At 44.3% G+C, this 144179-nt stretch overlaps 1 protein-coding gene and 1 long non-coding RNA gene across 2 annotated transcripts; both read left to right on the top strand.

The window, feature by feature from the left end:
• Positions 1 to 2332: 2332 nt before the first annotated feature.
• Positions 2333 to 30362, top strand: LOC146359647 (uncharacterized). The gene is made up of 4 exons (XR_014786730.1): positions 2333 to 6330; positions 20175 to 20324; positions 20768 to 20919; positions 29142 to 30362. It is a non-coding gene; the product is annotated as an uncharacterized LOC146359647 (long non-coding RNA).
• Positions 30363 to 37034: 6672 nt separating this feature from the next.
• On the top strand, positions 37035 to 106393 carry PPP1R14C (protein phosphatase 1 regulatory inhibitor subunit 14C). Its single transcript, XM_084827809.1, has 4 exons — positions 37035 to 39934; positions 95290 to 95373; positions 96358 to 96390; positions 105071 to 106393. The coding sequence occupies exons 1-4, from the start codon at positions 39512 to 39514 to the stop codon at positions 105143 to 105145; spliced, it is 615 nt and encodes a 204-aa protein (XP_084683935.1). The 5' UTR covers positions 37035 to 39511; the 3' UTR covers positions 105146 to 106393.
• Positions 106394 to 144179: the final 37786 nt, after the last annotated feature.

Below are 144179 nucleotides of genomic sequence, written 5' to 3' on the forward strand. Positions count from 1 at the left end.
CCACTAGTGGGAACATTTCCTTAACAGAAAGAGAAGCATCCTCACTAATTCCCCCTTCCTCTTCACCCCCCAGCATCTCCTACCCCACTGTTCTAGAAGGCCTCCCCCAATTGCTCAGAGCAGATTTCCAGGCTGCAGGGAGAGGGGGGAATCCTCGAAGATTGCCACTTTCTCCATTCCAGCAGCAGGATTCCTCTGCTCCTGGATCAAAAGTCTCTGGCAGATTCTGGATCAAACCAGTGTTGTTGTTAGGATTACTGAGACAATGTACACGAAGCACTTTAATATAGATGCTAAGTTATTATGATGCTTGAGTGCTATATGGTTGTTGTTGTTCAGTCGTTATTGTGCTGTAAATCTGACTTATCCCCTGTGGCAAAATTTGAAGTATATCTGTGGTTATATCATTTTTGCAGCCTTCTTATTTGTTTAAATAGCTGTCTTGAATGCAAAACTATCTATGGTCAAAAAGCTATATCCAGACTAAGTTAGCCTTTGTTCCTAGACTGTGTATTGAAACAATTCATGTCTATTCTCTGCTTTCCTTTGAACCTAGACAAATCTTGCCAGACACTCAAGAATCTGATAAACAGAATTAGTGAAGTCTCTAAGCATCTATCAGCTTTCTTGATGATTCAACTGATTTTCTTAATCCCTTTGTAAACAGATCCTACTAGTTCACTTCCTGCCTTCTTCCAAGATTGAGTTGCATATTTGGCAAGTTCATGGCTCATTAAAAATGTCACAAGTTTCCAAAGAGAGATCATATTCCCATCTGAGAATATGACATCACAACGTTATTAGAAAAGGGAATAAGCTTTCTTAACTCTCTCTCTCTGTATGTCATAATCATGAGTGTGAAAAGTGTGAAAGCATCATCACAAAGTGAAAAGTGTGTCAGGTCACCCCAGCACTATGTGGACCTATGTCAATGCTGCTTCATAGCAACACAACTTTTTTTTTACTAGAACTTGGAGTGTAATAATTAAACTCCATAATTAAAACAATCATTTTAGTCCAGAAGGAAAGGGTGTGGTTACCTTAATGTAATTTTAATTGTATGCTATTAAACTCTTAAGCAGAGAGTAATTTTAGGTTTTATTCAGATGGTGGCAGCAGTTTACAACATATTAAGATACAGTTCTTGCAGCATCTGTATTATGTTTATTATCACATGTATTTAGATGCCCATCTCATTTCCCCATATTAATTAATCGTTGGTTGATACTGTAGAATGAGTTAAACATATACATAAGCTTATTAAGAGCTCACTGAATACATCCATTTTTCCAGCCCCAAAATCAAGTTTCTTCAAAAGGGAATAAGAATTGAGGACAAACATTTGGAAATGTCATCAGTGTTTGCCATTATGCTTTGAATTGTCATAACTGGGCATGATCCGTTGGCATGCAGGTTTTACCACTCTGTAAAAATGTTGCTGCTGTAGAATCATAGAATAGTAGGGTTGGAAGGGGCCTACAAGGCCATCGAGTCCAACCCCCTGCTCAATGCAGGAATCCAAGTCAGAGCATCCCTGACAAATGGCTGTCCAGCCTCGTCTTGAAGGCCTCCAGTGTGGGAGAGCCCACCACCTCCCCAGGTAATTGGTTCCATTGCCGTATTGCTCTGACACTCAGGAAGTTTTTCCTGATGTTCAGTCGGAATCTGGCTTCCTGTAACTTGAGCCCATTATTCCGTGTCCTGCACTCTGGGATGATCAAGAAGAGATCCTGGCCTTCTTCTCTGTGACAACCTTTCAAGTACTTGAAGAGTGCTATCATATCTCCCCTCAGTCTTCTCTTCTCAAGGCTAAACATGCCCAGTTCTTTCAGTCTCTCTTCATAGGGCTTTGTTTCCAGTCCCCTGATCATCTTTGTTGCCCTCCTTTGAACCCTCTCCAGCTTGTCTGCATCCTTCTTAAAGTGTGGTGCCCAGAACTGGACACAGTACTCCAGATGAGGCCTAACCAGTGCTGAGTAGAGGGGAACTAGTACTTCCCGGGATTTGGAAGCGATGCTTCTATGAATGCAGCCCAAAATAGCATTTGCCTTTTTTGCAGCCACATCACATTGTTGGCTCATATTCAGCTTGTGATCGACGACAATTCCAAGATCCTTCTCGCTCGTAGTGTGGTTGAGCCACGCATCCCCCATCTTGTAACTGTGCATTTGGTTTCTTTTTCCTAGGTGCAGAACTTGGCATTTGTCCCTATTAAATGCCATTCTGTTGTTTTCTGCCCAGCACTCCAGTCTATCCAGATCACTTTGAATGTTGTTTCTGTCTTCCAAAGTATTAGCTATCCCTCCCAATTTTGTGTCATCTGCAAATTTGATCAGCATTCCCTGCACCTCCTCCTCCAAGTCATTAATAAAAATATTGAAGAGCACTGGGCCCAGGACTGAGCCCTGCGGTATTGAAGAGCACTGGGCCCAGGACTGAGCCCTGTACTCTAACTTTTGTCTCCTTTACTGGCATGTGTTAAGATTTAAAATTTATAAAAGAACGTGGTGTGTGGCTGCAATCGTGTACCTGCTCACCAGGGAGTAAGTGCCATTGAACTCAATGGGTTGTACTTATGAGTAGACGTGAAGAAGATGCTGCTGTTAGGGTTCTTTTAGCCTTTCTCTATTTCTGTCTCATTGCACTACTTTGTCTTCATTTAGGTTTATATCCTGTGCTTCCCTGGGAGCTCTGGAAAGGGTTAGGGTGTGTCCTTACCACTGATAAAGGAAGCCCTGCCCCTGCTTCTGTGCTGTGAATTACTCCCTCCCAGCACTACTTTGCAACCAGAGAGGTGGGCTGTTGAGTTTATCTTAGTTGTATTCACTATGGAAAGGCAGATGAGTCCTAAAAATACCACAGTTCCTAAAAACCTCACCATCAAAATTATGTAAACTGGAAATGCATGTTTCCTAGATCCTACCACAAGAGAGCTCATCTTCTCTTGAAATGAAAATAGCCTAGCAATCCTTAATCTGAATCATTGGATTATATCCAATGTGTTGTATCCACCAATGTTAGTCTAACTTAAGTCCCATTCATTTCAGTGGGTCTGGTCTAAGTAGGACTAACACTGGATACAAGCCATATTTTCTTTCTCTATTTTTCTTAATGTTTACATGCATTCCCACTGCTAAACTGCCATCTTAATCCCACGGCTACCCAGCTACCACAGATAGTCTATGGGACATTGGCCTGAATTAAGAGAACGCTGTTTCTTAAATATTAATCCTTATTATAATCAGGATTTGTATAGCTCTTTAGAGTGTTCAAAATTCTTCAGGTACATTACCTAATCCTGACAACGGACCAATTAGGTAGGCCATTATTATCATCCCCATATTGCAAATAGGGAGAGTGAGGCGGAAACAGAGTGGCTTGTGAGTTCGTGGCAGAGGTGAGATTTGAACCAGGACCCTCATAAACACACAAAAGAATTAAGAATTGATTAAGATCAGCAATTCTCTAGCTAAAATTGGGCTAATTCAGGTAAAAGCTCTCAGAAATAAAATGAAAGCCAGCAAAGATGATGGCCCCAAGAGAGACAGCTACTTACCATCACTTGCGGTACCTCCTCCAGCAAACTGGGGTGACTCGGTTGCTTTTAATTTTTGCAGGGTTATAGTCGGTAACTTATCACTGAGAACAGGTAATGTGGCTAACTGCAAGGTAGGGACTGAATATATCTGAACCACAGTGGAATAGCCTGCCTATCTATCTCTCTCTCTCTCTCTCTCTCTCTCTCTCTCTCTCTCTATCTAAGGCCGTTTCATGAAACCAGCCAAGCAGAGCAAGTTAATAGAACAGTGTAGCCAAAACCGCTGTCTTTTTGCCCTATTTAAATTAATAACACCTTTTATATTAATCCTTTAATTTAGTACTTAGATCTTATGTTCTTAGTAAATGTCATAATCACATAACAGAAAAATTATTGGGCTCAAAGATAAGTGAATTTCTGAACCCGTGCCTAAATACATTCCTCCTACAAATTAGCATACATTGTACATGTTGTAGAATGACAAATACAGAAAATAAAGTGTGTCATGCCAGCAAGCATAGAGCAGTTCACCCAGGGTTATCTGCACAGGCACAAATCTGGTTGTGCATTAGTTTTGTGGCAATATACAACTGGTTCGCCAGCTACGGCCTCTCCTGGACAGGTACAGCTGGACAGGACTACAGCTTGGCCACAGTGGTACAGGAGCTAGTAACCTCAAGACTGGATTACTGCAATGAGCCGTATGTGGGGCTGCCCTTAAGGCTGCTCCAGAAGCTGGAGCTAGTGCATAATGCAGGAGCTCGGCTGCTGTTGGGAGCTGCCCCTTTCCAGCATGTAACTCCTTTGCTGAGGGAACTGCAGTGGCCGCCTATTCACTACTGGGCCAGGTTTAAGGTTTTAGTACTAGTGTACAAAGACCTAAATAACTTGGGACCAGGATACCTGAGAGAGTGCTTCCTTCTTTACCAACCTGCCCGGTCACTGAGGTCATCAGAGGGCATGCTCTTGGTGGTTCCACGTGGACCTATGGCCCGGCTGGAGTCCACCAGGAAAAGAGCCTTCAGCGTGGCAGCCCCCTTTCTTTGGAATTCCTGGCCCCTGGAGGTCAGGCGGAAACCAACACTGCATCATTTCCAGCACCTCCTGAAAACAACACTGTTCGAGGAGGCATTCCTTAATTGACCAGTTACGTTTTTTATTGATACTGTGTTTTTAAACAAGTATAATTTGAATGTGTTTTAATCTTTTTATTCTTTTACTGTTTTATTTCTTGTGTTCGCCGCTCCGAAATCTGTTCTAGATATAAAGCGGTATATAAATAATGTAAATAAATAAACTGTAGGATCTCTCAGAGCCTCTCAGTCTGTTTTGCATTCAGTAGACCCTGATTCAGCATCCAGGCTGCAAATTAGTATATCCAACATATATATCAAGTTAGGAATAGTGTTGGCACCCAGGTATCCCAGGTAGGCCTTGGAAGCTCTGCTGCTTCCAGTTCTTGCCAAGTCAGATTACTAGGAAAAATTGAATAGAGATTCAATCTAAACCAATACAGATGGCTCAGACAACTGAGTCAAGCTCTATGTTTCAGGAGAAGGGAAAAGCTGTAGCAGAGGGTGGTACTTTTTCATCTTGCTGGTCCTCTCCATCAACCCTGTATGCCCCTATCGGATGCTGTTGAAACCTGGCCAATTCACTACAGTTATCTTAAGAGTGTACCCGTGGGACTGGCAACCCTAGATCTCTGTGGTGCTGAGAATCTTCTCCCTTAAATTACTGTCTGCACATGAGACTACTTATGTGCAGACAGTAATTTAAGGGAGAAGATTCATTCACCTTTGTGTTTAATCATTTTCTACTCGGTCTCACTGAATCTTAAGTATTTTCAAAAAACAGCACAGTGCATGTATGCTGATGTTTTAAAAAAACAACAGCTGCAAACAACACACAAAACTTCTCTTATATAGACCGTGGTGACCTAAATTTGCATTTAGCTTAAGCCATGTAAATCAATAGAAAAAAATAAATAAACCCCTCCCCTTTTCCTTGTGGCTATGGAATACACTGTTCCCCAAATTTAAGCAATTGCTTCATAAACAGCATCAAGCTGTTACAGGTGCATGTCATTCAAATACTGTCAGTTAAATGTCCTTTTATATCAGTTTGAATGATTTCAACAGCTCTCTTTGGCCTTAAGTGCAAATGGCACATATACACATAGCACCTCTCTCTATATCTGTCTCAATATGTTGCATAGTGTATTAAATCAGAGGAAAGCGTGTGAATGAACTATTTCCATAATTGTTCCCCCCCCACAAATCCTCTTTAATAACTGGTTAGGAAAAAAAGTCACACAGTGTGTTGTATTTTACTATACATATAGCGTGTGTGTGTGTGCGAGAGAGGGGTGGCGGGACAGACTGCGGAGATCATTTTTCTGCCCAGATACTGTATAATTGACTGCACGACATTAGGAAGACACCACGTGGTACAGAAGATGAGTACACTGAGGAATGGGTGCCAGGAGAAATCCTTCAAATCTTCTCTAAAAAGCAAGTGGCAAATAGAAAGAACAATTTATTTGAAGTGTTTATCTTTTAATTTGTCAGTTCCTTTAGGGAGAAATTCACCTATGACAGTGAATGGTCCTGTGCTGCCAAAGCACCTGCAGAGAGAGTGGATGCTGACGTTGCCAAGTGAATGTTAGAACTGGAGACAGGGACAAATGGGTTGCAACTTGCAGCTGATCCACAATGAGAAAGAAACGCCTCACATGCGAATGTTGCTAAAGTAGGATAGAACTCAGAAGAAAGCCATTTTGAAAATCAAAGGTACATTCCAGTCAATACAGATTTGATGTTTCACAGTCTTTCTGTGCTAGCAGCTCTGTGTAAGTGCAGGTTTCAGAGTAGGTGTTCAAACCCTTCAAGTGCGGGCTTCACTGGCAATGCCCCAGGGATAACAACAGAGTGTTTATTTGAGGATCAATGAAAACACATTCACAATAAACTGAAGTCTGGGATGAATGGGATTAGAACTAATCTCCAAAACCCATTCACACCCAGCTAATCTCCCCTTATTTATTTATTAATTACATTTATATCCCACCATTTTTCCTTTGGTAAGAAACCCAAGGCGGCATACATAATCCTCCTCTCCATTTTATCCTCACAACAACAACCCTGTGAAGTAGGTTGGGCCGAGAGTCTGTGACTGGCCCAAAGTTGGACCCAGTGAGCTTCCATGGCCGAGTGGGGACTAGAACCCAGATCTCCCGGCTCCCAGTCCACCACTCTAGCCACTACACCACGCTGGCTCTCAACCTTCCCTCTACCAGCTTCCTTCTCCCTCTTCCAACTGTCAGTTAACAAAATTCCCACAGCTACACCAACTGTCATTCCATACTCCCTTAAGCCCTCTCTCCTGGTTGCCTTAAAATCCCATACACCCAAGTGATCTACCTCCCTCAACATAAAAGCCCCAAATATGGTTCATTACAACACTAAATGCCAGGGGAATGTGAGAGGGGGATAGTCCAGGGTGGTCTCGTTGACAAAATGCTATACTTGAATTGCAGAGGCCTGAGTTTAAGCTTATGAAGCTTACTGGTGATCTTTGGTCCACCACTTTAGCTGAGCTAAACCCACCTCACAGGGATTAAATAAAACCCCCAGACTATCTCAGTGTATGCTGCGCTGAGCATTTAAAGCATTTTTATTCAGCATCCAGGCTGCAACTTAGTGCATTCAACATATATATCAAGTTAGGAATAGTGTGGCACCTGGGTATACCATGTGGGCCTTGGAACCTCTGCTGCTTCCAGTTCTTGCCAAGTCAGATTACTAGGAATAATTGAGTACAGATTCAGTCTAAACCAATACAGATGGCTCAGATAACTAATCCAAGTTCTTTGTTGCAGGGGAAGGGGAAAAGCTAGGAGGTATATAGCAGAGGATCATATTCTTTCAGCTTGCTGGTCTTCTCCTTCAACCCTGTATGCCCCTATCAGGTTGCTGTTGAAACTTGGCCAATTCACTACCATTATCTTAAGAGTGCATTCTTTATTTAAAGGATTTTTATCCTACTCCTCCACCAAAAAGGCTTCCAGAGCAGCTTACATACAATCAGTAAAACAAGACAAAACAAGTCCCTGCTTGCAGGCCTACAATCTAAAAAGACACAATGCACAAGGAAAAAGGGATGGGCTGGGGAGAGGAAAAAACGAAGTAGTCTTCAGGAGGGCTGGTGAAAATGGCCCTGCTTCCCATCTTGTTCATTTTCAGAAAAGGGTGGGAAACAAAGGTAATAAGTGCTAAGGCTAAGACATCCTACATTTTCTTTCTGGACCTTTATTTCTTATTAAACAGGAACAACAGATCATCATCCTTAAGCATAAAGGTGATAGGCTCTATTGCCATTTTATAAAATAGTTCACGAACACCGCAGTAAGCCTGTACCTCCTGTTCTTACAGTAAAGTCTCTTCAAGTTATAGGAATGTCAAACTGATTTTTTTTTAATGAAATCTTCTTTCATTTGAAACACTAGCTTCAGTATGATTTACTGAATAACTGAGGCTAGCTTCAGGCTTACAAAAGGCCAAAGAGCCTGAGGGCGGGGGGGGGGGGGATTACTAACATGAATCTCGGAATGATATATGCAGCAGGGGGTATTGGCAGAAACCAATCTTGAGAGAAACCCAACTGTTAGTGAACTGATACAAATAAAATGTAGGTCTCATCATGAACAATGCTGTAACAGTATTGGGAAGACATGATAGAGGTCTACAGAATTATGCATGGTATGGAGAATGTGGATAGGGAGACATTTTTCTCCCTCTCTCAAAAAGCTAGAACCTGGAGTCATCCTATGAAGCTGATTGGTGGGAGATTCAGGACAGATAAAAGGAGGTACTTCTTCCAACAGCACATAATTAAAGTATGGAATTCGCTACCACAACATGTAACGATGGCCACCAATTCAGATGGCTTTAAAGGGGGGTTGGACAAATTCTTGGAGGAAAAGGCTATCAGTGGCTACTAGTCCTGATGGCTATGTGCTACCTCCAGTACCAGAGGCAGTGAGTTTATGTACACCAGTTGCTGGGGAACATGGGTGGGAACATGTTGTGCTCATGCCCTGCTTGTGGGTTCCCATCTGACAGCTGTTTAGCCACTGTGTGAACAGAATGGTGGACTAGATGGACCCTTGCTTCCAGCATGGCTGGATCCAGCATGGCTCTTATGATGTTCTTAACAGGTCTCAGAAAACCCATCTACTTCAACTGCCACGACTGAACTAGCTAGCAAGTTGGACCTCGCTATTTGCTTAACAAAGCAGTGATATGATTTTACTTACCCATTTATGACATAATCCTCTTTTTCAAATGAAATATATAGAGTTTTGATAGCAAAGATCTTTAGGAGTATTTGCTTATTGTTGCCAGAGCTCTTGCAAGAATAAAAGGAAATATGGTTCAAAACTATTTACTATGCATATTTACTATAACAACAAATGGCAGTTGTTATAGTTGAAAACTGTGAAGTTTTCAACCGAAAACAGCTCATCCCCTTTACGGCCCACCCAAGAACAGAGCAAGAGTGGCAATACTTTTATTTGGATTAGTCAGTGTTCAAAATGCAATATGCAGTCCATGTATGACATAGGCCTGCTGTTCTAGATATTAAAGGGGGTGAAATGTTGCTAAACCAGAGAGCATGATTTGAATTCAATTCTTCCGTATCATCAGCAATATGGATGAAGTGCAGCTGCTTCACACTTTGTGCTGCACTTGTGTTTGCAATAAAACAACTGTAATGATCCTTAATGTCCTGGAATCTCTCTCTAGTCTTTGGGATGTGACACTCATCAGAGTTTACCAAAAGGATAGAGAACATATCTAGAAGCAAGCTGATGCAGATCATTTGTGTAGTTTTGTGTGCTGTAGGAGTTTGCTCTGCTCTGCTTGTATATTTGTAAACAAATGGAGATTATAAAGATGCCATAAGTCTCTAGTGCTTTCTCTGATCTGATCAGTAAACCCTGTAGTGTTACCCCTGGACTTTTCTCTGCTATGGAAAGTGGAGGAGCACATAACGGTATGAAGTGGAGACATGTATAAACACACAATTTTTTGGAGCCCTGACTAATTGGGACTTTCCTGAGCCTGACACACACAACTATGTGTTTTACCACTGTAAACACTAGTAAGTATGTGACAAATATACCACCTAACTGAAAACTGGGCATTCTCTTTGGAAATATAAAAATCAGAAGGAACATACATATCTTTAGTAGAAAAGCAGAATCTTTATGCTGTTTGGTTTCTCTCTAGTAATGGAATTGTTGGGCACAATCCATCCAGCACTACTACTTTATATCCCTATGACATCCCCCATCACAGAGTGCAACCATTCTCAGACACTTTAGGCTTCTCCATATGGGGCTTTTATCCTGCAATTGAGATTGGTTACTCATGGAGGTTGCAGGTCCTTTATTTATTTATTTATTTATTAAATTTATTAATCGCCCATCTGACTGGTCACCCAGTCACTCTGGGCGATGTACAACCCCCATAAAACAATTTAAAACAATAAAATTTTACCATAAATTTTTTTTTTTTAAATACCCTAACCCACCCCAAATGCCTGCCTTTACATGATGTCGTGAGCCTCCAGGCCCCTCCTGTGTCTTTTGACTTTATCCCGCTTGTTTTTAAAGATCAGAGATAATGAGCCATTAAAACAGAGCATGTTGAATTTCTTCATGTAAAGAAGAAGTTGTGCAATAATGGGAGCTATACTGTCCACAGAGCCATCTAGTAGCTGTATAATAAAACATATAGGACTTGGAGATAAAGGGAGGAAAGGGGAAGTGCATGTAAAGGGACGATCTCAATCCCACAAAGAAACCTGAAGTAGAAGCCCCAGTAAAACTGCAGGATAAAAATCTTCTGTGTGGAGAAGCCATTTGAGAAAACAAGTGATTCCCATCCCATACACAGTTAAGGTGAGATGCGTCCATGACAGTGGACTTCTTAAAGAGCAGAACTTTTAATTTCCAGACTGTCATGTGACAAGAGTCTGTTTCAAATGGACAAACACACTTCAGTGACAATACAAAGAGCTACTTTAGGTATGCACACAAATTTTGAGTGTACCTTGTAGGACTCTTGACTTTGATTAGCAGATATCCCCCCCCCCCCCGATTGCAAACTGCTTTTGAAACTACCCTAATAATCAAAAGCAATTTGCCAAACAGCATGGCAAGCTAACTTGGGGTGACTAGGGAAGCGGGATGTGGAGGGAATCATCTTAAGAGCCCTTCTAGACTTTTTGGTGTTAGTCACATTCCTCTGAATTGTGGCCAGAAAATATTAATTATTTGCTTACTAAATAAAGAGGTTTGGGGTGGGGGTCATTCAATATTATGTTTGTTTGTGACTTTGAACATATGACAGTGAGCTATAATTACACAACACACAGCCGCATTTCCCCCCAGTAAGAATAATTTGAGAGGAAAGGAATTTCTCTGGGCTTATCTCATCAAAACACACCTACATTTTCCCATGAAACAAGCATGACTCAGTGGTCTTATTCAGCTGACTCTGTCCAAAGAATTGCTATCTCATTAGCAGTGGAATGGCATCGCTAAAGCACACAGAGTAAATGTTCCAGGTCTTTTCATTGAGGGAATTTGGTGTGTACCATCACGGTTTAGCAGCTGACAGCTGGTTTTGTTCTGCATTGACTTTCATGCCTTATTTTAGTCTTCCCCAGCCTGGTGCCTTCCAGATGTGTTGGACTGCAACTCCCATCATTCCCAGCCAGCTGGAAATGATGGGAGTTGCAGTCCAACACATCTAGAGGACAGCAGGTTGGGGGAGCCTGCCTCATTTGCTTAAGCTGTGTGTGACCCAGGCCTGGTAGTACTCTTAAGCATGTCCAGGCAGTTCTGACATGGAGGACAGCCAGTGCATTTAGCACAGCCAGTGCATGTTGGCTGGGTCCTTGTTTTCTTTGTTTTACCTCAGAGTAAGTGCATGGGTGCCCAATCTGGACTGAGACCTCCACATGTGGGTAGGGGAGGATTAACTCTTCACACCCAGCCACTTTTTTCCTAAATCCTGCCCTGCCCTCCTCAGCAGAGGTTAAAACACATACCTCCATTTTGTGGCAATAGTGTTTTTCTTCGTTTTTAATCCCTAAAAATGAGAGGGGCAGTTTAGGGGGGAAATGTGGCTGGGTGGGAAGGTCTAATCCTCCCCTACCCATGCACAGTGGTCTTGATTTGGATTGGAATGCACGTGCTTACTCTGAAGTAAAAAGAATGGAATTAATGGGGACATTGTTCTGTTCTTTAACCCCTCTGTGGAGGTGTTGGGGGATGGAAATTTGGCATGAAAATGGGAGGGGGAAAGCTTAACCCCCCCCTTCCAAATTGGGGCACATGTGCTTATACTCAAGTTATATATGATTAGCAGAACATTTAGTTTCGCCCTGAGTGAAAGTTAGAAGTAGAATAAAGGTATCATGGGCCTTCGCTTTCCCTCACTTTTGTCTCCATCAAACAGGCTTTGCAGGTTTTTCCAAATACCACAAAACCCTATCAAACCTCTTTACCAGAAGCAGCCTGTGGGATGAGTATAAATACCATGGGCAACAATGCCTTTCTCATACCACTTTCAACATTCTATAAGCTACCTTAGTCCTCTGGGGATGAGCCTGCCAACTAGACGTTCCCACGGCAATGATTCTTTTTTAGGACGCCCTAGCAACTGACCAGAGAGCAGTGAATAATTTACTATAAAGGTTTCAGATTTGGCCCTCTATAAATAGTCCAAGAGCTTTCCTCTTTAACTTGGCTTCACTCATTACTATGGCTCTCAGTGGGGTGGGGATAAACCATATTTCTTCCATGAGCTATTGGCACAGAAGACTTTTCAAAGTGGAATTATGAGCAGCAGACCTCTTGGGAAGTAAAGGAGCCTGAGAGAATTGGCCGTCTGATCACAGGGGTGCGATCTAAACAGCTGATGTGAATTTAAAAGACTTAACTCCTTAAATGCTTTTGTGAGCCAGAAGTAGGTGAGCTGCATCGCAAAAGTATGTGTTTTCGTGCTGTGACAGTTGTTTGCTTTTATCATGCAGAAAACCTGCTGAAGGAGTGTACTTTTAAGGGACAATGGGATACGGCTGGGGTGGCTGGGGTCTTGATTAATAGAGAGAAACCAAATATGCACATTAATGCCAAGCTGTCTAATATTCTGTGCTAGAACAAGTACATTGGTGTAATGAATATAATTCTGTATGTATTCACTTGCAGCTTACTCATAAGTCTTGCTGTAGCCTCACACAGATGTTTAAGATAGGTCATTAAGGGCACAATCCTATACATTTTTAGACAGAAAGAAGTCCCACTACTCTCAGCATGCCCCAGCCAGCATAGCTGGCTGGGGCATGCTGGGAGTTGTAGGACCTTTTCTGCCTAAACATGCAGAGGATTGCGCCCTACATCAGAAACATATAATGTTGCATTGTGTCAGGGTAGATACAGTCTCCAAAATGTCTAGAACAGCCTTCCCCAACTAGGTGCTCCCCAGATGTCTTGGACTGCAGCTCTCAACTTTTCTAGGAATTCTCATGATGGGTATTGCAGCCCCACACATTTGGGGGTTGGGGAAGATGGGTTTAGGGTTCAGGTGATAAACTGCACACTTGGTTCTTTTTGCAAAATGCGGGGGGGGGGAGTTTCTCCCCTGAGAAATAGCAGTGTTGTGTCCCATGTTATTTGTCAGGGATTGGTGAAGGAAAGTTGGGGCTCACTGAACACTGGGAGACAGTAGGCATTGTCATCCATGAAGGGATAACAGAAGGCTCAGCCTGGGACAAGGAACTATCCTGAACGTGAAGGCCGACACACACAGAGCTTAATTTGAGCCAGGATTTACAGGTCCTTGCATAAATATTCACCCCCCTTTGACTTTTCCACATTTGGTTGTGTTACAACCTGGAATTGAAATGGATTTACTTAGCATTTTAACCATTTCATTTACACAACATACATAACAGTTTGAAGGTGCAAATATTTTTATTGTGGCACAAAAGTTAATTAAACAAAAACAAACTGGCATTTGTTGGTTGCATAAGTATTCACACACACACACACACACACACCTGAATCAGTACTTGGTAGAAGCACCTTTGGCAACAATTACAGCTGTGAGTCTTTGGCTAAGTCTCTATCAGCTTTGTGCATCTGGATCCTGCAATTTTTGCCCATTCTTGGCAAAATTGTTCGAGCTCTGTCAGGTTGGATGGGGACCATTGGTGAACAACAATTTTCAAGTCTTGCCACAGATTCTCCATTGGATTGAAGTCTGGGCTTTGACTGGGCCATTCCAAGACATTCAGGTTCTTGTTTTTAAACAAACATTTTGTGAAGATCAGTGACAAGAAATCCTTATTCAATCCATTTTAATTCCAGGTTGTAACAAACAAAATGTGGAAAAGTCAAAGGGGTGTGTGTGAATACTTATGCAAGGGACTCTTGCATAAGTAGTCTTGAAACTTGCTTTCAATGTCAAGGCTTAACTCTGGAAAATGTGAAAAAATACCATAGTGCCTCTGAACACATACAGAGTATCTTTCCCTCTCCACTGATAAAGCATAGTTGCCCTCCATGCACATCTTGGATGGGGAGTAGTACTTCTAGGTCAAAGAGTATTGCTGGCATGAGCCTTGGCACCTCATATTTAGAATTGTAACTGCAGCTCACAGCCTGAGCATTGGAAGGTCCACACAGTCCCCCCATCCCCTGACATCTGACCCACTGCTTTGTAAGTTTTCCAATGAGGACTAGAGACTTATATGTTAATGGAATGTTAAGGTTCTTCAGATGGCCTGCCCCATGACTTCTGTAAGTCATACTGGGAATGCTGATTGGCCACAGAAGGTCAGAGCATACATTTTAAAAAATAAAATAAATAATTTATCCCTTGCATACTCCTGGCTGTGTGGATTTCCAGAGCCCTTGATTCTTTCTTCATTGCAAGCCTAATACTGTCCTTCTCTTTATTCTGGCAAGGAGAAGGTTTTGCTTTCATAGCACTGATGAAAAAATGAAATGTGTGTAGCTATGTAGCTCAGCTGGTTTTTCTGTGGCACAGTGATTACACCTGAAGTTAATAAGGAGCGACTGAAAATGATGCAGTGAATGTCAACATCACAGCATGCAGGGCTGACCCTATGTTAAATAGTGCCCTGCGTGAGGAACACCTTCAGTTTCCCCATCTACCTATAGCTTTCTTAAATTACAGATAGATAGTGCTTATTGTATTTGTAGTGCTTGGTAATACTGCCTCAAGGAAAGTCATGTCCGCTGATTTTTTAATCTAGAATGAATGACATCAAAGAGGAAATTGCTTTTTGACATGTTTATTATTATTCTGCTAATGCAGAAAATCATCCTGAATTCCCCCACCCCCATACAATAAGAGTAATAGAATACATATTACAATACATATTATATACATCAATCATGAAGACATCCCTTCTCTGAATCACTTGAATAAGGTATGGACATTTTCCACGCTCATTTGTATATACATTATATGTTCCTTATGCAGAACCCAAACTTGCCAATAAAAATTTTCTGCCAAACTGGAAATCGAAAAGAAACATACTTTAAAGCTAATTGATGGAAGTTCCATTTATGTAGTTAGTAGTACACAAACATCCTATAGAACTTGGGAAAAGGGGTTAAAGACATTTAGAGAGCAGTCTTATGGTCACTGGGGTAGTATCCCAGGGAACATAGGATTGTTTGGAGTCCCCCTCCCAAGGCCATAGACAATGCTACAACTTTGGGAGGGGGACTTTAAGTTCCAGTCCCCCTCTCCCACCTCCTTACAGCTATGTGGAAAGAACCACGCTGGCTGCTTCCCAAGGTTGCAAATTGCCTCTGCCGCTCCTCTCACCCTGTCAGCAGCAGCCCATCAGAACACTGGATACTTGGAAGCTTCTAAGATTGGAGGCTTCTTTCCTTACTGCTTTTTTCACCTAACTCAAGGCAGACAATACACTCAAGAAACACCAAGTCACTGAACTCAGCTTGGTGCCTCCTTCAGCTTGGCATCCAGGGGAAGTGCCAAGCTCACCCACCCATAAAGCCACCTCTGAGGTTATGGTAACCCCAGAACATAGTTCCAATCCAGCATTAAAGCAGGAGAAAGGATCTGACCATAGAGCAGCAGAGAGACCTCCACTGTTGGAGAGGTGCCCCATACCTGATCCTCCAGAGAACATGCCTGTCCCAGGACAAGGGTGCCTCCCTATCTTCCCTCAGACCAACCTTGCTGGATTTGGCCAATGCCCGTGGCTGAAATAATGCCATCCTGGTAAGACCGGGGAAAAGCTCTTAGCTATTACAAGGTAACAATCCACCTATAGCTGCAAGGATCTGAGCATCTCCGGACTGTGTCCTCTGAGACACTGTGTTCTGTACTCCTTGCCAGACTTAACATCTGATGTGTCAGATTTGCTGAGATGGCATTTCCATAATTACCACAAAAGCATCTAGGTGTTTTCAAGCTACAAGTCTAAATGCACCCAAATTGTTCTTTTTGCTACATTGCAAGTGATCAACATAATGCACCATACATTATAAATCTGCAGATCAAAGTTAAGGCATGATGAGGGGGTGGGGGCATTGGCATGGTGCCAGATGAAAGCATGGGGTGGGGGGTGGGGGTCAAAAAGCCACTGGCCTCTTTGCCAGTCTTTGAAATTATCAAAGCAGTAGTTATATTATGAAGCTACCAAAGCTGACTTGAGGGGGTGGGGGAAATTATAGCAAAGAGTTTTTTTTAATGCTCCCACAAATCTCACATTTCAGGTAGTTAGTCAAAAAGCATGAAAAGTAACCCTTTGACATTTGTAATGAAGCATCTCTCTGGGCAAAAGGTTAACAGGATAAAACAAACAGCAATGGGAAGTGAATGAAATATATATACTATCCCCCTCCCCCAGAACTTTAAAACTTTGTTTTGAAGTGATGTACAACCGCTTGCCTCAGGGCCTAAGCTGATGTTTAACTAAGGAAGGCTAGGAGGAAACAGACTCTGGTATCAGCATGTGTTACAACTTGTTACTTAAGTGTCTTTCACAAAGCAATTTTGGACATAAGATACTGTACACAAAAGCGATATTCTTCTTTGAGAAAGCAGTTCTTGGATACTTCCCTTGATTTTTTCTCACAGCCAGGGACTTATTTCCTATACTAAACGGTACCCTTGAAAATTATCTCAGACTAGCCCATAGGTCACCTAGCCATAGAAGGGATACCTGCTCTGGGTTGGGGACATCAGAACTGGATGGAAAGGATTGTGATCACATCTCTCCTTGTGGACTGTAGCCCATAGTAACTGGTGGGCCTTCACCAAACTAGGGGACATATTACTCAGGCAGATTTACATACATACATCATTTACTCAACAAATAAAAACAGCGTTAAAAGTCACGTTCTCTTTCCTCAGGCCAGAGGGAAAGGATCACACTTGGGTCACCTGGTGTTGGTGCTATACAGCTAGGCACTACACTGCACTCATACAACTACTCAGTAATGTTTAGATAAGGTGGCTACACACTTTGAATTGTAACTGAAAGGTGGGAGGCCAGAGGGTTGCCTGCTCCTGCTGTCAGTTTCAAATCATCCATGAGCAAACAGCAAGCACAGTCCTTTGTGTTCCCCCTTTTGAAACACGTTAAATATACCTTCTTTGGCTCTATTTATTTCTATTTCGATGTAATTTCTCTGGATATAGCCATTCCAGGGAAAGTTAGAGCTAAGCTCCTTTAGAGTTCTGACTGAAACCCAGAGCAGATTCGCCACACCACTGACATTGCAGCCACCAGCCTCCACTGATCCACTCCACCCCTCATCTGGCTCACCCTCTGCCATTTATATTCAGGTTTCCTCACAGGTCATCCCCCAAGCCATGCCTCTCAATTTCCCTCGTGCCCTCCCCGCTCCTTATTTAGCAAAAGCTGAGTACCTGCCTCTGTCTGACTCTTTCTGTAGTTTTGGGATTAGGAATCGCATGCTGGCCCCTGTGCCAGGGCAGCCCTCCCCAGCCTAGCACCCTCCACGTTTTGGGCTACAATTCTCATCACCCCTAACCATTGGCCACGCTAGCTGGGGCTACTTGGAATTGTAGTACAAAATGTCTGGAAGGTACCAGGCCAGGAAGACTGTGCTAGGGGGTTGGTTCACTAATTAAGCATTCTTCTCTTGTGTAAAATGTTTGCGGTAAAATAAAGCTTGGATCATTTACTCTTAATAGTTCTCCTCAAGCAAGTTGTCTCCATTTGAAGTTATTTTCGCTACTTTGTTGTAGTCTAGTACATGATCTGCCATGCACATGCCACACTTCTGGAAAAGATCCCTTCATTTCCAGACTCGCGTACACATGCGAGTTCGTATGCACATGTGATCGAGGACACTGGGCAACAAAGTTTAAAGGGAAGCCCATTGTAGAACTCTAAAGTAATCCCCTCTGTGTGCTGCAGTCACTTGCAGCTGATATTAGAAATCTTTCGTTTGGCAGCCTACATTTTCTTTTGTTGTTGTTCAGTCGTTCAGTCGTGTCCGACTCTTCGTGACCCCATGGACCATAGCACGCCAGGCCTTCCTGTCCTGCGCTCTCTCCCGGAGCGTGCTCAAGTTCATATTCATTGCATCCGTGATGCTATCTAGCCATCTCATCCTCTGCCGTCCCCTTCTCCTTTTGCCTTCAGTCTTTCCCAGCATCAGGGTCTTTTCCAGGGAGTTTTCTCTTCGCATTAGGTGGCCAAAATATTGGAGCTTCAGCTTCATTATCTGTCCTTCCAATGAGCACTCCGGGTTGATTTCCTTTAGGATGGACTGATTTGACCTCCTTGCAGTCCAGGGGACTCGTAAGAGTCTTCTCCAGCACCACAGTTGGAAAGCATCAATTCTTCGGCGCTCAGCCTTCCTTATAGTCCAGATCTCACAGCCATACATTACTATTGGGAAAACCATAGCTTTGATTAGACGGACCTTTGTCGGCAAGGTGATGTCTCTGCTTCTTACTATGCTGTCTAGGTTTGCCATAGCTTTCCTCCCAAGGAGCAAGTGTCTTTTAATTTCATGGCTACATTTTCTTTTATCCATGTTCAAATGCTTACATTTTTGCTTCCAGATAGGCAGGGCTTTTCTACCTTCATGCTCCATCTTGTTCTGTTCCATTGCCTGTGTCTTCAGGCAAGAGCAAGTCTCTCAATAGGCTGGTTTTGTTGCTGGGTGTTACATCTTCCAGAATTTTCAGCTGCTAGCAGAATCTGCTAGACACAAGCAAACTGCAGAGAAAAATAATCTATCTACTATGTGTATACAGCTGAAGAGATACAGTTGGCTCCTTAAAAACCTACAGTCTTGACAGCTGGCAGTAATTGCATTCTAGGTACATATCCCCCTGGTACATCTTTAGACATATGAAACTGTTAGAATGTGATATGGTTTAGTTGCTTATCTCAGAGGTTAAAGCAAAACAGAGCTAGCAAAGAGCTAACCCTAAAAGCAGCCACTGTTTTTCTTCACTTCCTCCCTCATTCTGGAGGTATGCAGTTATTTTCTCAGCAAGGAATTTACTGAAAAATATTATTCAAATTTGCTTATGGGATTAGAGCTGCAAGCTTGCATGGTGGATCAATTGGTTCAATTCATCGATTCAAGTGTTACCTGCAGATTTGTAAGAAATGTAGCAATTAAAAGCCCCGAGGTTGTGAAGCAGATTGTACTCCAGAATGAAGCCTTGCTTGAGCAAAAGAATACAGAGCCCAATCTGAGAGCGACTTTACATGTTACCTTGTTCTGGGGGTGGGAAGAAGAAAAAGTGTAAGTCAATTTCACTTCCATAAGTCAGTTGTAGTTCCTTTATTCTGCTGCATCCTGAAATCTCGGAGCAGATAACCCAACAAATCGAATATAAGCCAAATATGTAATAAAACACTGCCTTAAAATAGAAACTAACAGCCAGAAAATAACTTAGTGCTCTGGAGACTGAAAGTGAGGGGCTGCTAGCAAGGGTTTGTCTGCATATCCTGGAAAGGGTATGAAACATTTTACTACCAATTTTAAACTTGTGTTTAAGCCAACCAAGTGCAGAGATTTAACAGTTCAGTTCCGTCACTCTTCCTTAAGGCAGGGATGGGGAACCAGTGGCCTTCCAGATGTAGTTGGACTCCAGCTCCCCTTAGACAGCCTGGCCAAAGGTCAGTGGTGATGGGAATCCTAGTCCAATCTCTGCCTGGAATATGCTCAACAATCCCTGTGGTTATTATTCAGTGTGTGTGTGTGTATGTGGGGGGAGAATATATGGTGAAGAACCTCAGGGAATCTTGTCCACTTTACTGGTCTCAGCAAGGAAGCCTGAGGGTTCTGCGGAACACAGATGAAAAAGGAATTTGTTTGGGGTAGTGTTGCCTAATTAATTAATTAATTAATTAAATTTATATCCCGCCTTTCTTCCATTGTGGAACCCAAGGTGGCTACATGTGGTTCCCATGTGGTCTCCCCTCCAAGCACTGACCAGACCTAATTAGCTTCAGCAAAGTAGCTGCCTCATATGCCTTCAGATGATGTCCTTTTTTCTGGCAGGAATCTCAAGCTTCCCCGCCCCGCCCCCCAATTGCTGTACAGGCCAAAATTCAGCACTTCCCACTTTTTGCCATGCTGGCAAAAGATGCAGTGATGGGAAAAGCCTCATCTGTTTGATCGCACCCCCACCCTCCAGTGCAGCCATTAAAGGTATGGGAGGCGTCCTGTAAGAAAAAAAACAGGTAACTCTGTGTGTGCATATGTGTTTAGCTGCAAAGAGAGAATTGTCAAAAAGTCACAGAACTCCCACTGTGAAGGAGCAAATTAAACTTTTAATGATCACACCTCATAGAATCATAGAATAGTAGGGTTGGAAGGGGCCTACAAGGCCATCAAGTCCAACCCCCTGCTCAATGCAGGAATCCAAGTCAGAGCATCCCTGACAGATGGCTGTCCAGCCTTGTCTTGAACGCCTCCAGTGTGGGAGAGCCCACCACCTCCCCAGGGAATTGGTTCCATTGTCGTATTGCTCTAACAGTCAGGAAGTTTTTCCTGATGTTCAGCTGGAATCTGGCTTCCTGTACTGTCTCCTGTACCGTCTGTCTCCACCTCATGTTTTCTTTGGTGCAAGTATTACTGTATTTTGTTTCTAGTTGTTTTTCAGTAACTGGAGAGATATTTGAAAAGAAAAAAAAACCCGATCTCCACAGCATCATAACACAAGGCATATAGTCCAATCTGAGGGGTACATGCTCCATTCATATAATTCCTACTGAGAGAGAAATGTTGCACACCAAACAAGAAGGTACATGTACTCAAATGATTTTTTTTCAGAATCTTGATTATACTTGTAACAGTCAGGTAAGTTCACATTGACCTGGCAAAGAACCATTGAAAGAAAAGCTTCACAGCTGCACAAAAAACTTGGGAGAAGTACAAATAAGGCTATGCGTGAAATGACCACAAATAAGGAGACTGCTTCAGTTTATGGATTCCCTGATGCTGCAGGCTGTCAGGTCACAACCCAGAAAACCCTTGTGTCTCTTTCATAGTCCAAGGGCCATGGAGAAGGATGCAGAGGTAGCGTCTTTAATTCCTCATCCCATCACCCACCGTCTGTCTCTACCCGCTGTGTGGCAAAATTAGAATCCAGCTTGCTGGAGCACAGTGACATTGAAGGACCTGTGGCAGGCCACAAGTGAATCAAAGCAGCTGATCAAGACTAATGAATGAAATGAAATGAAACTATCTGAGCCAAGCATGCCTCTGTGCTGGATCCTTTAAAATACTCTAGAGTTCAGAACATGGCAGCTGTTTTTAAAAACGTCATGGCAGGGGAATGCCAAGCATCAATGTTGCCAGTTGCTGTGAAACTTGATATAAAGCTAGTTTCAGCAGTCTTGGAAGCAGGATGGGGAGGCCTGCTCTACCAGAGTGCAGGAAGTTCTGGACCAGGACTGCCACTAAACAGCCCTAGGTGGCTGTCCAGAGCAGTGTTTTGTAGAGGACAGTATGTTTGCTACAGCAGCAGATAGGACATTGTCCCCCTTGCTCAAGAGGAGCAGGTGGACAAGAGTAACTGAGAACTTGACGCTATGGGGCAGTGGTGGGCAAAAAGGAGACCTCCAGAAGCTTGGGGCTTCAACTCCCAGCATTCTTGATCATTGGCCATGCTGGCAGTGGTTTCTGGGAGCTGAAGTCCAAAACATCTGGAAATCTAACTTCTGCCCACCCATGCTATAGGGAGGCAAGGGGAATGACAGAAAGGAGGTCTAGGTATATGAAATGGGTGGGTAATAAACTAGTTAAATCTGATCAGAGTGCCAGGGCTTCATGAGAGATACACAGAGCAAGAAATGATAAGCTGTCTACTTCAGGAACTCCAAATGCTGATGTGGAGGAGTGTTAGGACTGGTTTACAAAAGCTTGTACATCAGTTCATGGCTGCAGCATCATGGGGTAATGTGCATGTGTGAATGAGTCATCACAGCTGTAGCCTGTAACACTACGCGAAGAACTAGCTTTTTGCCCAGTTGCCATCTCACATTATTTCTTTCAATAGAGTCGCTGTATACATTCAGTTGCTGCTCATCAAGGGCTGAGGAACCAAGTGAGGCACATTTACATAATGTGTGAGCCAATCATTGGTGTTTTGCACTGCAATCCTATACACACTTTCCTGAGAGTAAGTCCCATTGAACTCAATAAGACTTCTGAGTAATAACGTAAGAACAGCCATGCTAAATCAGTCCAGGGATCCATCTAGCCCAGCATTCTGTTCACACAACCAACCAGCTGCCTGTTGGAAGCCCACAAGTAGAACACAAGTGCAATATACCATCACCCAGCTCATGTACCCTAACAACTAGTAAACAGAGGTAATATATAGCCATCTTTACTGGTAGCCACTGATAGCCTTATCCTCCATGGATCTGTCTAATCCTCTTTTAAAGCTGTCCACATTGGTAGCCATCATTACATCCTTTAGAAGTAAATCCCAAAATTTAACTACGTGCTGTGTGAAGAAGTACTTCCTTTTATCTCTCCTGAATCTCTCACCATTTAGCTTCATTGGATGACCCTGTGTTCTAGTATTAAGGGAGAAAAATGTATTTATTAGATTTATAAAACCACACCCTCCACCAAGCAGGCTCTTGGGGTGACGAACAATAAAAACATTGAAAACTTTACATAAAACCCTAGGAACAAAGCCATAGATTAAGCTTCTCTCTAGCCACTTTCTCTACACCATGCATAATTTCACACACTGTCATGTCCTCCTTGCCCTACTCACCTTTTTTCTAAGCTCAATGCAGTAACCTTTCCTCATAGGGGCATTGCTCCAGCCCATTGATCATTTTCATTGCCCTTTTCTGCACATACATAGATTGAACTACATAGTTTGCACTGTCAGCATAAGCTACCAAGCATAGGCTTTATAGTGCAATCCTATGTGTGTTTACTCAGAAGTAAGCCCCATTGTATTCAGTGGTGTTTATCTCAGTTAAGTGTGCATAGGATTAATCTCTATTACTATCTAGAATTTTGTGCCTACATAACAGGCAAATTTAGCACATTTAAAACAATCTGTTCAGTTGCATGGGTCTGGGGCAGTGTTTTCTTTCAAAGCATTGTCAGAGGGATAGAAGGATGGTGCATAAAGGGATGGCATATTGGTGTGTACTATGTGATGAAACCTGACTTTCTGATCATAAAAAAATCCTTCTGGGCTGGGCCCCTCTTTTCTGAGATTGGATCAAAAATAGTCACACATGTTCCACATTTATTTCCCTTACACAACCATGAAAATGTAAAGAAAATAGTGGGTTGACTCTGATGATGCCATCCGTATGCATGCCTGTAAGTAAATGCATTTTGTTTCATTTATAAGGATGTGGACATCTTTTATTTTTATGGGGGGAAGGTGAGAAATCAATAATGCAAAAAGGTTTTAAAAACAGCACAGCCATGATGGACAATTAAAGTCTCATAGGCTCTGGCAATATTGATTTTTGTTGTGCCCTTGAGCCTTGCTGTCTTTAAAGAGAAGTATGTTAACCCTTTGATTTAATGAGAAAGATGGAAACAACAGTTTTGACACCTGCACAGCATTTACTGCAGTTTTCTTTCCAATATCTGCGAACTGCATGGAGAAGGAAGAATATTTGGGCTGTTCCTTTCATTTGGCATTGCTCAGGAGCTTGCACACACACACACACACACACAGCCTTTTTCCTCTTCCTGTCAGTGTAAGAGTCCCGTACTGCAGAACAAATGTCACATTGTAGATTTTATTGTATCCCACAGCATGAGACTGGATGTAGACCTGGGTGCCCCAAAGATCTCTACTGGGAAGATGACTGCTTTTTAGCTTGTTCATAAATGACCTAGAGAGTTAGGGATAAACGGTGAGGTGGCCACATTTGCTTACAACAGAAAATTATTCATGGTGGTAAAAGCAAAAAAGGATTGAAAAGAGCTCCAACAGGGTCTCTACAAACTGGAAGAATGGGCAATAAAGTGGCGAATGTAAATAGGTGTGAAGTGATACCATTTTTTTTGTTGCTAACTTCATATACATACTGACTGGGTCTGAGCTGGCAATGACTAACCACTGATGTCATGGTGGATAACTTAATGAAAAAAAGTTGGCCCAGTGAGTGGCTGTTATGAAAAGGGCTGCTAGAGATTATTAGCAAGGAGATCAAAAATAAAACTGCTACTATTGTAACGTCTTTATATAAATCTATGGTGTGACTACATGACAGGCATCTGTGGGAATTTTTCCGGGAGGGGGCAAAGCTGCAGTACAGTTTGTGGTTGTAATCTGGGGACTGTGGCCCATTGGGGGAAAACTGCCCCCTTACTTCTTCCTGGACCCACCTGGATTGCCCATGGACTCACTTGAAATACTGTGTGTGGTTGTGGATGCCACATCTCAAAAAGGATACTAACAAGAGCAAAGGGCTGGATGCGCCTGATCTCGTCTGATCTCGGAAGCTAAGCAGGGTCAGCCTTGGTTAGTGCTTGGATGGGAGACTTCCTGGGAATCAGGCTTCCTGCACTGAGCAGGGGGCTGGACTCGATGGTCTTGTAGGCCCCTTCCAACCCTATGATGCTAAGCTGGAAAAGGTGCAGAAAAGGGTACCCAAAATTATCAGGGGACTGGAGCAATTACCCTGTAACAAGGGTGCACAACTTTTTCAGCCCTGAGGGCTGCACATGCATGCACAGATACACACACACCAGCAATCCTGATCTGTATGAGGATCTCTGGGGACAGTGGAGGCTGGTGGCGCCAATGTCAGTGGGGTGCCGAATCCGCTCTGGGTTTGGGTCAAAACCAGTCAGAACTCTAAATGAGCTATGCAAGGTGCTGAACCTAGGGTTCAGGGAACTCCTATATAAGCTCTCTGCCTTAGCTAAATTACTGCTGAAGCTCCAAGCTCCGGTGCAAAGCTTTCCTGGACTGGGGGAATGTACAGTTTGCTTCAGCCCTTTGCACAGATGGAAAACTTAGATCAGGAGCCTCAGGCCCTGCAGACACAAGTGTCTCAGCTCCAAGGAGTGCCACCTAATGGCCTTTCTTTTCCAGCCCAGCCCACTACTAGATAGCTTCCAAGCCTTTGCAGCCCACTTGAACCTGACCTTTGCGGCCCTGCAGAAGTTTGGGACCACAACCACAAAATCCAGTGATTGCAGCAAGGAAGGGGTTTGGTAGCAGAATATGCAACCAAGTTTTACTTGCTGGCCTAGATCCCTACCTGGAATCATCCTGCTCTGACAGACCTGGGATCCTGGATGAACTTGCCCGAGTGGAGCAGCTGCAGTTCCCTCAAGAACTGATGCTGTTGTGTCTCCAGATCATGGATGCCTGGAGAGTCATCACCAAACACAGGCCCACTCAGCTTCCCTTACTGCCCTAGTCCCCTTGCCTCTGGAAGAATTGATGCAGCTGGGGGGAGTTAGGCCATGCTTGACCCCAGAGGAGAAGGCCCACTGCAGTCTGCAGACATGCAGACCTGTTTCTCTATTGCAGAGGCTGCATATATTTGCCTTCAGAAATGATGGCCTGTTCCCTCAGCAAATGTGCAACCCCCACGCCAAGCAGGGCTGCTTCATCTGGGGCTGCCTCCAGTAAATTCTCCTGCAACCAACTGGCCCACTCAGCATCCCTGCTTCCCTGCACTAACCAGACCAGAGGTCTCTACCTCTGCCATGGTTGACTTAGGCGTTACCACCAGTACGTTAATGGACACCACTTTGCCTGGCTACAAAAGATCCCAGCTCAGATGAAGGTAGTGCCCATAGTAGTAGAGATCATGGATGGATGGCTGTTACCCTCCGGTACCATAAACCAAAAGATTATACTGCTGGGATTAAGGGCTGGCCTCTACCACAAAACAATCCAGTTTAACCTTGCAGCCTCATCACACTTCCCCTTGGTTCTGGGTATCTCTTGGCTAGCCCAGCATAATCCAGACGTTCTGTGGAGCAGCTGAGAGCTCTGGTTTTGGTCACAGTTCTGTCCATGCCACTATTCTACCTTTCAAGGTGGGCACCTCTCCCCATTTTACAAGTTGGGGACTAAAGCAATTTCAGCTATGGAATTCAACTACAGGCTGCAGAAGGGATTACTAATTATCACGTTGTACAGAACAACAGAGGCTAGGTTGGGGTTTGAGGACACCAGTTGCCTATTCTTAACAGGAGGCATGGCCACTTAGTAGCTTCTTTCCTGTTGCCTTCCGAGTGTGTACTTTGTGATCACTTCACAGAAAGAAGGGGAATAATTTTCCAATAAAGTATTTGTAAATAAAATTAGCCAGAGACAATACTTGGCAGGAAGATAATAGAGACAGAACTATTGATTTCATATTAATATTGCCTAATTATTTCACTGCACTTGCTTGAGTGTATCAGAATGTTTATAAAGACCTCTCACATGACACAGCATTAACAATCCCAGCAGCAATTATGCTACTAAGGGTGCAATCCTATGCATGCTTAGAAGGAAAAAAGTCCTACAACTCCCAGCATGCCCCAGCCAGCATGGTGGAGGCAGCCACCTCTCTAGTTAGGATTGCACCCTAAGTAATTTAAACTATAAGTGGCTGACTAGGATACATTGAATTCTTTTCAGCTGAAAAAGATATGTCTTTTTTAATGGTGGACTTTCAGAATTGTCTACATTTTTCAGATGAACAAACATGATGTTACATGAAGGGTTTGTTTTGCTCCAAATGCTTGCACTATGCTCATAAAAATTAATAGGATGCATTAAGCAAGCCCATTTCTTAATGCTATTTCTAATTTTCTTAGCAGCATCCTCATTATTACATGTCATTCTTGTTAACAAAGTGCACTGCCTTATCTGAGATGTTGGTCTTAATGTTTCATCCATTAGAGTCTAATTTTAACAATGACAGAGTGATCTCTCTCTGTGCTTCATGGTCTGCATCCACAGGCTTCTCATTATTAACTTGTGACTGTCTAGATTGAAGATGAGACTATCTTGGCTCTATTTCACTAATAGAATTTTCCACAAACATCAGGCATATGTCCTCCACCAAGGGATTCTGTGCAAGCCCCACTGAAATGAATGTGCAGCTCCCATTCATTTTAATGGGGGCAACATGGAATACTTTCCCAGTGGATTCTGCCTTGTGCCAGAAGTACCCTTTTGGTGTCTCGTAAATTTCTAAATTTTGCCAACGCCCAGGAATGTAGAAATGGTGACATCATAATTGAAGGGTGTGCTCTTGTGTAGAGGGGCACTCACCTAACAAACACCTGCCCCGTATATTCAGTAGTTTCTGAAAGCAACTTTCACCCCATGGTAGATCTTAGCCTACTATCACTTTCTTAAGGAGCAATTCAGATGGACTTTATAACTTCAGATCCAGGCACGATATGTATTTCTGTTTTGTTTTTAATTGAAGGAGACTTCTCTTGCTCATTCAGAGTCAAATGTGGGTCCATCGATGTTGTTCATTTCTATTTCAGTATCTACAGTAGAAAAAATACTGGTCAGTGTAGCTCAATACCGCACAGAAAGTGTGGATATTTTACCCAGAACATCTGAGTCCTAATCCCATCTCAGGCATGAATGCTATTTAGTGGCCTATCAGCATTAGGCCCTGGCCTAAAAAATTGAGAGAATTGCCTACCAGGTGAGAAGAAGCAAGGTTGTAAAGCAGGTCTCTCATCTGCTGGTGCTATATGATTAGTAATGCTTTCTTAGAAGAATGGAGATTAAAATCCCTACCCTCACAGACTTTTGAACTGATTTGTCTGCTGGAGATTCTGTAATGCATGTTCATGCCTTGCACTGGTGAGGGCTACTGGTTGAGGCCTTTTCTTGCCACACAAGAATTAAGGCTGGAGACAGCCACTGGGCCTGTTCAGACGTCACATTAACCCATGATGGTTTATAAACTATGCACAGTAGCTTATTTTGCAAATAGCCTACTGTGCTCCAACAGATGATTGGACAAATAAGCTACACAGCATAGTTTATTTCCCCCACACATTTGCCCCTCCTCCCCTGTAATGTTCCCACCCAGCCGGGCAGTATCTCAGCTTCCTTTGTGGATTTTCAAGCCTTTGCTGGGTATCCTTTCTCCACCTGTGTGCAACAAAAAAAGGAGGGCCTTCAACTCCTTGAAAGTTTGCAGAAATGGAATGACATTTAAGATATTGGTTCCCCTTACCATGTTTGCTTCCCTTCCTTCCTTTCCCACTCCTACTCTCTCCTCCTCTGCTGAGTTGAGAAGGAGTGGTCTGACTGGAATGGAGGGATGCTTACACTGCACCAAAAAGGGAGAGGGGTTCCAACTCCCTGAACATTTGCAGGAATGGGACAAAATTTAATATACAGGTTCCCCTTATGGGGAGCCACCACATGCACTACTGAATAAATGCCAGACTTTGCATTTTCATGGAAAAGTGAGGATTTATCCACATGTGAACCCATTTGGGAACCATGCAGGGGGAGGGGGATGTATTTGGAGTAAGATACGCATCTGAATGTGGCAAGAAAACAAGTTTGCTCAGAGCTCACTTGAGAAGAGCAGAGTGGTGGGTTCCCAGAGTGGCTTATTTGGGGAAAATAACCCACCGTGGGAGGGAAAAAAGCTCTCAGACAACATGCTAAGCCATCATGGCTTAAATAGTCATGGTTTATTTAACCAATCGTAGGTTAATGTGTTGTCCGAACCCAGTCTTTTCTTTTTTCTTTTCTTTTTAATGAGAGCTATGTGGATAGAATCATTATATAGTTTAGTCACTGGGTGGCACTAGACTTGGGAGTCAGGAGTTCCCCGTATCTCTCATGTTCTTGGTTGAGAGAGAGAGAGAGAGAGAGAGAGGGAATAAAGTTCTTGTCCAGCTTCCTGACTGGTGGGTGCTCTAAGCTTCCCATGACAAGTGCTGAAAGTGGTATAATATAGTATAATAGAAGGCCTCTTCTCAGTTTACCTTTCTGGCATGGACAGTGCTGACTCAAGGCACTTTGTGACCCCCTAGGCAAGGAACTTGAGCACACTCTGGGAGAGAGCGGAGGACAGGAAGGCCTGGCGTGCTATGGTCCATGGGGTCACGAAGAGTCGGACACGACTTAACGACTGAACAACAACAACAACAACAGGCAAGGTATAACTTTTATCTCCTCCTGAAGTGTCACGACGTACTGGGGAGTGTAATATCACTTACAAGGCAGATGACAACTCTGTTATCAGAAGGCAGGCAATGACCTACAAGCAAAGTGAATAACTCAAGGAAGTGAGCCAAGCCACACATCACAGATCAAATCACACACTTGGTGAAAAAATTAAGCAAATGAAAATTATCCATCCATCTTCTAGATGAGGAACACTCAGGTTGAGACTACTTCTATCAGTGAACTTATGGAACACAAAAATACAAGCACAACGTTTTTCACTCATGAGTCCCTTTTGCAACAGTCAGCACAAAGACATAACAGAAATCCTCTCTTATTCTCACTCATACACACAGACTGGAGAGATACATACAAAAACATGGCAGCACTGAAAGGACACAATATACAATTCATATATACGGTAACTCCCCCTTAGCCCCCACCACATGAGCCCAGCCAAGGAAAAGAAAGGAATGGCCAAGCCACTCACTTAATCTGAAACTTCAAGCTCCAATTAACAAGTTCCACTGCCTAAACTCCTTATGTTGCTCCTTACTGCTGCAAGAACCTGAGGAGGGGCACAGAAGTATGGTTGCTCACTGTAATCCAACTACGATCTCTGTAGATTTTGCAAGCTGCTTCAAAAACCTAAAAAAAGCCAGAGAGGAGAGCAGGACAAAAGAAGTGTGTGTTGTGCTCATCTGTGGCTTTCAAGCTGTGTTCCTAGGGAACTTTGGGTTCTGTAGATGCTTAGCAAGGGTTCCTCAGTTAGTAGATCAGTAATGGTGGACAAGCTTTCCTTATGATCTCCCCCAATATGCAGCTGCCAGAGAGTGTTGGGCATGTTACAGGCTTTCTTCACACAGAGCTTTTATCCTGCGATTGAGATTGCTCCTTCACGGAAGTTTGCGGGTTCTTTACATGACACCGTGTTCATCCAAGGCATCTCCTGCACTAAATGCCCTTTGTTCCGTTTTTAAATAGATCGCAGATAATGAGCTATCGAATTACCCCATTGTGTTCCGCTTGTGTTTCCTCTGTGAAAAGAGGAAAAGCGGCAAGAAGAGGAGCGAGATCAATGAAAGGCAATGGAAGACTCAGATACAGGGAGAAGGAGGGGGAAAGGGGATGGGGGAAAGTGAGTGAGTGAAAAAGGGAGTCATTGTGATCCTGCATTTAAAATGGAAGCAGAAGGCCCCATTTTAAATGCAGGATTTTACGCTGGTGTAGACATGCCCACAGGATGCACATTCAGTGTGTAGGGAGCAATAGCAAATGTAAATGTAGCAAATGTAGCTGATATCCCATGTAAACTGAGAGAGTTGTTCTAACGAGGCATTTAAGTGCCTCGTGACTCCTTACTCACAGTTGTTTACAGGTTCTTTAGACAGAGTTGTGATCCTCCAGTTTTGCTTCTGTTTTCTCAGAGCACTTCCCTGTTTTTTTTAGTACTGGGAAAATGCGGGATTATTTCTGAAAGCGCTGTTTCTACTTGTGTATTTGCACTACTCCGCTATAATACAGCTCCGCCTAGAGGTTATGTAGCAGAAATGCAGGAAAAGCTCTTTGTGTAGTGCTCGGATCTCATTTTGGCGACAAAAGCAAAAGTAGATATAGTGATTAACAGCCTTATGTAGAAAAAACACCAAATTCAAGGTGTTGGTTTTGACCTTTAAAACCCTATATGGTTCTGGCCCAGCCTATCTCAAGGAGCACCTCCAGCAACACCAGACAGGCCGCTCAACAAGATCAGCCTCGGATGGCCTTTTCTCTGTCCCATCAGCCAGTACAGCTAGGCTGGTGAGGACGAGGGAGAGGGCCTTCTCTGTGGTGGCCCCCACTCTCTGGAACTCCCTCCCTAGGGAACTCCGCCATGCCCCCTCTTTAATGAGCTTCCGCCACACATTAAAAATGTGGTTGTTCAGGCAGGCATTTGGGGTGGGCTAGGGTAATTTTAGAAATGTGATGTTTTTAATGTTGAATTTTATTGTATGAACTGTTTTTATTGTTGTATATCGCCCAGAGTGGCTGGGTGACTGGCCAGATGGGAGATTAATTAATTAAGCAAGCAAGCAAGCAAGCTCAGAGCGAGTCCTGGAATGCACCCCAGAATCCTTTATACCACACAGGAGTTCCTCAGTAAATAAATAAATGCGGAAAGGGTTCTTTAAGGGAATAACGTTCAAAAACCACTGGTGTGTATATCATGGGAAACTGTGGCTCTATCATATCATGTTAACTCTTGTGCAGGGCAATCCTATGCAATTTTACCGAGAAGGAAGTCCTGCTTTGTTGGCCATGCTTCCAGGTTAAGCATAGGTAGTATTGCAGACTTAGAAAGTACTGTCTGTTCTCTCAGGACTGAGCTATATGATATAGGAAATGTGTGACCACATTTAATGTGGTTGTTTTTGTTTGCTAAATAGCAGCTGTGGAGCCTCCAATCGGGATAGGACAGTGGCACGTGTGGAGGGGGAGCTTAGCTCTTTCATCCTGAGCTGTCTAATGAAAACCTCCCTCCCTCCTGTTTGCCCCAGGAAGGAAGCCGTAGAAAATAGTCGCTTGGGCATGTGTGCATGATTTTAGTTGGGACTGTGATGTGGGAGGGTTAAAGCCCACCTCCCCATATGCCACTATCAGCCCTGTGGCTGATATTTAACAAATACCCAGACATGTGATACGTGATCATATATTTAATGTATTAATTGTGTTGTTTCTTGGAAGAAAAGGCAATCTTGCCTTATATAGGAAGCTGCAGGCCGTTGGCCCATCTTTGTCTAAACCGACTGGCAGCGTCTCTCCAGAGATTCAGACGGGAATATTATCCAGCCTTATGTAGAGATGTCAGGGATCTTCTTCATGCAAAGCATGTGCACGCTCTCCCACTAACCTATGGCCCCTCTCCTAAGACTACAATGTCCCATGCCCACTTACCCAGGAGTAAGCTGAAATGAACACAATGGTTTGCACCTTGGATAGCTCCTTTAGAGTTCTGACTGAAACCCAGAGCAGATTCACCTCCCACTGACATTGGAGCCACCAGCCTCCAGTGCAGATTACATGCTTTGAATACGCAAGATCCGAGGTTCAATCCCCGTCATCTCCAGTTTAAAAGATCTTGGTTAAACAGCTGCAAGGTACCTCTCCTTGAGATATTGGAGATCTGCTGCCAGCTGGGATGCATCGTAATGCACTAGAATGGGCCAATGGTCTGACTCCATATAAAGCAGTGAAATATGTTCAATTCACTTTTTTCTTTCTTGTCAAGGGGCAAGGTTGGTGGTGTCACCTTTCATTGACTGCTGACTCTTTTAATAATGCATCATTCACAGGTGGGGGGAGCAATCCAATGGCCGTTAGACAGTGGCTAGACGGCCATAGGATATTGTGTTATCCAGGAACCGACCTCAGAGTCCACGCTCCGAGGCCGGTTCCTGGAGAAACGATCTCCCCCCACTTCCACGCTGCCTCGGAGGCAGCGCGGAACAGCTCCTTCCTCCAAACTTGCAAGAGGAGCGCAGAGTGGCCGAAAAGGGGAGTGGCTGGGGGCGTTCTTGGGCGGGTGGAAATGCCTGTACGACACATCCAATGTGTCGTACAGCAGCCTCCTCCCCCGCTCTGCCCTCCCATGGCTACACAGCTGCAATTGGCTGCCTAGACAAAAATGCAGGGCAGGAGAAGTGCAGTGGCAACAATCCCCTCTGTGCTTCTCCTGCCCTGCTTCGGACAGGTGGTCGCCTCAGAGTTTGGAGGTGGCCGCGTATCTGGATAGGATTGCGCCCTTCATATCTTTGTTTACTGTCACCCTCTGATAAACTCAGACGGACTCCAAGAAGAGGAAATCATAATTGCCTACTGACGTTTCAAGGGTGTGCAAGTGTTGATCTAACTGTATTTGGCAAAGATTATTCTGTATTCTGCCAAGACATTAGATTACTACAGTTATGGGGATGAGGCAGGGATGAGAAAGAGCTGCAGAACTGAATTTGAGTCTCTTCCCACCCCCACCACCCCACTTTTATTTTCGAAGCATGCCCCTGGAAAATGTAAAGTAATGAGAGAAACCTTGAACACATGCAGAGTTTTTTCCCCTCAGTAAGTTACCACATATCTGGAACTTGGAGGAAAGCACAGTTGTGTCCAAAAACATGTTTTCAGGTCTAGTGCTGGAATGAAGTGGAATATTAATATCTTTGCATTCTTATGTTAAAGAAGTACAGACTTGTCCTTTCCAGACACCACCACCACTAATACTGTTATTTAATAGGAGTAAAACATCCCCTGTGGCAATTATCCTAGTGTCTCATAATTATATTCTACTGACAGACTAAATTGATCCCTGACTTGAACAAATCCTCCATTTTTTTCACTGCTAGAAAAAGTTGCTTCATTTTAGCTTTTTATTTATTGGTGGCATGCTCTGGCATCTACTTTAAGCCTTAGAATCTGTTTCATATAGATTTATTTATGTATAAAGCCCACTTCATCAGAAGGCTAACACTAAGAATTAAAGGTATACTAAAATCCTCATTCCCCTTCATGGATCACTGCCTTGTTGTGGCGAAGGGGCTTGTGTAACTCAGTGAAGTCATAAGCTATGCCATGCAGGGCCACCCAAGACGGACAGGTCATGGCAGAGAGTTCTGACAAAATGTGGTCCACTGGAGAAGGAAATGGCAACCCACTCCAGTATTCTTGCCAAGAAAACCCCATGGAACGTATCACAAGGCTAAAAGAGATGACGCCGGAAGATGAGCCCCTCAGGTCGGAAGGTGTCCAATATACTACTGGGGAAGAGCAGAGGGTATTTCCAAGTACCGCCAGAAAGAGTGAAGCGGCTGGGCCAAAGCCAAAAGGACACTCAGCTGTGGATGTGTCTGGTGGTGAAAAGAAAATCCAATGCTGTAAAGAACAATATTGGTTAGGGCCCTAGAATGTCAGATCAATGAATCAAGGTAAGCTGGAGGTGGTCAAACATGAGATGGCAAGATTGAACATCAACATCTTGGGAATCAGTGAACTAAAATGGACAGGCATGGGCGAATTTAATTCAGGTGACCATCATATCTACTATTGTGGGCAAGAATCCCTTAGAAGAAATGGAGTAGCACTCATAGTCAACAAAAGGGTGGGAAAAGCAGTACTGGGGTACACTCTTAAAAATGATAGAATGATCTCAGTACGAATCCAAGGCAAACCATTCAACATCACAGTAATTCAAGTCTATGCCCCAATCACTGATGCCGAAGAAGCTGAGGTTGATCGGTTCTATGAAGACCTACAACACCTTCTAGAACTAACACCACAAAAAGATGTCCTCTTTATCATAGGGGATTGGAATGCTAAAGTAGGAAGTCAAGAAATCACTGGGATAACAGGCAGGCATGGCCTTGGTGTACAAAATGAAGCAGGACAAAAGCTAATAGAGTTTTGCCAAGAGAACACGCTGATCATAGCAAACACTCTTTTCCAACAGCACAAGAGACGACTCTACACATGGAGATCACCAGATGGTCAATATCGAAATCAGATTGATTATGTCCTTTGCAGCCAAAGATGGAGAAGCTCTATACAGTCAGTCAAAACAAGACCTGGAGCTGACTGTGGCTCAGATCATGAGCTTGTTGCAAAATTTTGGCTTAAATTGAAGAACGTAGGGAAAACCACTAAACCATTCAGGTATGACCTAAATCATATCCCTTATGAATACACAGTGGAGGTGAGGAATAGATTTCAGGGATTAGACCTGATAGACAGAGTGCCTGAGGAACTATGGACGGAGGTCCGTAACATTGTTCAGGAGGCAGCAACTCAATCCATCCCAAAGAAAAAGAAATGCAAGAAATCTAAGTGGCTGTCTGATGAGGCTTTACAAGTAGCTGAGGAAAGAAGGGAAGCGAAAAGCAAGGGAGAAAGAGGAAGATATATCCAACTGAATGCAGAGTTCCAGAGAATAGCAAGGAGAGACAAGAAGGCCTTCTTAAATGAACAATGCAAAGAAATAGAGGAAAACAACAGAATGGGAAAGACTAGAGATCTCTTCAAGAAAATCGGAGATCTCAAGGGAACGTTTTGTGCAAAGACGGGCATGATAAAGGACAAAGAAGGCAGGGACCTAACAGAAGCAGATGAGATTAAGAAGAGGTGGCAAGAATACACAGAAGAACTATACAGGAAAGATCTGAATGTCCCTGATAGCCATGATAGTGCGGTCACTGAACTTGAGCCGGACATCCTCGAGAGTGAAGTCAAGTGGGCCTTAGGAAGCATTACTAACAACAAAGCTAGTGGAGATGACAGTATTCCAGCTGAGCTATTTAAAATCCTAAAAAATGATGCTGTTAAAGTGCTGCATTCAATATGCCAACAAATTTGGAACACTCAACAATGGCCGCAAGCCTGGAAAAGGTCAGTTTACATTCCTATTCCAAAGAAGGGCAACGCCAAAGAGTGTTCAAACTACCACACAATTGCGCTCATTTCACATGCCAGCAAGGTGATGCTCAAAATCCTACAAGCTAGGCTTCAGCAGTATGCGAACCGAGAACTACCAGAAGTACGAGCTGGGTTTCGAAGAGGCAGAGGAACTAGAGATCAAATCGCCAACATTCGCTGCATCATGGAGAAAGCAAGAGAATTCCAGAAAAACGTCTATTTCTCCTTCATTGACTACGCTAAAGCCTTTGATTGTGTGGATCACAAGAAACTGTGGCAAATTCTTAAAGTGATGGGAGTACCAGAGCACCTTACCTGTCTCCTGAGAAACCTGTACGAGGGTCAAGAAGCAACAGTAAGAACCAGACATGGAACAACCGAGTGGTTCAAAATTGGGAAAGGAGTACAACAAGGCTGCATACTGTCACCCTGCTTATTTAACTTATATGCAGAGTACATCATGAGAAATGCCGGGTTGGATGAATCAGAGGTCGGAATTAAGATTGCTGGGAGAATTATCAACAACCTCCGATATGCAATGGCAGAAAGCGAAGAGGATCTAAAGAGCCTCTTGTTGAGGGTGAAAGAGGAGAGTGCAAAAGCTGGTTTGAAACTCAACATTAGAAAAACTAAGATCATGGCATCTGGCCCTATCACTTCCTGGTATATAGAAGGGGAAGAAATGGAAGCAGTGACAGATTTTACTTTCTTGGGCTCCAAGATCACCGCAGACGGTGACTGTAGCCATGAAATTAAAAGACGCTTGCTCCTTGGGAGGAAAGCTATGGCAAACCTAGACAGCATAGTAAGAAGCAGAGACGTCACCTTGCCGACAAAGGTCCATCTAATCAAAGCTATGGTTTTCCCAGTAGTAATGTATGGCTGTGAGAGCTGGACTATAAGGAAGGCTGAGCGCCGAAGAATTGATGCTTTCCAACTGTGGTGCTGGAGAAGACTCTTACGAGTCCCCTGGACTGCAAGGAGGTCAAATCAGTCAATCCTAAAGGAAATCAACCCTGAGTGCTCATTGGAAGGACAGATACTGAAGCTGAAACTCAAATATTTTGGCCACCTAATGCGAAGAGAAAACTCTCTGGAAAAGACCCTGATGCTGGGAAAGACTGAAGGCAAAAGGAGAAGGGGACAGCAGAGGATGAGATGTCTAGATAGCATCACCGTTGCAATGAATATGAACTTGAGCACACTCCGGGAGAGAGCGCAGGACAGGAAGACCTGGCGTGCTATGGTCCATGGGGTCATGAAGAGTTGGACATGACTGAACGACTGAACAACAACAAAATCCTCATTAAAACAATAACAGTTGATCAAACTACAATACCATTTAAAAAGATCCTCACATAGCCCTAAACTACAAAAGCCAGCTCAAACAGATATGACTTACAACACTTCCAAAAGACGCTCATGCTTAGGACCAAATAACCCATTACAGTAATATCATATTTAAATAATATATTTAGGACCAGCCATGCCTGTTTCTTAACAGAAAGACCAGGATAGGGACCATGGTGCTATGAACGGTTTTTAGCCCTTTCCCCCTACTCGGTTTTTTTACTGAAAATCACTCCACAAAGGAGCATCTTTGGGGCCAAATAGAAGTTGTAGGAGATAATTTTTGGTGGGAAAGAGATTCAAGTGTTGGGAAGGTTTAAATCCCCTCTCCCTGTGACACAGTCTGCAACTGGACTGGACCCTCTGGTTGCATTTTTTGTGAAGAACGCAGCACATGTCCACTCCTAAGCACACTACATAAACACACTTCTAACTTAACTTGTAGTTGGCAAGTCACTAAGGAGAATTCTTTAAATAGAGGGGAAGACTGCCTCTATACTCATGTCTCTCCACCTGCCATAATATAAGGATGATCTTGTTAAGAAGGTATCCTAGAGACTGTTGTGGAATACAGATTTGGTCTAAAGGATGTTTGGCCTAAGCCGCACTGAGTTCAGTAGGACTTACTTGTTCCAGGTAACGGTGTATAGGATTGCAGCCTTAGGATGATATAGGTCAAAACCAGTACCTTCCTTGAAACATGGCCTTCTAGGCGCATTTGATCAGTGGTGTATATAGTGTACTCTCAGAGATAGCATCTTGCTTAAGACCATCCAGTAAGGTCCGTGGCTGATCAGGGATTTGAGGCCAAGTCCATTCTAAGATAAACCCACCATTTTAGTGGTTCTCAAATGTCATATGGTGACTTGTGGTGCTTATCCACATGCGCTCAAGTGCATTATTTATTTTCCTTATTATTTTTAATCTCCAAAAGGGAAACCTGGCTCTGTAGGGTTGCCAGATTTATTCCTGCAAAGGATGCCTGCGTCTTTACAAATCATGTTGAAGGGGAAATTGTACCAGTTTCGGCTTATGCCATCACTGCTTTTATGCTCCTAATGAAATTCTCCCATCTAACACATGCAGCCTTGTCCTATCCTATCCATGTTCCCTTTGAAGTCCCACTGTTGTTCAATGGGACTTCGATCTATGGAAGTCTGGATCTGATGTCATACAAAAAGGAAAGGTAGCTGGCCAAAAGAAACACATCAAAAGAAAATGTCCAACACCCATATTTATTTATTTATTTATTTCATTTCTATACCGCCCAATAGCCGAAGCTCTCTGGGCGGTTCACAAAAATTAAATCCAAGCAACACACAATAAAACAATTTAAAATATACAGAACATTAAAACCACAATATAACAATACAACCACAATAAAACCTAGCAGCAGTGCAGGAGTTTAATATCACTGTAACATCTTTAGTAGGCCAACTCATAGGCACAAAATACTATGCAAGCTTTGAAGTTCTCCAGAACTGTTCATCTGACAAGATAGTATACAGCCAAAAAGGTGGTGGTTGGGAGAAAAACAGTGGCTGATGTGAAAGCCATGGAATGTGCATTTGATTACAGGGTGCTTCCAGACAAGGCTTTTATCATGCCATCGCCTTCCATCATTCACAGAATTTTACTGAGGGTCCAGATGTCATTGTCCTGCTCATAACCCTCCCGTTCCACCTGTTCCCGTGTTTTCCTACCACTTCTTCCATCTTTTTTCTTACCATGGAAAATCTGTTAAGGAATAAAGGATGGAATAGCTGCCCAGTGCCTTCTGACTATGAGTGCTAGGACCCCTCCATCTGGAACCACCCACAATCTTAGAAAGAGAAAGCTGCAGTGCAGATCTTCACATTATGCTCTACCTGGTACAGATATGGTTCCAGGCTGTACCTGAGACCCTCCCAAGGGTTGCTGGGAAGAAGAAACAAACAATGCCTGATCCCCCCCCCTCCCCAATTCTTGAAAAACAGCTGGCTGTTATATTTTCAGAAGGGGGGGGGATCAACCATGGTTTGTTGATCAAAATAGGGATTTTGATTTTTTTCTTAAAGGAACAGGAGCCCTTTCAGACACCTTTCCCTGGGAGGACTCCTGGCCCTTGCACAGCTGCATGAGCGGGAGGAGGGCAATTCAGCCGCAGCAGGGGAAGCTTTCCCCGTGGCATGCTGGGCAAGGCTATACCTGGCGAATTTCAGCCTAGACCCCCGCGCAGCTCGGAAAGCCTGCCCCAAAGCAGAGGCCCGAAGGGCGCAGGTGCTCTTCTCAGCCAAGCCCGGAGTTGGCGACGCCGGCAGCCACGCGGGCGGCGAGAGCGGACCCGTCTCCGGCGTTCCGTGGGGGGGGGCTCAGCGGCGTCTTTAAGGCGCTGTCCCCGCCCCCTTTTGGGGTTGCCCGACGCCCCGCCCCGCCCCGCCCTCCCCAGTGGAACCGGCGGGAGCGCAGCGCAATGAGAGGCTGCAAATCGCAGGTGCGGGGAAGGCTGGAAGCGCTCTCGCGCGGCGGCTCTCGCGCGGCGGCAGGCGGCCCAGCGGCGCTCCGCGCAGCAAGCGAGCCCCGGCGGAACGGATCTCCCCACGAGGGGCCGAAGCGGGCGATGTCGGTGGTCACCGGGGGGAGCGAGCCGGGCCCCGCCGCTGCTGCCGGGGGGAGCGGGGGGAGCCGGGTTTTCTTCCAGAGCCCCCGCGGCGGCGGCGGCGGCGCGTCCCGGGAGGATTCGGCGGCCCCCGCGGCGGCGGCGGCGCAGGTCCAGCAGCAGCGGCGCCACCAGCAGGGCAAAGTGACGGTCAAATACGATCGCAAAGAGCTGCGGAAAAGGCTGGTGCTGGAGGAGTGGATCGTGGAGCAGCTCGGGCAGCTCTACGGCTGCGAGGTAGCCGCTCTCGGCGCTCGGGAGGGACGGGGGGAGGCGGAGAGCTCGTTCCGGCCGGCCGACCTCTCCGACGCGGATCGGATTATTACGCGGCCCCGTCCGAACTGCGAGGGGAGCCGCCCGTCGAGGCGCACAGGCGCACGCCGCCCCATGTGCTGCACGCGCTTGTTTGGGGATTGCTGAGCAAATAAGGAGCAGAAGTAGTTTAATTTGCCTGCCTTGGATTTTCGGCATCTAGAGAATAGGCGCAGCTGCTCCTGGCAACCTCTTTGGTGTCTTAGCTAATGTTTTCTGCAAATTGCTCTTGTGATTTTTTTAAAGAGATGTGTTAAAAAAAAAATCACCTGTCCCTCTTTAGGCATTTTTTTTAAATCTCCATCCTTTAATATAAAGCCGTTTAAAACGGGCATTATTTGAGTGTGAAGACTTCCTCGGCTGAGAACGTGTGTCTGTCTGTCTGTCTGTCTGTCTGTAGCCACCTCCAAATGACATTCTGCGTGTTCTCTCTCCCATTCGTCACTCCTCTTTTCCGGTGCCCCCTTTACTTTTAAGGGTGGGGGGTATGTATGTAAGATTCTCACTTTGCCGGTAAAATACCCTTTTAAAAGGCAAGTTGTCGCTCCTCGGCGGACCTGACCTCTCTGTACATTTCGTAATGGGGGGGGGGCAGGCGGGTGGGAGATGTTTCACAGTGTTAATGCATGCAGCGTCTCCTCTCTATCATGTGATGGTTCTGCCTACACATGCTTAGCTTGAAATTCTTAGCCCTGCATACTGAGAATCTCTCACTTATGTGAGCGCGATGGTGAATGGTTTCATTTGCTGTTCTTCCTAGGCTTAAAACCCACCAGCGTGTAATGCTGCATACAGTTGTTAATTATAGACATCATGTATGGTGATTAATCTGGCTCATAACCTCTCTGTGTGATTTCAAATCACAGGGTTGGGGTACAAATAAATAGACGTAATTAATTTAAATATCTGTGGCTGAAGTCAGTTTGTTAGTCAGGTGGACTCTCTCCATCCAAATAATGCTGCGTAAAGTGGGAAAAGCATAACCTTTGAGTGTTTTCGGGTATGTTTGCATGCTAACTAGAACCTGGATTGCTGAATATTTCTACAAAGAGAGAGGCTTGGCTGCAGGTGATTAGATGTATTTTTCAGTCTTGACTGTTGCCTGCCCTAATCTTGTCTTTAGCAACTTAGTGCCTAGAGAAAAGAGATCAAAGTCCTGGGGGGAGGGGGGAGCGTTCGCTTCAGTGTAGTTGGCAGTCTTTTTCTAAAGAGGCTGGTTTTTGTTGGAGTTAGGTGGAACGTGTCGAGACCTGCATATAGGTTAAATGAGAATCCGGCTCGTTTTCTTCCATGCTGAGAATCTTCCTGTTGAGAGAGCAGTGATTAATATGTCTAATGGTGTCTAATTATTGGTTCCAGGTTGTACTCACTATGTCTAATGGTGAAAGCAAGAATTAACTTTTAGTAGAAGATGATTAGTTGTCTTTGAGCCAAAGGAAACCAAACGTTCATCAGGCTAGTTAATCTTGCACAATCACTTTTGAAAAGTGTGTCTGGAAGAACAAATACTTGCTTCCTGCAGGTTCTAAATGTACCCTTATGGAGTCCTGTTAGCATTGTCTGTTATGATAAAGCAACAAAGTCTTGTGGTGCCTTAAAGACAAACATATTTTATTATGGCATATGCTTCTGGGAGCTACAGCCCATTTCATCGAAAGCAACATCATGCATCTGATGGAGTGGGATGTAGTCCACGAAAGGTTATGCCGTTCTGTGTGTGTCACACACATGTATATATAATGCTACAAGATTCTTAATCTGTTGCAGCAAAAAACAATGAACATGACTTCTCCTCTGAAAAATTGTATAATAATTAGCTTCTTGGAGAAATAGCTTCAATGTTTATAGGCTATCAGTCCAGAATTCTTCACTCCTGGCAGCTGCTAAATAATCTGTCAGTTTGCAGCTTGACATTTCTTTAAAAGTTGAATAGTGGCTGGGATGGCCAATTTGGATCAGGCCCATGGTGCTTGCAAGATAGAAGATGTATTTTCTTTTTTTTCACCTCTTGCATCTAGTCACTTTCGATCTCGGGAGCCTAGTGGCTGGGCTGCAGGTGTTGTTGTTCAGTCGTGTCTGACTCTTCGTGACCCCATGGACCATAGCACGCCACGCCTTTCCTGTCTTGCACTCTCTCCCGGAGCGTGCTCAAGTCCATATTCATTGCATTGGTGATGCTATCTAGCCATCTCATCCTCTGCCATCCCCTTCTCCTTTTGCCCTCAGTCTTTCCCAGCATCAGAGTCTTTTCCAGAGAGTTTTCTCTTCGCATTAGGTGGCCAAAATATTTGAGCTTCAGCTTCAGTATCTGTCCTTCCAATGAGCACTCAGGGTTGATTTCCTTTAGGATTGACTTATTTGACCTCCTTGCAGTCCAGGGGACTCGTAAGAGTCTTCTCCAGCACCACAGTTGGAAAGCATCAATTCTTCGGCGCTCAGCCTTCCTTATAGTCCAGCTCTCACAGCCATATGTTACTACTGGGAAAACCATAGCTTTGATTAGATGGACCTTTGTCGGCAAGGTGACGTCTCTGCTTCTTACTATGCTGTCTAGGTTTGCCATAGCTTTCCTCCCAAGGAGCAAGCGTCTTTTAATTTCATGGCTACAGTCACCGTCTGCGGTGATCTTGGAGCCCAAGAAAATAAAATCTGTCACTGCTTCCATTTCTTCCCGTTCCATATGCCAGGAAGTGATGGGGCCAGATGCCATGATCTTAGTTTTTTTAATGTTGAGTTTCAAACCAGCTTTTGCACTCACCACTTTCACCCTCAACAAGAGGCTCTTTAGATCCTCTTCACTTTCTGCCATTAGGGTGGTATCATCTGCGTATCTGAGGTTGTTGAGAATTCTCCCAGCAATCTTAATTCCGACCTGTGATTCATCCAACCCGGCATTTCTCATGATGTACTCTGCATATAAGTTAAATAAGCAGGGTGACAACATACCGCCTTGTCGTACTCCTTTCCCAGTTTTGAACCAATTGGTTGTTCCATGTCTGGTTCTTACTGTTGCTTCTTGACCCTCGTACAGGTTTCTCAAGAGACAGGTAAGGTGGTCTGGTACCCCCATCTCTTTCAGAATTTGCCAGAGTTTGTTGTGATCCACACAATCAAAAGCTTTAGCGTAGTCAATGAAGCAGAAATAGACGTTTTTCTGGAATTCTCTTGCTTTCTCCATGATGCAGCGAATGTTGGCGATTTGATCTCTAGTTCCTCTGCCTCTTCGAAACCCCGCTTGTACTTCCAGTAGTTCTCGGTTCGCGTACTGCTGAAGCCTAGCTTGTAGGATTTTGAGCATCACCTTGCTGGCATGTGAAATGAGCGCAATTGTACGGTAGTTTGAACACTCTTTGGCGTTGCCCATCTTTGGAATTGGAATGTAAACTGACCTTTTCCAGTCTTGTGGCCACTGTTGAGTGTTCCAAATTTGTTGGCATATTGAATGCAGCACTTTAACAGCATCGTCTTTTAGGATCTTAAATAGCTCAGCTGGAATACTGTCATCTCCGCTAGCTTTGTTGTTAGTAATGCTTCCTAAGGCCCACTTGACTTCACTCTCTAGGATGTCCGGCTCAAGTTCAGTGACCGCACTATCATGGCTATCAGGGACATTCAGATCTTTCCTGTATAGTTCTTCTGTGTATTCTTGCCACCTCTTCTTAATCTCATCTGCTTCTGTTAGGTCCCTGCCTTCTTTGTCCTTTATCATGCCCGTCTTTGCACAAAACATTCCCTTGAGATCTCCAATTTTCTTGAAGAGATCTCTAGTCTTTCCCATTCTGTTGTTTTCCTCGATTTCTTTGCGTTGTTCATTTAAGAAGGCCTTCTTGTCTCTCCTTGCTATTCTCTGGAACTCTGCATTCAGTTGGGTATATCTTCGCCTTTCTCCCATGCTTTTCGCTTCCCTTCTTTCCTCAGCTCCTTGTAAAGCCTCATCAGACAGCCACTTGGCTTTCTTGCATTTCTTTTTCTTTGGGATGGATTTCGTTGCTGCCTCCTGAACAATGTTACGGACCTCTGTCCATAGTTCCTTAGGCACTCTGTCTATCAGGTCTAATCCCTGAAATCTATTCCTCACCTCCACTGTATATTCATAAGGGATATGATTTAGGTCATACCTGAATGGTTTAGTGGTTTTCCCTACGTTCTTCAATTTAAGCCGAAATTTTGCAAGAAGCAGCTCATGATCTGAGCTACAGTCAGCTCCAGGTTTTGTTTTGACTGACTGTATAGAGCTTCCCCATCTTTGGCTGCAAAGGACATAATCAATCTGATTTCGATATTGACCATCTGGTGATGTCCATGTGTAGAGTCACCTCTTGTGCTGTTGGAAAAGAGTGTTTGCTGTGATCAGCGTGTTCTCTTGGCAAAACTGTATTAGCCTTTGTCCTGCTTCATTTTGTACACCAAGGCCATGCTTGCCTGTTATCCCGGTGATTTCTTGACTTCCCACTTTAGCATTCCAATCCCCTATGATAAAGAGGACATCTTTTTGTGGTGTTAGTTCTAGAAGGTGTTGTAGGTCTTCATAGAACCGATCAACCTCAGCTTCTTCGGTTGAGGCATAGACTTGAATTACTGTGATGTTGAATGGTTTGCCTTGGATTCGTACTGAGATCATTCTATCATTTTTAAGATTGTACCCCAGTACTGCTTTTCCCACCCTTTTGTTGACTATGAGTGCTACTCCATTTCTTCTAAGGGATTCTTGCCCACAGTAATACAAAATCCCTTGGATATAGTAAACCATGTTAAGAAGAAGGCCTTCTGTGACTCCTCTCACTCATCTCCCACACCCACCTTCATACTTGGTGGTCTGGAGTCATACAGCCCATCTCAGTGAGGTCCAAAGTTGATCTGATGGGGCAGCCATGTTTGTTCATGCATCGAATGCATTCATGCACAAAGAGGGGCAGCATCTAATGTTGGCAGCAAAAAGAGTGTGTGGGTGGAAGGAGTTGAACTCCTCACACCTTAGGTGCTTCCAGACAAGGCTTTTCTTGTGAGATCACCATGTCTCATTCACGAAATGTTATGTGGGATCCAGACATTGTCTTCCATTTGTAATCCTCCTATGTCTTCCCACCACCTCTTTAATTTCTGCACAATCGCTTTCAACTGGTAGCGCTAGGAGTAAGGGTTGTGTCAGAGGTAGGCATGGTTGGGCACCTGCTGAGGGCCCACACCCCAGCTGGGGCCCTCTGACAAGAGTCCCATGGAGTTACTGCTCCTCTTTACCATTGCAACCTGCTTGTTTGCCTCCCTCTGGCTCTGGCTCAGATAACAGTGGGATGAGAAGGCACAGCAGCAGATGCCACAGACTACTTGCTCCCTGGTTCTCTGCCTGTCAAGCAAGCAAGTGGCAGTAATAATGAAAAAGAATGAATAGCAATAGGAGCTGGTGACAATGGCCATGAGAAGGTAGACTCACTGAGGGAGGGGGGCCATTGAGGATGTCTCACCAAGGGCCCTCAAATAAATGGAGCTGGCACTGGCTTGGGGCTATCCAGCTGGGAACACCCGTTATCTCACCCTGCTTAATTGTTTCAGGCACTTTTCTCCCAGCATGGCTTCAGCACCGGAAGTAAGCTGGACTGGGGAGAAAATTGTCTGAAGCAATGGAATGTGAGGAGGTTCAACTGCGGAAGGTCCAACTTGCTTTACTCGCTTACCCGTTCTGGTGTGACAAGGAGATCCCCACCATCACCCCTACTTTGTATATGAATGGGTTAGACATATGGCTGTGACTTCTAGCCTAGCCCTGAGAACTAGGCCAGGCAAAGCAGTTCAGCTGAATTCTCTTCAGTTCCATCTTCTGTTATTCTATGTACAGTATCTGGACCATACTACGCCTGTCTTGACAGACCTGCACTGGCTGCCAGTCGCTTTCTGGGCTCAATGCAAGGTGTTGGTTTTAACAATTAGCCAAGTCCTAAGCCACTTACGGCTCTATCTAAGGGATCATCTGTCTTGTGATGAACCTCCACAGGTATTACGATTTTCAGGAAAGTCCTTTTTGAGAGCACTATTACCTGCAGAAGCCCGTTTCTTAGGTACGTGTGAAAGGGCTTTCTCTTGTGCGGCTCCCAAGCTGTGGAACGCACTCCCTCAAGAACTATGTTTGGTCCCACTCTCTTGGCTTTTTAGAAAGAGTGTGAAAATACATCTTAATCCAGCCTTTTCAATCATGCAGTTTTAATGTTTTTCTGTTTATAATGTTCTTGTTTTTTTTATCGTTTTAAGGTTTTATTGTGTTGTACATTACCTTGATAGCTTTTTAGCAAATAAGGTGGTATAAATATAAATGATCATCATCATCAATATGCAGCCTAATTGGGAGCTAGTAAAGAATTAAGAACTTGAGGATCGGTAACTTACTACAAGACATTCTAAGGGAGCCAATCTTTACAGAGTGTCAATGCATTACTAACATCTGAAGAAAATACCCTTCATTTTTTAAAAAGAGAACTACGCTGCCTTCATAGTTGGAAGAGTAGGAAGAGCCTTAAGTGGCAGGGTAGATACTGAATTGGTGATTCTGTCTCACTGTATGGAGTTGTGGAGTATAACCATTTTCATTATTGTCAGGCAGCTTGAGCACTGTTTTTAGTGGAAAGGTGGGATATATGTGTAAATAAAACAAAACATTTTCTGTGAGGTTTGTATACACTTGCAGCAGAAGGATAGGGTGTTGTTTTGGGTTTTTTTTTGCAAGGCTGTTTAAGAAATCACATTGACTCCATAGAGTACTTGCATTATAATTTTCCTTCTTGAAAGTAAGCAGCTGGGACCTGTAATAAAATGTTGCAGTATATCCTTACCTCCTGACTTGAGTGCTCCTGTTTTAAGGGGCCAGCAGGCTTTGCCCTCCTTCGGGATACTATAAGCTGATGACTCAAGCTGCCCAATTCAGTCTCCCCCCTCAGTTTTCCATTTTCCTTTTCCAACTGACACTCAACATTCTGCTTGCACCTTGGATAACTCCGTTAGTGTTCGGACTGAAACTCAGAGCGGATTCACCACCCCACTGACATCGGAGCCACCAGCCTCCACTGATTTCAACTTAGTTCACCTTAACTCCATCCTTGGTCTCATCCCATGGTGTTCTTTTCCCTGGCTCTGCCTTTCTCTGTCATTCCTCTGCAGCCACTCTTTGACCTGGGCAAACAGCAGTAGGTATGGGGGAGAAAGGACATTGTCGCAGTAGCAACTGTAAGGAGAGGGGCAGGGCACAGCAGAATAGAAGGGATCTCTGGAGCTGCCTTCCCCAACTCAGCACCCTCCAGATGTGTGAGGCTGCAACTCCCATCATTCCCAGCCAGCATCATTCACCTGCTTTAGGTAGCTCTGTGTGCAGGAGGCAATGGTAGGACTCATCCCTGTTTGAAGGCAGCTTCAGGCTGGAGGGATGTGTTTTCTGTACTTGACTACCTGGGCCCCAAACTAGGACCCTGGATCAGAAGAGAGGGCAGGGAGGAGGAAACAGCAGCTGACTTGGTGAAGAGGGGAGGAGAGGGGGAAATGGCTTGCCTCCTCCCCTTCTCCAAGCCAGCTCCTGATTGGTGTACTCCCCTGCCCCACTGGAGGAATCCTCCTCTGAGGAGGAGCTAGAACTCCCAGAGAGAGATAATGCCAAGGAGCTACCCATGTCAAGAGATCTGGGGAGCCTGGGCCCTCAGAGGAGGTCACCGCTAGTCTGTCCCCACAGGGGGAGGGGAGTTCTGCCTCTGAAGTGGAGGCTAGGTGACCTCCAAGCCCCTGAGAGCATTGCCACCTCCAGAGGCAGGAAAGTCAGGCTCCATTGAGAAGTGCTCGGTTACAAAGGAGGACTCCTCAGGAGTAAAGGACTCTTCAGGAGCAAGGCCCTTCTCCTGAGTAGGGCTTTTACCAGAGGGCCAGTAACGCACTGCAGCTGAGCACTGATGTGGCTCAGGAAACTCTGGCTAAAGCAGCCTTCAGTTTCAGCCTAGCCAGTGCTGGAACAACATCATTCTACCAGCTCCAGTGCCTTGTATCTTGTTTTCCTGGCCTTGCCTTGTGATGGACCCTCCATGCTGCTGACCTTTGGACTTCTGCTTGACTCTTCTTCTGGACTGTGTATTGTATCCGACTGATAAACTTGCTTTGATCTTTGCCTGTGTCTTGATGACTCCTGCCTCAGCCTGATCCCATAGTGGACTGAAATCTGTGTGCTTGACCATTATCCTGCTTTCTTGCCTTGCCTTTTGGATTGCCCCATCATTTGCCCTAATGCTGAGTCTGATTCAGCCATAGCAGGATAATTAGGAACCAGTGAGCTGGTTTGGATGAGACAGCCCACAGTGAGGCTGCACCAGATATGGTGCATGTGGCCACCATTTTGTATATCAGCCTCTGCTCAGGGGTTGTTGTGTCATGTGAATCCGGCAAGCATGGGTTATGTGAGGGTTAAAACAACCCTCACGTAACCCTAGAACAGATCATGGGTTATGCGAGGGTTGTTAAACCCTTGCATAATCCACGCTGACTGGGTTCACGTGACATGACAACCCTCAAATGGGGACTGGATATGCAAAGTGGAGCCCATGATGTGCTGTGTTGTGTGAACCAGATCAGAATGTCAAAACACATCCCTTGTTCCTCTGCAACCCTGGAGCTGTGCTTTGGAAAAGGGGGAAGAACATAATTTCCCCCCTCTTACTATTGGAGACAGCTCTAGGGTTGCAAAGAATGGGTGTATTTGTCCCTCTCAAACTGCAACCCAGGAGCAGGGTTGGGGGCCCAATTGCCTCCCTCTATTTTCCTGGTCTCAAGCTAATTCCTGGGTTGCAGTTGATAATGTGGGGAATGCATCTGCTTATTTCCATCCTGCTGCACAGGCCTGAATTAGATGTTAGTCTACATGCAAGTCAATGGGAAATGGGGCTTCCTCACCCAGCTGAGTGCTTGCTTTGGTCTGGGAAGAGGTCTGAGGAGACAATTTAAGTGAGTTGACTCCTGCTGCAGCCTGAGAAAGATGAGGCATGGCTGAGAATCCAAACCAGCTTCTGATCTGCAATATTAATGGTGGGCAACATTGCAGGAATGCTGTGAGCTGCGCTCCCTCCCTCCCTCCCTCAGCACAGTCCTCCAACCTGCAATAAAGGTTTAACAGTGAACTACATTGCAGGGTTATTGTGTACTACTCTCTCAGCACAGCCTGCAGTGCAGGGAATGAAGGAAATGGATAACATTGCAGGGTTGTTGTACTTTCTCAGCTTCAGTCTAATAAAATAGGGGTCTGCCCCAGGACAACACTGCAGGGCTTTTGTAAGCAACTCAGAGCCTGAAGCTGTTTTATACCAACTCAGAGCATTGGTCCATCTGGCCCAGTATTGTCAGCACTGATTGGCAGCAGCTCTCTCCAGGGTTTCAGGCAGGAATTTTTCCATCCCTACCTGGAGATACCAAAGACTGAGCTTGGGGTCTTCTGCATGCAAATCAGGTGCTCTACTGTTGAGCCACAGCCCCTGACTACCTCATCGTTTAGCCAAAAAGGCTTCTAGAGCTGCTTACAAAGGTATGTAGCATGACAGTCCCTGCCCTCAGGTTTTCAGTCTAAATTTAAGGCATGACACAGGGAAAAAGGGATAGGGACAGAGGATATATATATATAATTAAAAATTGTAAAACAAACAAACCTCAAAACCCACAACCATCCTATTTGAAAAGATGATGGTGGTGAAAGTTTATTTGCTCTTCCTCTCCTGCTCACAGGGCAGCTGGTTGGAATGGCCTCTGTGAGGGGAGGAGGGGCCCAGTCCCTGCATGGTGAAGATTCCCTTCACTGGCTTCTTCTGTACTGGACTGAGTAGAATAATACTGGCTAGAGGTGAAAAACATCTGTGACTCTTTCCCACTGCAATTCCTCCTGCATGGTCTTTTCATTTAGGGTGGAGTTGGGGGTGCAGAGTGACAAGACTCTCTTACTCATCTGCCATGTAATGTCTACTTTGGCCATTAGATCCTGTTTGAGGTAAGGAATAGGGAGACAAAAGGCATATTTGATTTATTGCCACTTCTCTCCATCCTCCCACCCTGCCTCCAGTTTCCAATATCTTGTTTCTTGGTCAGTCTCGAGTTGATGCAAATAGAATATTGGGAGCTGGCGTTTAGAGAGGAAATGCTCAGATCCACTGCTCCTTGAATAGCTGCGGTGCTTAAATATTCCTACTTGAGACACTGCAGCTGCATTTCTGACGGAATGCATTTATTCATGAATTTTCGTTCTAAAATGGAACGAAACAAAATGAAAGAATATGCAACTTGTCCAAAACAGAACTTGGGATTTACTTTCTCTATTTTATCAGGGGTGAGTGGGTAAGAGAGAGCAAGTCTAAAATGAGAGTATCATTGCTTTGTTCAGATGTGGCATGCGTTGTCCCTGATTTAAATTCATTTGGGTGGGGAGGAGGGGATGAAGCACTAAAATACTAAGGCAATTATTTTTATTGAATACATGACACTAAAATGCTCAAGATGGCTTACAACAACCTTCCCCAGCCTGGTTCGCTCCAGATGTTTTGGTTGACAACTCCCAGTATTCCTGACCATTGCCCATGCTGTCTAGAGCTGATGGACTGGAAGCCCACAACATCTGGAGGGAACAACAACAATTAAAATGAGGAATGCACAGCATAAAACCACACAAAGAAAAGTAAAAGGGGTTCAGAAGGAGATTAAACCAATGAGTTTAAAAGATAAACAGTTTGGCAGGCCAGTTGTCCACTGAAAGATAAGTCTTTTTGAGCCCATGGAAGGCCATCAGGGCGGAAATAAGTTGGGCCTCCCTCAGAAGGGATTTCTATAAGTCTAGCAGTGTCTACAGAGAAGGGTAGCACAACTTGGATGTTGGTGAGATGCAAAGATCTCAAGGAGAGGGCAGGCTTATATGGGAGCACATGGTCCTTTAAATATCCTGATCCTCAGCCATTTAAGGCTTTAAAGGCAATAACCAACACTGTGAATTGGACCTGGAAATGAGCCAGAAGCAAGAGAAGCTGCCATAAAAGGGTTGTTGCATCTTCCCAGTAACCAGCTTGGGTCAAGACTTGAGCTGGTCCAGAACGTGACAGCTAAAGTTCTAGATGCTTTCTCAAAGGCAGCACAATGGAGAGTGAATTGCAGTACTCTGCCTGTGATGTAACCAGGGAAGGGGCACCATGGCCAGATCCTCCTTCTCTAACAACGGGTGCACTTGCCTAAGCTGGGCAAAAGCACAGCTGGCCATATCCACTACATGCAAATCCAGGAGGAGCTCAATACTGTGAACCTGATTTCTCAAGCAGACATAGCTGAAACATACATTAAAATCTGTACAAGTAACTATTTTCGGTGATCAGTTGTGTGCTTTCAGACTGAGAATGCAATAATGTATGTGAAATAGCTTGAATACTATATAAACGCTAAGTATTGTTTGAACTATAATTGGATCATCCACATTAGGAATGTGCAAAACCTGCAAGCAGAACTCAGTTTTCCAGTTTCCAAGCAGGGATTGGGGGCGGGGGGGAGGAACCATCTGCCTAATGGAATATTTCAGCTGGTTCCATTTGCTGAAATATTCAACGCTTTCTTAATTCAGGGAAAGGCTGTGTAAATCTTACTTCTGATCACCTGATACCATGGATTTTGTAGTCTTAAGGCTGTCTGAACATGCATATTTTTGTTCATGAGAATGAAGAGAAGTTGGTACTAAAGAGTTGAATGCTGTAAGAATAAATAATGGTCACTCCACTAGGTATGACTGGCAAATGGATTCAAGGAAAGTTCAATTTCGGTGTTCATGATGTACATTTCAGACTGGCTGCTAGAATTCTTATAAAAGGAGAAGTTTAAAAAAAAATTGGGTGGCACATTATGGTTTCAGGGACTGACCATAGGAAGTTTGTCCTGGCCATCACCCTTCTTTGCTTCCAGCTTTGTATCAGCTATTTCCATAGTGCAAATTAACTTTATTCCTTAGCTTTGGATTTAATTGTGTTTAGAGGGGAATGCCTAATTTCTGTGGAGTACTCAGTTGAGGGTTTTAGCCTAGAAGGATTAGTGCAGTAAATGTAACAATATTGCTTGATTTATTCATCTTGTGAACACTCTGTAGAGCAGGCCTCCCCAACCTGGTGCCCTCTAGACATTTTGGAGTACATAGATGACCATTGCCCATGGCAGCTGGAGTTAATGGGAGTTGTTGTTGTTCTTATTTATTGATTTCATTTCTGTACCTCATAGTCAAGAGCTCTCTGGGTGGTTTACAACAATTTATTAAAAATACATCAACATTATAAAATGCAACATTATGATAAAAAGAGTCTGTTTTTTTAACATCTAAAACTGAAAACAATGGAAGGAACAATCCTATGTTCCCTGGACAGCATCTGAGGGACATAGGATTGTTCAGTTTCCTGGCTCCGATCTTGTAGACAGGGCTCCAAGCTCGGAGCCAGGAAACTGCACTCCCCACCCCTACCCATCGTAGCTGACCCACAGAGAACCACACCGGCTACCTCTCTGTGCTCACAAAACAGAGCATGGAGATGGGGAAAAGAAGGTGTTCTGGGGGGGGGAGACTGGGGATGTGGGGCTACAAAATATTCCCAGTTCCCTTCCCAGCTCCTCCCTGAAGTCTCTGCTAGATGGGCGAAATTGCCCGTCTAGCTAAAATGCAGAGCAGAAGGTGTAAGGTGTCTCCTGCTCTGCACTGGATATATGTAAGCCTCTGAGTTCAGAGGCGCACCCCACAGGATTGTGCACTTAAACAACTAAAAGCAGTTTTAGTAAACAATTTTTTAAATAATAGACCTGTTCTTAGTTTTATTATTAATAATAGACTGCAGACATAAATGTCCCATCATATGCCATTAAATCATATGACATTAAATGCTTGGGAGTAGAGGGCAGTCTTAACCTGACACCAAAATGATGACAGTGTTGGCACCAGGTGGGCCTCAGTGGGGAGCTCATAGTCCAGGGCCAACCACTGAGAAGGCCCTCTCCATTGTTACCACCTTCCAAGCCTCCCTTGGAGGTGGCACTCGGAGGAAGGCCTTAGATGTTGATCACAGCGTCCAGGAAAGGCGGTCTGTCAGCTGTTGCGGTCCTGAGCCATGTAAGGCTTTATAGGTTAAAACCAGCACCTTAATGAGCTCAGAAACATGCAGGCAGCCATTGCACGTGGGACAGAATTGGTCTTATATGCTCAGACCTTCTGGTCCCAGTTATTAATCTGGTTGCTGCATTTGGCACAAGCTGCAGTTTCTGAACAGTCTTCAAGGGCATCCATACGTAGAGTGTATTGCAGTAATCTAACTTGGAGATTACCAGAGCATAGAGTTGAAGTCCAAAACATCTGGGGGGCACTAGGTTGGGGAAGACAGCTCTAGAGAGTAGCAGTCAAGTCTGTGGTTAGTGCCATTAGCAATGGGAGGAGAAATGGGTATGCATGATCAGGGTTTAGGGTTCTAGAGGAGCCTGGACTACTCACTTTACTTTTCACATTGTCATCATCCACATTTTACACAAAGTAACAATACAATTTTTGCATTGCTTGAATTTCAGACTGCAGCCATGTTCTTTTGGAGCTGCGTATTTTTCCTGAAACTGCACATTTTGTGTATGGTTGCACATTAAAAAAAAAAAAAGACCTGATAGCATCAGAGAACAGGTCCATATTTCTGGTAGATCTGGTGACTGAGCAGTGACAAGGCCTGGGTGCCATGTCTACCAAGATAGGCAGACCTGGCCTCTGATTACTTGGTACACCAGGTCTACCCCATTGTTGTTTTTCATTGGGCAGACCTAGTGTCTGAACAATGTCTGTCCACCCACAGCTGAAGCAGTCAGTTTTCCCCTGATTCTTTTCACCCTTGTAATGGCCCTTGGGGTAACAGCTATTACAGGGGTGAAGGGAGAAGTTAATATTGGGAGAAGTGAGTGCCCTGCTCAGCTTGCAGTCCACTCCTAGGTTTTGCTCTGTAGGCAACACACAATAGATTCAGATTCATACAATAACCTTCGCAACAGGTTTATTTATTACTACACTACATGAGAAAACATTAACTCCTGAGGAGCTTTGTGACATGCTGTCTCAGCTTCAAGGCTTGCACTAAGACAGATATGGAGATCAGGAGAAGCTCCGCTTGGACCTCCTGCAAGAACTGTAAATGGCAGCTATATGCACACAAGCAACCCCCTCTAGCCCTTAATAAATAGCACTGCTGGTATAATGAGTTTCACAGCCTCATCTGCACTTTCCTAAAGCACCAACACATCAGGATACTGGATAACAATACTGCACTACACTGCAGAGTTGTTTTACACTACTCGAACCTCCCCTCCTCCGGTAAAATGGGAATAGCAATGACACTGGGCTAGGAATAGCGACAATCCTGCAGTATGTATAGTAATGATGAACTTTGTCTGCACACATTGTCAGAGTAATTTTTTAAATGCTTATCAATGGAATATATATATATATATATTAAGAAGAGCTGAGTTAGAAAGATCATAAACTCCTGTCTTTGCTGCTATCTTTTATGTGTGTTTTTGGTAGACGCATTACTGCCCAAACTCAGCTACACTAAACTCCTGGATTTCTATTTTTTTTTTTTTTATGAGGCTGCAATTACTTCCTAACATGGAAGACATCAAAAGGCCTTAACATTCCCTGTTAGTGGGTGTGCTAATCATTTCCCTGACTTCATTGATTGGCTAAAAACACTGAAAGGAGCAGGTTAGTTTTTCACAAAAACAAATGCGGAAAATAGCACCTGATATCTTGGGTTCTACAAGGACTAGAGATTCTTTTTTTTTTTTTTCATGAAAGTTGGGTATCTGGAGATTGTGACTCATCCAGGGGGTGGCAACTGCACCCCCTTGCCCCTTCCTGCAGGCGTTCATGGCTCAGGAACCTTCCAAGTGTTAATGGCTAAATAGGTAAATTGTTGTGCTGACCATTCTGAATATAAACAGTAATTAATATATGAATATATAAGCATGTGATTAGGGTACAACCATAATTCATTTTCGAAACTGGAAAAGGTTTTGGGCTTATAAATGTGCATAGTGTGTTTGGTGTAATTTGGCCTTCCCCAACCTGGTGCCCTCCAGAGGTTTTGGACTTCAACTCCCGTCAGCCCCAGCTAGCAGGTTCAATGGTCAGGAATGCTTGGAGTTGTAGTCCCAAAGATTTGGAGGGCACCAGGCTGGAGAATGCTGGTGTAATTATTGCAAAATAAATGGTAAGTGAAACTACACATTCACTATGCCAGGAAGAAAGAAATATATCCACCAACAGATTGCAAAGATTAAATACTTAAGCCAGAAACTTGTTCTTGTTTTCCTCTTCATCCGATTCTAATGGGGGAAAGGTTGTAAAAAGAATCTCTTCTGTTCCAGTTAATATTTTCAGTAAGAAGGATGGTATTAAACCCGTGTGTTTTAACAGGCTGGTGTTTAAAGAAACTTGAATCTTTAATTCAGAACTGCAAAGATACATCCGCTTGGTGTATTATCAGCCCTTCTAATGGGTAAAGTACACTTGCAAAACCTTGTTGATGCTTGTAAAATCAGTATAACTTGAATAGTTCTTTACAAAAGTTGCTCTTAGAATTAACTTTTGATCCAAGAAAGCAATCCGTCTGCTAGAATCCTCTCATAAAATGAGCCTGGAGTAGTTTGCTTGCAGTGCTGGAGCCAGCTCAGCCCCGCCTGGGCTCTTGCGTCTTCTGATTAATGGCTGGTATGTGGGAGAAACCACTAACCCTAGGCATTTTTCTGTCCGCCAAACCTTAATGTGCCTCCTTTCTGAGCCCTAGAAAGTGTGAGCAATCTAAGGTAAGAATGGTACATGATGTGCCAAGCTAGATGCGAGGAAATAAAGCATACAGATGTAACCACGTTTGAATTGTGTCTGGATGACCCCTGATGGCCTGTTGCATAGTTAGGCTTGTTGCATGAACAGCCTCACCTGAACCCATCCAAATGCTGGTGGTGTAGAGTCTCTTGGAATTGGAGCTGCCTTATTCCTGTTTGTGGTATTAAATGCTATTTAACTTGGTTTTGGCGTAGGCTCCCTATTATGCCATCCTCCTCTTTGCTGGCTTCCACGGCTGTGGTGATGGTGGATTCAGAGGGCCTTGTTTTCATTAGGAGCTTGAAGTTACTTAAGAAGCTTAGTTTGTGCTGCCCATTCTGTCGATCTGGATGCTTCCACAAAAATAAGAAACCATTATTCAGTGCTGAAAAAGCATATTAAAATCCCCCAGCACCACCAGGAAGAATCTCTAGGCAATAGGGACAGCAGGGTCATATAGGAATGGATTTGGCATAATGCATGAGAAGAGAAGGGCTCAGACACATGCACTCGAGCCCACTTGGGAAGGATTGCCCCCCCCCACACACACACACACTGCAGCTCTGGATATTAAGTCTATCTGGCTTGTGTGCATGAGAGCTTCCCCTTTACTTTTTAGCAACTTCAGCAAAAATGCAGGTCATAGCTGACCGAGAAGCCATGCTCTGGCTGCTGTTCTCGCTCTTAACTGCAGTGGCTAAGTTGAATGAAGGAAAGGCGGCTGTAATTTCTTGGCCACCCAAAGTAAATATTTAGCTTGCAAAGGTAATATGGTGCATAGGACATATGTAGACTTATTATGTTGGATTCAACCCTCGTGCAAGCGGACGTCTGCTTGTGCAATGGGACTTCCCTGTCCTCTTTCACCCTGCAGACGCCCTCCATGTGTGCCCTAAATCTGCTCCAGACGTTCCCTCAACACTCCAGAGCAGATTTGGGGGACTGTAGGGGTGAAGGGGAAACCATTGGATACAACCCGTAAGGTTTTATAGAACTTTTCAACTTATTAAATACTTATTATAAAGTATTTGGCAATCGTACCAAATGGATGCCTCCCAGGCATATTTTAATTTACATATCCAAACTTTACAAATTTGGGGTTATAATAATTCTACACTTGCTTGCCCTCGCCACATTATCTTGAACCACTGCTACATGAAATGGTACAAGACTACTCTGCAAGTTCTGAACCAGGCTGGGAACTCATTAGCCATGCCTTTCTGCAGAGAATCCTGGGAGTCCAGTTTTGTGAAGAGGGTGAGAATTCCTTCTCAGATATACCTAACCTCTTCAGAGACCTTCAGTGCCCAGAGCTCCTTGCTTGGGAACTGAGTAGCTTGAATGTGTGGGAACTGCTTCGGCATAGGTCTTTTCCACACTGCCCGAGCAAGGTCTGTAAGACGTAATTGTGTAGCTACAGCACTGATATGGTTCCTTTCTACACCCGTGTTGCCATATCCCTGAGGGCCAGTGCATTGGAATGAGCATAACTATGTCGGTCTCTTGTCCACATGACTGCTCCCAACAGCTATTATAAAGAAGCATAAGAAATGGGTCACATACCATTTGAGTGCTAATTCTGGACTGAGAAATCCATGCTAGTGTTTCTTCCAAGGGATTGTTTGCTACTCATTACCTTTGTTTTCAGAAAGCTGTATTCTAGAAGGAAAGAAGATGCCTGTGGGCAGCTCTGCCTTATAGCAGTGGCTGGTTCTCAAACTGGTCTTTAGCTATGGCCAAAGGTGCAGCCACAGCACAGTAATATTCTATAAAAGTCAGTGGCAGCAGCATTAAACCAGTGCTTCAGTTGCTGCATCAGATGTCCCTGGTGGCTTCATGTAGTCCCATTTGAGAAACCCTGCCTAAGGCAAGGTAAGTCCTTAACGGCTTGGGGCCAGGTTACCTGAAGGATCGCCTCCTCCCATATGTGCCTGCCCGGACCTTAAGATCATCGTCAGCGGCCCTTCTCCGTGAGCCCCTGCCAAAGGAAGTGAGGCGGGTGGCTACTAGGAGGAGGGCTTTTTCTGCTGTGGCGCCCCGGCTCTGGAATGAGCTCCCTAGTGAGGTTCGCCTGGCACCTACATTGTATTCCTTTCGGCGCCAGGTGAAGACCTTTTTATTTTCCCAGGCATTTTAGCATTTTAGCTTTCTAAATTTTTAGCTTTGCTGTTTTAAGTCTGTATTTTAAACTCCTGCACTGCTGCTAGGTTTTATTGTGGTTGTATTGTTATATTGTGGTTTTAATGTTCTATATATTTTAAATTGTTTTATTGTGTGTTGTTTGGTTTTAATTTTTGTGAACTGCCCAGAGAGCTTCGGCTATTGGGCGGTATAGAAATAAATAAATAAGTGCATGCTGCAAAGCCAGGCTGAAGAGTAGTGTTGTGACTGGCTCACTTGGCCTCCAGAATCTCGGCATGGGTCACTTCTCTTAGTAGATTGCAGCAGGCCCATGAAATGCATAGTCTGCAGCAGTAAGTGTTCTCAAGTGGGTGGGTCTGTGGGTCACTCAAAACACGCAGTTGATGGAGCCCCGTGACTCCTGGAGGGTATAATTTTAACAGTCCTACTTTATGGCTAAGTAGTTTGTGATAAAGCTTGCAAACAAAGTGATTGTTAGAACTATAAATATGGGCTCACCCAACTCTTTAGAGAATGGATCTTATATGGAAAGTGTTGAATAAAGTCTTTAAAAGCATTCTTTATGATATGTGTTTCTTTAAAAATCTCTAAACTTGATGTGAGTGGGATAACTGTCTATATTTAGAACATAAATAAGTCATTATTCGGGGAACCCTTTAGCTTTTTTTACAGTAATGGATATGCTAAAATAGAAGGAAGTGATTTCAGGATGGCTAGTCCCTATTACTATAATTCAATTTAATTGCTGCAGGAAAAGAAAAATAGTGAATTCACAGAGTATATGTTGAAAGTACCCATGTCTGATTAAGAGAATCTGAAATTGGATGGGGTCCCTTCTTAAATCAAGTCCCAAATGCAATAAAATGCTTTCTGTATTCTTAAGGTCAAATAGGAATAATGATCACACATCAAAAAGTTTGTTTCAGGGATTCAGAATAGATTGGCTTGAAAGTAAAATAAATCCATACACAATACACTTTATGCTCTTTTAGTACAGGAGTGGGATTAATATACAATAAAGGAGCCTTCATATTTTAGCTGCTAGAAGAAGCCACAGCAGGATTCACTGTCAGCCAGAAGCACCATGCTGCTGCTGGTCTGCTGGTCAGACCATCATGGTGAACTGTATTCACAGGCAAATTGGGTCAGGGTAACACTGCTTTGCTGCTCTGGGGGCTGTTAGCTCTTTGCGCTGGGAATGGTGGTGGTGGAAGAATACCTGCTGCTCAACGCTACACTTCCATGGTGCGACTGTTACTACCTCTTTGGGAAATGGTATAGCTTAGGATACTGGTCTTGTCACGTTGTATTCCTCTGTACAGCCCCTATGATTATCCACCTTTATGCTTGTCTCTGTTGCAACAGTTACATGTGGCACTATTGAAATGGCATCTCTGGAATATGCTTCTCCGTTAAAGAAAGGCATGTGTGAGGGGCAGGGGTGGGCATGCGCTTGAACTGGTTATCTTCTGCTTTAATTATTTTTATTGTAAGCTGCTTTGGGGACCCTCCTAGTAAAGGATTGGAAAACAGTGCAAACATTTCTTACAAATAAATAAAACATCTGTTACCCTTTTCAGGCCTGGGGAAATGACCTTACAGTGGCTAGGAAGGATCATCCACCCTAGATGAGCAGGGGAGCCCTGATTCCATCTTGGATATTGCTTTTGTGTAGGAACTCCATAAAGCATGCATACCAGCATACATGAAAATGGGAGCTTGGTCTCTGGAAAGCATACTTGCCATGTGAAGTGTTCAGCTTTCTTGAAGAATGAATTGGAAGGGGTGTGTGACAAGTTCTGCCAGTTCGAAGCAGAATTATTAATTACATTATTTATCCTACTCAGTGCTGCAGTAAGTTAGGTTTAGACCAGACTTTCCCCAACGTGGATCTCTCCAGGTGTGTTGGGCTACAGCTCCCATCAGCCCAGCCAGCATAGCCAGGCATGATGGGAGTTGTAGTTCAAATCTTCTGGAGGGACCCTGGTTGGGAAGGTTTATGCCCCACCCCTTTAGATACGTAATTTGTGTTACTTGACATATTTCAAAATGTGGTAAGCCAACTCAGCTGTGTCTGGGGGCCCTTCTGCTGAGTAGTGCCCTGGTCCCATGCCCCAAAGCCTTTCTCTAAATGCGCTATTGATCCTACCATTTTTCCAAAAGTTCAGGGCAGCATATACTGTTCTCTGCCACATTTTTCCTCACTACAATCCTGTGAGGTAGGGTAGTCTGAGAGAGTGTGAGACTGGTCCTGGTCACCCAGTGAGGTTCATGACTGTGGAGATTTTGAACCCAGGTCCAAGCCTTGGGTTCAACTCTACCCACATTGCCTTGTGCAGTACGCTGATTGGCTGGGCATCTGTGATAGCACAAAGGACTCTCCTACCTCTCCCTTGGACAGTCAAATAACCCTTTAAGCAACAGCAAAGACAGGCAGGCCCAGCCAAAGCATTTTTGGGAAGGAGGCAAGGGGAGAGAAGGGTAAAACTGACAAGGAAATCAACTCTGAGGTCTGAGACAGGTAGGTGAGTCTTCTGAAGAATGGAAGAGAAGTTTGATTTTCCTGGCAGTAGCAAAAACATTGCTGGTTACAGATCTTATGTATGTTTGTACGCACCCTAAATTTTACACTGACTTATACTATGATTAATTCCCTTGTTGAAGTGGAATAGGTAACACAAAGAAATTGACATATAAGCTAATTTCCACACGGTTCGGAAGGGCTGGGGGAAAAATAATAGTGAGAGAAAGGAGGGACCCAGTAGCACAGTTCAGGAGCACTGAAAATGAAGGCGGGGAACGGGGGAGCCAAAGGCGTAAGTGCACCCAAAGGGGGGGGGGGACACAATATCTCCCCCTTTGCAGTGTGAGCCTTTTGCTTTCAAATGATTTAAAGATGCAATACTGAAGAGCAGTTAATGAAACCTTTCATTTGGCTTCTTCACCCACTATACTGTGTTTTCAGAATTTCTGTGACTTTTTATATCTTATGAGCAGTTTCTTTTTCATGTCTAAGCCCAAATTGGAGTACTTTCGGATTCTTTCGCCACCTCTACCACCACCCCGCCAACATAAATGAATATTGATTGGTGCACTGCTTCAACTAGCAAAAAGCATTTCCTTGCACCAATTAAAGTTCTTCTGTCTTTGCAATTTTAATTGCTCTTTCTGAATCAATGGCAGAGATAGCCCTAGTCAGGATTTTCTTGCAAATGTCTAGGCTTGTCTTTCACCTACATCCCAAATTCTAGCAACCTTATGAACTGGAGACTACAGATTCTGTCATTTAGAGTTTGTGCTTAGAGAGCGATGGTGCTTGTAGTCAATTCACGCAAGCTGAACAAGAAGGCAGCTACCTGAATTCAAACCACTTTTGTGATAGGAATGGGATTATTGTACTAAACCATATGAATATTACTTACCTGGTATTTTGATCTACTTGATGCAGTCAGTATTGCAATGAGCTGTTGTCAGTCAGCAAGGGAGGAAAGGGCTAACTCCTCCTCCAGTTGAAGGTAGGGCCAGTGTAGTAATGCCCTTTCAGGAAGGGAGACAAACTTTTCCCATTTCAGGAGTTACTTCTTACCTGCTGACCAAAAAAACATAATTGTGAAGCCCAATTTCCCAGTTTTACTGAAATCATGAATCCAGTGGCCATGGTCAGGACACATTTATCTTGAGAAAACCCATCATGTTGTGCATAGAGTGGAAAAGCAAGTCCGTGTATGCAGATACCCCCCCTTTCTTGCATTACCCTAGTGCTGTGGAAGTTGGCAGCCACTGCAGCTTCTCCTGCCTCTACCAGTGTTGCTCCAGTTTCCTCAATATGGCCTGAGGCTTCAAGTTATCCAAGAGGCATGGGAAGGAGCCACACTGCAGCGCTTCCCATAGTGCCAGTGCAATGTAAGCAGGGCCCGTCTTTGCCAGAAATGTGTTTGGGTGCCCCATGAGCTCCCGTTCAGAATTCCAAAAGCCTTTCACTTTTTCTTTTTTTGCATAGTTCTTCTCCCACTTTTGAAAAACCCTGCCTTGTACCAGGCAGGATGTGAGTGCAAGCAGGGTCTGCATACCTCAAGGACCCTTGCGTAGGGAGGATACGATGAGGTTCTGTGGCCAGAGACCCATTGCATCTTCTTCCCAGCTGGCTTCGTCATAATAGAAGGAAGGCCATTCGGTGCCGCAGGGTGGGCAGGTGTCATCCCAAGTGTAGAGTTCAGCGCATGACCTTGTTGCTGTTGTGACACAACTCCTCGTGTGCACTTGTGTAGGTTGGTACAAAGGAAGCAGTATGAGTGAGTGGCAGCTATTCTGTTACAGCCTAGTAAAGGGGTGCATGTGGGGGCACCACTGGAGTGACATTAAAACTGTTGTCCATACGTGGTTATCCCAGGGTCTGCTGTAAAGGGCCAGGTTTTACCAAACCATCAATTGTGTTCTAGACTAACGCCCATTGACATTCATGGAACAAGGAATGGGAGCCATTGAGAACTGAACCACTGTTGCATAACCCCTTCATCTGCATATCTTCACACCCAGTCCTGTTTCTTAGTATGATACTAATTGTGATGGAAGCCTGAGGGTGCACACTCTTTCCCCCCTCTCTGCCCCCCAACATTACGCTGTGGCAATAATAAGCCAAAATTCATTTTTCTTCAGGTCATTTCCCCAGCTCATATGGTATTAGGGATGTCCACGGAATACGCCACGGACTCAAATGAGGCCAAATTCCACTGATGTACTCACCTCCACCTCCCAGACCCACGCGGACTGAATCTTCCCTCCCGGTGGCTCCGTTCGGGAAGTGATCCAGACGCAAATGGTGTCTGCGACGCCGTTTGCATCCCTGTATTTTCTCGTGATAGGCTATGCATTTGAATTTGCATAGATAGTTGCGTAGCCTATCGCAAGAAAATACAGGGATGTAAATGGCGTCGCAGACACCATTTGCGTCCGGATCACTTCCTGTTTCTGCCCAGCAGAGGTACGGATGGCAATGGCAGCCGTATCACTGGCAGAATGGAGCCGGCTGGCAGCTCCACGGAGTCAACGTGGAGTGGAGCCAGCCGGTGAGGATTTCGGGGGGGGAGGAATGGATCGCCTCCTCCCCCTCCCCAGCGGACTCCCCGCGGACAGCAAGGTAAGGGATTCGTACATCCCTATTTGAGAGTAGCTTCTGCAGTACTGAACAGTAAAAGAATGGACATGTCTACCAGCTTGAGTTTGCAGAAGTCATGTAAACAACCTGAAGCTAAAGTTGGCGAATTAGCTGTGACCTACTCCTTCAATCCTTAAGTGGTACTCCATGTTGAACACCACTGCTATTATAGATTGTGGTGAGATATGCTCTATCTATGCAGGTCTGCTTCATGTAGCAAGGCCCTCCAAGTTGACTGCATTCTTCAGATTTGAAGAGACTGTCAAAGCTACTTGACAAATGATCAATATTGAATCAAGTTCTGCATCTGTTTAAAAGCATGGGTTTCCTCCTATGGCATTCAGAGCATGCCATGCAAGAATGAGATCATGCCTATGCAAATGGTATAAATGAATGACTGCAGTTCTCAATATATCAGAGGAGTGTTTCAGACCTCATTCTCCAATAAAATTCTACTTTTCTTTTTTGTTAATATTTTATTGAAATATTTTTATTGTACCCCTAAACAATCTCCATTTTCCCTCCCTCCTCAGACATATAATTTTATATTTATACATATATACTCACTCGCACGTGTGCTTACTCCATTAGGGTTACGATAGAAACTTGTAGAAATTTGTGCCTCAGGGTGATTTACAAGATAAAATTGTAAAACAATAAAATATAGAATACAGTTAACTAAAACAGCAGTATAAAACACTTCTTAAAATGACAGTGGTTTTGAATCCTCAACACCACCTCAAGCAAGGAAACTATTAGGTAGTGGGGTAGACAGTACACCAACAGAATCTCTGTGGTATTTTGAGTCCAATGCCAGGTTAGATAGAGGCATTCAAAATGGACTAACTGCTGGATAGGACATCTGGCCAGGGAGTTGAAAGTCTTATAAACCGAGGCTGACTTTCTTTGTAGTGTCTTTATGAAGGTCATAAATAATTTGGGTAAACTCTAAAATGTAACCTTGGATTTGTGAAGCTGCGTTTTTAGTTTATAATTATTTTATTTATTTATTAAATTTATGAATCGCCCATCTGGCCAGTCACCCAGCCACTCTGGGCGATGTACAACAATAAAAACAGTTTACACAATAAAATTCAACATTAAAAACATCACATTTCTAAAATTACCCTAGCCCACCCCAAATGCCTGCCTGAACAACCATGTTTTTAATGCATGGCGGAAGCTCATTAAAGAGGGGGCATGGCGGAGTTCCCTAGGGATGGAGTTCCACAGAGTGGGGGCCACCACAGAGAAGGCCCTCTCCCTCGTCCTCACCAGCCTAGCTGTCCTGGCTGATGGGACAGAGAGAAGGCCATCTTGTGAGCGGCCTTCTGATCTTGTTGAGCGGCCTGTCTGGTGTTGCTGGAGGTGCTCCTTGAGGTAGGCTGGGCCGGAGACGTATAGGGTTTTAAAGGTCAAAACCAACACCTTGAATTTGGCCGGGAAAACAACTGGTAGCCGGTGCAGCTGCTTCAGCACTGGAGTGATGTGATCTCGTCGGCGGCTGCCTTTAATCAGGCAAGCCGCCACGTTCTGTACCAGCTGCAGCTTCCGAACCGTCTTCAAGGGTAACCCCATGTAGAGTGCATTACAGTAGTCTAAACGAGAGGAGACCAGGGCATGTACTACCGATGGGAGCAGATGGTCGGGAAGGAAGGGGCGCAGCCGCCTTATCAGATGGAGTTGGTACAGTGCTATCCGGCTCACAGCTGACACCTGAGCCTCCATGGGCAGCTGGGAGTCTAAGATGACCCCCAAGCTGCGGACCTGGTCTTTCAAGGGTAACCGTACCCCATTCAACACCAGGTCAACATCCCCCAACCTCCTCTTGTCTCCCACCAAAAGTACCTCAGTCTTGTCAGGGTTCAGCTTCAGCTTATTCCTCCCCATCCAGCCACTAACCGTCTCCAGACATTTGGACAGGGATTCTACAGCTAACCTAGGTGAAGATCTGAACGAGAGGTAGAGCTGCGTGTCATCCGCATACTGATGACACCGCACCCCAAACCTCCTGATGATAGCCCCCAGCGGCTTCACATAGATGTTAAATGGCATTGGGAAGAGGATGGAACCCTGTGGCACCCCACAAGTGAGCGGCCACGGTCCAAAACCTCCTCTCCCAGTGCTACCCTCTGGTACCTGCTGGAGAGGAAGGACCGGAACCACCGCAATATGGTGTCTCCAATGCCCAACCCCTCCAAGCGGTCCAGGAGGATACCGTGGTCAATGGTATCAAAAGCCTCTGAGAGGTCGAGGAGAACAAGGAAGGAGCATTCACCCCTATCCAGAGCCCTCCTCATATCATCCACCAAGGCGACCAAGGCCGTTTCTATCCCATGCCCAAGCCTGAAGCCTGACTGAAATGGATCTAGATAATCTATTAGTGAGGTTGGAATGCACCAGTGTGTTCACCATTTAGGACATAGAATATAATACTGAAGTACATTCAGGTATGTTATTAAAAAGTTACGATGCTTAATTTGTGATGGCACTAATTATGAATTGTTGAATTTAGCTTGAGGACACCAGAGAGAGTGTCATTTTCTAGCTTCCAAGATCGATCTGTGTTGTTCCTTGTGTGGAAAACTCCAGAGAGAACACTAATGACTTTTGTGGTGAAAATAGTATTGCCACTTTGGATGTAAACACCAGAAATCCCCAAAGGAGTGTGTAACTTATCCAGAGCTGCCTGGGTCAGAAAAGGATGGTAAGGGGTCTGTACACATCAGGTGTGAGCATGTGTTAAAACCACCACTGAGAACTATTGTATAGAAAGAAGTGGAAACCTTTATTAAACTTGGCACAGATGGCTTCAGGAAGGAAGCCCATCTGTGTTGCAAAATATGGAAAAAGATAAACCTTGAGAAATTTCTTAAAGTGCTGTGAGTTTTCTGGATTGCTCTGTCTCTACATAATAAATGCACAGAATGATTAGCTGAACACACACACACACACACACACACACACCCCTTCCCAAATATGTGTATCTGGATAAAGTTTTTCTTGGATGCATGTCCAAACATCAACTGCATGCTATCCCTAGCTGGGTGAGGTAGTTCACAACTGTGTATCTATCCACAATATACCACCAGAAAGGCCAGTTCCTTTCCCAGGACATCCCTGTATTCTCCAAGGATGGGAATCATGTTCACTGCACAGCTTGCCTGCCACCTGAACTGGCAGTGGGTCAGCATAGCGAGCCTGTGCATATGTGGGAAGGGACTGGAGAACTGTAACAGCACTCTGAAGTGGGCTAGTGTTGATGTACTTTCCAGTTGTGGGTAATGGGTACAGAAATGTTCTATGTGTATCGAAATCTGTATCTCTGTGTATTCATGCCTAAGCTGTACAGCTAGCATGGTTGCTGTTTCACCTTCTGGTGGGTGTTGAACCTGAAACCCTGCAATGTATTTATGCATTTGTGTATACATCAGTTAAGAACTCTAAACATGAAATGTGGTCTTGGGGCATTTGGAGAGGGGATGCATGTTTCAGTTATTTTTAAGCAGGCTATAGAAATAGCTTGGTTGTCAATCTTGCTTCCTACTTCTGTAATAATCTGTGGCTTTCTTTTAATTTATGAAGGTGACGATCCTAAGCACACTGTGTTTGGAAGCAAATTTTACTGAAACCAATGTGGCTTTCAAGTCAAGGTCTTGGGCTTAGCGTGTTACTGTAAAATGAACATACTTGCCTGTTATGTTGGTATGTGTTCACAGGGTTAGTAGTCACCAATGCAGTCTTATGTCAGGAGTCCAATCTTTTCAGGCCCATGGACACATCTGGAAATTTGAGAAGCTGCTGTGGGCACCACCACAAAATGGCTCCCGCAGTGGATGTGGCTAGTCACAAAATGGCTGCTGTGGAGATCTAGCTAGTCAAAAGTGAACTAAAGAGGTGGTGGGTGTGGGGAGAGAAATAGCTCGAAGCTGGGAGGGAGGAGGAAATAGCAAGGCAAAGGGGTAGAGGGGAAAGAAAGAGCAAGGTTAGAGGCTAGAAAGGGAGAGAAAAGAGATTGCCCTAACGTTTTCCAAGGTTTTTCTTAAAACAATTTTTTTGAAGTGGACAGAGGGGGCAGCTTCGTGGGCACTGCTGGAGGTCCCTGTGGGAATCCATGGGTGCCACACTGGGGACCCCTGGTCTAAGTGGTTAGATATTAATGGCACCCGTGTATGTGTGTAAGACATTAACTCATATTGTGACCTAGTTTAAATCTGGGTTGGAGTATTTCTCTGTCTTGTAGAACTTCATTCATGCTAGCCAAGGGCTGACGTATTCATATTTATCTCTACCTGCTTCAATGACTGCTCTCACCTGACTCTGTGCTGTGCACTTCAGAATTGAGCTGGTTGCCATGGCTACGTGCAGTCCTGGTTCAGAGGCTGCTGAAACAGTGAATCACCGGCCTTTTTCAGCATTTAGGGTGGGTTCGCCTGTACTGTTATATGCCCAATCTACCTACTTACTACCTGTGTAGCACTTCATAAAATGTGCTGATACATGTGTGCAATGCAGTACTGGTGATAGGTAACATGCTATCACAAAGCATTGGTGTTTTGCAGTGTTTGGTTACTAGCACACAGTGGTGATGTGCTCCTCAGTCTGCTGCGCACAGGGGATTCAGCATTTTAAAGGATATGCAAATCCTCACTAGCCTTAGGCAAACCTATGGATTTCTCCAATTGGGATACAGCTGTAATCGTTGCTGAATACTATTTACTTAGGAAAATCTTAGTCTGCAGCTTCAGAGGAAGTCTAGTCTCACAAGATTTTGAAAAGGTTGGTCCTTTGGGGGTGAAATAACACCAAGGGTGCCAAAAGTAGAAATCAAACATTATTTTAATCTACAAGAAATTTGAATAATTGACAGTAAATATTATTTCAGTACTGAAGTTGTGTTTTAATATGGTCACAGCTGCTTAAGCCAAAGCACTGGATTTATGAAACACCAACTGTGTCTAAAATCTGCTGTGGCATAGTATTCATTAAACAAATGTGTCCAGCTATGTTTGGGACTGACTGGCTACTTGATAAATGTCAACTAAATGGAAGAGTAGCAGGGAGGAGCTGTGTGCCCTTCCAGAGTTAACCCAGCCCATCCAAGCCTCCTTACCAGCTGGACTGCCAGAGAGTCAGGGCTATTTGGCTCTGGATGTGATGTCCTGCCTCACAGGCATCGAGCTCCTAGTTGGCCACTGTGCAGCTGGGGCAATTGCAACTGAGCCGCAGCTGCCAGCAATATCCATTGAAAGGATATCTGGACTGCAAAATGGAGCTTCTGGGTCCATCCGGATAAAAGGATCCATTGCTTTCAGGAGTAGGTGGCTAGAGGGATGGGAGAGACCCCATAAGGCTGCATCCTACACTCAAGCACCCAGAGTGCCTTCATCCTCCCTTCTCCGGAGGTGGGGGGTGGGTAAAGCTCCTGGTTTTTTCCCCATAACAGGAATAGCATGCATTTCTTTATCTGCCCTACTGACAGTTCTGGAGTGGAAGAATGATTGCACCCCCAGTTTACTTTTTTTAAGTAACAAAGTGTCTCAAATATAGAAGAAATATTAGTGTTCTGTTAGTAGAGATATTCAAAATCTGATTTTAAAATCTGTTTTGGCCACACTGTCTAAAAAATGTTTTTGCTTTTGTGCCATTGCATAAGTAGGGTGTGGCAACCCTTCCACAAACTGAAGGTGAGTTAGCTGTTGAGATCAAGGTACCAGTAAACAATTTAAAAGCAATCGTGGTTAGGAGATTATATCTAGTCTTCGTGTCTGAGTAACTGCTTTAGATACCCAACTTTGAATTTAGTAGGATGAACTTGATTCTATTGCACTTTTAGGATCCAGACAAGGTATAACTTAGAACTGATCAACACACTGCAGAGAATAAGGTGATAAACAGAGATGGTAAAATTCTGAGCGGTACCACTTCATATTACAGGTGGTGGTGGGGGAATATTTTTTTCAGTGCTCCCCCCCAATCTTCCTGCATCTAGTTAAACTAGCACATCTGGGAAGGACTATATTAAACTTTCTCTCTCTGCTCGTTTACTATATTTAAGGTCTCTCGTATGTGGGGGAGCATTCTAAAATGAGCCCCAAGTACAGCAGATAATATGAAAAAGCACTTAAGCATTCTTGGTGGTGGAATACAGATTTGTCACAATTTTTATTTATTCAAAACTTTTTAATACCGCTAGGGCGATGTACAGCATAAAACAAATACAAAAGAATACAGATTTTGTTTCCCAGGGTCATAGCCATGGGGAACCATATGTGTGGAGCAGGCTGTCTAGAGGATATCCAAGCCCTGAGTGTCCAGGTTTCATTAAAAAAAAAGAAACTTTGCTAACTCTCCTATTTTCAGAGAAATAGGGGAAAGCATCCAGGCAGTATTCTATGAATTGTTTGCTAAGAAGTAAAGCTGCTTCTGACATTACAGCCAATGAATGTGAAGGCATTTGATAACATCTGTATTAAAATGTTTAACATTTTATATTTGCTTTATTCACATAGTTTGGTTTGTGTGTTCCTGGTCCCAACCTCCATCTGAAGCTGGCTATAATGTGCACATACCCCAAAAGATCACATATGGCTCTGGTATGAAAAACCACAACTCCAGAACATAACAAAATGCACCTCTCAACTACCTTTATCAACCCCTGCCAAATTTTACCCTTTCAGACCTCACCCATCATAAAGTTTCCAACCAATAAATTCCATCTAGCTTTCCCCTCTATGTGTAGATTGCCTCTTTGAGCAGTATGATTTACGGCTGTTTGAAACTCCTCTTTGTTTTTCTGGAGAGTGACACATACCTGAAACAAAAATAACCTCCTTAAAACAGACATTTATCATACGTCATGTGTTGCTGTGTTTCAGAAATAGGCACAGTATCTGGGTGAAACTGCTAACTGTAGCAATACTCAGCCAATTGCAGGGTAGGTCAGGACAGTCTCTCAATTCCGCACCAAGTTTTTTAGAAATTGATCTAGCTTAGGGCACAATCCTATGTTTAGACAGAAAGAAGTCCTACAGCTCCCAGCATTCCCCAGCCAGCATGGCTGGCTGGGGAATGCTGGGAGTTGTAGGACTTCTTTCTGTCGAAACATCTGTAGAATAGTACCCTTAGTTGCTGACTAGGTGAAGGTCAAAAGTACAACATTGGACTTATTTTCATGCTTCTGAATGAATAAGCAGATATATGCACAATTGGAGAAGAAGGGAGGGCACCAGTACAAAACCAAGGAGAGAGGAACCCTCAAAGGGGCTCTGAACATGATTTATTAATACAATTCTGATCTGCCCACCCTTTATCTAAGTAGACTAAGCAAGAGATCACCCAGAGAGGAGTTAGCCTTGCATTTATAAGTCTGATTAATATACTAGGGGTGTTATTATGAAGACTGAAGGTCATGCCATTGAACTCATTTTATGTATTGTTAAATTTATATCCTGCCTTTTTTCTCTTGGAAGGAACCCATGGTAGCTTACATGCTCCTTCTCCTCCCCCATATTATCCTCACAACAACCCTGTGAGGTAGTTGGGCTGAGGGCCAGTGACTGGCCCAGATCACCCTGTGGGCTCCATGGCCGAGTGGGGACTAGAACCTGGATCTCCAGAGTCCGAGTCCAACACTCTATCCACTACATTACACTGACTGGTTTGCACGATCGCAGAGTGGCTAATAAGTCACTATGACTTTTTAACCACCCTGCATGAGCCAGTTGTGTGCTGGGGGAGATTAGCACAATTATCCTTGGCAGCACGGCTTCCTGGGTCATGAGAATCTGGCCATGGTGGCTTGTTGCCATGGTTAACAAACTACCCAGAACCTATGGGCTGTTGTAGGGCTCTGCGGTGGCTTGTTAACCATGGCAACAAGTCATCCTAGCCAAGTTCACATGACACGGAGCCACGCTGTTGAGGGTTATTATGCTAATCCCGCCCCGCCGCCAGCATGCGACCAGCTCGCGCAGTGGGGGAAATAAGCCAGTGTGGCTTATTTCCTCCCCCGTGGTTGTGTGAACAGGCCCACTGACTCTATAAGCCTTGTCCTGTGCACAATGCGGTTTTCTCTTCATGTTTCGTATATATTAATTCCTGCTAATCACCTTGAGCCTGGCTAATGGGAGAGAGCCACTGAGCATTGGCTAATGGATTCAAGGTATTATTCTCGGTCATATTATTGAATTGCTGATAGCATAGGACACTACCACCTTTTCCTTCCTAAGACGTATCTTCTCATTTTTCACTTAATGGTCAAGTAAAAAAAAAATCCCTGAAGCCCTGAGTGGATTGCTAATAGGAGGAATTTAAATTTTAGCTTTGTGCACCAGGACTGTACAGAATGACAGCACAATCAGTGCCTCCTAGTGAAAATCCTCTTATCCTCTTATCAGTAACAGGATTACTTTGCGGTAACTATAAGGCTTGCTTTTGATTTAAATGTTAATAAGGTAATTGTAGTTCCATAATAGAAAAAATGGATTCAGCCTCCTTTGTGCTGTAAACCTATTTCTATGTATGCTTCAAATGACAGGCTTAATTACTAGCTGTTAGGCCCTATCCCTTTCTTCATAGACATGTAATGGCAGTAAGCATGAGCCTGTACGTTGAGGGGGTGGGGATGTTCCTATCTTGATAGAATGTAGTGTTCAGTGAAGGCACAAAGGTACATTATGTGGGTGTAACATGAAAGGCAAACTGGCCTTGATCCCTACGAAGAACTCTAGTACTAGCCTGCAAATGAAACAGGGATTCATGACAGTCATGCTTTTTCATAAGCTCACTGTAACTCTCATGTGATAATTCCACTTAGAAGTTTCTACCAAGTGTTTGCTATCATGGATAGAAGCTCCTCACTGTGTGAAAGTAGTACCACTCATGGTTGAATATGGGAGTTCCTACACATTAGCAGTTTCTCATGTGATAAATAGTACGCAAATAGGTCACATGATTCTGCTGCAATCTTGTTAACCAACCATAGTTCTAAAGAAGCCACATATGGGAATTATCTGTGACCCCTGTGATTTCAACATGCTGGTAAAATGGATGAAGGATCAACTTGAAAGGTCCATGTGTAACTTCTTCAGGCTTCTTGATGCCCTTATCTCATTTCAACCCATACCTTTGGTAGACATAAATGGCTTGAATACACAGCTTTGAGTTTTGTGTATCTTTTGGAAAGGAACATCCAGTGTTCATGCTCATTGGGATTAAATCCTTTGGGTTGTGTTTGGAGATGAAGCTATGGCATGTATCTGCTTAGTTTTATTTGGGCAGGGGACAGAAAGGGGCCTTCTGCACATGGCCAGCCCTGCCAGTCCCTGTGCATGCGCAGCCCCTACCACTGGTGGCCGCAATGTAGCGCTTCCGGAGGGCAAGCACTGAAACAAGCAGGACAAGGAAAATATGTAACATCTCCCCTGCTGTAGTCTGACCTGTTCCTCCAGAGAATTTACAGGTACTTAATGGTGGACAATGGATGCAATGGTGTAGAGCTAGGCTGATGTCTAGGTGACAGAGATGCATCTAACTGTTAAAGCTGGTAGTTTTGCCAATTGTTTCCCAAGATGGAGTTTTGCATTTTTAAAAATGGAAACCAGTAATGTCAAATTGGCTAAACCTTAAGATAAGCCAAACAGCCCTTGTATGTTAAAATTCTTGTCTGAAATGTGTAAGAGAAGTGTATAAAATGCATACCTTTTTAAAAATTTAGCTCTGGTGGCATCTGCTGTTTACTTCCCAAAGTACTTAATAATAATCTGGCAGTAACTGAAGCGTATGCTGTTTAAAATTTTTATTTTGTTCAGGAGCCAAAGATATTACTGTCTTTGGGTCTTGATAAGTAAGAACTTTGAATCATGTCTAGAAACTTCCTTTTGCATAGTTGATTATATCTGAAGCATAATTTTTAAATCATGTTAAAGTTCAGCTTTGTTGCTTCTGAATAGGTGACTTCTTAAATTCTCCAAAAACAAAACAGATGACCACCAGTAGCACATCCAGTTTATATATTTTATAGATTAAATTTTACATTTTTTATTTTTTATTTGTTTTATAGGTTTAGATACACACACACAGATATTTTTCAAAATGTCACCCTCCACATGTAGAGAGGATGTGGAAATGACCGACCGACCTACTTCTTACCTACCTCACAGAGAAAATGTGAGGAGAAAATGGAGAGGAGGACCATGTAAGCTGCCTTGGGTTCCTTGCAAGAGGAAAAAGGGCAGGATATAAATGCAATAATATAATAAAATAATAAAATAAATGTTGATAGAGTGGGTGGGGCTAGCGCACTCTCCCTGTTTTAGAATACCTGCATAGGACTTGGTTATTCACAGGCCTAATTAAGGTGAGGCTTCCAAAGTGTAAATTGGAATGAAGCAGTTCAGCTGTCAGGGCTATTCCGTTTTTGCTAGTAGATAGGCAGAGTCCTGGATCTAGAGCCTAGAGTGCCGGGGCCACATGCAGCCAGGGAACTGCATGTTGCCCACCACTGGTCAAGGCAGCAGGAGAACCACTGAATTATTCTGAAGAGGGAATTCACAAGTGAGAGTGGTGTGGATGGGGTTGCTTACCATCCATACTGCCTGGATTCTAAAGCATGCCCCGTGGCATTAAGTGGCCCAGATTCTTAGCTTTACTTAATAAAAATAAATTATAGGCCTTAGAGTTTTGGACACATTCAGGCAATATTCTGCCTGGTTCAGTTAAAAGCAAGTCTGTCTGCTCCTGCCTTCCATTTGAACCTGTGAATGTAAGCCACTGCTGTGATTGGTCAATTATGCATCAATGAGGATGCAACAGATTCTGTTAATTGACCAGAGTGGAATCTCTGAATGAGATAACATTCCCAGTTTGAAGGAAGGTTTTCTCATAATCAAAAATAAGCCCTCCATCATGTAGTACTTTCTGGAGTTGATTCGAATTATCTTCTCTGCAAGTGCCTTGCTATATTGCATTTACTTGTTTATGACACACCGTAGCCCTTTCCACCCACCCAGGGCTGCTTCTCCAAGTCGAATGAATGTGCGCAGGCTGGGAGATGGCAGGCTGTGTGTAAACAGTGGAGCTTGATGCTGTCCCCACACATCTGTTGAACATGCAGAGGAGTAGCCCTCAAGACATGAAAATGGCATCGTCCTTCTCCAAACTGGTGCTCTCCAGATGGATTGGACTACAACTCCCAGCATCCTGGGATTCTGGGAGTTGTAGTCCAACACAGCTGGAGGGCACCAGTTTGGAGAAGGCTGGTCTAGATTATGTGTCCTTTACTTGAGGAAGTGCTTCGTGAGCAGTTTTGCCTTGCAGCTGGAAAAAGGGAGATCTGTTAGCCTTTTTTCTTATTCTTGGCAGTTTAAAGATTCTATTGTTTAGTGTTAACTCTGAAGTGCGATGTTAATTTATCTGCTGGACTTAAGTGTAATGGCTATGAGATTACAATCTTCAGTCCCAAACTTCATAACTGGCAATATTACAAAAAATATAAGGAAGCTGCCTTATACTGAGTTAGACCATGGGTCCATCTCACCCAGTACTGCCGACACTGACTGGCAGTTGCTCGCCAGGGTTTCCAGTAGGAATTTTTACAGGCCTACCTGGAGATGCTGGGGACTGATCCTGGGACCTTCTGTATGCAGAGCAGGTGCCCTGTCATTGAGCTAGTATGGCTACATACAGAGATATTAATGTGTTGTTTGCCACTCAGAATCTTAAATTAGGGAATGGACCTGCTGCGCTGTGTGAATAAAGACAGGTTGTTACCTTTTCTTTACAAAATTCTGGCCTCTGGGGCTGAGTGTCTTTCCTTCGTGAATGGAGTATTTCCTGTCTTGGTGTTCTGTGCCTCAACCTCGGTCTACCTGCTTAGAGTAGCAGCAGTGGCCCCAAGATGGTGCATGGCCAGAGGTGGCTTGAGATGGGATGGTAGGCAGCCACTTGGCTGAGAGAAAAAGGTTCGGTTTCTACTCTGGGCTCATTGGCTTGCCTATTAAGGCGTGGTCAGCCTGTTCTCTAATTGACTCTATGGGAGCAAATTCTTGACATCAGAACTGCGACTGCAGCTTATTTCTCTGCCAATCCTTCTCCTGTGTGGTAAATACTTGCTGAAGGATCAGAAAATGAGATGTACTTGGCTCCTGCCTTCATCTTGGATGGAGGCCAGCTGGGTCAGAAGCAACAGGTGCAGCCAAAAATCTGGATAGGCCCACTCCTATCTGAAATGAAAGCCCACAAAGGACTCTCTGGGTTGTCCTCTCACTTGGAGTTGGGAAGAAAGCCAGCTTAGTGTATATGGTACCAGCTTATGATTGATACACTTGTTCCATGTTTCATTTAAAAGAAAAGGTTGATAGCCATATCTCTAGACCCAAGAAACTCCTGGGATATGTTGCTAAACCTTTGACCCCAGAGAAATTGATCTCTGCTGCTCTTGAGAATGAAAGGCTCATGGTCTCTTGTTGCCAATTAAGAAGTACTTCTGTGTACTGTTCGTTTCCAAAGACTGATCTGATTCTTTTACTGATTCCAGACCAAGGGAAGAATTTGAAATGGGTCTGCCTTGGTGAAGCCTGCCCTAGAGCTTCCTCTGGGCCAGGCTCATGTCCTCTCAAGCTTTGAAGAAATGGAAAAATGTGTTAGAGTATTCTCTGTGTCTTCTAGTACACATTTTCCCTAGAAGTCTTCATTGCACTATCAACTTTTGTTTTGGAAGGAGTCCTGTGTCTCTCACAGTTGCCTAATATGCACATAATTTTTAGTTAGTGAAGTTTCCTCCCATAATCTCCATGCCAGGATTTCTACAAGTCAAGACAGCTGCTAAAGGCATTGGAGCCCTGCCAGAAAGAACTGACAACTCAAGGTCTGCAGTTCTGTGTAATGGACATAACAGGCCCATCTCTTCCTGTCGGAGAAAAATACTTTAAAAGATTTGGGCCTTAGCCCAGGAAGTGAAATGAGGATATTCAACTGACTTGATGAACTTAAGCAATTTGTGGATCATTATTTCCTGGAGGGATTGGTCTAGTTGTGAGGCATTTCATGCTCCTTCCAGATACATCTGCTTCACTTTTGATGTTTCACATGTACATGGAAATATAAAGATTATTCTGATCCCCCGTAGCATGCAGAGCCTTTAAACTGTGGTCCATAGGGAAGAATTTGATGAAAGGACCGAAAAGAGTTAAGATGAATTATTTTCTCTCAAAAAGAATTCTCAAATTCTCTCAACAAAGTGTTTCTCTCAAAATTGTTGATAATGGTATTTCTTGTGGGATGAGGTGGTGTGTATTGTATGAATGGAGGTATCATGGGGCGTGGATGGGCAGTGGAACTTGTGTTGATACTGCAGGGCTATGTTCTAGAGCAGGGATGGGCAGAAAGTATATCTCCAGATGTTTTGGACTTCAGCTCCCAGCACTCCTGACCATTGGCCATGCTGGCAGGGTCTTCTGGGAGTTGAAGTCTGAAACATCAGTCCTAGAGCAAGGGTGAATAACTTTTTCTGCTCCAAGGGGTTCGTATGATACTGGCTTGGGTGTTGCATGATTCATGTGCATGCACACCAGCAATCCTGATACAATTCCTCTTTGCTGTTAGAGGTGGTGGGGAAATGCAATCTATATGAAGATATCTGTGGGAGGGAGTGGAGAGTACAGACAGTGAGGAAATGTGTGGGGAGGATTTGGTGGCATTGGGAATGTCTAGGCTCCCTTGGGGGGCTGCAGTAAAGGTCTTGGGGGGCTGCTTGTGCGCTCCTGTTTTAGAGTTTAGTGCTTGACTTTCATAATAAGCAAGCAATTTGCATAACATGCAGATTAGGCAATCCAGATTTGGGGAACTGGGAAGTGGCAACTGTAATTGTGGATGTGTGTGCAACAACATGATTTTGAGGAGTTTGGAGAAAGTAATACCTATAGCTGATATAAAGACTTTATTTATACTTATTTCTGTAGTGCTCTAGGGAAATGTTTTCAAAAGCTTGTTAAATGCCTGTCAATAAAACTAGAAGAGAAACAAGAAGATAATGACACTTGCTTTAAGGTTTTTTTGACCCTTGAGTTTTCACACAACACAGGCAAGATTTAATTTAGATTAAACATGGTATATGCATAACTCTTGTATCTCGACATCAGGGTGAAACACAATTTGTATAGTCCTGCTGCATACTAACAGACATAGACTTCTCTTAAATACAGCTGTTGTCATGTTGAATAATCTAGTCTTGTCACAAGTTGATAGCTTCCCTGTAGCACTTGGCTTATAAGGTAAGCGAGCTCTTTAGTGCATTTTAGCTGCCCTTTACTATGACTTTGATAGAAGCGGAGGACCAGTATCACTTTGAGATTGTCAGGCAGAGAGGGAGCAGTGAATGATGGAATAGAGTAAGAGCTTAACAGTAACAATAAAAAGGAGAAGGGAAAAATGGAGGGTATAATTCCCATATTTTAGAGGAGGGTCCATTCCTCTATTCTCCCCTCCATCCCAACACTTCTGAAACCTGTACAGTGTAGGGTATGGGCTTCTTAAATCTCATAGCATACGTTCCTCATTTAGCTGTTAAGGGCTGAAGCAGACCAGTTCCTTCCTCAGTCACATTTCCCTTTTTTGAATGGATACCCTTGATGTTCTGTGGCTTCTAGAGGCCACAAGCATGCTAGGGCCTCCTCTGGCTCTTTATTTTCTATTTCTGTTTGGTTTACAAATGAATATTTCTGCATATCTCCTCCTGTGTACACAGCAACTACTACTTCGCTTGTGGGTGAGCCTGTTTTAGGCACGGGACCATCATGTTTAGTATTGGAAGGAATGGTTAGTAAGAACATTGATCTATATGTGGTACTTCTGGATCTCGTGGTTTATGCTTTGTGTGTATATTCGTGAGTAAAGCAAATATTACAAAGATGCCATAAATCTTCTCACCAAAAGGAAACTGAACTTGGCAGTGCTGCCCCAGAACATTTCACTACTTGGGGAACTGGGGAGCAAGCAGCAGCATAAAGCCACCTTCCCCAATCTGGTGCCCTCCACATGCGTTGGACTGCAGCTCCCATCATTCTGGCTAGGATGATGTCCAACACATCTGGAGGGCAAGTATAAAGCTATGCAAAGCCACATCTTGTGTGGATGCAATGAAATCATGTAACTTGAATTTTGAACTCTATTTTTTAATTCGTTGCTTCTCTGATAGTAAAACTTGTTCTACAGGTTGAAAGTATAAATGCTCTATCAGTCTTATGAAAAACAAGCAATTTGAAGGTTAACTGTTCCCTTGGTGTTCTGTCCCTTTCTGTGTTCAGGATCTTAATGTCATGATGTAAGGTTCTGAGAACTTGCTAGAGAGGACTCTAATGCTGCTTGGAGAACTTTTAACATTCAAACCTTGAAAAAACAGCCACTACTACAGTTTTAGTATTATTTAACTCTAGACAAGAATGTGTGGTGTGGTAGAAGATTTCTTCCAGTTATATTCCTGAACTCATATTTCAGATCTGGATATATCTTTTCCAAGGTAGTTGGCCTTGGCAGTTTAATAGAGCTTACTGGCCATCTGTTCTGTCTAGTTCACCACATGGTAAAGCTGAACTGAGCCAAAACATGACTGAACAGTATGTAGCAAAACAACTAGCTCTGCTACACTAGAATGGGCTTCATTTTGAATTGGTTGGCCAAGTTATTCAACAGAGAAAATTCATTTTAACAAATGTGCTTCTTCTTTTCCCACCCTGTCTAGTACAAGTACTCGGGTGTTCCTGTAAAAGGAACTGCAGGGCATTGGTGAACCAAAAGAACTTACTGGGGTCAGCATAGACATCCCTTGCTCACTGTTTCCCTGCAACATCCCTCTTCTCAATGGGTGGGCACCAGAGCCAATTACAGCCTCTTTGACTAGACTTCTTGTTGCTGCATCCTGCTGACTTACTTGAATACTAATTGCACCACCAGCTGTCCCTTAATTTGTCCATTTTCTGTATGAAGGAGATGACAGTATGAGAGCAATGTAACGTACCCCTGAAGGACCATTCTTCCTCCAAGGATTCAGTGTTCCTGAAAATTGGCACCTCCAGCCAGAAGGTCTAGCCCAGGCGTATGCAAGCTGGTGCCCTCCAAATGTTTTGGATGATAACTCCCATAATCCATGACCATTGACCATGCTGCTTGGGGCTTATGGGATTTATAGTCCAAAGCATCTGGAGGACATCAGGTTGCCTACCCCTCGGCTAGCCCCTGAGAGGTGCTTTTGTTCAGAAGAATTAAAATATACCCATAATTTAGGAAATACAGACTGTTTCAATGCTGTAGATATGGGGCAGCCAGAAGAGTTAACTGGGTGGAGACAGACAATGAGTTTGGGGTCACTTGCCACCTTCAAGAGCATTGTTGATCCATCAGTAGGCAGGTTTGAGGTAGAGGTCAAGAGAATCCCTCCCTGGCCTTGCCGACAGCAGCACTCCTGTTTTCTTCTTAGCTGCCTATGCTACCTAATATCTCATATCTCATCCTGAATTCCTAATGCACCTAAAGAACACAGATTAAAGTGAAACGACCATCCCTCAAACCAGCAGCTGACACCTCTTGCAGAAAGTCTTAGGATTTACACTTGCACTAATATCTGGACCATGCATTTCTTTGCCCCTTTTAAAGTGCCTCTTCTAAAGTTAAAACTTCAAGGGATGTCTGATGCTGAGAACAATCTATTTATAGAGGCAAGCTAGACTTGGAGCTTCCCAGCCAGAGGCTGTTGCTCTCCCTGGAAGCTAATACCCCCCCCCCCGAACAATGTTAATAAGGCTTACAGGCTCTGAACTTGTCAACCGACTCCAAGTAGGGGTTAGAATCACAGAGAGGAGCTAAATGGATCCTACAAGCACAAAGCAAGGTTAGAGTAGAGACAAATAGAATGAGGCAGCAATAGGGACCATTGGAATTGGTCTGGATCAGTATTTGGATTCTCAGTTTTTCTAGAGCTGTCAGTGGGAAACTGGGCCACAAACACTGCAAGCTATAAGAAGGAGTTAAAGCAATGGAGGCTCGAAAGTCCAGGATATGAATCTCAGAGAAGTGGGTAACCACTGCATGATGCGTAGCTGGCTGTTTTCTTGACCCTACGGTCTTGAAGATAGCCAGCTGACAAGCAACGAGACCTGGCTAGACACAATCCAAATCAGCACACCCCATGGCTTGCATATTACACAGGCAGCTCTTGTGGGCTGGAAGTAAACAATATTGGGCTAGGTGGACTAGTGTTCTGGTCTGGTGTAAGGCAGCATCATATGTATTCATACATGATGGACTTCAGCTGTTGGGCAATATAGAAATGTAATAAAAAAAAATATATCCCTAGCATGGAACACATTTGACGGAAGGGAGGGTTAGGACCCAAATAGACATTACTTTAAATCTGTATCTAGCAACTGTCTTTTTTCATTTTTACCCTAGAGGATGCACAAGGGATTCAATCCAAATCTTAAGAATTCCCCTACCCATACAGGGTCCCAATGCAGATTGTGCCCACTGCACCTACTCTAGAGTAAAAATGAAGAGAAAGACACAGCTACTAGGTAAGGCTTTAAAGTAATGCCTGTTTGGCCCTTAGTATGAGAGCACATTAGATCTAGATAGAGTCCAGAGACAACAGCAATTGCCATGGGCTCCGTTGGGCCTCTGGATACTAGAGCTGCTAAGGGTTTGTAATTAGGCACTGCCTGGCTCTAGTGTTACTTAGCAGACTTGATCCTGCAGCCCCTCCAAAAATGGGTAGAGCTCCCCTGTTTAATCCATGATTGCCTATGGGAATTCTTTCTCCTCCTTGGGCATAACCTGTAGTGCTACAGCTGGAAAGGAGATGCAACAGCCACCATTAGTGTTTTGCATTGGATGTATGGGAGCAGTTGGGCTGACTTCTCATAGCATACCAAACCAGCCCACTGCTTAAGAAAAAGTATTACTGTGTCCTAAGTGCTGGAGAGAAGGATGTTCGTAGCATTTCTTCAAGACAAATCAGTTAATAATTCGAAGCCTGTATGATTTCTGAAGTACTTTGCATTATTGTGGTCCGCTTGACTAAGTGAAGCAGCGTGCGTGCACGTGTAATATATAAAGTTTACTTTTCAGATGTATGTGCTGTTATTTCTAGCTCTAATATGCCCTTATAAGAGGCTTATAATATTGCATCCAAGGACAGATCTTCCATATATGCAACAAAGGATAATAATATATAGCTACAGTACACATGAATTACAATGGCAATATAGTTGGCTATGTGGCTTTGCAGCCACGTTATAACACTTTTTAATCTATTAAACTCATCAAATCTATTAAACTCTGGAATTTTATGAAACCCTATATGTAGGAAACTGGACGTGTAAAATCTGATTTGCTTAACTTATGACAAGCAAATCTCGACACATCCCTCATAGTTAAGCAGACAACTTTGTATCCCTCCGGCTGGAATCTTCTACACACCTTCCTGGGAGTAAGTTCCATGGAACATAATATACCTTGCTTCTCGGTAGGCATATATAGAATTGAACATTGTTGGAACATAAGGCAGGATTGTGACTGGCATGTCTAGGTGAGTTTAAAAAAAAGAATTGGCAGAGGCAGCATTAATTTTAATGAGGAGACCAATTCCCCGTGCTTGGAGAAAGTAGGGTGCTGGCACTGGCTTAGGAAGAGAATCCATCTCAAACACTTTGGTATGGAATGTGATGGAGTGAAACTCAATCCCTCTCTCTTGTCCATATAGCACTAGCAGGACTGGCTGTGGTCCCAAGCATCGGGTGTTAGAAGCTCTCCTTATTTCAAGGCTGATGGTGCCCCATGATAGCTGGAGAGCATCAGAAAACGCAGTGTACAAGAAAATGCTGAGGTCCTTCATCCAGGAGTCCTATGAATTCTGAGCTCAGGGTGGCCCCAATGTTAAGTGGGGGTGTATCTGCATCTTTTGACACTGGATACATTTTGAGAGGGGGGAGCGCTTTTCTCAGTCTCTCATTAATTGCACCTATGGGACAAATGAGTAGTCAGTGTATCTGAGAGTATCCTACTTATGTTTGCTCTCCAGCTGTGTTGGACTTCAATTCCCAGCATTCCCTTGCCATCTAGCTTGGGAATGCTGGGAGTTGGAGTCCAACACATCAGGACACCAGGTTGGGGAAGGTTGACTTAGGCGGTATACACTGGTATATCTGAATTATGCTGAAGCTGTAACAGCTCACTGTGAAATGCTTGCTCTTCCGTTCCAATTGTAATAGAATCTGAGGTCCATTCCCCACAGTCACTTTGAAATGGTGACTCTGCTTACATGACACAGTTGGCATGATGCAGTATGAAGCTGTCACCTTCGTGCCAGAGGCAATGCAGCATGTCATGGGGCACTGCAAGCTCTCTGCTGTAATCAAATGGGCAACACAATACCTCGTCACTCTTGCACAGTCATCTTTAGTCCAGATCTGACAGGTTGTCGGAGACTCTGCTTCTTTGTCCCCATTTACCAGAGTTCCAAATGAGTTGTGTTCAAGTCTCCACAGAAGCTCTGGATTCAGTTATTTTCAAAAACATACCCAAGTAATCCAAGGACTTAGTTCCTTGCAGCATGTCTACAATAGTGGAAGGGGATGTCGCTGCCCATTAACCTCAGACATGGCGCATGTTTTTTTCAGCCTTAAGACTTAAGAGAGGAAAAAGATACGCCTTGAATTGTACTCTTGACAAATGTGGAGAACTAACTGGAAGATCAAGATCATAGCATTCTGGAACAAAGTCGATAGTCAGCATGATTGAGCATCTGTCAGGGCCCATGTTTGGCGGGGGGTGGGGGGAGTGGCTACTGCCAACCAAAGCTGTTGTCCGTGCTCCTGTTCCTCCTCTTCACTACCACTGCGCCCACCTCCTTGCCCTCTCCTGCAGAAGGGGAGGACAAATGTCACCTACGCACATTCCTCAGAGATAAGAGGGTAGGTGATTGGGTACTGATGGGGCAGGGGGGGGCAGCAGTGCCACTCACTCCTCTGCCTGCTTGCCTTTCATTGGCACCCTTTGAGAAACCTGCCAACTATCATTTTTAGAAGGAGCCCACTGAGGGAGTATTGCTAGAGGGCCCTGAGGCCCAGAGCCTGCACATATAACTTTATAAGCTACTGTGTTCCCTCTGTCTGTAGCATTTGCTTAAGTGTGTACTCAGGGTCACCATCTGGCAAGTTCAACTACCCTGTCCTACTCTGTGTGAAAAGGAGGACTTCTTCCACAGGGTATGGAATATGACAGGGAAGCTACACATGGTAAGAGATAATTACTCCACAGTAAGTGACCTGGGGTACACACTTAAATATATGCTGCAGAAGGCGGGGGGCAGCACACACAGCTATTCTGGCTTTAAATGATGCTTATGATCTTGCTCTAAATAGATCTCCACAATTCAGGAAATTGTATTTTGTATCAATATGTTGAGCTTGAAAAGTAGAATTGCACAGCAAAAAGTTCAATTCACCAAATTTTGCAACAAGGATAACTCATTTTTACATAGGAGTCTGAAAAAAGTTCTTGCTTACTATTCATACCCTTTCTAAACATTTCTGTTTTGGTTCTATTTTATTTCTATTGGTTTCTATATACATAACCTTCAGAATCTTTTTGGAACCACCGAGAGATCTGCCTAGTCAACCATAGCCCTTTTTTTACAGCATGGAGCCAGTCTCAGTTGGAGAAAGAACAAAAACAAGCCTTGAAATTCTCTCAACAAAGATTCATTACTGTCTAATCTAAAAAAAAGAAGCACCCATCAAACATCCTGGGTGATTATCAAAGTGCTAAACTTTATCTTACCAGATCAGAATGAGATAATTGTTTCATAAGGCTACATTGGCTGGAATGTTAATTTGCATTGTAAATGCCTCACTTGCATCTTAGCAAAGATCTAACATTCATACAGAGGTGTACAAAGGTGACTTATGCCTCATGTATGAAAATGCCCAAATACTTCACTAATCAACTTACTGTGGCATGTGGATATCTGTAGTAGGTTTATAGATATAATCCCATTGGAAGGCGAAAGGTGGGGGTAGGGAGAATACAGTGCTAATTTTTGTGTCATTTTCCTTCCATTGCCCTCAGTTGAAGGGAAAAGGCAAAGATGCAATGGCATCCAAAGACTGCTGTTCTGTTCTGTTCTGTGCGTGCGTGAGTGAGTGAAGTGAGCAGCCTTATTCTGCCTCTGAGGGATGCATTCAGTGAAGTGGAAAAGAAAAGTCCTTTGTTCTGTTCAGTTTGAGGAAAGGAATGAATCCTTATACTTCCTCAGTAAAACACTCTGAGAGAATAGCATAGGAGGGACACTTCCATAAAGGTTGCCCAAAGTGGCTCCTTTTCTCTCTTCTCAGCTAATGTCAGGGTTATGTTTGCTCTAGTACTCTGTACACTAGTACTTTCCACATTATTACCTTCTGGTTTGTCCTTAGTTGGCTCTTGATGGGCAAACACCTATATGATGCATGTCTGCCTGGCATTTCACTTTTCTGGAGAGTAGCTAGTAAGGCTTATTTCAGACAAAGTATGGCCTTGTTAGTCGACTCCCTCTGTTTTGCTCAAGCTTGAGTCAATTGTATTACGAATAATTTTAACTTTAAAGGGCCCTCCATTACTTGTGCTAGGTGATGCTGACTTAAATCTCTGCGCATACTGATGAAAACCTAACACCCTTTGTGAACGATGGCTCAGCATTGCTTTCTGTTGCTTTTGCCCCAGTTGGAAATGTCCAAGATCCTGTCAGCCAAAATTGATTGATTGTGAGTTGCATCCAAGCAATACCAGATAGGCGGGGGGTTGGGGGGTTGGTGAGCTTTTAACAAGTCATTAAAATGGCAGTATAGCTGTTTAGGCAGATGGAGTACCAGCTTGCATGGTGTTGCTGGATTTCACTGGTATGATTTATACCAATAAATCATAAAAAAGACTTGGCCTAGTTGAAGCTTTTATGCCAGGTTTTGTCAGAGGCAGAAAGAAGATAAGCACTCTCAGTTTGAGTGTGTGCACGCGCACACGTGTATTCTGAGTAGCTAAATACTTTGCCTAGTAGACACTTTTTAAAAATTTGGTAGGAGTGCAAAGAATCCAGTGCTTCTCAAAAAAACAAGTTAGTGCAGAAAACCTTGAATAGTTGTCTTGAATAGGTTCAGAGAAATAAAGAACGTATAACTCCATCCCCGCCCCCCCGCCCAGCCTTCTCACTTGCAAGGTGTGCATGTCTCATTTCACTTAAAAGGTGAAGGTATCTGATATGAGAAAATCTTTTGATCATTTTGTCCTGTCCTAACTGACAAGCCTTTTCTGGAAGAGACTAGTTCCACCAAATAGTTTTTGGTACTTGGAAATCTTTTTGAAGCACCTTTTGTGGCAGGGCCAATTAACCTAACGTGGTATTAGAAAACATTGCAGATGACTGGCTAATAGTGTATTTGGATGTTCTGCTTCCTTCACACCGCAGCTGAGCTTGCTAAGGATGGCCTCTTACTTACAGATGCCGTTTGCCTATGACACAGTCTTCCATGGAGGCCCACCTCATGGGGTAGCCTGGTTATTTGAAACTCCTCTCAGGAGGTTTCCCTGTATTTCCTTCTCTGAGAGGACAAGTGCAAACACCTCTTAACTTTTATCTGTCTTTCTGAATACACCATTGGGGTAGGCTGAAGTGGCTAAAATGAAGGGGGTTTGAATAGAGGTGAGTGTAGGATTTAAGTGCTGGTTCATAAGAGTGGCTGGGGAGCAGTACAGTAATAGGAAGTAGTCTGGATTGGATTGGTCTGGATTGGGAAGACACTTTTTATTCAGTTTTGGGTCTGAAGAGCCCCTTGGGTGAATGGAAGGAACTTGTGCTCGTACCATAGGGGAGTTGCTAATTTCAAATTACTTCCCCTAGCTGCATCCCTCTCTGCCTCATCACAATGGAGGGTCTCCGATCCTTGGGAAATAACCTTTTGAGGAGATGTGAGGGGCTGCAGTAGGAAGGGTCCAGGAAAGTCCCATTGTCTGAGTGGACTTTATCTCCATTTCTTTGGCTCCAAACCAGTATGTGTAATCTCTTGTAGGCTGTGACCAGTGGATGAGGAAGCACTTCCTTCAAAACAGATGGCAGTGAAAGTTTGTCTTGTCCAGTAATTTTACACTTGGAGCCTCAGTTATGTTTTTGTTGCCATGAGAAGGCTTTCTCAGACACATAGATCAGCACTTTTCCATTATAGGCTCGTTAGATATGACAGTAATCAGTGTCATCACCATCACTTGTGCACACTTTATTTTTTGGTAAATTCATTAAATAAAAATAGGCTTATGCTGAGCACTGTGTATTAAGCTTTGCCAAGAAAAGCATCATTAACATTCAGCAAATGGATCTAACGTGACTTCTTGAACCAAAGCAGTATGAGGAAAGCTAATTGGCCATTGTGAAGGAAGATATTTGCTTTCAGTCAGATGAATAATCAAAGCAGTGGTAAACAGAAGAGACCTTTCTTTGCTAAACAAATGTTTGTATTCGTGCCTGTATATCATCACGCACTAAAAAAGAAAAAAAAAGAGGCACATAACTTCGGAAGTGTGTTATTATGGAAGACTTGTCAGCATGCTATACCAGTAGAGGCAGAAGCTGTCCTTCTGTGGAGCAGTTTATTAATTTACAAGTGGACTTTGGAAATGGTCACAGAGAATCTGCTCTTCTTTCCTTATGTGACATGGACATTGGGACCATAGCCCAGGTTAAAAGAAACTAAAGATGAATAGTGCCACGTGCAAATCGTTATTTTGATCAAAAAGTCCTATTTTAATATTATATGTCAATTTTAATTTAAGGTAATAGATAACTAACACTGTATTCTACTGGTTGTAGGGTCTCCAAAGATGCAATATGGAAAAACATTGTAACGTCTCCTTACATTGTAATAAAATAAATTTATTTATTTATTTATTTATTTTATGACTCGCCCATCTGGCTGGTCACCCAGCCACTCTGGGGGATGTACAACAACAAAACAGTTAAAACAATAAAATTCTACATTAAAAACATCATAAAAATACCCTAACCCACCCCAACTGCCTGCCTGAACAACCATGTTTTTAATGCGCGGCGGAAGCTCATTAAAGAGGGGGCATGGCGGAGTTCCCTAGGGAGGGAGTTCCACAGAGTGGGGGCCACCACAGAGAAGGCCCTCTCCCTCATCCTCACCAGCCTAGCTGTCCTGGCTGATGGGACAGAGAGAAGGCCATCCGAGGCTGATCTTGTTAAGCGGCCTGTCTGGTGTTGCTGGAGGCGCTCCTTAAGATAGGCTGGCCGGAGCCGTATAGAATTTTAAAGGTCAAAACCAACACCTTGAATTTGGCCTGGAAAACAACTGGTAACCAGTGCAACTCCTTCAGCACTGGAGTGATGTGATCTCGCCGGTGGCTGCCTGTAATCAGGCGAGCCGCCATGTTCTGTACCAGCTGCAGCTTCCGAACCATCTTCAAGGGTAACCCCATGAAGAGCGCATTACAGTAGTCTAAATGAGAGGAGACCAGGGCATGTACTACTGATGGGAGCAGATGGTCAGGAAGGAAGGGGCGCAGCCGCCAGATGGAGTTGGTACAGTGCTATCCGGCTCACAGCTGATACCTGAGCCTCCATGGACAGCTGGGAGTCTAAAATGACCCCCAGGCTGCGGACCTGGTCTTTCAAGGGTAATCATACCCCATTCAACACCAGGTCAACATCCCCCAACCCCCTCTTGTCTCCCACCAAAAGTACCTCAGTCTTGTCAGGGTTCAGCTTATTCCTCCCCATCCAGCCACTCACCATCTCCAGACATTTGGACAGGGATTCCAATCACCAAGGCCAACCTTGGTGAAGATTTGAACGAGAGGTAGAGCTGAATGTAGGGATGTCAGAGAATTTCGCCACGAATCTCGGGGAGGCTGAGTGCCAGCGCATTCGCCCCCCTGAAATTGGTGGCGAAACGGTCTGCCCCCCCCGCCCCCCCGGGATGGGACTTACCTTCGGCGAATCTTCCTGGCGGCGGCGGCTCCAGCGGCGAATCTTCCTGGCGGCGGCGGTTCGGTGGTGGCAGCTGTGGCGGCTGGTCTTCCGACCGGCTGCCACCGCTGCCATTTCCAGTAAAAAACAAAACAAACAAACAAAAAAACGTGATAGGCTACGTAAAGATTTACGTAGCCTATCATGGCCAGATTTTTAAAAAACACCGTGATAGGCTACGTAAATGTTTACGTAACCTATCACGGCTGATTTAAAAGAAAAAAAAAACGTGCGTATGCAAATGGCGGCGCCCATGGGCACTGCCATTTGCGTTCCTTATTTTCGCTGTCTTAGTCTACGTAAACATTTACGTAGACTAACACGTGCCAAAATAAGAAATGCAAGTGGCGGCGCCCATGGGCGCCGCCATTTGCGTAGGCGCGTTTTTTTTTTCTTTTAAATCAGCCGTGATAGGCTACGTAAACATTTATGTAGCCTATCACGGCTGCCTGCAGGGACGCAAATGGTGGCGGCTATGGCCGCCGCCATTTGCGGAGCCGGCTGGCCAGGATTCGGGGGGGGAGGGATGGAGCACCTCCCTCACGGCCAGAATTTCGGGGGGGAAGGACGGAGTGCCTCCCCCCCGGCCAGAATTTCGGGGGGGGGGAACGGAGTGCCTCCCCCCCGGCCAGAATTTCGGGGGGGAGGGACGGGGCGCCTCCCCCCCACCGCGAATCATCCCGTCGAAAAGGTAAGTGACTTTCGTACATCCCTAGCTGCGTGTCATCCGCATACTGATGACACCGCACCCCAAACCTCCTGATGATAGTCCCCAGTGGCTTCATATAGATGTTAAATAGCATCGGGGAGAGGATGGAACCCTGTGGCACCCCACAAGTGAGTGGCCACGGGTCCGAAACCTCCTCTCCCAGTGCTACCCTCTGGTACCTGCCGGAGAGGAAGGACCGGAACCACCGCAATACGGTGTCTCCAATGCCCAACCCCTCCAGGCGGTCCAGGACGATACCGTGGTCAACAGTATCAAAAGCTGCTGAGAGGTCGAGGAGAAGAAGGAAGGAGCATTCGCTCCTATCCGGACCCCTCTTCATATCATCCACCAAGGCGACCAAGGCCGTTTCTGTCCCATGCCCAGGCCTGAAGCCCGACTGAAATGGATCTAGATAATCGGCTTCTTCCAAGTGTGCCCTCAACTGCATCGCCACCACCCGCTCAATCACCTTGCCCCAAAATGGCAGATTCGAGACTGGGCGAAAGTTGTTCAGAACTTGAGGATCCAAGGAGGGCTTCTTTAAGAGCAGTCTTATCACTGCCTCCTTGAGGGCTGATAGCATCACTCCCTCCTCAAGGGAGGCGTTCACCACCGCCCTGATTCCCTCACCCAATCTCTCTCTGCACCCCATAATGAGCCAAGATGGGCAAGGATCAAGTGAGCAGGTGGTCGGCCTTACAGATGAAAGCACCTTGTCCACTTCATCAGGAGGAAGAAGCTGGAACTGATCCCACAAAACCAGTTTGCCACAGACCGCCTCTTGCTCTCTAACTGTATCCACAGCGCATGGAATAACACTTCTAATCTGTTCAATTCCGCAAAGTGCCTTGCCAAGGCCTCACAGGAGGCCTTAGAATGCTCCAGTGGTTCCGGAGCCACTGGACCGACCAGGCTCCAGACCACTTGGAACAGCCTCCTGGGACAGCACTCCGCAGACGCGATAGAGGCAGCATAATATTCCTTTTTTGCTGCCTTCACCACCACGTGATAGGCTGAAGATACAGCTTTAGCCCGTGTCTGATCATCTTTGGAGTGAGACTTCTGCCACCAGTGCTCTAGCTGTCTCACCTCCTGTTTCAGAGCTCGTAACTGCGGATTGAACCATGGTGCAGTCTGAGCCCTGTTCAGGGGGAGAGGGCATTTCGGGGTCACCCGATCTAATGCCCCAGTGATGGCAGCATTCCACCCACCCACCCAGGTCTCAACCGAGTGGCCGTTGGCGTGCTCCAGAGAATCCCCGAGCGCGTTCAGGAATCCATTCGGATCCATAAGACGCCAGGGGCATACCATTTTAATGGGTCCTCCACATCTGCGGGGGGGTTGTGGAATTGAGAAGTCCAACATCACCAGATAGTGATCTGACCATGACAAGGGGGTGGTGGATATATCCCCGAATTCCAGATCACTCCCCACTTCTCCAGAAACAAACACAAGGTCTAGCGCTTGACCGGCTACATGGGTGGGCCCAGTTAGAATATGGTGCAGCTCCCAGGATGCCATGGTCTCCATAAAGTCCCGAGGTGCCCCCGTGAGGACGGCCTCTGAATGTACATTGAAGTCCTCCAACACCAATAAGTTAGGGGACTGCACACACACATTAGAGACTACCTCAAGAACCTCGGCCAGGGAGTCAGTCATGCAGCAGGGTGGATGGTACACAAGCAGAATCCCCAGACTGCCCCTCGGGCCCAACCTCCAGTACATGCACTCAGCAAACTTGGTCTCCCAGAGAGGGGATCTGATGAAAACGAAGGACTCTCTGTAGATAACAGCCACTCCCCCTCCCCGATCCCCAGCCCTCGGCTGCTGTGCATATGAAAATCCAGCTGGACACATGGCCGCAAGAGTTGGAGAAGCAGCCTCGGCCAGCCCCGTCTCTGTAATACATGCCAGGTCTGCACCCTCATCCAGGATCATGTCATGGATGAGGGAGGTTTTCTGGGTAACAGACCTGGCATTGCAGAGCAGCAAACGAAGGCCAGAGGATGGAGTCATGCCTCCCACAGCTATCCTTTAGTTCTGGGCAGGCCCGGAACAAGGGACAGATATTACGCATATCTCCCTTGTTCCCCTTACCTGGCATGGCCTGCCCCTAGCGCCTCGCCAGAGCCTGCTGCCCAGCCTTGGTATAGTCTGGCCCCCAGCACTCTCCCCACTGCCTCCGTCAGGTGGACACATGCCCCCTCGCTCCCGCCTATCAGGCAGGGTACCCACCCCTAAAACACAACAGAGTCCCCCCAAAATTGAAAAAAAAAATTAAAAATTCCTTTAAAATACTTCCAGGCAGGAGTCCACAGTATCGATAGCGGCAGTGGTAGCACAGCAGCAGGCACGCCTCTTCCCTGGTGGTGGTGGTGGCAGCTTCTCCTGCAGGCCCTAGCTCTCCCAGGCCACCTCAGCCAGCCAGCTTATGTAGCCCTTCCAGGGAGGGGCAGGTGGAAGCAGCACAGCTGGCTCAGTACCTGGGGGCCTGGTCCTGCAGGGACTGGTGGTCTGCCAGGCAGAGGCCCATAGGGAAGGCCTGGTGTTGGTGGCGGCGGCAGCCACAGCAGGCCCAGCAGCAGCAGGCGCGCCTCTTCCCAGGCAGTGGCAGCTTCTCCTGCAGGCTCTGGCTCGTGTTGATTCCAAGCTCATCTTTCTTCAACTCCTCTGACCAGAGGTGTAGTGATCTCTTCCCAACATTTAGAGGGATTCCCAGCCTATGGATTCTGACGCAGGTGCTCTTGTGTATGGTTTCTCCCTCATCCCCCAGTCAGAGGGCAAGTCTGAGAATGGGCAATCTGTCCATCTTCACTGTGGTAATTTGAGATTCTTTACACACCTTACACCCCCCTACTGGGAAAGTGAGGTTTGATCAAAGGGTCAAGATGCAAGAGAGACAAGGCATTATTAGGTACTTTCAGGGACAGTATGGAAGTTGTTGTAGCCAACATCAGAAACCCCCCTAGTTCTTACAGCATAGTTGCTCACTGAGGGTAGTACCCAATGTTAGTCCTTCACATAGTAGACCTGTTAAAATGAATGGGACAAGGTAATTGTGACTAATTTTCTTTCTAACTGTTTCTTTCAGTTAGTCTAAGTAGGACTAACTTGGATACTGCCCAGAGAACCCTTGCACAATTTAAGTTATTGGTTCATTGGGTCCTAAAGGTTAAGCATTTTCTTCAATCTATCAAGAACTATGGTTTTATTTTTTGTCTGTGCAAGCCTTTTTGCCTGCTTCTAAACTACCCCTGTGAATTTCACCACACGCCTTCCTCAAACTCTGTATTGTGCTATAAATTGAACTGGGTTGTGTTTGAGACAAATTACTGGGTACTTGAACTTAAGAGGAAACAAACTGTAAATATTTCTGACCCTTGGGCTCAGAATATTTTCTGCCATCCAGGAAATTGAAGGAGAGTCCAGTCTGTAGTAGCCCAAGAGGAATTGTTCCCCATGGAGAGGAACTGGGGTCAATGAACAGATTGCAAGAGGGATAGGGATGGCAGAGAATTCTACCATGGATCTTGGTGAGGCTGAATGCCAGTGCATTCGGCCCCCCGAAATCTGTGGTGGAACGGCCTGCCACCCCCCTGCCTGCCCGCGGATCCCCTCTGGGACGAGACTTACCTGGGGCGGATCTTCCGGGTGGCGGCTCCGGCGGCGGCGGCGGCTCCGGCGGCTGGTCTTCCGACCAGCTGCCACCGCCGCCATTTGCAGTCTTGCTGGGGTTTGTTTTGTTTTTTTACAAGATGTGATAGGCTACGTAAAGACTTACGTAGCCTATCACATCTGGCTTAAAAAAAACCAAAAATGCGCGTATGCAAATGGCGGCGGCTACAGCCGCTGCCATTTGCATTCCTTATTTTTGGCCATCTTAGTCTACGTAAATATTTACATAGACTAAGACGGTGAAAATAAGGGGAACGCAAATAGCGTAGCGGACGCTATTTGCGTTCCCCCTTATTTTCGCCGTCTTAGTCTACATAAATATTTACGGAGACTAAGACGGCCAAAAATAAGGAACGCAAATAGCGGTGGCCATAGCTGCTGCCATTTGCGTACGCGTGGTTTTTTTTTTTTTTTTTAAGCCAGACATGATAGGCTACATAAGTCTTTACGTAGCCTATCATGGCTGACTACAGGGACGCAAACGGTGGCGGCTACAGCCGCTGCCATTTGCATCCCTGCTAGCCAGCGGCCGGATGTCCGGCTGCTGGCGGAGCCGGCCGGCGGCTTCGCGGAATCCCTGCAGAGCGGAGCCGGCCTGCCAGGATTCCGGGGGGAGGGACGGAGCACCTCCCCCCCCCCAGCGGAGCCCGGCGGAGCCAGGTAAGGGGAGTTTTGTACATCCCTAAAGAGGGATGGATGGAACTCATGCTAGGTTCTGGAAAACAATAATGTCAAAAGGGCTAAAAAATTGAAACAAACTCCTTTCTCCCCTTCTGTATCCTTTTAAACATCCTCAACATTGAGAGAACAACACAGTGAGAATTACAATTAGTGACATCTTCTCATCAAATATTACACAAAGTAAATTGGCCTTCAAGCAAAATCTCACACGTGGATATTGCAAGGGCACCAACTCATTTAGATGAGCACTGGGCGGGGGGAGGGTGTTATAAGGAGTTACAGGGTGTTATAGGGAGTTACAGTGGCCCAAGTTGCTGCAGAGTTTCTATTCATTTCCATTGAGTATATATGAAATTTGGTTTACCAATGATTGAATTAAATGGGGTTTCCTCTGTGGCAGCAGCTTGGTTGCACCCAAGAGTGACTCACAGGAAATTAACATTATGGCTTGTTTTCAAGCCAGTGGTAATGGCCTCAAAATCTCCTCTTAAAAAGTAGAAGCTGTGTATGCATCTGGTATCCTTTTAGTGGTGTGAAGAGATCCGACCAATCTAATCGTTGGTTCTCACTGATCTGGTTCACTTGTAATGAGCAGCCACCATGAATTTCCCTGTAGGACTTCTCGATGTGATGGCCACTGCCATTTAAAATATTTGAGCTATGAACCCAGTGAGGGTGGGTTGTTGGGTGGTTGACAAGCCACCCTCAACCATAAAACAGTCCATGGGTTCTGGGTGGCTTGTCAACCATCCCAACAACCCACCCTCACTAGGTTTGCACGTAACAACAAGCTATGGTGCACCTCTGTCGCAGCGCGATTATTCAAAATGGCAGCAGCCGCCGCAGCAAGAAACCCCATAGGGAAATTCACCCATGCTGGCTTCTTGTTATGTGTGAACTGGGCCACTGTGTTTTGCTTTTACCTGGGGGGAGGCCTGACCATCCATTGAAGCACACAGACATGGAGAAACATGATGACTTCCCAAAACACAAGCTCGAAGGCTTGTTGAAAATGTAGAAATGGAGCTTATTCCTTTACAGTTTATCTAGGCTCAGCCTCTTGGATAACAGGCAAAGCTTTTATTTGGCTTTCTTGGGGGCAACAAACATTATCTCTTTTCCACCTCAAAGCATTCCACGAATCATTTATCACAAAAGAATTTGGTCACACAAGGCATGTATGTGTTTCTTGTTGATATTTACCAGTGCTTATTCTGACCAGGTTCGCATGAACACTGCAGTCAACCATGGCTTATTTAAGCAACCATGGGTTGTAGTGCACTGCAGTGGCCATTTTGAATATTCAACCCCACAGCTGGGAGTTGCCATGGTTTGTCTCATCATCCAAACCCAGGCAGCAGGGATTGTTTGAAGGTTAGAAAACACTAAAAAAAACACCATGGTTTATTATCACCGGTATTCTCCTGCTTACAGTGCCACTCTTGTTTATAATTGTGGATGGGAGAGGGAAGGGAAAGGAATTGGGTTTGTCTCCTTCTCAAAGTAATGCTACAGACTTGAAAAGATCACACTTCTCACTAACGTTCTGATTCTTCAGTGAAACCCAGCTCTCCCAAATCTATTATTTATGTACTTATGTATTTATACCCCATCCTTCCCCTTATAGCAGCCTTCCCCAGCCTGGTGCCCTCCAGACGTCTTGGCCTACAACTCCCATGATCCTTCACCAATGGCTATGCTGGTAGAGCTGATGGAGGTTGTAGGCCAAAACATCCAGACAGCGAAAAGTTGCCCAGTCCTGCATTACATTTTATTGGGTATGCAAGAGAAAAAGTAGGGTGTGCACCTGCTCTTTCTCTACACACACAAGATTAGCCAGCAGAGTACAATTGTGAACTGGGCCTGAGCCAACAGGTGGTAGAGGTGAAGTACAGGGTGGGTGAGAGAGGGGGTGGGAACTACCATTCAGGTTTTTTTTTAGCATGGCTAAAATGAATTCGAAAAATTCAACTTTCTCCTTTCCCAGGAAGAAGAGATGCCGGATGTAGAAATTGACATTGATGATCTTCTTGATGCTGCTAATGAAGAGGAGAGAGCCCTCAAATTACAAGTTAGTTTGATTTTGAGAAATCTGGGAGAGCTGTTAGGATACCAGGATAACCTAATTTGAATGACACTGTCTGGTTCGCAAGCTTAGAACAATTTTTAATAGAGGAATTTGGAGCGTAAACCAGCAGATCATTACTGCTACAATGTATAATAGTAAAAACTAGGCCTGTTACAACACAGACTGATGCAGAGGTATATTACAGACTTTAATTTGGATTGGTGACAGGAGGATTAGCATTCCTACTATACAGTACTTGCCCAAGGGCTTGCCTGCATGGGTTGTTGAGAAGGTGTCAGAGCCAATTTGCCTGTTTCCATCTGTTAGGGAGGCAGGAAGCCCTAATGAAAGAATTGCTCCACTTCTCATCAGTAGGTATGCCTTAGGTATGCGTTTGAACTTTTATTTACTTACTTACTTACTTACTTACTTACTTACTTACTTACTGCCCCTCAGCCAAAGCTCTCTGGGCAGTTTACAAAACAAAGCTTAAAACTATAAAATACAATAACATAGTAGAACATAACATACAAACCATACGTTTAAAAGAGAATAAAACCGAAGTAGTAACCAAGATAAAAGCCAGCAGCGGTGCAAAGAACTAAAAACAAGTTTTAAAAACTGAAGGGCTAAAAACCCTGGGAAAATAAACAAAGGTTTCACTTGGCGCCCAAAAGACCATGATGTAGGCACCAGGTGAGCCCCTCTGGGGACGCATTCCACAGCCAGGGTGCCACCACCTTAAAGGCTGTCTCCTTAGTAGCTACCTGCCTCACCTCATTTGGTGGGGACACCCAGAGAAAGGCCTCTGAGTGTCTAGGCAGGTAGATATGGAAGGAGATGACCCTTCAGGTAACCAAGCTGTTTAGGGCTTTGTAGGTTAATACTTTGAATTGGATTCAGAAATGAGCTGGCAGCCTGAGCAGATGATAAAGCACAAGTGAAAGTTTTTATAAACAACTGATACTCTTTTCATCTTACTTCTAGGAAGCACTTGTAGATTGCTACAAACCTACAGAGGTAAGCAAATCTTCCATTTCAATTTTTAAAGTGTGACATATTCTGGTGCGTACAAAACTTACAGAAATGCACGACTTACTGAAGTGCATTGGAGGAATAACCTGGATAAGCAGAAATTTGGATACATGTAGATTAACCTATATGAATGTTGTTTTTGTCATTAACACAATTTGAAATCTAAGTCACATTAGCCTAACTACTATTATTCTATTGTAGCATATGTAAACTACATCCGCTTTGCACTCATGGCACCATATTTTTAATTCTGGGGATTGGGAGGGAATAAACTTTTCATCATGTTGGAGAATAAAAGTAAGCATTTGTACATTAATAGCAATGTAACTTAGGGCACAATCCTATGGCTGCTAGACAGCCATAGGATTTTTCATTTTCTGGGAACCACCTCCCCTGCCGCCTTCATCCCTGGCTCCACACTCAGAAGAGCAGCACAGAGCAGGGGAAAAGGGAGCGTTCCTGGGGGTGGGGAGGGGATGGCAGAAGCGCCATTACGACGCTTCCTATGTGCCGTCCGGCCTCCCCGCCTCCCTCTCCGAGGCACCCCAGCTAGACAGCTGAAATTGGCCATCTAGCTGCAAATGCAGGGCGACTGGAGCATGACGGAGAGGATCCCCTTCGCGCTGTGCCTTCCCAGCATTGGAGTCACCTTTGAGTTCAGAGGTGGCCAACTGTCCCCATAGGATTGCACCCTTAGTGGCAAAACATCAGTTTTGAGAACAGGATGGAACGTTGTCCTGGCAAAATACTACTTTAAATACGAAGAATGAATAAAGCAGTTTCCTTAGTTAGATAATCTGATGTGATGTCAATGTTAAGTGATGTCTGATACCATGCTTATGCCTCGCAAGAGTCCTTGTGTCGTCTTTTAGACATGCCTCTGTCACTGATATCAAGGTCTAGCTGTTACTAACAGTGGGTAGACTATGGGGTTGCACTGTGCAAACAGTGGGATTCTTGGTTTTCAGAAGTAAAAAATAAAGTGCTATTTAGATCTACTGTCCTTTTAAAATATTGGTGAAATGAACTGTAAAAAGGTGGGTCAGGTAGTTACACAGTAGATCTGTCATGGCTAAAATGCCAAATAATACTTGGCGTTAGAAGGCTGCTTCAGCGCTGGGCAGAAGAAGTGTGCTTGTTAACTTTTAGTATAGAGGGGGTTTGCAGTGTGGTATGAAGAAACCCAAATGCCACTTCACTGGGATTGTTGCCATGCACCAATAAAGGCAATGTTCAAAAAAGGTATAGGAAAAACATATTTTTTTGTGTGTTCCCTTGCTTTACATTTGCAATATGTAGCAGGCAGCATATAGCCTGTTTGCACACCGAGTCACTAGAGAAGTTAGCATTTTATTTCCACACTGCTGACTAGAGAGGATAGCCAGATTAACAAAGGTCATTGTACTGTGTTTCTAGTTTAAGCATCCATGTAACAGTACTCTGCCTTTAAAAGTGTGTGCAACCATGTTTAATGTACCTGCTGTTTCCCTCTTGGCAACATATCTGATCTCTGCTTCCTATTAGTTGTCAGATGCAGCAAGTACAGCAAACACTTGTACAATCAAGCTAGGCAAAGGACGTTCCACCGTTGGATGACAAGTTCCCATTCCATACATGCCAACACCCTGCAAACGCGTGTGTGCAATTTTTGGCAGAAATGCTTATGAAGTTGGCTTGTGCCTCTACAGTGAAACATGCTCAAGATCTTATAGACAATAGTCTTGCCAGGCTTGGCCATGGCACAGTAGAAAAGGTTCTACTTATGAGGATGTGATTTATTTTGAATATCTTTATCTGGTCTTCCTGGGCTGGTAGCATAGAGACAAAGTTTTTTCCATGAAGAATCGTTTCCAACTTTATCTTTTGGTGGTTTATGAAGTAAGCCTGACACTTTGGATGGAGGTGGTGCATCCTGCCTCTCAGGTATTAATTTGCCATGCCAGCTCATGGATGAGTCCTTGCTAACCCAGGGCAGGTCCACATATCACAAGTGCTGTGGGAAACACTGGTGTGTTCCTTCAGCAAACACACACATGGTTGGACATTATACATGAGTATACATGCATCTTTTAAATATCACTGCAGTTGCCTGAGGAACCTGATTAGGTTAGGGTTTCCAGCCATGTGTATAATGACAGGGGTGGGGGGGCGTGTGTTTGGCCATCTGTCCAACACCTACACATTATGTGTTTGCTGCAGGCAACACCGTGGAATACTTCCTACAATAATCATGTGGAGTTAACCCTCTGTAGAGTTGCCAAATACAAATATTATGCCTGTGTGTTAGCCAGCCTGTAACCTCCTTTATAAAAGTAGAAAAAGGGGCTTCAGGTAGATGGCACATAGAATTTTCTAATATATTTCTCATTTAAGACAACTCTAAATTAAACATTGTCATAAATCTGCCACTTGAAAACCTATTATCTTTATTATAACGAGGACAGTCTGTGTGAAGAGAAAAATTAAAATGTGGGGGAAAGCTGTAGCTCTGTGGTAGAGCCCCTGCTTTGCATGCCGAAGGCCCCAGGTTCAATCTCCAGATCTCCAAGTAAGGCTGGGGGGAAACCCTGTCAGAAACCCTGGAGCGTTGCTGCCAATCAGTGTCGACAATACTGAGCTAGACGGACCAGTGGTCTGACTTGATATAACACAGCTTCCTGTGTTTAGTAACTCGAAGGTGTATTGTGCAGCTGCTCATAACATCAGGGCAATGCATTTGGGTGTCTTCCATGAATTTTAAAGCAATCAGCACTTGGCACACCTGCTTTTGTACTGTGCTCTTGGGTCGTCCGCTGCTTTCATGACGCAACGATCTCATGGATTTAAAGCTTTTTACGCATGCACACATATGTGCTCTCTCTTATCTGTAAGAAATGAGTGCCATAATGTGTTTGATGTGGGGCTGTGTTATCTCAAAAGCAAGCTTGGTTGGTGGATGCCAACAGTTAAAAATACTTTCTGGGAATGTAGCACCAGCCAGGGGGAAGGCAGACTTTGTAAGCCATTTGCGTGCAGCTGAACTTCCATGGTTTCGTGCCCGTTCCAAATGGCTACAGTAAAGAATCTCTGAACGTGTGTGTGTGTGAGGGAGGGTGGGGTGGGGTGGGGTGGGGTGGGGTGGGGGAGGTAAAACAGGGTGAGTCAGAGTGAAATAGCCCACAGATTATTGGAGTCTCACTCTGAATTTTATGCACAACTGTACCTGCTACCTGGCACTTGGAGCTGTTGATACAGCATGCAACTGAGAGTGTTGTAAATAACTTCAAGTGTCCATCCTAGTTGCAGCTCCCTGTGGAAATTCCTGGGATGCATGGAAACCACATGTATTGCCTAGAAAGAGGAGCCCCCTGGCTTTACAAGCCTCTAAGCAATGTTTGAGTATTGTAAATGACTAATGCCTCTGTACTATTAATAAGCACTCTGTTCTTTTTCCAGCTAGCAGGCTAGAAATAGAACTCTTTGAAACTTCACAGCAGAGCAGATAGTGTTTAATGATGAAGGTGCCATTAATGTTTGAACAGGAAATGTATGTAGCAGCCTTTGATTTATTCAAATGGAGCCCAGAATGGGGTCATAAGCTTCTCTTGTAGAAATCATTGCACATGTTGCAAAGGGCATCTGTGCAGCATAAATAACTTGAGTTGGCTAGGGTTACTCCAACTGGATGACGTTTTAGCTCCTTCAGAAAACTCTGAGAAGAAAATAATTTATTCTGTATTAGATAGTACTGTGCCGAAAATTTCTCCCACATTTTTTGGGACAATTCCCATTCAGTTTGATAGAAAAGAAATTGTTTCGAAAATAATTCAATGGTGAAGAATATTTCAGAGAAATTCTCATGGGTTGCATTTGGGTTTCTTCTGCTTACCTTACTCAGGAGATGTGCACAAGTGTCCTGTTTTTCATTGTACAATCATCTCTCCAGCAGCCTGTAGCTTCTTTGGCTTCCCGTTGTTGTTGTTCAGTCGTGTCCGACTCTTCGTGACCCCATGGACCATAGCACGCCAGGCCTTCCTGTCCTGTGCTCTCTCCCGGAGCGTGCTCAAGTTCATATTCATCGCATTGGTGATGCTATCTAGCCATCTCATCCTCTGCCGTCCCCTTCTCCTTTTGCCTTCAGTCTTTCCCAGCATCAGGGTCTTTTCCAGAGAGTTTTCTCTTCGCATTAGGTGGCCAAAATATTGGAGCTTCAGCTTCAGTATCTGTCCTTCCAATGAGCAGTCAGGGTTGATTTCCTTTAGGATTGACTGATTTGACCTCCTTGCAGTCTACGGGACTCGTAAGAGTCTTCTCCAGCACCACAGTTCGAAAGCATCAATTCTTCGGCGCTCAGCCTTCCTTATAGTCCAGCTCTCACAGCCATATATTACTACTGGGAAAACCATAGCTTTGATTAGATGGACCTTTGTCGGCAAGGTGATGTCTCTGCTTCTTACTATGCTGTCTAGGTTTGCCATAGCTTTCCTCCCAAGGAGCAAGCGTCTTTTAATTTCATGGCTACAGTCACCGTCTGCGGTGATCTTGGAGCCCAAGAAAATAAAATCTGTCACTGCTTCCATTTCTTCCCCTTCTATATGCCAGGAAGTGATAGGGCCAGATGCCATGATCTTAGTTTTTTTTAATGTTGAGTTTCAAACCAGCTTTTCCACTCTCCTCTTTCACCCTCAACACGAGGCTCTTTAGATCCGCTTCGCTTTCTGCCACTAGGGTGGTATCGTCTGCATATCTGAGGTTGTTGATAATTCTCCCAGCAATCTTAATTCCGACCTGTGATTCATCCAGCCCGGCATTCTCATGATGTACTCTGTATATAAGTTAAATAAGCAGGGTGACAATATGCAGCATTGTCGTACTCCTTTCCCAATTTTGAACCACTCAGTTGTTCCATGTCTGGTTCTTACTGTTGCTTCTTGACCCTCGTACAGGTTTCTCAAGAGACAGGTAAGGTGGTCTGGTACTCCCATCACTTTAAGAATTTGCCACAGTTTGTTGTGATCCACACAATCAAAGGCTTTAGCGTAGTCAATGAAGCAGAAATAGACGTTTTTCTGGAATTCTCTTGCTTTCTCCATGATGCAGCGAATGTTGGCGATTTGATCTCTAGTTCCTCTGCCTCTTCGAAACCCAGCTTGTACTTCCGGTAGTTCTCGGTTTGCGTACTGCTGAAGCCTAGCTTGTAGGATTTTGAGCTTCACCTTGCTGGCATGTGAAATGAGAGCAATTGTGCGGTAGTTTGAACACTCTTTGGCGTTGCCCTTCTTTGGAATTGGAATGTAAACTGACCTTTTCCAGTCTTGCGGCCATTGTTGAGTGTTCCAAATTTGTTGGCATATTGAATGCAGCACTTTAACAGCATCATCTTTTAGGATTTTAAATAGCTCAGCTGGAATACTGTCATCTCCACTAGCTTTGTTGTTAGTAATGCTTCCTAAGGCCCACTTGACTTCACTCTCGAGGATGTCTGGCTCAAGTTCAGTGACCGCACTATCATGGCTATCAGGGACATTCAGATCTTTCCTGTAGAGTTCTTCTGTGTATTCTTTCCATCTCTTCTTAATCTCATCTGCACCTGGTAGGTCCCTACCTTCTTTGTCCTTTATCATGCCCATCTTTGCACAAAACGTTCCCTTGAGATCTCCGATTTTCTTGAAGAGATCTCTAGTCTTTCCCATTCTGTTGTTTTCCTCGATTTCTTTGCATTGTTCATTTAAGAAGGCCTTCTTGTCTCTCCTTGCTATTCTCTGGAACTCTGCATTCAGTTGGATATATCTTCCCCTTTCTCCCTTGCTTTTCGCTTCCCTTCTTTCCTCAGCTACTTGTAAAGCCTCATCAGACAGCGATTTTGCTTTCTTGCATTCCTTTTTCTTTGGGATGGATTGAGTTGCTGCCTCCTGAACAATGTTACGGACCTCCGTCCATAGTTCCTCAGGCACTCTGTCTATCAGGTCTAATCCCTGAAATCTATTCCTCACCTCCACTGTATATTCATAAGGGATATGATTTAGGTCATACCTGAATGGTTTAGTGGTTTTCCCGACGTTCTTCAATTTAAGCTGAAATTTTGCAAGAAGCAGCTCATGATCTGAGCCACAGTCAGCTCCAGGTCTTGTTTTGACTGACTGTATAGAGCTTCTCCATCTTTGGCTGCAAAGGACATAATCAATCTGATTTCGATATTGACCATCTGGTGATGTCCATGTGTAGAGTCGTCTCTTGTGCTGTTGGAAAAGAGTGTTTGCTATGATCAGCGTGTTCTCTTGGCAAAACTCTATTAGTTTTTGTCCTGCTTCATTTTGTACACCAAGGCCATTCATGCCTGTTATCCCAGTGATTTCTTGACTTCCTACTTTAGCATTCCAATCCCCTATGATGAAGAGGACATCTTTTTGTGGTGTTAGTTCTAGAAGGTGTTGTAGGTCTTCATAGAACCGATCAACCTCAGCTTCTTCGGCATCAGTGGTTGGGGCATAGACTTGAATTACTGTGATGTTGAATGGTTTGCCTTGGATTCGTACTGAGATCATTCTATCATTTTTAAGATTGTACCCCAGTACTGCTTTTCCCACCCTTTTGTTGACTATGAGTGCTACTCCATTTCTTCTATGGGATTCTTGCCCACAGTAGTAGATATGATGGTCACCTGAATTAAATTCGCCCATGCCTGCCCATTTTAGTTCACTGACTCCCAAGATGTCGATGTTCAATCTTGCCATCTCATGTTTGACCACCTCCAGCTTACCTTGATTCATTGATCTGACATTCCAGGGTCCTAAACAATATTGTTCTTTACAGCATCGGATTTTCTTTTCACCACCAGACACATCCACAGCTGAGTGTCCTTTCGGCTTTGGCCCAGCCGCTTCACTCTTTCTGGCGCTACTTGGAAATACCCTCTGCTCTTCCCCAGTAGTATATTGGACACCTTCCGACCTGAGGGGCTCATCTTCCGGCGTCATCTCTTTTAGCCTTGTGATACGTTCCATGGGGTTTTCTTGGCAAGAATACTGGAGTGGGTTGCCATTTCCTTCTCCAGTGGACCACATTTTGTCAGAACTCTCTGCCATGACCTGTCCGTCTTGGGTGGCCCTGCACGGCATAGCTTATGGCTTCACTGAGTTACGCAAGCCCCTTCGCCACAACAAGGCAGTGATCCATGAAGGGGCTTTGGCTTCCCACACTTCTATTAAAGCCCACGGGAAGACATCATGAGGTAATTCCTCTCATAGGGCTTTTCCAAATCAGGAAGCAAAGGCAGCCTAGGAGGCTGCAAAGCAATGGAGAGGTGTGTAATAGAAAGAAAACACACACGCATTATCCTTGGCCACCTCACAGTTATTAGATAACACCACCAAAATAAATTATAAAGCACCCTGAGAAAGAAGCAGAAAAACAGAAGCCTCTTATGTGGGAATAAAACTTTAGGAAAAATGGAGGACAGATTTTGGCACAGCACTAGCTCCACCTCTTGCCTGGAGGAAGACACAGTGCTGCCCCCCTCACACCTGCATTGTGGTGGATGCAAAGGGGGAGGGGCAGCTGGCCAACACAGTTGATGCTGTTGCCACTTGCAGTGGCAGCACAACCCCCCCCCCCAAACTCTTACATATAAAGAAAGAACCTCTGCCTATGGCGAGCTCTACCTGTGAGAAACAGTTGGGCATTTCTCTTGTACCTGGCAAAATTTGGTGAAATTGTTACCCCAGTTTATCTGCCCACAAATAGGGTGGAACATTTCCAGAGGCTATTTGTGCACAGCTCTCGTATTAGCAGACCTCACTGTCTGTGCATTATTTTTTTTTTTGGTAGAGACCATGTATCATTCCTGAAAAATATTTGGGGGCATTGAAATGAATCCTATTACCTCCAAACCTGTCCTTAGCCAGAGTTCCATTTGCACAATTCCTACACTCCGTAAGGCAGGGGTGGGCAACTTGAGGGACTCCAGATGTTTTGGCCAGCAACTCCCATTATCCCTCACTATTGGCTTTGCTGGCTAGGACTGGTAGGAGTTAAAGGGCAAAATAGCTGAAGTGCCGCAAGTTGCTCACTCCTGCCATAGGTGAAAATCCCTGGTACGAGAGGGCATTCCGCAGGTGTTCCTGCTAGAGGGAAGGTGAATCGTGTTGCGCCAACACAAAAGAGCCACATGGTGATATCTCTCCCTTTTGGAAGGGAATGGAGGCTTCTTTCTTCCTGCTGAAAGGATTCCAAGGGGGAACTGGGCACCTGTCTGGCCAAATCCTCCCCCATCACTTCAGAGAAGGGGGAGAGGGTCTGAGTGGGATCAATCTCCTTCTGCTACCAGAATGATTGAGGGGAGGACATTAGTGTGCCCTTTGGTATGGCGGACAACCAAGGCAACTGCAGTGGAGGTGGTGGGAAGAGCTTCTCCTCTCTTGCCAGCAGCAGCCTTCTTGTGGGTTCCCACTTCTATAGAATCTTGGCAGTTATGTTCCATCAGGGTCACTGGGTTTTGAAAGTAGTGTTTTGACAGGACGTTTGTTCATTAGAGCCTCTGACTGGGTCTTGCTTTGAAGATGGTTGAACGGCTGATATTTGATATGTGAGAATGATGTGTGGAGGGTGCAGTGGGGTGGGGACTGTGCATTCTTCAGTCATTACTCCTAATGACACATTTTTCCCTTCCAAATTTTTCTTTTTCTAGGATTTTATCAAAGAACTGCTGACTCGGATAAGAGGGATGAGGAAGCTGAGCCCTCCACAAAAGAAGAGTATATAACTGAAAATCAAGCCCTCTTGAGAGACGTGGCCACTAAACTGGGACTTTTGAATAGAACAACTTCTAGTTTGATCTTTATGAGCAATTTATTCTTACTTTTTGGTTGAGTTCTGACATTTTAATGAATTTGACCACCTCTGTTTTTAAGGCTTTTTTTAAAGTGTCAACTTTTTTTTTTATCATGGATATCAACATTATGGATGCTGCTTTTACTACCTGAGGATGATCAAAGTTTGTGGGGAAACACCACATTTAGAAAGACTCTAGCTGTCCCAGGCAGTAATCCTACCTGATGAATTCTGTATAGAACTACTAGGGGGTGCTGTTCCTTTGCAACCAGTTGAATTGTTCATTAGGTTGTACACCAGACTCATGGATGTTAAAATTCTTGTGCTTATGTTACATATATTACTGAGTGAGTTACTATTGCTTCACATGGGTGGAAGGGAAATATGGTCCAGGTTACTATTTAAATGGAAGCTGTAGCAGTCATGGTGTTGGGGGAGGGTGGGGGAGGGATGCAATTTGTTAAAAAGTGAATGCTGCCACTGTTTCTAAATGCATTTCAAGCACTGGGGTGAATGTCTTCATTCACAAAGCAACATATTATGAGCAAGCTGGGGAATTTCAAGGGCTTGATTTTGTAGGCATTGAGCTTATTTTATTGACTTTGATGCTTAGCCAGATCATTTCCTCTTCACCTCATGGTCTGTTAGGATTGCATTAACCTACTGCCAAAGGGTCAGATGTGACAGTGAGAGAAGTTTCAGTGCCGTTTAAGAGAGGTTCAAGCAGGGCAAATGCCAGGGAAACCAATTGGTGCGGTTTTGGCCCAGTTGCTTCCATTCCTGTGACAAGCCATTTTTTCCAGCTTGGGCATCAGACCTGGCATGTTGGGTGCAGGAGGCTGGTTTACAGTTGTGAAAGCAGGATCCCTAACACTTCAGGAAAACATTCTTCACTAAAATGTTTCACAAGCTACCATCTGCTGGTAGATGCTAGTCTAGCATTTTATATCAAGGGTGCTCTGAACATAATTTTATTTTTTAAAAGAAGAAATACATGTTTGTGAACTTTATGTATACTGGCAAGCTTTTTTAAATGTATTTAATTTTGTAATGTTTTATCAATGACTTTATTTACCAGATATTTACTCAAATAAATGCAAGAAATTGGGGATTTTGTGTGTATGTTAACTATTGCTGTTGCAGAAAACTAGAAATTAAAGGTGACTTACATTGCCAACTTATTTTGTGTATATAAGCAAACAACTACCTGAAAGTTGTGTTAAGTTGCCGTTTCTTTAAAGTGTGCCAGTGAAAGAGTCCTGACAAATTTATTTTAAGGTGAGTTATTTCAATGTAAATGCCCCCAAGAAAGGTGCATAGGATGGATCAGAGGGTGCTTCCAGATGGAGGGCTCCTAGCGCTATTAGTCAAAAGACATTGTGCAGCTATTCTACCTTTTCCTCTTTAACAAAACAAATTCTGGTAATAAATAAGGTGGAACAAGTGGTGGAAAAACACAGGAGAGCTACAAATGAAAGAGAACATTGTCTGGACCCACATAAAATGCTGTAAATGAGGCAGTGCAATTGCACAATAAAGCCCTAATACAGGTGCACCCTTACCACTTTTTAACATTGAGGGTGGCATTTTTCTTCAAACTTAATTTTCAAGATTAAAAGAATGATACAACTGTCTGGATAGCAAGATATCCTGAAAGCAAGCATAGCATTTCACCTTGTATAACATTTGTGGTTATAACTGACTCCCAAAGGGAATAAAAATAGGTAAACTTTTTTTTCCTAATGTGTGCCACCTCATACCCCATACATTTCTTAGCAGCCTTCCCCAAGGGGGGGGGGGGCACTTCCATTTCCAAACCCACTTGCTGTCTGAATTTGAGAATTTCACTAAAAGAATATAGGAATTCGCCAATTAATTCACATAACACGGGAAAACAAAGCTTGATGTTCCCAAGGTCTAAAGCAGAGGTGGGCAATATGCACTAAATTTGGCAGTGGCAGCAAAAACACTTCTTTTTAATGGGCGCATTAGCGCTATGGCACACTAAATGGGCAAGTTTAGCATGTCCCCTTCCCCTGCTTTAGAGCAATTGAAAAACATTCTTAGGGCAAAAAGCAATGGATGGAAAGGGGAAAAGCTAGCCTTTTGTTGCCATGGTGATGGACAAGTGATCAACATGTCTTAAGGTAACTTGCCTGCACTCTAAAGGTTTTAGGAAAGCCAGACTGTCAGGCAGCCCACTAAGTCAAGTTCATCACACAAAAGTATGGCAAACTTCCTAGTATCTAAATAACTAGAAAGTGTACTCTTACCTGTTAAGAATTGGCAGGGAAAGAAAACAAACAACATTGCCAATTAGACTGGTGACTTCTCTTTAAAGAATCACAACAGTGGCGCAACACAGAACTTTACTGAAAAGTCATACACAATATCCTATCAGTTCCCTGCAGGTTAACTCAGTTATGCTGCGCACTCTGAATTGAAAAATAGTTTCATGGAACTCCTTACAGCAAAGATTCCCACCACCCACCATCCTACAAACTTGGAAGTCCTGAGCTAAAAAGGAGTATCTGTTTCCTTTTCCCTCAGTCTCATGTGTGAGCATAAAACAGTGTTGTGGCTTGCACTCCTACGGATTACACATGCTGAAAATTCCTTTGTCCCTTTACAATGTATCTGAGAGCGGAACTGAATTTTAAATCATTTCTTGGCTGGTTTTACTTCTGGAATTGAAGGGGCTGGATTCTTCCCTTAGGCAACAGTGTAACTTCAGTGAGCCAACAGAATTACTTCTGATGTATTATAAGATGAGAGTTGGACCCATTGAGCTGAGCTCTCATTGTGATTCACCTCTTTCATGCTGTGTGGGTGTTCGCTAGCAGTGGAGTGACATTTCAATAGCACACTGTTAGCTAAAACAGCAAGGAACCAGATTTCAAGCTTGGGCCTTTTAGGGTGGGAAAACTGGCATGAACAGAGTCATGTTTGTCCACAGTGTAATTTCATTTGCCTTCAGAAAATAGGAGGGCCTTTAAGCCTAATCTTGGCTAGTAACGAATATGCTCTGAGGCCCATTTCTGGTGTTTCCTTTTAAAGAAGAGCCAGCACAAGGGTTTCAGATGCACCTCCACATCTTGAATGGTAGGACTGTTGCCAGATGGGTGGGCTTCAGAGTGAGACCAAAATGATTGTAATTTTCAATAACTTGTAAGACAATAGTGGAAGTTGCAATCAGCCTTCCCCACTCTGGTAAGTTCCATCACTGCCAGCCACCATGGCCATTTGCATTCCAGCACATCTGGAGGGTGCCAGGTTGGGGGAGGTTGTCTTATGTGTTAATATTTATAAAGGACAGATTTCTTCCTGGTCAGTAGACCTAAATATTGGGTGTTATTAGGTGGCTGCTGAGAGAGAGACTTGTGTAAAAACAAAAACCCAACAGGCCAAGGCTAGGAACCATCTCAGCTAAGTTATCGGAGTTAATTTCCAGCCTCACAGAGCTAAGAAGCAGACCTAGAACTTACCAAACTACCAACATTGCAGCATTTATTGTGAGAATGTAGTAATTCTTTTAGGCTGGCAGTTATCATACTAAGACGTGGGTGTTCCCCAGGGTGGTACAAGGCACTTGGAGGCAGGACATGAAATTCCAGGATGGGTGAAGGTCTTTCATTCCAGCAGCAACATCTTAGCATTGCAGCTGCCAAAAATGCTGTGCTAACCAGGGAAATTGCAGAGAGGCAGGAAACATGTGGCAGCTTCTGGCTCCACAGCCCCCCTTCCCTGAGTTTGTCTGGTTGTAGAATGGGGGATGGTCATAGATTCTCTATTTGAGTCCTCTTCGCATGCCAGTGTTTGGATTTGTGGCTCAATCCACAGATTAGCCAACTGTGCAAGAGCGGCTGTGTGAAAGGATCCGGTGCATTTGCCTGTCAGAGGTACCAGAAGATTGGGCTTGGGAATGTGTCCTGGGGATGCGGTCCAGACTTCATTCTGGCATGCTAGGCCCTTGACCCACCACTGTGGGGGTCAGTGATGGGAAGCAGCCTCAGAAGAATGTGCAGCTCCTTACTACTTACACAGTCTCAATGTCTCGCACATTCTCGGGTGCACAAAAACCAGTTTTAGGACACAATCCTGTGGCTGTTTAGACAGAAAAAAGTCCTACAACTCCCAGCATGCCCCAGCCGGAATGGGTGCATGCTGGGAGTTATAGAACTTTTTCTTTCTAAACATCCATAGGATTGCACCCTTAGATTTTTAAAAAAATACTGTTTAGCCTTTTGTCATAGATCAATTTGAATAACTTGACCTTTAACATTTTTGCAACTGCTACCTGAACTGTAAATCTTTGAAGCAGGATGTGCACTTGTGAATTGCAAAAAGAGGGAACAAATGAGGACAGTTACATATATAAAATTTCCATATGCTAGTATGTATTCAAATGTAGAAATTATTATAATTCCAATGGAAACGCAGTACGTCTCAGCATAGTGTGGAAGTCTGTGACCAGTGACCTGAGTGCCAGCCTGTCTGGGTGCTGATGAGCCGCTTCAAGACCCGTGGTCTGCCTTCCTGTGGTTTCTCATCTTTAAACTGGCCTCAGACTGGACGGCCCTTCGAATAGAAGACACCTTCAAAACAGAGGACAGTCCTCTGGCAGCCCTTCAAATACATGGCCATCCTCTGTAAATGTGGACACATGGCCACCCTGCTTTGAAGATGGAATCTGGTGGCTGGCTACTAACAAAAGTAAGCTGAATGCCCTCAGTAGTCGTCTACATCTGTAGCTGTGTCAGAATTTCTTTCTGTAGAGAGCCTGGCTTTCATTAAAACGCCTCTGGAGCAAATTTGGGGGGCATGTCCAGATGGTTGCAAGAGGGAGGGGAAAATCCATTCCTCCAGCGGTTCCTTCCTGCTGGTGGAACGACACCATTAGATACAGCCCCATGAAGCCTGTCTTTGTTCTGGGCCCTGTTTGAACGTTTGTAAGTGCAGCAGAATGTGGACAAAATTACACTCAGACCTCTTCTACGTTGTGCAAAGGCTGTGAAAACTCTTTAAAAATCAAAACCCTGTGCACAGGAATTCTATGTGGAGAATAGCTTTTTTTGCTGCTACCTATATGTGTGTTAAAGCACTAAGCATTGAGAAGGCTTGGAGTAATAAGTGTGAATTTCAGCAAGAATCCATAAATCACTTTTTGGTATAGGAAATGTTAAGTCATATTAAGGGAAGGGAATATAAATAGCCTTGCCCTTCCCAGAAGTGTGGAAAGAAGAATCAATTGAGCTTTTACTTGCATGGATCACTTTGATAACTGGACATGGGGTATGGTTTAAACAACGACTTCCTAGTACTTGCAAACTCTTAGAACTGCTCAAAGCAAGATTTATGCTGCTCCTTATCACTTCCTGTTTGTAACTATGCTGTAGCAGACTGGGTCAAAAGACAACAGAAAGTTCTGTAAGCTTGCAAGTTTCATGTCTTAAAATTACAAAGGACTTGCTTCGGTTTCCATACCAACAATTTACAGGATTGGTGAATGCTTACAATGCCAAAGCCCTTACGATGTCAAGCTTTTTTTCTATCACGTGTTCCCCCTTTTTCCTCAGCTGTGCCTTTAGCATGGGCTTGAATCACCTTGGTTCTATTGACTTGCATCTGGGCAGAAGGCTTAATAATCTCTCTCCCTTTTTTTTGGCTAGGTCTGATACCAATACAAAAAAGTTGATCTAGAAAATGAGCTGACTGGCCTCTTAGATTCATAGAATCTTTGAATTGTAAATGTAGAAGGGTGGCCTCATGGCTCTAACAGAACTGAGCAACGGAGATATCTTGTTTTCTGCTTCACAGTTGCTTTTCAAAATTTGCAAGAAGATGTTTGTCTTAATCTTTCTAACCACTTTGCTGTACTGCTCCTTTGTCCCCCTGTCAAGACCGCAACTAGCAGCTGATTAGGTCAAAGGAATGATTTTGCTCTCCTGTGTGAATTTTTTTACCAGGATGTTAGACAATAAACGTGTTTCTGAATGCAAACTTCCAGGCCCCTTTGAATGGGGGCTGGGGAAGGAGGGGGAGATTTGACTGCTTTTAACAACCATTTTTACAGCAGTAGTTTTGCAGCTACCTTATAATATTGTGAGTCACAGAACAAGGGAAAGTTGTTGCATAAGAATCTGGGTGAGAGAACACACTTCCATCTACATTTCAACAGGGTGGCCTTCTTTCCTGCACCAAAAACTGATCAAGCATCCCATAAAGATGTACAGAACTTTGCAAACAGAAATACAGCTGTACATAAAATCTAGTTAGGTTTGAATGCTACTATCCAACCTCTTCTTGCAGCTACTATTTGACCTCCTTTCTTTTTTAAGCCCTCAAATAGAGAGTGCTTCTACACAAGGGTTTCCCTCAAGGCTTGTAGCAGAGATTCTAATTTGACTTGCTCTACATCTGGATTGTAACACATGGAAAGCTGCTTTTACCAAGTTGCACTATATACCGGTAAAATAGGTCTTATAAACTTGGTTGTTCTTTGCCATTTTTTTCCTATGGGGTCCCACTGGCATCCTGTGTGTTTTTTTCAGGCTGCCTGGTTAATCCTAACTCTGCAAAGGAGTCGCTACTGTTAGTCTCAGTCGCTATTCCTCGGTTGTTTATTCAAACCAGAAATGGCTCGCATGCTCTGCACCTCCCCGCAAATCATGGGTTAATTAACCCATGATTTGCCACTGTGATGTGCAAACTGGTGACTGTATTGAGTCAACTAATGGATTTGTTGACCAGGATGACATTAGGTTGGATCCAGAGATAGACAAGTGGAACTCCGCTCACACAACAAGAATTTCTGGCTCAGTGCTGCTACAGCCCCCTGTGCCCCTCCACAAAGCTACTTCTGAGGGTTAATGGGCCCTCTCAAATAGTGTGCAATGGGGCACAGGGAACTGCAGTGGGAAAAGGAAATTGGGAGAATTCAGTGGGGCTGCCTTCCACAAGCAGAAGTGCCTTTCCACTCAGTCAAGTAATCTCTGGATCCAAGCCCTCTATCTTCTACTTGAAGTTAAAGTACCTTTTATTCTACCTCAGAAGTGGGCAACCTTTTTGCATGCGGCAGTGGACTAGGAGCATCATGCTGGTGGGTTGGGCCAGGCCCAGCTTCCTGTCCCCCACTGTCTGCCTGTCTGTCTGTGTTTGCCTCTCTCTCTCTCTCTCTCTCTCTCACACACACACACACACACGTATGTACAGGTATTTGTACGTTTATTTCATCTGGAGGCCCAGCACACAGTTTGGATTAACTCCCTCTCCTTGTAACATGCTCTCCATGTAGACTGCACTCTCTATAGAGCCTGCCAAACAGCTGTTTGATGGGCTGTGGGAAGCACGACTGTGATGGAGGGGGCTTAGGTCGGGATGGCCCTTCCGATGTGTCATCCTCCCCATCACAATCATGCTTTCTGCCAAAGAACAGTTTGGGAGAGTGTGATTTCCTGCAGAATTCAGACAAGGTTAGGGGAATTTGAGGTGGGTGAATATAAAGGCAGCAGGCTGCCCACCTGAACAGTGAATACGAAATTATTGCATTTTTGAATAGAAGTATAATGTATGATATTTGCACAATGTGTATAACAAATATGTACAAAATGGCAGCCATGTTGGCCAAATCTCTATTGAGATCTTGTTGGAGCTTCTGTTCAAGGGCACTACACACACACACACACACCCCTCTTCCATTTTATAACCATTACTTTTACCTTTTGCTCCCAAATGTGATGATGCTACTTGACTGCAAAAAAGAACAACAAAGTGGGGTGTGGTGGGGAACTGTTAATGTGAATAACGACACTGATGTGTCGAGAGCTAGAATGTGGCAATAGAAAGTTGGCAATGATTTGGAAAAATGAAACACAGCCTCAAAGAAGCCTTGCTTGATTAGTTGCCTTCTGACATCTTCCCCTTCCCAGCTGTCTGCTGTAGAACCTCCCTCCTGCGAATAATGCATTTTCCCCAAAAGTAAACTTGTTCCAACAGTGGCTCTAGAAACAATATTTCTCAAGACAACCATCTTTGCTATATAAATTGTATCTCCCTTCCCTGCTCTGTCAGGAATAAAATAGCCTCAATATCTTTTGAATCTCTGGCCTCACTGCCGCCAGTGTGTTAGTGGGCATTTCAATAGCGGTTTTACCAAAAATTGAAAAGCTGTAATTATATGCAAGGCCGTTCACGTTCCATGGCTTTAAAAATCAAAACTCTATGTGAATAAAAGCGACTATTACACTTCAAAGTATGCAAGTCAGCAATTTTTAAAATTATTTAATCAATTTCTTAAAACCATCTTTTGAGACAATACATTCTTTTCCATATTACAGAAGTCAGAACAAGAAGTCTATGCAGAAGAAGCAGGGAGCCATATGGATCACAAAAGCTTCAGCCTTTGAATACATGAGCTTTCTTTGTATACCTGTTTTCAAACATAAGATAAAATTTTGCTTTTACTAAAGCAACATTCTGATTATAAGGTTACGTAATGATCCATTGCGGCTGGTGGAGGCTGGTGGCTCTGATTTCGGTAGGGCTTTGAATACATTTGGGGTTTCAGTCAGAAGCAGCCAGAACTCTGAAGGAGCTATCCAAGGTGCAGATCCTATTTTTTTTGGGGGGGGGGTTCAGCACCTTGGATAGCTCCTTTAGCTTTCTAGCTGGGTCTGATTGAAACCTGGGGTGGATCCAAAGCCCCACCGAAATTGGAGACACTAGTCTCCCCTGACTGTGGCCATAGCTTGCAGTGTTTCCAGATATGCAAGCAGGGGCCTTTGGCCACCTGCTCTCCCTCATTGCTTACATGCTGTTCAGCCTCCTTCCATCATGCCAGCTGCCATATTTGCTTACATCTGCTAGTAGCCTGTAAAAAAACACAACATACGCATGCAGTACAGAGCAGGGCAGCGCACTGGGCAGTTAGTAGAAAACTGAACCAGAGGCTGGTGACTTCAGCATAATGCCGGCAAAACAGAGAGGGAGTTGGGCTGAAAAGCAGCCCTCTCTCACTCAGTTGATTGCACTTTTGGGAAGCGGCATGATGTTTGGGAGTGGATGCAGTGCTCTTAGGAAAAGATGGGTGATTTGGCTCTAGGGTTGCCATGCTCTTACTGCAAACATTCGGCACCCGAATGGGGATATGGGACAAAAGCAGGAACAGGTCAAGGTGGAACCTGATGAATTCCAGCAGGAGCAGAACTAATAGAAAGAGCTTTTGGTATGCTTTTCTTGCAGATGCTCACAGATAGGGTGGCCTGAGCATGTTCCTGTGTTCTAGTGCATAATGAGAGGAATTTGATATCAGCCACTGGGGAAGCGTGCTTTCACTTCCAACTGCTTTGCTACCAGCCAGCCTGCCACCCTTGGCTCAAGAAAGCCAGGGCGAAGGGCGAGGGTGAGAGCAGCGACAGAGGAAGCAGGGCACACACCACACAGGCTGATGGAGCAGCAGGTGAAAAGGAAAGTCTGATGCGAGCAAGTACAGGAACTGCAGCTCCCTCACACGTTCTGTATGTGCCATATGATTAATGGCCGAGCCAGCCATGATAAATGGAAGCAAGGCGAGAAAAAGCAAACTTTGCAAACTGACTGGGATGCTGGGAGTTGTAGGCTCCCCCAAAGCAATGGGGATTGGCAAACCCTCAGTCTTCAGGGTCAGGGTCAATAATGTTTACAAGCAATGAGAGATGCACAACCATTTGAGGGCTCCCATCCTTCATACTACCGTAGGAATCCTTACCTCAGTGTTCTAAAGTGAAAAGCTATATTAATTGTAAAATCATGTTTTGAACCAAGTTTTTAATTCTAAAAAACATTTACGGGAGATGTTAACATGTTCACTGAAACAGATTCTCATTTATGTTTTGTCCCTGGTATCCAGAAATTACAAGCACAAAGGATCTACGCAAGTAACGCACGACTCACATAGGAAATAAGAGATTTTAAACATGCACGCCCCTTACACTTAACAAGGTATCTGCCAGATAACTGCACCTTCATACCAAATTATTAAGTAAGAATTGGTCCTTGGATAACTTGATATGTATTATCTTGCTGCAGCAAGGATCTTTAAAAGTGCATCTAAGGATTTTAAATTGTCTGAACTTGCAGTGAGATGCTAAAATATCTTTCTGTTTTTATCACTCTTGACTGGAATACAACACAGCTGTGTTAATTCTCCATTTTCAATTCTCTTGCAAAGCCTCTCCTCTTCCTACTAGTTGGCCTAACTCAGTCTACCCCAACCTAGTGCCCTCCAGATGCGTTGGACTGCAATTCCCATCATTCCCAGCCAGGAAACCCATCTGAAGGCAGTCAGGGGCACTGTTCTTCACATTTTAACAGACAAATGGCAGTGTGTTATCACTTGTGAGCCCCATGACATTGAAAAGCTCTATTTGCATAGAAATTTTATGAAAACTGAGCAAGCTGCATACAGTGGTTTGAATGGAGTACCATTCATATACCTGCTGGCCTCTTAATTAAACACATAAGATTCTTTGCCATGCGTCCGTCTCATCTGGTCCAAGAGATACTCCTACCATGCCCATGAGCTGGCCTGGATGAAAGCTCTTTGACCGCTTGGTTTCAATGTAAACCTTGGTTTCAATGTAAACCCCAAATGGAGAAAACTCCCATCACACATAACATCATGGTCTGGGTTATTTTTAATTGTTGCATGAGTACTGCGCATATAAGGCTAATGCTAACGACAGGAGATGCTTTACATTTTATCCACCAGCAACAGAGCTCGGGTTACTGAGCCAAACCGGAATAACAAGCTACTGTGCTAATCCTGCTGCTTCTATTTTAAGATATGGAGTATGTGATGGATCACTGCTATCCTGAGCCTCCCTGCTGACACCTACATACAAGAGCCAAGGTTGGCCTGTTCAGAAGGGGCTCTCCCCACTCTCAGCATTTTACAATGTGATCACTCAACCCTGCCCAAAGCTTAGAAAAATCGACTACATCTTGATGTTTAGGTTCATCTTGATTCATTTGTTTATTCTGTAGCCTGTTTATAACTGTTTGACTTACTGGTTTTCTAGCTTTCTGGTCTCTCAGGGGCCTGAGGCTGTTGACAAGCTATGAGGGGAGAAACGTATCTCTGTGTAAAGAACTTGAAATAAAACTGACTAAAAAGTGAGACTTCCAGGAAATGCATTAGCTCGCACTTTGGCAAGACACGAAAGGGAGAGCTTCTACAAGATGCCTCTGCCCATTTGGGGGAAATTCCTGCCTGCATCAGCAGCTCCTCTGCACCCTCCTTCCGTGCTGTTCTGGACAGGATTTTGGCGGGCGAGTGGGCGGGCAGGTGGGTGGCCGTGCTGACAGGGGGATTGCAACAAGAGGAGGGGATGGGTAAGTCTACTCATCGTGGTTAGGATCCGAGCCAATGACTGATGGTAGACAGAAGATATGTTTGCAAAGAATGGGAAAACAGAGCCAACTGCTTCAAGCATGCTGCAGACCTTGGAACAATTTAGCTTAGTTGCTGCTATACGATAAAAAAACCTAGTTCAGGTGGTTTCTCAGATACAGAAGACCAGGGATATCCATGTCGCTTACTGAGAGGATGTTCATTATTGCTGTTTTCGTACATCTGAGTACACAACAGAGTGCTTTGTGTTGCAGCACCCGACCTCTGGAACGCGCTCCCCATTGGCGTTAGACCAGAGCCTTCTTGATCTTTAAATATCTGCATAAGACTCAGCTCTTCATACCGGCTTTCCCCGAGGTGTGACCCAGCCAGTATAGTTATGAGTTTTATTCCCAACCAATTGTTATTTTATTGTATGTTTATGGTTACATTATTAGCGTTAACTGCTTTGATAGTTCAATGGAACGCAGTATATAAACTTGTGTAAATAAAAACTAAACAATGGACTTCAGTGGATGAGGCAGTTCAGTAGCTAGGCTATACTCCTGTTCCTTCCTCACTTTCCCATACTGTCTTTCCCTGTATTGTCCTCCATCAATTCAAGGTGCTGGTTATGACTACACAAAGTTCACATGAACAGTTTACCTGACAAATGACCAGTAATCTGATGCTTGGATGCTCTGCTGTCCACACTGAGGGAACATACCTAGTCCCGTTCATTGGTCAAAGTGCCTTCCATTAACATGTTTGTGGCAGATGGGTAGCGACATTGGGGCAGCAGCCTCCACCCTTGACCTACGTGTGTTCTTTGAATGTGTTTGTTCAGGCATTCAATGAAGGCATATAGATCAGGGGCACAGCCTGCTGCAACAGTGCTGACCTGCCACTGCCCCCCAAACCCCAAGACTAATCTGGTCTTTAATATGACAATCTCTCACCGGCATGATTCTGCCTGTGGATACCTAATGGAACCTTTGTCAGAGAATATGGCAGGATGTGCAGAAGTATGCATAATATCACTGAAAACATCCACTTTGAAATTATTACATTCAAAACAAACCAGGTGTGAGAAACCTGTCAACACTGCACTGGACTACTTCCCAACATTATCAGTCTCTGTGGACTGTTATTAGAATGTGTTATGTTTACAAAGCTTTTTATAGTCAAAAAAGAATCATACCGGTGGTCTGTAGACTGCTAGATACAACTTTTCTGGAAAAATTTACTGCCAGATATAACTGATATTGTTGTGTTTGAAAAATTGACTGACTGTCTATAACTGATATGGCTGTTTTGAAAAACCATTTAGCATAATTGTACCATCAAGTATTATAAACTTTGCAAAAAAAAAAAAAAAATTAACTGGTCCAATGCAGTGTTGTCAGGTTTCTTACACTTGGAGTGTTTATTTTGAATTTGTTACTGGGAACCTTGTATTTTCTGTTCTGTACATTTTGAAATTATGCCATGCAGCCTAGAAACTTTCTATGCTTCCTGTGTAAATAAATCTGTTGTGAAGGCTATGTTTAGACACTTGTCCTGCTGACAATAAGGCTGTAGAATGAAATGTGCCTTGATTTCTAAACAACTCTAAGTTAACCACAATATGTGGGACAATTAAAGCCTGCTTTAATACGGGAGCCTCTTGAGTAAATGTTCTATAAAATATGCCATATTTTTTCTTTGACGTTGGTTGTTTTTAATGGGCAATGAATGACTCTCAGATATTATGAGGCTATTATAGAAATGAGCAGCACAAGTTTATAGGGGCACAAGCGCGTCAGAAGGAGAGAGGCAATTAAGAGAAATGGTTACAAACATTTTTATTGCTCCAGATGTCTAACTGTCTGCAGCAATAACCAGTCATTTGTTAATATAACTATTAATATATTTAATGAGCTTTTAGATAATATTTATTAATACTAATAAAGTGTGACCCATAAAAAGAATGGGAAGAGACATTTATAGGAAATGCAAGGATCTGCAAGCAATGACTTCCTTTGTCTGATTTTATCTCTGCTAAAGGTATTTTTACGGCAATAAATATTTAGTGGTATCTGAAATCACCCTGTGGTTTTCACTGCTACTTTCATTTCTTCTGATATGTGATAACATTACAAGAAAAGCAAAAGGTAAATAAAGGACATGTTTTAAATATAGCCCTGGATCACCCTTCATAACATCTGGGTTTTGAATTACAGGAGATGAGGTCCCCTTCTCTAAGCCTTACACTAAGCTTTAATTTGCATAAGCAAACTGAACAGGTATCTTGCTTCCAGTACAGAAAAGTAAAATATCTACATATTAATCTTTTTGAAACAGTAGATTGGATCCAGATTTAAGCTGGACCAACTGTGCTGGCAGAAGTGGACTTTCCCTCCTGCTCCTTCTCAAGGCAGCCCTTCCAGCCCCCTGACAATGCTACACAGAAAGTCAGGAGACCCTGCTGAACACAGTGAGCTGTGCTTTGAGAGGAAGGGGGATCCCCAAAAATTGGGCAGAGGGACTTTCCATGAGCAGAGCCCTTTCTTTTGTGGAAGGCACTTCCCAGATCCAGCCCCTAAATTGCAGTACTTTTCACACAGAGGACAGGTTAGGAATATTTTTCAGAATATTTTCCCCAAATTATCTATCCACTGTTAATATGGATGTCTTCCCCTCCCTCAATAACAGAACAGTTGTTGTCTAAGAAGCTGCTGCTGAACTTTCAAGAAATCCAGCTTTGAGGCTGTGGATAAACAAAAACACAGCAGTACAAAACCGGCCATTTTATTTTATCAGAATAGAATCTCTGCTGTTCCAAAGAAAAACAGGCCAGTGCGAGAAGCGTAAAGCATTTTCACTTTACAAACTTAAGAAACATTTGTAAACTTATCTGGTCCTAGTCAACTAAAGCTGGCAATTGCCTCCAAGTGACCAAGCAGAGATGTTTTGCTAAATTGAAAAAAAAATGGGTTAACTTTCCTTTCCAAGTTTTTACTGTGCGACAAAAGTATGGCACAAACATTGCTAGCTGCAAATGATGGGGGGGCTTGGGCAAGATACTCTCAACGGGGCCCCTCCCACAGAGGGTCTGTCTTCTCCTCACCACTGTCACCAGCTGCTATTGCGCCTCCTCTTCTTTCTCAACATTGCCACCCCTGCTTGCCTACAAGGCAGAATGTTGGGAGCAAGCAGACAGTGGCATCTGCTGTTCTCTCTTCTCACCACCAATGTTGTCTGGGCCAGAGCAAGAGGCAGGGTACAGAGCTCCTGCTGGGGCCCTCGGCAGGTGCCTGGCCATGCCTACTTTGATGCCAGCCCTGAGCATAAATATATGAAGGCTGATAGGCTGGTCAATGTCTGTGGGCAAGTAACTTCTGTGTACTTAAGGCTGGTTTAGGATTGGGTAAAATACATTCAAAGCTGACTTCTGCAGCTCTTAGGCTTAAATAGACTGATCTTTGAAACATAATTCATCCTCTGCACTATGAATACCTTTTTCAGTCTGACAACAATAAACGAATGCTCCTTATGGATTCTGAAGATGAAAAAAGAAGGACCAGAACACAGAATTAGAAATTACTAGACCACCACCACCACCCCGTCCTGCCTTCTGCTCCTACTCTGATTGGGTCCTGTGGCTTGCAGGCTTCTAGCATCCAGTGTACAACCAAAGATATCCAGAGCCCACTTAGAACCATCTCTGATTTTCCAAGTTCCATCCAGCTTACTGTGCCCCCCCCCCCCCGCTGCCATCCCTCCAATGTCTGAACTCAGGCCAAAATCACTTAATTTAAAAATCCAGTTTAAGATTGTAAACTCCTCAGGGCAGGAACCTGTCCTCTTGTAGTTTTTAAAGTACCATAAACAACAACAACAACAACTTGAGTTTACCAAGATCTCCATCTGAAATGGAGTAGCTTCTGAACTGAAGTACACCAATGAATGCATTCTTAAAACAGAGGTCATTGCTATCTGCATGACATAACGAGGGTGTCATTTTTTTGTTGCTTCTGCCAACACAAGTTAGAGAGCAGAAATCCAAGGTAAGGGCTGGAATGACGAGGCTGAGTTTCAATGTCGAGTTGCCTCTTAAAGACAAACTGATTTCTGCTGTCATCTGGCAGTTTAATAGTAGTACAAATTAATGCACACGTCCATCACTATATTCCTTTGGGACAACCATTTGAAGTAGACATTGCTTTGCTATATAGCCTTTTGCTGGGTCTTATGATCTTATCTGTTTAGCCACATAGTTCTTGTTCAGATGACAAATGAAATGCGTCGTTCTCTTCTCAGCAATAGGTGTGGCTGCAGTGTCCTAGCGCGCCCCCTGGTGGTTAATTATGAACAAACTGGAGGGGGGGTTGTTAAGAAAGGCGTCCTGAAAAGCTGCTTCAGAATGTCCCCGTTTTTCTATGCAGAAGGTATAATATGCTCCTGCATACCCTTGGCAGCATAACAAGGGGTGCTTATGGGCGACCAGTGCTGCTGACAGCCTCCCGGGGAGGCGAAAGACAGATCCGCTTCTAAACTTCCTTGTTGCCCTCAATTAGATGCAGTGGAGGCTGGTGGCTCCGATGTCAGTGGGGCAGTAGACCCGCTCCGGGTTTCAGTCGGAACTCCTTTGGAGCTCCTTTGCTCTCCAAGGTGCTCCTTAAGAGCGTCCACAGAATGTTCCCTAATGATTCTACTTCTGCATCACCACGGAACACAAAGGTGACTCTCTTGCATTCATGCCAGCCGGGGCGGAAGCTCAGGCAATGTTGGAGGACTTCATACCTCCCTTGGGCTTGTCCAGCAACGCAGGCTGAAGGGGGCACAGGTAGGTTTGTGGGCGACGTAGGGTTGGCCCTGTTAGTACTAGGGTGGCCACTTATGAATTGCCAAAAAAAGGAGACGGGATCACCCAAAAAGAGGATAACGGAGGACACTGATTTGCATATGCTAATTTATATATCTCAATGGAAATGTAGAAATAAATGTTATAATTTAAATAGAAATTCTGTACATCTCACCATGGTGTGGAAGGAAGACTGTGACCAGATGATCTGTATTCCTCCCTGTTCAGTCCGCTGTCCCAGTGCTAACGGTTGGTGGGCAACAGTTCCAATGGTTCATTATCTTTAGACTGGAATTGGGCAGAACAGCCATTCAAACAGAGGACAGTCCGCTGACAGCTCTGCAAACAGAGGATTGCCCTTTGTAAAAGAAAACACAAGGCCACCCTACCTGCTACTCCGATGCCAGTACCAGAACCAATACATATTTTTGTAAACTCAACTTTCCAGATCCCCCCTCTAATATCATCACAGCTGGACTCTATTAGCCTCATAGGTTTACCTTCTCAGTTCTATGATTCAGTATTACCTGGCTTGGCCCCTCTGGCATCACATCCTTCACTTCCGTCTGTCCATTGAATCTGTGTGGCCAACTATACAGCAAACATCACCTATGGAGTAGTTTGCAGAAAAAAGCCTTCCACTACTCCACCATGACATCTCCCTGCAGCATTCATCCCTTGATGTGACTCAGCCAAGAAATTACTGACTAGTATACATATTACTCAGCTTTCTGCCATATGATATTAAAGTGAAAAATTAAAGCTGGCTAAATTATACAGTCCTTTAATATCTGAAGAAAATGTTGATAAGAATCCTTTTAAAAGCCTTCTTAATTTCCTTTTCCCAAGTGACTGCCTGAATTCCAGATATACCTTCTGTGATTTTTCCTCTCTTTTGTCATTATTTCTAATTCTGAAAAGGCTTCCATTTATACCCCCACCCCACCTCCGCAATTCATCATTTGCTTGTCTTATTCTTACCCACCCAGCCGTAATCTTTCCGGTGAGATGACAGCTACTTCTATGGCAAGTTAATTACAAAATCTCCACGTATTTTTCTTTAAATGGTGAAGTTAGAATGGAAATATTCATTCTAAAACTGAATATTGTTGCACTGCATTTTTAGGTAAAATTGCACTATTTTTGCATCTTCTAAATTTTAATAAAGGATTCTGCAATATATTTTTAAAACAAACACAAAGTGGAGATTTTTTTTTTTTTCTGGCTAGAAAAAAGGAGAAATGCGTCACCCCCAAAAAGGACAAAAGAAGACACCCATATGCATATGCTAATTTAGATGTACACCTGCAATTTTAGAAATAATAACCACAATTTAAATAGAAATACAGTATCTCACCATAGTGCAGAAGCCCATGACCAGGTGACCTGTGTGCCTTGCTCAGTCTGCTGTCCGGGTGCTCACTGTTGATGACCAGCTTCAAGGACCTTCCTGTTTTGTGCTTCTTTATCTTTAAACAAGTCTTGGACTGCACAGGCCTTTAAACAGATGACAGTCCTTTGTAAAGAAGGGCACCTGGCCACCCTATTTCTGACAGATGAGTGTGGCTAATTCAAGGACTATGGGCACGACATTAAATACATCTGCATTCAACGTGCAGGTTTTTATAAATGCAAACAGTATCAGTGGGGTAGGGGTGCTGATAATTATTGGGATAGCAGCAAGTGTAGAGGGGGAATTTAATCCTTTGCTGAAGCAGCTATTCTGGGTGGAAATTCCCCATTGGCACAGGTTTTCTACACCCATTTCAATCAGGCTTCAGGCCCAGTTTGAATAGAAGCGGCCTTGGTCACCCTGTGGGATGACCTCTGATGAGAGAGGTGGTTGGAATGTGACCCTGATCATTGTCTTTTAGCATCTTTCAGTACTACTGACCAAGATATCCTTCTGGATAGGCTGTCGGAGCTTGGGGATTGGAGGCATTGTGTTGTAGTGATTCCGCTCAAATGGCCATTTCCAGAAGGTGGTGCTGGGGGATTATTGCTCTACCGCTCCGCAGTTATGAGCTTCAACAGGGCTCTATTTTATCCCTCATGCTGTTTAATATCTATATGAAACCACTGGGCGCTCATCCAGAGATGTGGACTGAGGTATCACCAACATGCAGAGCACACCCAGCCCCCTCTCGCTCCGTCTTTCCTCTCATCCAAATGAGGCAGAGGGCATTCTAAATCAGTGACTAGGCATGGCAATCGATGGGGTGCAGGCCAGTGAACAGAGACTTATCCAGACAAGATGCAGGCACAGTTTGTCAGTGGATTGTCTGGCCAACTGAGTGGGTATCCTGCTGGGGCAGTCTACGTGGCACATGCATCTCAAAGGTCAAAAGGCCGGCAGAGGCCAGAAGCACCGCATTACCAGTCATTGAGAGAGCAGTCTACAAGCAGGGTATCAGGCTGAGGCAGAGCCAAAGTCAAGCACAGGCAAACAGTCCCATACAAGCACAATCCAAGGAACAGAGTCTTAGCAGGAGTCCAGCGGACAACAACATGAGAGATCGGTCAAAGGAAGGACAGGTCAGGAAAACTAGGTTGCAAGATGCTCAGATTTTGTTTGTTTGTTTGTTTATTCAATTTATAACCTGTCTATATACAAATATTCTACAAAGTTAAAAACAATTTAACAAGGAATCCAACAATAAAAAACAATATACAAAAGACAATATACAATAAAAAATATACAATATACAACACAGCTTAAAAACAATATACAAGAGTCAGCAATAGGAACAAGAGTTCTAAAAAGGGAAGGCCTGCCGGAATAACAGAATCTTTAATTCCTGCTTAAAGGCCTTCAAAGAGGGCAGCAGGCGCATTTCAACCGGCAGGTCACTCCACAACTGACCTGTTGTGGAACTGTTGTTCCAGCAGCCCTTCCTGTCTAGGGGAAGGATCCAACGGTGGCCTCCTGCTGACGGCGGTTCCTGGAGCATGAGCAATTGGTTCGGGTAGTGGCGGCAGCAGCACACACAGGGACCCTACTGCAGGCGGCAGCGATATAGTGCTTCCAGGAGCAAGCCCCCAAACAACCGGAAATGCAAGTTTCTGGAAGGCGCGATATTGCTGATGCCAGCAGTACAGGCCACGTGTGTGCTGCGGCTGGGGCCGGCCGCACACTCACTGGGAACTGGTGGTGTTCACCACCAGTGGTAGGGCACTATTGGTCCTACACGATCCTACCCAATAGTGAGGTCCCTACTCGCAGGGAGTCCTTTACTCATGAGGAGCCTTTCTTTGCAAATAGCCACTCTTTCTCACAGGGGTTGTTCTGGGCAGCCTCTTGAGACACCACCACAGGATTTAGATATATAAAGAAGAATATTAACTGACAAGTGCTTGCACTTTATGGAACTGACATTTAATATTTTAATAAAATATACATGTAATAACTAGAGTTGGAAACTAGTATTTTTTCTGTTTTGGGTTAGCTTATGATCCTCCACTTGCATGCACGCATACATACATTTGCCACCACTGTTAACAAATCTGATGCCTTCCCATCAGTTAAAGACATAATTCATGCTCCCTGAAGGGTCTGGATATTAGACTCAGCAATTAGGGGTGTGGGGGAAGAGGTTATATTTTCACTGTCATTAAGTCTGTCTTGTAAGAGTTATTGGGCTCAGAATACATTTCTTTAGTATTGATACATTCAGGTTCTTTCCATGTTACTCCTAAATATTCCAGACACAGCAATTTTCTAGTGTACTAGTGTAATGAGCAATACCAAACTGTTATCTTCTGCCACTCATGAGCTATCTATTTGAATTTTGTCTTTGACTGCTTGACAAAGCATTGAAGCAAAATGCTCTATATTTATTGTGAATATAATGCTTTCCGTTCTTTGCAAATATTTAGTAATTTTAATTAATTTTAATTATCAGATGTAGATATTCTTCAGCATATTAATTGCCAGTTGTTCTTTGCATATTGACAAGTGCTTTGCCTCTCAGCAGCCTGAGGCAATGAGTTTCACAAGTGATTTGCCTTTTTTTCTTTTTTTGAAAGTATTTTCTTTCATTGATTTTGACATTTCCACCTTTTCAGCTTGTTCAGATGCTCCTTAACTTATTTATTAATAATACTTGTATACCACTTAATATAACAAAATCTCTAAGCAGTTTACATGCTAAAATGTTAAAAATCGCTATTAAAATATTCGGTTAATAAACTATTACACATATAACAAAAACAAATAAATAATCATAGAATAATAAGGTTGGAAGGGGCCTATAAGACCAAGAAACACTGAAAACAATGAAACCAAATAGAAAACAATCAAATGGAGAAGCATTATGCTATCAGTTACAATTTAATTAAAGAGCTGCCTTCACCACTGTATCACTTCAACTAAAGTACACTGCAGCCTTTCTACTATGTCTCTTCCTGTCACAATTTACCGTTCATTTGAACAGAGTTAGGGGTGGGGGACATGTGCCCCCCCTCAGATGTTGATGGATTCCAACAGCCCTAACTAGTATGGCCCATGGTCAGGGATGATGGGAGCTGTAGTCCAAGACCATCTGGAGATCCACAGTTTCCCCACCCCAATCAGGGAAAGCAAGAGGAGATTGTAGCTAACTCTGGACTGAGCTGTTGCCTCGAGGAATGTGTGTGTCTGCATGTGCTTGTGGGTGAATGGGGTCCAGGCAAGCACATCAGGGCCACGTGCCAGAGGTGGAGGTGGCTCCACCCACTGTGAGCTGTGCCACTGCTGGCATGCATCCCCCAACATGCTTGTCTGGAGCAATTTGGCTCTTGGACCAAAAAATGTTCCCCAGCCTTTTATAGGCCATGATGAGAAACATCCTTAGTTATCAGCTGCCATTGAGAAAATATCAACCCATTATGGAATGTTAGCAAATAATCAGCTTAGCAAAGGTTGGTCACCCAGCAACCACAGAAAATATATTAGAATCCAAATGTCTAGTCCACTTTTCAAATAATTTTAGGGAATAGGCCTGTTTTTGGTGGTGTGTCAAATATCCCTATGTTTACCATTTTTCAGAGTCTGATGCTAAAGACCAATGTGGAGATGGAAGCATTAAGCTAAATAATTCTGGAAGCCATATTTCACATTGCAAGTCCCCCAGAACTCTACAGTCTCTAAGTTTAAAACACCTAGTTAGTTAACATTAAATCACATGGGATATGTCTTAATCAACTGGACTTTTCTTTACCCCAACACACCCCTTGAAAACCTCTGGCTGAAGCAGAAGGGCAGCACCATCTAACCGTTAGCCTCCAGTCTGTTCATGAAGTGTTTTTGCACGGGGAGTCCACACATATGCATGCCACACTCGCCATGGTGAATGCTCCATTGCCTTCTGGTGAGCATGACAAGACACGTCAAAGGGGAGCACGTAAAGACATTGGTGTTGATTCACTCAGTAGAGTTAAGACTCTTCCAGAGAAAGCCACTGTGGGGTACAAGAACACAGACATCTACAGCACCTGGGCCTTTTTTTGTTGGTGCGAATGTAAAAGTCACATTCACAAATAAGGATGAAACCTTCCTAGCCAAACCTTGGGGGGCTCTGGAGCTAAGGTTGCTCCCAACAGTACCAGTCAAAAGGCACTGTGCAGCTATTTCTCTTTTCCCCCTTAATGTTTTTCTCCCTAGTCATAAAAAGGCTGAAGTGGTAGTGGGAAAACTTAGGAAGGTCACAAATTGGTTCTACCCTTAAAGGTGGGCCAAGGCGGGGCGACTGCAGTTGAGCGGAAGCAGCCCTTTGAACGAACTCTTGTTCTCTGATCCTTGCAGTGGGGCCTTCGGCCAATGTGTAAATTAATCAAGTGACTTGTTGGCTAAGTAGCATTGCGGTTTCCAAGCAAGACGCTTGTTCTTTTGTTTGACTCTCCCCAACAGGGCCTTGTTTCTGCATAATTCATCACATGCATGGGGCCAGCTGTTTGTCTGTTTTCTCCTTCATGTGGGAGTAAGTCCGCAGTAACTGCACTGCATTTTATTTATACTTGATTGTTCTAGGAGTTATCTGAGCATGAAAATGATGGGAAAACAGATCCAGCGCTGTTGATTATGGACGTAACTGAAAGCACACAGCCGCTGATAGTGGCATCGGGAGGGAAATGTCCTTTCTCACAGAATATATAACAAGCCAGCTTGTGTACTGGCTGTGATTTGATCCTTTACTTTGCCTTGGTTTCAGAATTCTAAGGGTGGAACTGTGTGTTGTGATGCAAGGCTGTTGCCTGCCACTGAAAAGGGCAGGCCCCTGTCAAGTTCCATCCTTCCTCTCAGTAATGTGTAGTACAATTTACCTATGTCCTGAAGTCATTGAACTGTGAGTATACCCTTTCCCACCACATCATCGACATTATTGTTATTATTATTATTATTATTATTATTATTATTATTGTTGTTGTTGTTGTTGTTGTTGTTACTATTATCATCATCATCTCCATAGCCAAAGTTCTCTGGGTGGTTTACAAAGGTTAGAACATTAAAAGTACAATATGCAAAATTTAAAATATAAAAAACACACAAACAGACAGTATACACAAAGACAACATATATCTAGAAACAACTTTGAGCATTTGGCCAAACCATAAAACAAATACAGGACCAATTACAACTCATCACATGCTGCCAAATGCCTGGGAAAAGAGAAACATCTTGACCTGGTGCCAAAAAGATAACAATGTTGGCGCCAGGTGAGCCTCATCAAGGAGGTCATTCCACAATTGGGGGGCCACCACCAAGACAGCCCTCTTCCTTGTTGCTGTCTTCTGAGCCTCCCTTGGAGTAGGCATCTGGAGGAGGACCTTAGATGTTGAGTGTAGTGTATGGGTATGTTTGAGCTGGGAGAGGCTCTCCATCAGGTATTGCGGTCCTGAGCTATGTAAGGCTTTATAGGTTAAAACCAATACCTTGAATCTGGCTCAGAAACATATAGGCTGCCAATACAAGTGGGCCAAAGTAGGTCTTATGTGTGCAGACCTTCTGGTCCCCGTTATCAATCTGGCTGCCACATTTTGCACGAACTGCAGCTTCTGAACCATCTTTAAAGGCAGCCCCATGTGGAGCGCATTGCAGTAATCTACTTGGAGTTTACCAGAGCATAGACAACTGAAGCCAGGTTATCCCTGCCAGACAGGGGTGTAGCTGGGCCACCAACCAAAGCTGGTAGAAGGCACTTTGTGCCACTGAGGCCACCTGAGCCTCAAGCGACAAGGATGGTTCTAGGACAACCCCCAAGCTACGAACCTGCTCCTTCAGGGGGAGTGCAACCCCATCCAGAACAGGTTGAACACACTCCATCTGGTCAGAAGAACCACCTACTAACAGCTTCTCAGTCTTGTCTGGATTGAGTTTCAGTTTATTACCCCTGATTCAGTCCATTGTTGCAGCCAGGCACTAATTTAGCACATCCACAGCCTCACCTGAAGACGATGAAAAGGAGAAATAGAGCTGCGTGTCATCAGCATACTGAGGACAGCACACTCCAAATCTCCGGATGACTGCACTCAGCAGTTTCATGTAGATGCTGAACAGCACGGGGGCAAAACGGACCCCTGTGGAACCCCATACTGGAGAATCCATGGGGCTGAGCAATGTTCCCCAAGCACCACCTTGTGGAGCTGACCATCCAAGCAGGAGCGAAACCACTGCAATGCACTGCCTCCCACTCCCAGCTCAGACAATCGTCCCAGAAGGATACCATGGTCAATGGTATCGAAAGCCACTGAGAGGTCAAGGAAAATCAACAAGGTCACATTCCCCCTGTCTTTCTCCCAACATACAGGGCGACCAAGGCTGTTTCTGTGCTGTAGAGAGCATTCAAAGTCACCAGCATTGTACTCAGAAAGGGATTTATAAGCCAGTTAGGATCTTTTAAGACCAATGAAATAAGTTCTGAGTGGCCACTGCTAGTCAATAATCTGGGCCTCATAGCCCTATTCAGCTGTTTTCCCCTCGAACAATTAACCTGGCATAAGGAGGTGAGGAGGGCTGCCGCCACCATTGTATCCCCATTTGCTCCACCCTCTGTTGTCAATGCATGGAGGAGAAGGTCTGAAGAGGGGAGCCTGCTGTAGGTTCCTCTTGCGATATAGAATCCCTGTACAACCAGAGTTCTACATCACGGTGAGAGCCATGCACGTAGGCAGGCTTCCCTCTTCAGACTTTCTGTTTAATGTGTGGATGGTGGAGGGAACAGAACTAACTGGGGTGTGTGGGTAGAGATGGAGCCAGGAGGTGTGGTGCTGCTCTCTCCCTCATGCAGTGTTAATCACAAGAGGATAATGCCTGAATAGGGGCCATGTCCCAAACAAGCCCAACATTCTCAGATAAGAACCTTTGACTCAAATTAAGGGGTGAGTACCAAAATGGAAGATGACCCCCACCCATCAATTTTGGGGGGCAGAAAGTTTGAATGTTGGTGTGGGACACAAACTCATTCCCACTACACAGAGCTCCTTTCAGTTGCCAGTTTTTCCCCAGAAGCTCCATAAGATCAAGGCTATTGTACTATAGCATTTGCTTCTGGGAGTTTTGGGGAAAAGAAAATAGTGGCTACCAGAAGGAGCTCCATAAAGCAGCAATGAGTTCCATACCCCATCCTGCAATTTCAGCCCTCCCCACCCCCAAAATTGGCTAAAATTACCTCTCCAATTTTTTCTTGTAAAATATGAGAGGACAGTTCCCTGCCTAAAGGAGCTGCCAATCTGTAAATCAACACTAGAGAGAAGCAACAGAAAAAGGGACAGCAAGGGAGGCAGGAATAAACAGAGGGAGAATATGTGATTGTTATAGTTATGCATACTTCGAGTTACAGGACATATGGGGACTGGTGGGTTGTGCCAAAGGCTTCATGTAGGAGAAGTTTCTGAAGAGGAATTTGAAGGAAGTAAGAGGTGTTGTCATGGAGGTGCTGAGAGGAAGTTCTAGGCATAAGGAGCAGGAAGAAAAAATTGAGATGTTAAGGATCAGGAAGCATTTGGATGACTGAAGATGGTAGAGCTGGACAACCAAACTTCACAGGCAGAGATGTGTCAGGAGATAAAAGTAGAGAATCTGAAAGCAGAGAGTCATTTAAGGAAGGGTGTCACGTGGTTAGGGCAATAAGGGAGATGAATGATTTTGATGGCAGTGGGCTGGATAGACTTAAAGGGACAAAGATGACACAATGGAAGACCAGAGAGGATGGAAGATGGAAACAGTCACACAGCGAGAGATTACCAAGGTGTGGACTGGTGTTTTTTCCAACGGTACAGAGAAAGGGCCAACTTTTTTAATGTTGTAAAGGAAGAAGTGGCATTATTCAACAACTGAATGAAGGATGGAGGTTGGAGTGTCAGGGAAGACAGAGGAGTCAGAGAGGAAGCCAAGGTGTTGGGTCCTGACCTCAACCAGAAGCCCAGAGGGCACAAGGCAAGGCTACACTTCAGAGAACTCCAAGTGAGCACTTTGATCCGATGAAAGCTGGAAGCTAACTGAGGCCTCATAATTTCCCCAGTCCAAATTACCTCTCCTGTCTGATGCGAGTAGCTTCTTACAGGGACAGCCCTGCTGGCCTGAAGATGAGCATGAGTCATCAAATGTGAGGCAATCCAAGTGGTATATATGCATTTTCCAAATTGGCCCTTGCCTATGGATTATCTTGCTTTAGGGAGTGCATATTCCAATTCCATTCCCACCTTCTGCAGATGATCTGCAATAACCTGTGTAACTCTGCTAAAAGTTTTGTTCTGCCCAGGGTCAGCCCCTAATCAGAAAAGAAATTAAGCAGAAGAGCTGTGTAGAAAGCCAATTTATATTGCACTATAAATGATTGTAGAAATGCTTGTTGATAATATGCAAAGTCTTGAAGGTATTTTTTATGGGGGGAAAGCACAGCATGTTATCTTTTAATTGCAGGGGAGGAACACACAGATTCTTCAGGAAAAAGCACAGAGGATTAAGCTAAATATTCTAAAATAACATTTACTTTTGAAATTCCTTGAATCTCTTCAGCATAAGCTAAATTTCTCTAAGGAGATACAGTCTGTAGCTAGTAAATCCTCAGTAATAGGCAGCTGAGAATGAACAGCTGTCTGATTTACTTTAATTGTGATACTTAAGCCCCCGAGTTTTCTTTTAAATTTTACTATGGCAAAACTTGATCGTTAACGTTAGTACATAGGAATTCTATGTATTAAAATACAGTATTTTTTTTTTAAAGAACTGCTTTTCAGTGGATTCCATCAAAAGCTCAGAACCGAATTCAATAGATTAATTTCTTCCTTCTCCCACCACTTTTCAGTTTTGTTTTGTTTTGTTTTGTTTTCCCACCCAAGGCTGGTGAAAGCTGAAAGGTTTCTACGTAATCGCTTTTTACACTGATACATCTGGAAAATTAGTATTAACATCAAAATGGCTCTACATGGAGAAATTAACATTATTATAAACTCTGCAGATACTCTCTTCTTCATTGGGGTTTAGAATTAGAGTTTGAGAGAGAGCTGGAGAAGTATAGAGAATTCCCATGGCCACCTCTCCTCTCCAAGGGATCTTCTCAAGAAATTAGATGAGGAAGAGGGAAGAACTACTCCTGTCCTGGCTTCTCCATTCTTATCTCATAGTTCAGCAGATTTGAGGGCAGGGGTCATAGTCTAATAGTAGAGCACATGCTTTGGATATAGAAGGACCTAGGCAGGGGCAGCCCAAATACATTTTGCTGCAAGAGGTGAAGGACAAGATGCCCTGCCCCTCGCCTCCCCATACAAAAGCCAACTTGACTAACAGGTGAATCTTACTTCAACACTGTTGATGGGAAAGTGTCCTGCACCGTACCTGAGAGCAGCAGACTAGCTTATGAGGCACAGGGCAGGCCACATGGCATTCACAGCTCAGTTCTCCCAACACCTCACTACTGCTCCCTGCCTCCCCCCCCAACCCCCTGTCACAGGCTGCTGCTACTTGAGGCAGCCACCTCACCCTGCCTAATGGTATGGCCACCCATGGTCCAGGTTCAGTCTCTGGCATCTTCAGTTAAAGGCCCAAGTAGCTAGTAAGGTGAAAGTGCCCTGCCTGAGCCTCTGGAGAGCGACTGCAAGTCAGAGTAGACAATACTGAGCTAGATGAACAGTCTGACCAAGTATAAGGCAGCTTCCTACGTTCCTATAGATAAGGTTCCTCCAGGGTTCCTCCAGGGTTCTTGCTTGACAGGACTGGGTATTGCAGATTCTCTAACCAGAAGGCAACAAAGTCATGGTTCTCATGTCTTTGAGCTAAAGCCAGTGGTGCTGCCAGGTCTGAGGGGACTTTGGGTAAAATGCTCTCTGGGAGCCTCCCATGATACGATCTCTCCCCTTTGCACTAACTTGGTTTCTTCTGTACCCTGGAAAGTGTGGGGGAAGGGAACAAATGGATCTCTTTTTCTTTGTTTAACAAAAAGAAGAAGAAAAAAAGACCTGGTTGTTCCCTCCATCTCCTTACCAAGTTGAAGGAAAGGATCAAAGAGCTCTGTGAAGAAATGCCATGTATATAACCGTTGTTGTTTTGTATTGAGTGGCCTTTGAGAGGCTATAATGTATCTGTGAAGGCCTGAGGTGCAGCATCATTACTGCTCTGAAGGCCTGTTTTAGTAGTAGCTGCTTGGTGATGTTCTGAAGGTCGGGGGGAGAGAGAGAATCACTTTGAATATTTATAGATGGGGCCTGGATCAGTAAATTCAATTTTGATTGACTGAGGATTCTAGCTAGGTCGAAAAGAGCAGTTGGGAAATGACAGTTGACAGTTAAGAAGTCTGTCTATTGAGAGAGAGGGATTGAGTTAGTCTGTTGGTAGTCTGAGAGGGAAAAGTTCTGCTGGTTGGTGGGTGGGGTTATTGAAGGACTAGGATAATGCAGAGGAGAAAGTGAATAGCTAAGGCCTGAATATTAAGCTGTTCCTTCTCTGTGGGATACGTGGCTGGTGAAGATGAGGAGTAGGGAGCAGATGGCTGTGTTATGTCAGGAGGCTGCCCTTGCTAGAAGAAGGGTACACAATCAGGCATTAAAGTCCAGAGAAACAGTTTAAGCAGCCAGAAATACAACAGGAAGAGCTTTGGAAATCAGAGGGAGAGTGTACCCAAGAGCTGGATTTGGTTGTGAGTGTATTTGGCTGGGGTGGAGGTTTAGGGAATTTGGTTTGAGGTAAAAGAAGTAATTAAGAGGCTTGTATTAGGAACAGTGTCTCTTGAGTCCTTAAGAAATGTCAGCAAGCATGCTTCTGAAAACCCCAAGGTAAATATTGGTATTCCCTTCTATACAAAATATCCCATTAATAAACCAATTTCTTTAATAGTTCATCTTGTCTCTAGTGGTGGTGCCCATCTCATGCCCAAGCCTCTTATACCAAACTTCTAGGAGGTTTTAAAATATTCTAAGAGAATTGGAGGCAGTGGAAAAGGGTCAAAGTAAAGTGAGAGAAAAAGCCATAGGCCCCGCTTTCTTCCTTTTATAACTCTTTACACATGTTGTAGGCTGGAGCCAGCACTCCTGATAAAACTCTTTACACAGGTTAAAAGGAAGAAACCCCTTCCCATGGCTTACTGGAACACCGGTGGCACGAACAGTCTTTTCTTCTTCTGCCTTTTATAATTTTTTTTAACATTTTACAGTGCAGATGCAGTGCTGCAGAGTAAAGCTCCACAGTCCATCTTCATTTCCCTGAGTGCCTTTCTGGGCCCCACATAAGTCCCAGGGCATTCTGGAATTAGGAAATTAAGATGGCGGGCATGACTCTGTAGCGTTGCTCTGTAGCAATGCACCTGCCCTAGAAAAAGTAAATAAGAAAAAGAAAACAAAGAGGCAGTAAGAACACATTGCCAATGTCATTTGGGGGCCCACGGGGCTGTGGGGGACAGGGGGGCATACTTGCTCCCAGACGTCTGGCTCTGGCAAGTGTCGCTGGACAAAGCAGAGTGGGAGTAGGGAGCCTAAATATCAAGGTGCTATCTGGTGTTGAAAGAGATTTCTCGATGGGCAGAGGCTAGGAAACAGGTTATTAGTGGCCTTCGTATAGGCCTCAATCCTTCTCTCTACCACTGCAATGGGAGAAGCCAGAGTTAGATGTTTAAAAGAGAGAGGCCACTAATAGTGATATGCTAGCATATTGACAGCCAGAATTGTTCTTGCTGCAAATGGTGTCAATTGTGAGCAAGTCAATATTTATATAATACCCCCCTTATTTTAACAGATTTGTTCTATTTCATATGGGTCACTGGCAAGTCATAAACAGGTCAGTTTCTTTTTCCTTGAAGCCTTCATCCACGTCAATGGGATTTGACCATATAGTTTCCTCCCCTGAAAAGGCATCACGCAGAAATACAAATATCCTGACATTGTAGGCCAGACTCAAGCTGGTTTTATGACTTTTCCTGCAATCTTCTTGATTTAATAATACTATTTCTTTAGACAAATGAACGCTAGCGAAGAGGCTGACTTTGCCGTTGGTCACTCAACTGCACCATAATGCAGCAGCACTCAGGAAAAAAGATTCTGCAGAGATGTTTGTTTCTCATTGAAAAAAGGAGTCTGATATGGACCTTGTGTGCTAAGGTGATTCTTGGGACCAATCTACACTTATGGGTTTTTTCGCTTCCAATGAGGTTTCACCCATCTTTCACACTACTCAGTACCCACCTCAAATTGGAACCGGAATTTCCCGCTTCCGTGCAACTGCTTTCAATCCCCTGATATCCTGGTATTTCCCCTTAATGTGCTCTGATTTTCCACATTCGTTGCCGTATCTGGTTGTAGTCCCCTCCCATGCCTGTCCATATACGGTGGTATTTGTATTTCCCTCTTGTCCAATCACAGCTCTCGACGGCCCCATGTCATCTTCCAGCTACGGTTTGTATAGGTTCCTCAGCACTCCCCATTTCCTCAGCAACAAGCAAAGGGCTGGATGTGTGCATGCTTGTCTGATCTCGGAAGCTCAGCAGGGTCGGTCCCAGTCAGTGCTTGAATGGGAGGCCGCTTGGGAATCAGGCTTCCTGCATTGAGCAAGGGGTTGTTCTATCCCTTTCAATTGAGATTAAGTTTTACCCCCTCTATCCCCTGCTTCAGCTTTTTTTTAAAATTAAGGCGTTATCTTCAAAGCTTCAAAACTTCAGATCTTCAAATTTCAAAGAAGCGAATCTTCGAAGAAGCAAATCTTTGAAGAATCATAGCTTCTCCAGCCCGCTTGCTCTGAAAACTTGCCCGGGCAAGCCCAGGCAAGCGTAAATGTTTTCAAAGTCCCATCCATGCTTGCTGCATGGAAAACACACACAAATCCAGCAGACAGTCCTCAGTGTCCATGGACTAACATCAATAAAAATTTCCGTGGACAATTTTAACGTCATCTCAGGAGTGGGGGACAAACACAGGGCACTCTTTGAAGATGTGAAGCTTCAAAGCTTTGAAGAAGCTAGCAGCCCGCCCAAAACGCGAGCGCTGGGTGCCGCCACTGCCCTTCTTCCTTGCGCCGGCTGTCAAGGGCTGGCGCGGGAAAAAGAGCATCGGCAGACAGCCCCCAGCCTCTCACCCTGGCCTCCAGCGGGGGGGGGAGAAGAGAATAGGTGCCTCCTTCTTTCCTCCACCCCCACCTGCTACAGCGGTGGTGGGATGGGACAAGCTGGTTGTTTCCCCTAAGGCCAGGAAAACATGCGGAAAATGACCAGCCTCTCCCGCAGCACTGCCGCTGTAGCAATGATGGGGGGAGGACGAGAGGCAGTGCCTTCTTCCCCTCTTCTTGCTGAGGGAACTGGTGTGCAAGGGGGGGGGTTAGATAATTCTCGCAGGGCTTTGAGCCCCAACAGGATGCTCGTGCAGTCCCTACACACACACAGGGACAGAGGAAGAGGATGGTGGGCGGGGAATCAGCAGAAACAGGAAGAGTTTCTGCTCCTCCAATGAGAGCCGCCGTCTTTAAGGAAAACAGCACAGCACTGGAGTGTGAACCATGCTTGCGCATTCGATGAAGTACTGCAACAGGGAAACAGGGTGAGTGTAGATAATCATGTTTTAATACGATGGCATTTACCTCGCCAGTCTACCAAATTCGATGCGCTAGCAGACACAATGTAGATTGGCCCTAGAATTAACATTACCTTTACAAGTTGACTGTGAATGTCAGGGAGGAAAGCACATGATTCTAGAAAATCGGGGCTGCCACCAGAAATGACAGCCCCATGTCAAATTCTCCCCTTTCCCCTCTGTACCATTTCTTTATTTTATTGATGCATTATATGACACCCTTCAGTACAAATATTTTCAATACAAAAACTGTCATCTTTTACTGATGATTTCTAAACTGCTCTGGGAGCGGGATAAAAATGCTCCAAGTAAATAAATAGTAAATAATATTTTCAGGGTGGCTTCCAAATAAATCAGAGTAAAACAACAATTAAATTTTCAAAAATGGCAGGTAAAAGCAGCTTGGAACATAACAGATCAAACTGAGAGTTAAAAAGCGTGGGGAAGGCCAATATAAAGGTCCTGGCCTGGTGTAAAAAAGACATTAGAGTAGACACCAGGCGAGCTTCCCTAAGGAGAGAATTCTACAAGTAGGGTGCCACAACCAATCAGAATCTTAACACTATCACTAGTGGTTCAACTCAGATGGCAACTGGAGGAAGGCCTCTTAACATGATCAGTGTATGGGTGATCCTGTGTACGGGGCTTTAAAGGTAAGGGTTACTGTTACCTGATGAAAATTGGGATAAGGTAACTAATATGATATAATGAGAAGTACTGATAAATGTAAATCTAATAGGTTGACTTACAAAATTACACAATAATAACTTTATAAATTCTGAAAATAAGTATAATACGTATGTCGTTGTTGTTCAGTCATTCAGTTGTGTCCGACTCTTCGTGACCCCATGGACCATAGCACGCCAGGCCTTCCTGTCCTGCGCTCTCTCCCGCAGCGTGCTCAAGTCCATATTAATTGCATCGGTGATGCTATCTAGCCATCTCATCCTCTGCCGTCCCCTTCTCCTTTTGCTTTCAATCTTTCCCAGCATCAGGGTCTTTTCCAGAGATTTTTCTCTTCACATTAGGTGGCCAAAATATTTGAGCTTCAGCTTCAGTATCTGTCCTTCCAGTGAGCAGTCAGGGTTGATTTCCTTTAGGATTGACTGATTTGACCTCCTTGCAGTCCAGGGGACTCATAAGAGTCTTCTCCAGCACCACAGTTCAAAAGCATGAATTCTTCGGCGCTCAGCCTTCCTTACAGTTCAGCTGTCACAGCTGTACGTTACTACTGGGAAAACCATAGCTTTGATTAGATGGACCTTTGTCGGCAAGGTGATGTCTCTGCTTCTTACTATGCTGTCTAGGTTTGCCATAGCTTTCATCCCAAGGAGCAAGCATCTTTTAATTTCATGGCTACAGTCACCGTCTGCGGTGATCTTGGAGCCCAAGAAAATAAAATCGTCACTGCTTCCATTTCTTCCCCTTCCATATGCCAGGAAGTGATGGGGCCAGATGCCATGATCTTAGTTTTGTTAATGTTGAGTTTCAAACCAGCTTTTGCACTCTCCTCTTTCACACTGAATAAGAGGCTGTTTAGATCCGCTTCGCTTTCTGCCATTAGGGTGGTATCATCTGCGTATCTGAGGTTGTTGATAATTCTCCCGGCAATCTTAATTCCGACCTCTGATTCATCCAATCCGGCGTTTCTCATGATGTACTCTGCATATAAGTTAAATAAGCAGGGCGACAATACTCCTTGTCGTACTCCTTTCCCAACTTTGAAACAATCGGTTGTTCCATGTCTGGTTCTTACTGTTGCTTCTTGACTCTCGTACAGGTTTCTCAGGAGACAGGTAAGGTGGTCTGGTACCCCCATCTCTTTAAGAATTTGTCACAGTTTGTTGTGATCCACACAATCAAAGGCTTTAGCGTAGTTCAATGAAGCAGAAATAGACGTTTCTCTGGAATTCTCTTGCTTTCTCCATGATCCAGCCAATGTTGGCGATTTGATCTCTAGTTCCTCTGCCTCTTCAAAACCCAGCTTGTACTTCCGGTAGTTCTCGGTTCGCATAATGCTGAAGCCTAGCTTGTAGGATTTTGAGCATAACCTTGCTGGCATGTGAAATGAGCGCGATTGTACGGTAGTTTGAACACTCTTTGGCGTTGCCCTTCTTTGGAATTGGAATGTAAACTGACCTTTTCCAGTCTTGTGGCCACTGTGGAGTGTTCCAAATGTGATGGCATATTGAGTGCAGCACTTTAACAGCATCATCTTTTAGGATTTTAAATAGCTCAGCTGGAAGACTGTCATCTCCGCTAGCTTTGTTGTTAGTAATGCTTCCTAAGGCCCACTTGACTTCACTCTCTAGGATGTCCGGCTCAAGTTCAGTGACCGCACTATCATGGCTATCAGGGACATTCAGATCTTTCCTGTATAGTTCTTCTGTGTATTCTTGCCACCTCTTCTTAATCTCATCTGCTTCTGTTAGGTCCCTGCCTTCTTTGTCCTTTATCATGCCCATCTTTGCACTAAACGTTCCCTTGAGATCTCCAATTTTCTTGAAGAGATCTCTAGTCTTTCCCATTCTGTTGTTTTCTTCTATTTCTTTGCATTGTTCATTTAAAGAGGCCTCCTTGTCTCTCCTTGCTATTCTCTGGAACGCTGCATTCAGTTGGATATATCTTCCCCTTTCTCCCTTGCTTTTCGCTTCCCTTCTTTCCTCAGCTACTTGTAAAGCCTCATCAGACAGCGATTTTGCTTTCTTGCATTCCTTTTTCTTTGGGATAGATTGAGTTGCTGCTTCCTGAACAATGTTACGGTCCTCCGTCCATAGTTCCTCAGGCACTCTGTCTATCAGGTCTAATCCCTGAAATCTATTCCTCACCTCCACTGTATATTCATAAGGGATATGATTTAGGTCATACCTGAATGGTTTAGTGGTTTTCCCTACGTTCTTCAATTTAAGCCGAAATTTTGCAACAAGAAGCTCATGATCTGAGCCACAGTAAGCTCCAGCTCTTGTTTTGACTGACTGTATAGAGCTTCTCCATCTTTGGCTGCAAAGTACATAATCAATCTGATTTCGATATTGACCATCTGGTGATGTCCATGTGTAGAGTCGCCTCTTGTGCTGTTGGAAAAGAGTGTTTGCTATGATCAGCATGTTCTATGGCAAAACTCGATTAGCCTTTGTCCTGCTTCATTTTGTACACCAAGGCCATGCTTGCCTGTTATCCCGGTGATTTCTTGACTTCCTACTTTAGCATTCCAATCCCCTATGATGAAGAGGACATCTTTTTGTGGTGTTAGTTCGAGAAGGTGTTGTAGGTCTTCATAGAACCAATCAACCTCAGCTTCTTCGGCATCAGTGGTTGGGGCATAGACTTGAATTACTGTGATGTTGAATGGTTTGCCTTGGATTCGTACTGAGATCATTCTATCGTTTTTAAGATTGTACCCCAGTACTGCTTTTCCCACCCTTTTATTGACTGTGAATGCTACTCCATTTCTTCTAAGGGATTCTTGCCCACAGTAGTAGATATGATGGTCACCTGAATTAAATTCGCCCATGCTTGTCCATTTTAGTTCGCTGAATCCCAAGATGTCGATGTTCAATCTTGCCATCTCATGTTTGACCACCTCCAGCTTACCTTGATTCATTGATCTGACATTCCAGGTTCCTAAACAATATTGTTCTTTACAGCATCGGATTTTCTTTTCACCACCAGACACATCCACAGCTGAGTGTCCTTTCGGCTTTGGCCCAGCCGCTTCACTCTTTCTGGCGCTACTTGGAAATACCCTCTGCTCTTCCCCAGAGGGGCTCATCTTCCGGCGTCATCTCTTTTAGCCTTGCGATACGTTCCATGGGGTTTTCTTGGCAAGAATACTGGAGTGGGTTGCCATTTCCTTCTCCAGTGGACCACATTTTGTCAGAACTCTCTGCCATGACCTGTCCGTCTTGGGTGGCCCTGCACGGCATAGCTTATGGCTTCACTGAGTTACGCAAGCCCCTTCGCCACAACAAGGCTGTGATCCATGAAGGGGATAATACATATGTACAGAAAGCCAAAATCTATTACCATTATTTAAAACAGTACCAACCCAAATCAGTTACAATTATTCAAAGTAAAACCAAATATGTTTTTACCTGAGGGTCTTCTTCTGTAGTTTCTTACAAAGATACCATAAAAATATAAACTTTAATCTGACCCATTCATCTAGATAATAGAGATGGAGAATATGGGACAATACCCTTGCCCTGTCAATACCCAAGTATGCTCATCTTTCTATTCCTTACCCAAATTAGGTCTACTCCAAACATTATATGCATGCTAATAGAGTCACTGCAGCTTCCTAAGAAGTCCAAAGTAATAATGATCAATGGTTTCTAATAAATCAAAGGACTCAAAAATCAACAGACAGGACTTCAGTTTCACAAACACAAGCAGGCAGGTAGCTCTAATGTTAAGCACCATTTAATTCAATTTATGGTGATGTTGGCTGAGGATGATGAGAGTTGTAATCCAACACATCTGGAGGATACCAGGTTGGGGAAGGCTGAACTACATATTACAGAGGGGGAAGAACTTGGCATGTGTCTGCCATTTTTAGTGAAAGCCCCTGTTCCCTGCAGTACTTACAGGATGGCAGAGCTGCTTTTCAGAATATTCAGCAGTGCTCCAAATCTCATGGCTCTAAAAAATGATTCAGTTCTGGAAAACTGAAATGGAGCTTTTATTTCCTGTAACAGATTTCACCATGTGAAACTCAGCATGTTTGGATTTAGAGAAGCCATCAGTGACCAGACTGCCTTTGGGGGAGAGTTAAGAAGTATGTGGAAGGAAAAGGAACAGAAGCAAGAACTGAGAGGTCAGGCTAATACTACCTGGCTTGGGCTATTTGGCTCTAGTCAAGTGTGAAATGGGAGCTCTGAAGACAGCAGATGGAGCACATACTCCAAATGTGCTGTTCTCCCTGAAAAGTGAAAACTGATGCTGAATAGTATGTGTACATCTGAGAACAGTGTAAAACCGGTGCTTGAATTATGGGCTAAGAGGTGGGGAGGGGATTCAATGAAATCCATAAACCCCCAATTATAGTCAAATCAGTTGGTTTGTCAAACATCAATATGACTTCATTCATTGGCTAAAAACCCTGAAAGGAAGGAGCAGGCTATTTTTGCTTACAAAACAAATGGACAGAATAGGGGCTGTGAGTTTTACCTCATATCATGGGTTATACAAAGGCTAGAGATTTGCTTTTTTTCATGAAAACTGGGAATGTGGGGATTATAGCTCATCTGGGGAGGGGTGCAACTGCCCTCTTTGCCCATCCCTGTGGATGCTCTTGCCTTCAAGTAGCTACTAGATTGAGCCCAAACCATTTAAGGCTTTACCGGCGAAAACCAGCACTTTGAATTGGGCTTGGAAATGAAATGGCACCCAGTGCAGCTGGCATATTGGTGTCATATGCACTAACCACCTGGCTGTCACCAATATCCGGGCAGCTGCATTCTGCACCAGCTGAAGTTTAACTCTGAACAGAGAGAAACAAGGGCACAGGACACAGCGGTTCTGTCACTTCTCCCCCTTTTCCTCCAGTCTCATTCAGGTGTGGCCACTTAGGTTCTTGCCTCGCCATGGGCTGAGATCCACTACAACCCTCTTTTAAAATAAACATATTTTTCTCCAACTGTTGAGACCCAGGAGTTCCCCAATGTGCCCCAGATTTCAGCTATAGGAATGGGTCACGCTGACCCAGGGAGAGAGGCTTTTCCTCTCCCAAGAGTGTTAGGTATTAAGTGACTTGTTAATCCCCACCTCTTTGACCTCTTCACACTCACAAACCCATCCTAGATCAGCCCAGACTGTTCACGTGTGTCCATGGGCTAGCCAAAGCCCCAGAGCCCCCCAATTCAGCTGCTGAGAGCTTTGCTAATTTCCCCACAATCCAGTTCCCTCTGCATCTGCTGAGGGTTCTTGCATGTTGATGTAGGTTTTTGCTTGTTTTAATTTAAAAACATTCTACTATGTTAATTTCCCTGATTAATGAGCGTACATTTTAATCTCTTTATTATGCTTAATACATTCCCCTGTTCTTAAAGAAAGTAGTGTGTGCGGGTGAGTCATTGGATTCTCTCCAGCCAGACACCCAATTGCCAAGGTTTAAAGGTCCTCAACAAACGTGTATCTTGAGAATGTGTGCAGCTTTGTACATGGGTGTAGATGACGACATTTGGTAATATGGGGTTTGAAGTACAGTCAGAAGATGTTGCTCTGTTGACCAGGGATGGTCATGCAGAAAGGTGTCTGTTATTTCTACCAGGCCAGACCAATCCAGAGGCTTCATATTGCTTGTCATTTGCAGAGCTGGATTTTCAGCACCCCTGTTCCCACCTGTGCCTGAAGAAGTCTCAGAAGCCTGAGTGAATATCCACTGTCTGAGGCAGCTCACTTGTACATGGTTCAAGCCCTGATCACATCCTTAACAATGTGATCATCAGGGTGGCCCTACCATGAGGCAGAGTGAGGTGGTCACCTCAGAGAGCAAATGCTGTGGGGCAAGCAGAGAGTGGTGGCAAGGTGTTGGAGGACCAAGCTGTGTGTCCCATGGGGCTTCCCCGCTAACCTGCTGCCTTCAGTTGCAGTGGAGGACATAACCCCATTGTCAGAGTTGAAGACAGATTCAACTGCCAGTCCAGTTGGCTTTTGTTCACAGAATGGGGGGACGGGTCCATTTTGTCCTTCTCCAGCAGCAAAATGTCTTGGGCTGGCCCCAGTGATCATCAGGAGATACCGGGCTGGTTCACACAATTGCAGCAAGGAAAATAAGCCATGGTGCCAGTCATGTGCTGACTGGATTTCCCTAATTACCCTCGCTGGAACAGCTTGCCAGGTTTCCGAAACCTGGGCAGCATGACTTGCCCATGTACAGATATAGCTGCAGCAACCTTGTAACATTTCTACCACTGTACTGGCTGTGGAAACAGTGACCTGGTTCTCACGATCATGGCATGGTTAACAAGCTACGGTGGCATGTCAATGCTGCCACAGGCACCAGTCGGGTGCCAGCTGGATTTCTGTAATTACCCTCATTGGAACAGCTTGCCAGGTTGCCCAAACCTGGGCAGCATGACTTGTTTTTTGGGGGGCGGCATCAACAACCCAACAATAACCCAACACAGCCCATGGGTTACTTGAGGTTTGCTACCCCCTCAAAAAAGTCATGCTGCTCGGGTTTGGACAACACGGCAAGCTGTGCCAATGAGACTAATTAGGGAAATCCAGCTGGCACCCGACCGGCACCTGTGGCAGGGTTGACACGCCACTGCAGCTTGTTAACCACGCCATGATCGTGAGAACCAGATCACAGTTTCCACAGCCAGTGCAGCGGTAGAAATGGTTACAAGGTTGCTGCATCTATATCTGTACATGGGCGAGTTCACATATAACGTTTGCCATTTAAAATGGCACTGAAGGGTAGCTCAGTTTGCATAGAGCAAAGTTTAGACTGCAGCGAGGCTGAGGTCTGTTTGAAGGAATCCTGCAGATAAGTAACACCATCATTCACAACTGCCTACATTTGCATCGAACCATACCCAAAGCTTTCTGTAACATTACCACAATGTTCCTTATTAAACAATAGGCACTTTTGTGCATGATGCTTTGAGTGTTGCACAGGATTAGATTATATCCAGTTATTCCAAATGATTTATTACCTTAAAGCTCAGTGGTTACTCTTGAAGTATTTTTCCCTCAGAGCTATCAAAATTGAAATCTGCA

This window comes from Heloderma suspectum, chromosome 1, assembly GCF_057233095.1.
Source record: "Heloderma suspectum isolate Gila_16-S chromosome 1, 16-S_ref, whole genome shotgun sequence".
Classification (NCBI taxonomy): domain Eukaryota; kingdom Metazoa; phylum Chordata; class Lepidosauria; order Squamata; family Helodermatidae; genus Heloderma; species Heloderma suspectum.

Excerpts from the sequence above, each read along its gene's own strand:
- PPP1R14C (XM_084827809.1), top strand. The coding sequence starts at position 39,512 with ATGAGAGGCTGCAAATCGCAGGTGCGGGGAAGGCTGGAAGCGCTCTCG. Across the intron at positions 39,935-95,289 it reads GGCAGCTCTACGGCTGCGAG|GAAGAAGAGATGCCGGATGT; the intron begins GTAGCCGCTCTC and ends CTCCTTTCCCAG. Across the intron at positions 95,374-96,357 it reads AGAGAGCCCTCAAATTACAA|GAAGCACTTGTAGATTGCTA; the intron begins GTTAGTTTGATT and ends TCTTACTTCTAG.